This window comes from Cryptomeria japonica, chromosome 8 (genome assembly GCF_030272615.1).
Source record: "Cryptomeria japonica chromosome 8, Sugi_1.0, whole genome shotgun sequence".
Taxonomy (NCBI): Eukaryota; Viridiplantae; Streptophyta; class Pinopsida; order Cupressales; family Cupressaceae; genus Cryptomeria; species Cryptomeria japonica.
The window spans coordinates 744,035,422-744,179,600 of NC_081412.1; the positions used below are offsets into that span (position 1 = coordinate 744,035,422).

General features: G+C 37.6%; 1 protein-coding gene across 4 annotated transcripts; it reads left to right on the forward strand.

The window, feature by feature from the left end:
- Positions 1–1,383: 1,383 nt before the first annotated feature.
- LOC131061420 (sodium/hydrogen exchanger 6) lies at positions 1,384–118,865 on the forward strand. 4 transcript variants are annotated; one of them, XM_057995079.2, is made up of 23 exons: positions 1,384–1,747; positions 32,236–32,287; positions 32,439–32,498; positions 32,614–32,638; positions 32,763–32,848; positions 33,046–33,157; positions 44,768–44,830; positions 45,039–45,058; positions 45,188–45,285; positions 78,842–78,870; positions 82,885–82,916; positions 83,109–83,156; positions 83,262–83,322; positions 83,417–83,514; positions 83,618–83,693; positions 83,811–83,830; positions 111,432–111,529; positions 111,656–111,765; positions 111,923–112,006; positions 116,919–117,019; positions 117,107–117,195; positions 117,376–117,713; positions 118,211–118,865. In XM_057995079.2, exons 1-22 carry the CDS (start codon positions 1,567–1,569, stop codon positions 117,678–117,680), a joined length of 1,848 nt encoding a protein of 615 aa, XP_057851062.1. In that variant the 5' UTR covers positions 1,384–1,566; the 3' UTR covers positions 117,681–117,713; positions 118,211–118,865. The 4 variants fall into 4 exon arrangements, with proteins under 4 accessions (XP_057851062.1, XP_057851060.1, XP_057851063.1 ...); XM_057995077.2 differs by having other exon boundaries at positions 118,219–118,865; XM_057995080.2 differs by having other exon boundaries at positions 118,346–118,865.
- The last annotated feature ends 25,314 nt before the right edge of the window (positions 118,866–144,179 follow it).

Here is a 144,179-nt window from a genome sequence, read left to right on the forward strand (position 1 = left end):
AAAATTAAACGTTAAAAGCTAAAGAAGAAGAAAATGATGATGATTAGAATAAATTAATAAAAAACAAGATAGAAATCCTTAGAAGATAGAAATAAAAAATAATTTTTTAATTTAAAATATACTTATTCTACAATAATTAAAATTTTAATAAGACAAATAATAATAAATTAAATCAATTCCAAATCTTAATTATTATTACTAATTTCATAAAAAAACATAAATAATTAAAATAAATTTAAACGTAATTTAAAAAAAAAGTAGCCAATTCTTTCTTTTTTAATATTTTTTTTTTCATTTTTGAAACTAAAAAAAATAGAAATCAATAAAAAAAGATAATATTAAAAGATATTCTTATAAAAAATAAATTAAAAGATAGATTTTTTCTTTTATATACATTCATTTTCTAATTTTATATATATATATATATATATATATATATATATATATATATATATATATATATATATATATATATATATATATATATATATATATATATATATCTTAAAATAAGTTTTCTAAATTGATATAAATGTAAACATAGGGTTATACCTATTCAATAGTCTTGCATGATTCTAATCAATTTCAAACCATTGATTTCAAAAAGTAGGTTGCACATTTCATATAAAGATGTCTTCAACATAAAAAATATAATATTTATATTTCAATAAAAAGAAATTTAATTTTTTTTTAAAAATTTAATGAAAAAATAATCTTTAAAAGAAATATTAGAATAAAGTTATTGTTCTAATATTTTTTGAAACTTAAAAACCAAGATAGAATGTTCCAATAAAAAAATAATATTAAAAGATATTCTTAAAGATAATAATAAAAGATAGATTTATTTGTTTTATACACTTTTTTAAATAATAGTATGGTTTTTTTTTTTTTTTGATTTTTATAATTTTTTAAATTATAAATATAAAAAATTAATTCTATGACCTTCCACCCTTCTCCCTAATTAGATACAATATCCTCTTCAATGTTTATTTTTATATATATAGATTAATCCTAACAAATATAAACTTAGTTGTATAGTATGTCTTAACCCCATGTCCTAACCCCAAAGGGCTTAGGAGGTTTCTTAAATTGCTTTTGGACTGATGTGTGCCGTGAAGATTTCACCGCAGACCTAACCAACAAACAAAAATCCCCTGATCTAAAAAAATACAAAATTAATAATAGGGTTCCTCTACTGCTTTGTCGGTTTAGACCTTTATATTATTTCTCCATTCTCTCGGACTAAATCTTACAAAAGACATTTCAAATCAGCAAGAAAACAAAATATGGAAAGCCAATTAAAGTGCACCTAACACGTGTCCTCGTGGAGAGCGAGTCAACTACTCCAACGAAGGGGACATAAATAGTAAAAATGGTTTGTTGTCTAATCTGTTAAATTTTTTGGTCAATTTATCGCTCTGATACTCCGCGTACACTACAATCGATTCGAAACGTAAACCCCCGCTCCGTTGGGATGGAAAATCTACCCTAGCGGCGCAATAACTATTCACAATCGTTCAAGAATTTCTCTCAGTAGAAGGAGATTGAAAGCTTAAGTTTGCAGTGATGGCGGAACTGCAGATAACGCCGACAGATGCTCCAGGCAAGCAAGTAATTGAAACGCAGGCAGCAGGTGTGGGAATTCTTTTGCAGATCATGATGCTCGTGCTTGCCTTTGTGCTGGGGCATGTCCTCCGCCGCCATAAATTCTATTATCTTCATGAGGCCAGCGCTTCCCTGCTCATCGGTATGGCTGTAGAACTCAGAAATTCTTTATTATATTTAACTTAGGACAATGGCTTAACAGTAATATAACCTATGGCAGTGGCTTAAATTTGAATTATTTTTGGCAATGCCTTCAATTATTTTGTCGGGTTCATGCCGAATGCGGAACAGTATTTAGATCTTAGTTTAGCGGTTCGGTGAATTGTAATTTTCCTATTTTAGAAACCGGAACTAGGGCAAAATTGGTCGGGGATGTAGATTTATTGCAGGAGAGCTTTGAGTAGCGGATGTGGGGCTTACAGCATGGTCCCATGCAGCTACTTGCTGTCTAATTTATGGAGGCACGGGGGGTCCCATGCAAGTTTTTTATTAAATTATTTATAATTTAGAATCTTCTCTTAAAATGGTGGAGCAACTACAGTTTGAGAACTGAAATTTCAGCTGTTGGTGAAGAGGGGCCTGGAATTGTGCAGCAACTGCTTAACTACAGGCGTGCCACAGAATCGAAAATATGTAAATTTTGATAATTATTTAAATAAGCATGAAAATTAAAAAACCACGGGCCCAAAAATTTCCTTACAAAATTGATCAGTGACTGCTAAGAAAATTTAACTAAGCGATTACATGGGACCTTGTTTTTTTTCTGATCAGTAAAATTCGACCCAGGGTCACGAAGATTATATTATATTAAAATATAGAGTGTATTTACATTGAGGATCCCTCTTGGACGATCATGGTTGCCTCTGGCAACACAGCTCAGAGGACTATCCCTTCTGTAGTTGCAGGTTTTACAAAATTTATACAAAATGGGGCATACATATATGTGTTTATGGGTTATCAGCCAACTCTTAGCACGGAAATGGGTTCCTAACAAGAGAGAATAACTTCTACCAAAGAAGGATCTATAACCTCCATTCAAGCAGTTTATGTACCTGCAGATGACTTGACTGATCCCGCTCCTGCTACAACATTTGCACATTTAGATCCACCCCTAGTTTGGTGACAAAAATTACATACATACAAAACGGACATCTTCAGTCGGCTTCAGGTCCACTCATATCTTGCGCTTGTCACAGCTTAGTAGTTCGCAGTAGTCATCACAGCCAAAACAGAGACAGAAAAAGAAAACCCCACCTCAATCCTCATGGTAAAATGCCTCAGAACAGACCGTGTCAAAGAAAGTATTCAGCCATTGTAAATTGTCAAAGTCATCCATTCCTACCCTCTTCCTCAGGAAATCTCTACCCACCATTGCCCACCTCTGGTGCCTATCAAGTGTGGTCGCATCCAAATTGAGAATGAAGGGTTGTCGTACTACCACTGCTCCAGGGTCCAGCAATTTAGGTAGGTCATCCGGCCATGGGATACCTACCCCTAATTGCGCATACACCACAATGCTCAACATCGTCCCCAAGGTATTCCTCCTTGATAATTTCTTGCAGTAATAACAGAATATCCACTTTTGTGCCCTCCAAATCCAGAAGAGAGGCCAAAAATCTTGATATGATATCCGTGTTGACATGGTATCGGTTGGCAGATGTGAGAAACTCTCATCCTAGAACCATTCTTATGGCCTCTATGACTAGCAAAATTGGCTTCTTACATATAGGTTGCAGCCTAAGATCTGAGATAAATCCTAGGAATGCCATTTGCCTTTTTGTCACAGCGAAGCCTAATTGGAGACTTCAGTGTTTCAGCTTGTCAGCAAGAAGATGTGAGTGGTATTTCTCCATTCTGGTCCTATTTAAAGTACTCCACACTTGCGAATTAAAGGCAATTTGCAAAGGGCATTGAATGTCTCGGCTTGGCTCCTTCTTACCACTAGTCCTAAGAGCTCTTGAAACCCTTCTGCATCCATAGATTCTAGAAGGTTTGCAGTGTCTGTCATAAATTTTTCATCTCCCATAAGGCATCTTGCTTCATTACTATCCAATGCTAACTCCATTAGTTGCTAATTGATGTCCCTCTGCAAGGCTGAAGTCTCCTTCAGTAATTGAGTTAGCTCTTGCTCCATTTGATTCATTTCTATAGTGCTTCCACACATCTCAATAGGATCTAGAATCAACTGATGTCTTGTTAAGACATCACCTTTAGGAAACAGAGTGTCTGATTCTCAACCATTCTCACCCATATCCTCTTTAATTATCTTATTGTTTATAAGCTTGGCTCACGGGGATAGCAGTACATTTGCTCTGCTTCTTCTGATGCAACCATCTAGGCTTTACCTTTCTCTCGTGATTGATTATTCAATACCTTTTCTTGCTGCCCTTGGGGTTTTGGCTTATGCCATCAATTAATGAGTAGCTAGTATCAAAGCCTTTCCCAAGAGTACATTTACCCCCAAATGCATCCATGTTGATTTCCGCTTGTTGAATCCATTTGCCTTTCTCAGGATTGATCTCTAGATTTTCTAAATACCTCAAATCTTGGTCTAAATTTACCAAATTTTTTGCTTTGATCCTTTATCTCCAAGGAGAAAGCCTTCCTCAATTCCTATGAAAGATCCAAGTGCCTCTCCAATTTTGCTTAGGGCATCCAATTTCCAATATTTTGACGGTAGATTTTTTAACCTTAACCATCTCAAGAACCACCTAATTACATGATTGGAAGGGTCAAATTTTGGTTCCCAATCCACACAATAGAAGCTGAAGCCTTCATAGAACTTATGATTTCAAATTTTAAAAATTTGTCTTTACATTCAAGGATGAGGAAGTATTGGGTAACACTTTAGCACTTACCCTTCCTCCGAAGCTTTCCTTTCACCAACGAGCAATGTGTTTGATATGAGAGATTGGACTTAGTCCATTTCACAAAGAAACCACAATTGCTCCTGTGATCCCATGTAGGTGCTAGGGCTTTTTAGGGCATAACCAAAGCTTTGCTTCAATGGCTTTCTTGATTGCACACTCTATGCTGCCTATTCTTTGCACTGGGATGTTTCATTGAAAGTCCTTGCTCTTCCATATGGATTTGATGTTGTCTGGATGTCCTCCTTTTTCCTAGCAGAATTTTGTTGGCTCTCGTGACAAAGGCAAGAATTTGCAATTAATCTTTCCTTTGGTTGTTCTGCTTTGTTACTTAATCCTTATGATTGTTGTGTCCTAATGATGTGGTGCTTTTTTGCAAAATGTTTTTTACCTCCTACCTAATTTTGTTACTCCATCTCCGTTTTGCATTTTGCGCTTGTTTATGTGCTTGTGCCATTCTGCTCGATGCTTTGTTTAGTTCTTTTTTTTGACTTCATGAACTTGCAAAACCATATTAATACCAAGAAAACCTAACTTTAACACTTACCAGTCCTTGCATCAAAATGATTAGAGTAAAATATAAAGGAACAAATCAAGAGACTAATAAGTGTTAGATTGCAAGTCTGGCGCAAAATAATATGGATTGGGCCAGATTATTGAAGCCTAAATTGTTGCTTGAGATCACAAATCCTATGTTGTGCCTTTCTCGCACTTTTGCTTGTGAGATTTCAAAATCTGTGAATATTCGAATTGTTCAGAAGTTTTGTGAAAGTCCAGAGCAGAGCTTTGTCTTCTTTCCTGTTTTTTTACTTTGATAGTTTATTTTAAAATCTCATATTAGATGGGACCTTCTTGTTAAACGTTTCAATCTAATGCGGGTATTTCGATTTTATGTCAGAAAAACCCTAAAGGTTGATAGTTTTTCCTCCAATTTCAAAGGTCATTAAAAATTTAAAAAGCATATATTATTGCTTACATATGAAAATATTCATTTTTAGGGCTTAAAACATGGAGCGGAGAAGGAGGAGGCTAGGGCTTTGCCCGAGGGAGTTTCAAAATTTTCAAAACTTTCAGGGTTTCCAGGGGTTTCGGGCTCAGGAGGATGGCTTTCAGGAGAGAAGATTTGCAGACCGGGGCCCTCTACAGAACTTCACATAGGCACGACCTGGAAAACGGCCTTGGCAAAACCCAAAAAAGGCTTGGGAGGATCAGGATAGGTTTTTTCACTCACGTGAAATGGGGGGATGAAGGTGCAGACGGAAATCCTAAATATCTGAGAAATGGGGGCCCAGAAGTCAAGGACATTATAGATCAGAGTATGGACCGAAAACAATGTGGCAGCACTATCAAGAGAAAGAATGGCGGCCGAAAAGGAATGCCCAGAAACAACGAAAGTCCCTAGACAATAAAGAAACCAGGAAACCGGAGAAAATATCCTTGATGATAGATAACAAAAGCTAGAATGACTCGGTCTCCTTTTTCTGGGCGAGGGGTTTTTTTGTTAAATGCTTTGGGGATTGGGCGGCGGTGGGAAATATGAAGAATTGGTGCACTAAAACCTGGAAATGTAATATCGAGCTCAAAACCCTTCCAAATGGTTTTTTCTTGGTAATAACGGAGGAGAGTAAGGATAAGCATGAAATATTAAATAATCGGCCCTTTTTCATGGGTGGAAGGGGTCTCTACATTAGGGATTGGGAGCCAAATTTCAACCTAGTGCTAGCCCCGATCGAAATAGTCCCTGTCTGGCTCAGATTATATAATCTACCTAGAGAATACTGGAATGAGGAGTTTTTTCAAGCTTTAGGGAATAAACTGGGGTTCTACATCCGAGCGGATGAAGCCATTGAGGCCAAAGACTTTAGCATGTACGCACGAATATGTATTGGCTGGAAACCCCACTACCCACTTCCTGAACAAGTGGAGATCATTACAAACGCAGGACAATGGCTCCAAAAAATAGAAATAGAGGAGTCAAACGAAACCTGTCAGATCTGTAAAAAAGCAAGACACTCGGAGGAGACATGCCTTATAGGTCCTAAAGGGAAAGCGGTGGAGACAACGATAGAAGATGAGGTGATCTTGTTCGCAAGCAAGGCCAACACATGTGAGGGAATGGGTCACCTTGAGGACGAGATCCAAACCTCTCAGAACCCAGTATTACAGGGGGAGGCATTGAAGACTCCCATCTTCGCCGCCCCGGAAGCGAAGGAGAATGATTCAGAAGATGATATTCTCAACAAGCACAGGGAAGCTGCAGAATGGGTGGAAGAGGCCATTACAAGAGTTGAGAAAGCAGTGAATATCCTGGATGAGGTTAATGCCAGAAAATCTCCTCCTGTGGACGTAGGTATCAGTGTGGAGCCGAATCAGCCTTTGGAGAAGGAAATGAGTTCGAGGTTGGAGTTTGAGGAAGGCAAAGAGTGTAGAGAGGTGGAGGGAGCCGAGGAGGATGACGAATGGGGATGGATGGACGACGAAGATATTGTGGACCTAAGAACCATAGAGCAATCGAAACCGACATGTACTAAGATAGGATTAGGAGAAAAGAGATCGAGAGGCAGAAAGTCAAACCAATTCAAAATTGCAATGGCTGGTAGCGCGAAAGGCCAAAGTAAATTGACAGTAGGGAAGGGAGTCACCCTTCCTGAAGGACAATGAAAATCATATCCTGGAATGTCAGGGGCTGCAATGCCCTTGAAAAACACCAATTGATCAAGCGAGGTTTAGATCAATTACGGCCAGATGTTGTTTTCCTTCAAGAAACAAAGTTGGACAATGGTGAAGAGAAGTCTCTATTGGGGTCTTGGAAGCAGTGGTCCGGGGCCTTTGTGGATTCCGAAGGTGCTTCGGGAGGTTTGGGTATCCTTTGGAATGCTAATATCCATAAGGTGGAGGAAGGTTTGGCCTCCAATATGTGGGAGGTATGTAAGTTTCACTCTTACCCTCTCAATGTTGAATTTACAGTAATCAATGTTTATGGACTGTGTAAATCCGGGCTGCAAAAAGGTTTTTGGAGATCCTTGTCCTCCCTCATCTGAGAGTTAGATGGGGGTCTCTTAATCATTGGGGGGGATTTCAATGCTATTTTGGAGCTGAGTGATAAACTGGGGGGCAAGGGTGACATTCCTGCAAACCTTACACTTTTTCAGAATTTTGTGACAGAAAATGGACTAAGGGAAATCAAGTCCAAGGAAGGTTAGTTTACATGGTCTAATCGTACGATCTCTGGACAGCATGTTGCGGAGAAGTTGGACAGGTTTTTCTTAGGAGGGCTGTGGGCAGAAACTAATCTTCGGTTTGCCTCAGTCATTCATCCAGTGGCTGCTTGGGACCACTTACCAGTTGAACTATCTATAACCTTTGATGGCCCCCCCGTCAGATGCCCCTTTAAATTTGAGAAAATGTGGTTGAGGGATCAAAGTTTGAGGGAGTTAATTAATGGTTGGTGGTTAGGGGCTCCGGAGGTGAGTGGAACTAAGGTGTTTGTTTTTGTTAAGAATCTGCAATTCATCAAGTCTAAACTCAAAGAGTGGAACCGAGTGAAGTTTGGTAATATCTTTGCTAACAAAAGGGATCTGGAGGACAGATTAGCAAGCTTGCAAGAAGACATCATCCAAATGGGGATGACATCAGAAAAATTTCTGCAAGAACGAGAACTCAAAGGCCAATATAGTGAATTGTTAGCTCGAGAGGAGGTTTTTTGGAGGCAAAAATCGAGAGAGTACTGGCTTAAGGAAGGAGATCGAAACACTAAATTCTTTCACAACTCGGTAAAGGCGAAAAGATCTAGGAACAAAATCACGACCATCCTTAATAGAGAGAACTTAGTATTAGATAAAGTGGATGATATCAATAAAGAGGCAGTAGATTTCTTTCTGTCTTTATTATCTAAGGATAAGGATAAGGATCCCGAGTTGGAACAGCAACAAGAAGGGCTGAATGTTATCCTAGAGTTGATAACAGATGCACAAAATCAGACTTTGATGAAACCAATTCTATTTGAGGAGGTGAGAAGTGTGGTTTTCAGTATGGAAGGGGATAAAGCTCCAGGACCGGACGGTTTCCCGGCCTTTTTCTTTCAAACTTTCTGGAAGATTGTAGGTGTTGAGGTTTGGGAAGTAGTGGAGGATTCTCGGTGTAGGGCGAGTGTGGCAAAGGAGTTTAACTGCACACTTATTGCCCTGATTCCCAAGGTGGAGCATCCTACTAGGTTCAATGAATTTCGACCAATTTCCTTGTGCAACACCATCTACAAAGTCATTTCCAAAGTGATGTCTAATAGATTAAAACCATTACTAAGCTTGATTATCTCATATGAACACAGTGGCTTTGTTCCGGGCAGATCGATTGTGGAAGGGATAATCATAGCGCATGAGGCAATTCACACAATCCGCCAAGCGAAGGTGGACCGAATGATGATTAAATTAGACATTAGAAAAGCTTATGATATGGTGGATAGGGATTTTCTTATCCAGGTTTTGCAGAGATTCGGATTCTCTAAAGAATGGATTAGTTGGATAAGGGCTTGCATAGGAGTGTGGACCTCTATTTTGGTTAATAGTAGCCCTCGGCTTCTTTCAAACATCACGAGGTCTTAGACAAGGGGACCCATGATTGCCCTTCCTCTTCATTATACTAGCAGAAGTATTGGGCAGACTAATTTGTTCTCAGCAACGGCGAGGGAAATGGAAAGGCATCAAAATTGTGGAAGGGATGGACCCAATGACCCACCAACAATTTGCGGATGATACTCTACTCTATGGATAGTCCTCTCTTCAAGAGGCCCGAGTAATGAGGAAAACTTTAGATGTCTTTTGTAAAGCAAGTGGCCAGCAAGTAAATTGGTCCAAATCGGAAGCTATATTCTTTAATACAGAGATAGGCAGACAACAGGTTATTTCAAACATTTTAGGGGTTAGACTGGGGACCCTTCCGGGAAAATTTTTGGGTACCCCCCTGTTTGGTGGTAGGAACAATCCGAGCCTGTGGAATAATCTCATTGATGCTTGTGGAAACCGATTAGAAGGTTGGAAGAGCAAATGGCTTTCGCTATCTGGGAGGATCATGTTGCTCAAAGCGGTTCTTTCCGCTCTTCCCATTTTCTCCATGACAGCCCTCAAGATCTCGGATAAAGTGTTAAATTTTATTAATAGGGGAATGAGAAAATTTCTGTGGAATGGCAAAGAGGCAAATGACAAAATCCCTTTAGTAGCTTGGGACAAAGTCTGTCAAGACAAACAGGCTGGGGGAGTAGGACTGAGAAATTGGAAACTGTTAAATGAAGCTATGGGGGCAAAAGTGGTTTGGCAGATCTATGATAAGCCAAACCAGAAATGGGTTCAAATTCTAAAGCATAAATACCTAGATCAGATGAGCAGAGAACAAATTTTTACAATTTCAGCATTGCCAAAAGGATTAGCCATCTGGAATTTTATTTCCTCATGCAGACATGTTATCACTGAACACCTCACCTGGGAAATTGGTAATGGAAAAATGGCCAATTTCTGGACAGATTCATGGGAAGGGAGACTAGCTCTTTCAGAGAGACAAGATATTGAGAACATTAGACAGGTGACCAATTCCCAATGGGGAGAGAAGGTAGGAGATTTTCTCCTAAAGAAGAGATCACAAGGGGTTGATGTGTGTGAATGGAAAGAGGTAGAAAGTTTACCTTTATCAGCAAATCAGAAGGAGATCCTAAAGAAAATCATGCAGGAGTACACTCCCATGCTATCTGCAAAGGAGGACACTATGAGATGGTGTGGCTCAAAATCCGGACAGTACTTGGTAAAAATTGGATACAATATCCTCGTCAAACTGGAGGAAAAAAAGGAGTGGCCTCTTAAGCTACTGTGGAGTTCTCCAATTCTTCCAAAGGTAGGAGTCTTTACCTGGCTTGCTCTGAAAAAACGAATCCCAACGGGTTAAAGATTGAGCAGATTAGGGTTCTTGGGCCCTTTCAGATGTGTAATGTGTAAGAAGGCAGCGGAATCATTGGATCACTTGCTCCTACAATGTGAGGGAGCATTGAACTTCTCTCTAGCTGGAATTTACCGATTAGCAGATCAGTCTTCTCCAGTGTCTGGTTAGTGGTGCCGTCTCTAGTATTATGGGAGATTTGGAAGGAAAGGAACAGAAGGATTTTCCAAGAGAAAGAGGAATCGTCGGCAAGTTTGTTATCAAGGGTGGAAAGAGCAATCTTAGAATCAGTGTCAGCGGCAGCTAGAATCATAATTTATCAAAATATCCTTATTCCAGTGAAGACAAATTTATCCATGAAAATTGGCCGCTTGTGAGCTGTCAACCCGTTAATGGGTCCTGGAGGGTTAGTCCCCTGTCCGAACCAACAAAAAACAAGCCTAAATGGGAACCGCCATCTAAGGAGTGGATTAAAATCAAGTTTGACGGGGCGTCTAAGGGAAACTCGGGTATCTCCGGAGTGGGAGTAGTGGCAAGAGATGATAAGGGGATTATCCTATTCAAAGGGGTGACGGCTTCAGAATGGGTCAAACAACAAAGCGGAAGCACAGGCGGCACTAATGGCTACGGAATTGGCTATTAATATGAAAGTGTCCAAACTACATTTGGAAGGGGATTCCCAAGTAGTGATCAATGCAATAGCGAAAGGTACCACCCCTTCCTCGAAATTAGCTCATTGGGTAGAGATAATATGCGAAAAACTCACCTCATTTGAAGCTTTTCGGGTTTCCCACGTCCGAAGAGGTGCGAACGTAGTGGCGGATCTCCTCTCAAATGCCGGATGTGATTTGTCAGATCAAATGGCCAGATGGTGGAAGGGCAATGGGAGTGTTTGGAAGTGGTATTAATGCAGTTCGTGAAATGCTAAACAAGCAAGCATGCTTGACGGCTCGCGAGGACGAGTAATCAATCCCATTGGCTTGGTAATAAATGTGACAGTTCAAAAGCATAGATATTAGTTCGAGACAATGGCGGAGGGCAGGAAATCTGATGTGAAATATCTTTCCATTTATTTCACAGATCATGCATTTATATCACGTCGCAAACGACGACGGATTTATTACAAATTCGATTATTGTGCATTGTATTTGCCAAAATCCGGTTTAATAAAGCTTGTTGGTGTCTTTGCAGTCTAGTTTTTTGGTTTTTATCAAGGTTCGAGCAGCTTTAAATGGAGGCAAATTTCACGCTCCGCACAGAGAAGAAATTGGTCCCGTTCTTGGGAAAGGTCTCGGACAAACGTTTGCAGGGTCTCTTCAAATTCAAGGATGATAAGCTGTGGAGTGCGGCTAGATTGATGCTGGGGGAGGAATTGGTGTATATCCATTTCCGGTACAGAACAAACATGGAAGTCTACTCCCTGATAATGGCATGGGCGTGTGAATTCGAACCTGAAGTGGAGAAAGTCAAACTAACAATGACAAAGCTCGTTGATGGGGATTATCTAATCAATATGGACTCCATTCTGGAATGGGTGATCCCCCAAACCGGAATCCGTATCTGGGAAGGAGAAGTAGACGAGGAGATTCAACCGTTTGTCAGAGGACCCGAGAGTGGCTAAAGGAGCAATGCAGGGAACGAGCTCGTATTGACTGGGAAGCCATGAAGCTTTGTGTGAAGTTGATTCAAACAGATGAGGTGTTAAAGGCGTTGAAGGTGGTGGCGCGAATGGAGGTGGGAAGAAAGCTCCGAGACCGTTACGAGGAGGGGAGAGCGGTTCAGTTCGTAGCCAGTCTGGAAGGTGACCCAGACTTTGGGAACCTGGACTGCATCTCGAAGATGAAGACGAAAGCGGCCAAAGGGAAAGTGTTGGCGGATATCGATGACATGGAGTTGAAGAAGCCGAACCAGAGCGACTCGGATTGAGTGGCCATGGTGCAAAATATGGAGTTTTTCTTGCTTTATGATTCTTTTGATTTTTCTGTTAAAAAACTTTTATGGATTACTGTAATATTTCGTGCATTAATGCACAATACTGTTATACTTTTATTTTTTGTTTAGCTGAAACTGCATAGTAGGTTCGAACTGTTTTTTGGGCTGATGTTGATATCTTTTTGGCCCTAGCAAATTGTTGAAACTTTCTGAAAATTAATATATCCAAAATTACCGACCAAAAAAAAAAAAAAAAAATTAAAAAAGCAATTTGGAGATTTCACTTGCTATGTATTTGACAATATTTCAAAATGTAGAAATAGTCGTAATAGAGATGGTAGACAAGGGTGAGACTTGAGGAGTGTCTCTAGTAGTTCCAAGGTAGAAACAATGAGTGTCTCTAGGAGTTGGGAGGTAGTAATCTGGATGAGTGTAAGACACATGTTGCTGCAGTATTAAATCTATTTATAACTGGCAAGCAATCATGTAGAGATTTATAACTGGCAAGCAATCATGTAGAGAAGAGAAGGAAACACAAGGAAGGGGACCAAATATGAGATCACCTTTTAAGTAGACCACCCCATGATGGATGTCTAATGTGTGTGCCACTTGGGGCCAAGAGGGTGAGTGTCTGCTCTTGGGCTTAAATAGGAGGATTTCCGGGCACCCTATTGTGATTAAATATGAAAAATAATCGAATGATCTTGAATAGTCAGATGAATTAATTACAAATATACAACTGTATATAAAGGAATTACAAGATGGTGTTCTAAAAAGAACAAACTGCTAATCTATAGCTTCAATATGAAGTTAAAACTCTTAAAATGCTAAATAAAGCTAAAAAGCTAAACACTAAAAAGCAAACTATGTGTTCTTATAAAAGAAGCAATAGTTGCAGTTAAGAGACTAAACGAACTAAAAAGCTAAATAAGTCGACAACTAAGATGACGAATTGAAAAGCTAAATGACTAACTAAATGATCATCAATAGAACCACTAAAAAGGTAATTGACTAAAAGAATTAAGTTTTCTAATACCCTCCCTTAATGTTCATTGTATCAACTAAGTACTTTCAGAAGACATTGCAGCCTGCAAGTCTTTTGATCACAAACACAAGAACACTTTGTTGCTGCGGAGACCCTCCCAAGATTTGCAAAGTGTTAATGACCAAGAATAGCTAATTCCGTTCGATTGATGTATCCCTCACATGCGAATTACTAAACCTGAAACCATGATTTTGAGGAAAAATCGACAAGCCCTCCAAAGAGCAACAAACACGATTTTAGCGAAAAAACTACAAAACTTTTGCAGAGGAGTATTGAGCATTGTTTTCTCTAGCAACTCCAAAATAGATTGCAAGATACCACGGTTGTAGATGTTCACTCGAACAACTCCTGGTGCGACCCAAAACAGACTGCAACAAAACACAATTTTTGTGGAAAAATAGGTCAAAACCTTGAATGAAAACTGGATTTTCAAATCATCGTTTTCGTGGAAAAAACGAGAAAACCCAGATTACCAAAATCCCATGTGAACTTCGCGAATTACAGATGATAATTTTTAAGAAAAAATTATAAACCCTACGAACAATTTTTGAGGAAAAAATCGTGAAAACCCTAAAATGTCGCGTGCCAAAACATCAGACATCATGTGGCAAAATCTCGTTTTTTGAGGAAAAAAAAAAAAAAAAACCTCCCATGTTTTTTTGTGGCAAGAAAATTTGAAAACCCACAAATAAATTTTTAGGTAAAAATCGTGAAAACCCTGGGACTTGTAGGATGAGAGGCCTTGCCCAAAACAATCCGATCAAGGGAACGATATTCAAATATCGTCATCATGTTCTGTTTCCAGGTGTTGTAGTTGCGGCAATTTGAACTTTTGATTGTGTTCCAACATGATGTTGGTCAAATATGCCATCACAGAAACCGAGGTTGAACGAGGTCAACCTTGTGAAGGCACAAAAAATGAGACAAAGAATCTGATTAAAAATTAGATAGAAATAGTTGCACAAAGGATTTGAAACCTTGGAACAGAATTCGAGGCACAAATCCCAATGCACAAATTTTAAGGTTTGCTAAAAAACCTAGAAATTAAATTTCCTGCAAATTTAAAACCTGTAATTTTTTTGAAAAAGAAACAAAAAGGGATGATTAAAAAAAAAACCGAAAAAATGGGGAATAACCCTTGACACTAGAAACTCTAGCCATTGAAAATTACAGTTCATGGCAAAAAAAAAGGGAAAACGAGAAATAAAATGCCTTGCCGTTGCGTTGAGATCAAAAAATAATGTGCTGCCAAAAAAGTCGAGTCACTGTAGGAACAAAAAATTGCAAAGCCGCTGGAGGAAAAAAAACAAGCAGCACCAAAAAAAAGTGCAAAATCCGATGGAAAAATCGTAGGAGCCGACTTGAAAATGCGACCATAAAAAAATGCATAGTTGCGTGGGAGGCAGGAGAATTGCGAAATAATCACAGCATGAAAATTGTGGCTGTAGAAAACCCTTGTGCAGCAGAAAATAGACAAAAAACTGAACGCGAATTGTGGAAAAACCCTTGCGTGGAGGAAATAAATGCATGAAGAAAAAAACGTGACCTTCCCAAAACACAACCCTGCAAGATTTCGAAAACCCTAGCAAATATTTAGGCCAAAGAAAGCTTTCCACACCTCCAAAATTTTTTCAAAAAACCACGAACATGAAAAAGTTTCAGAATATTGCATAAAAAGATGCAATGTAACTTTTCATATCTATTACAGAAGAAAAGAGATACATTTATAGGCATATAAAATACAGTAGATATTTAATATGCCAACTAACTACTAACCACCTACATAAGACATTTAAGATGTCAACTAACTAGTTACATTATTGACCATTAACAGTATAAAGAGATATTATTCTAACACCCTCCCTTAATGGTCAATCTATCAAAAACACTAAGTTGCCCCTTGAATTTTACAAACTTATTTGGGATTAGAGACTTGGTGAGAATATCTGCAGTTTGCTCCGCTGTTGGAACATACTGCAACTGAATTGATCCGTCTTCTACCAGCTTGCAGATGTAGTGACAATGAAGCTTGACATGCTTGGTACGTTCATGGAAGACTAGATTTTTGGCCAGTTTGAGCACCCCTTGATTATCAGTATACAAGGGAGAAGGACTTGCTTGCGGCATTTGCATGTCAAAGAGCATCCTCCGGAGCCAAACGGCCTCACATGCGGCCTTTACTATTCCCTGGTATTTGGTTTCGGTCGAGGAAAGAGTCACGACCTGTTGCTTCTTGCTACTCCAAGTGACGACACCTGTACCCAAATTGAATACGTACTCATCCACTAATCCTGCCCAATCCGAGTAAGTATAACCAATCATCTTTGGATCATTGCACCTGCTATACAAAATGCCATAGTTTGAAGTGCCTTTCACATATCGCAGCACTCGCTATATTGCAATTCGATGATCAACTTTTGGGGCCGTCATGAAGTGAGAGATGTAGCTGACAACAAAATTGATGCCAAGTCTAGTGGCAGTGAGGTAGATGAGGCTGCCTACTAGTTGCCTGAATTCGGTTTCATCTACTGCAAGTGAATTAGACTTAGCTGATAACTTTTGCCCTTTCTCCATAGGTGTGGAAGCGGGTTTATAATCCTGCATTTGAAACTTGTCAAGCAAACTGCGGGGATACTTGGACTGTGAAATAAAGATACTGTCATCGGTCTGCCACACTTCAACACCTAAGCAATAATGGAGAAGCCCCAAACCTATCATGTCAAAAGCTTGACACAAGTCCTGTTTGATGGCTGTAATCAAATGTGCTGAATTGCCAGTAATGATCAAGTCATCCACGTAGACAAGAAGAAAAAGGATATCATCACCGAGGAGTTTGACATATAGATAAGTGTCAGAGCGACTGCGCTGAAAACCATTTTCAACCAAATTCTAATCAATCTTGAAGTACCAATCCCGAGGGGCTTGCTTAAGGACATAGAGGGCTTTTACCAATCTGCAAACCTGATGTTCCTTACCAAGAACGTTGAAGCCAGGAGGTTGAGTCATATAAACTTCTTCTTGCAACTCACAGTTGAGGAATGCACTCTTAACATCCATCTGGTGAAGTTTCCATCCAAACTGAGCTACAATGGCGAGAAGAAGACGAATTGTGCTCATCTTGGCAGTAGGAGCAAAAGTCTCCTCGTAGTCAATGCCCTCGAGCTGTGTAAATCCCCGAGCGACCAATCTGGCCTTGTACTTATCCAAAGAACCATTTGCATGATACTTGACTTTATAAACCCATTTATAGCTGATAGGTTTCTTCCTAGGAGGTAGATCAGAAAGAACCCAAGTGTTATTCTTTAGAAGACTATGGTATTCTGTCTGCATAGCCTTTTCCCACCCAGGAATTCCTTTAGTCTCAGAATGTGTCTGGGGCTCATGGATACTGTGGATGTTGGTCGCAAAGTTGAGTGTATTCTACTGCTTTCTCTTTCGGCGAACTGATCTATCTTCAAGAAGCTCATCATCACGAAGATCTCCTATTGCCTTGGCCCACCATTTAGGCCTGAGGGTAGAAGTACCAACATTTGGCATTGGAGGAACATCCCTTGGAGTTTCTGGAACAAAGTCATCTGGATGCGAATCCTGTGAAAAATCAATTGGTGTTGGATCGGTAGATTCCTCATCTACAGAATCAGAATGCTTTGAAGCCCTCCCATCATGGGAACCAAGAGGAAGACGGACACCAACATCAGAAGTCTTCATAGACTGAGTCGTAGGACTAGGATTAGAAGGCATAAATGGACTGGTAGTCTCATCAACCACAACATCATGACTGAAAATGAGACTATCTGTCTCCACATCAATCAACCTGTAGGCCTTGTGGTTGTCGTTGTAACCATTAAACGTAAGTGTTTGGCCCTTTGAATCAAGCTTATCACATTTGGTGTTTGGAATCCATACATGAGCAGTAGCACCGAAGACTTTCAAATAGCCCACTTTAGGCTTGTGTCCTGACCAGTCTTCTTTAGGAGTAGTCTTCTTAACAACATGTGTAGGTGACTGATTCAGGAGGTAGACTACAGTATAGACTGCTTCAGCCCAGTATTTCTTAGGAACATTGCGATGCTCCAACATAGATCGAGCCATTTTAGTAATGGTGCGATTACTACGTTCAACGACACCATTCTATTGAGGGGTGTATGGTGTGGTGAGTTGGCGCTTAATGCTATGTGTAGCACAAAACGTAGAGAAGTTAGTGGAACAAAACTCCCTCCCATTATCTGACAAATTTGGCAACCGGAGTCTTTCTCAACTAAGGCCTTAATCTGCTGAAATGTACTGAACACATCTGATTTATTCTTGAGAAAATATACCCACATTTTCCGACTGAAATCATCAACAAATAATAAAAAGTACCTAGACCCAGTAACAAATGGAGTGTTCATTGGTCCACGTACATTAGCGTGAACCAATTGAAGTACCTTGGAGGCTCACCAAGAATCGTCATTTGAGAATGGTGTCCTATGCTGCTTCCTAGCTTGACAGGCTCCACAACCTCCATGATTTTGAGTTTGGATCTCAGGTAGACGAGCAACCAAACCCTCCCGAGACAGTTGAGAGAAATAGTGCACGTTTAAGTGCCCATAATGCTGATGCCAAAGTGTTTTGATGGATGTACTCCTGGCAGCCAGAGCGGGCTTCCGAGAATCACCGAAATCAGGAAGTCTATACAAACCATGATCCTCAAGTCCCATAGAGATTGTAGTATGAGTCTCCCTATCAACAATGTTGCAGGTCGACGAACTGAAGACAACATCTAATTGAGGAGAATACCTCATGATCTGGCGGACGGAGAGGAGATTATGTTCCATGCTTGGAACATAGTAGACATCAAGAAAAAATAAATTTCTACCTCTTGAGTGAATCCAGACAGTGCCCTTACTAGCAACTGTGTACTCTTCTCCTCCTTCGAAGATTACTGAATCCAAGAATGGTGCAAATTTCGTGAACCAATCTTGATGATGAGTAAAATGCCGCGAAGCCCCTGAATCAATATACCAGGTAGAAGAGTGTACTAGATCTGCTGTTCTCTTGGCCATAAAAGCATAGAATGCAAATTATTTCTGCTCAAAGTGTTTTGTGACATTTGCCTTTTGTTGAGACCCTCCCTACTTCTTTTGTTCAGAAGCCAATCAAATTTGACACTTGACCTTCATGTGACCAAACTTATGACAATAGTTGCACTGAACGTTCTTTTTCTTCTTTCTGTTCGGAGAAGAACCAGAGCCTTTCGACTAAGAAGATTGAGCCTTCCCTTTGTTCTTAGCAGAAGATTTGGCAAAGAACGATTGCTTTGTGGAGGTGGAACTGGTATTGCTCCCAAATTGTTGTCGCCATCGATCTTGCTGTAAAAGCTTGTTACAAAGATCGAGAAACTTCAAATCGATGTCAGTGGAAGTGATATTGAGTGTTTTGATGAAATGCTCATAAGATTTGGGCAAACTCTTCAGAGTGATGATGACCATGTCCTTTTCCTCCATTGTGTGACCAATTGCCTCAAGTTCATCACGGATGTCCTTGATCTTTTTCAAGTGATCCTGCAGAGGTGTCCTCTCGTCCATCATAATCGAAAAAAACACGTTCTTAAGAAAGAACGTACGACTCTTATCTGACGTTTCATGGAGATCTTTCAGCTGCTTCTAGATCTTAGCAGTTGTCTTGCCAGATGACACTTGGGGCAGCTAATCGTCAGTCACTGAAAGTTTGATGAGCATCACCGCTTCACGGTTGTACTCATCCCATTTGTCTTGGTCTTTTCCAGCAGTGGTAGGACGAGAGGTGGTGCCGAGAAAAACTTTTGCCAAGCATTGATATTCAAAGATCGTAAGCATGCGCTGCTTCTAGGTGTTGTAGTTTGTCAAGCATGAGCATAATGTTTGTCAGAGATGTCATCATGTACCTCGAGGTTGAACTGGTGAAGGCACAAATTCCAATGCACAAAAACCAACAGATGAAAATAGAGGGTGTTTTCTGTAAGTTGGATTCTAAGGCAGAAACTGAAACCCTAGCACGATTTTCAAGGCATAAATTTTTCAGAAGACCCAAAAAAATCTGAAAGCAACCCAGAAGAGATCTCGACAAACCCACAACTAATCTGCAATGAAAATATTTTCTTGACTTGAAATGAAGGAGATAATCACAAAACCCTATCCGTCAGTTGCGTTTTCAGAAAAATACTGAAAATGACTTCAAAAAATTTGCAAATCGCGTCAAAAAATGGAGATAAAATGATGCCTTAGCTAGGGCAGAGAGAACGTCTAGAATAGAAGCAAGAACTTGGCCCAAAACCCTTAGAATTCGAGTCCAAAACAAGAAGAAATCACCGTCGGGATTAACAGACTAGAAATTAAAAAAAAAATACGAAACCCTTTTCGTGCGACTAAAAACCCAGAAATTGCAAACACAGATGGCCTCGACGACGCGGGAGTCTATAGTCACGCGTTGGAAAAAATTCACAGAAAACGCTATTTATAGGTCGCAAAAAAATTCCGATGCGAATCTCTCACAAAACGGTCGCAGATCGCAAAAAATTTTTGACGTGAATGTGCAAAAAGATAGAATATTGCACAAAACAGTTGCAGATTGTGAAAAAATTCCGACGCGAATGTGCAGAAAGATAGAACACGCGGGCTGTATAAGGCAAAAAAGAGTGTGAAAACATAAATTGCACGAGAGAGCAGAGGTACAGAAAACCCTAGGCGGGTTTCGAAAAAGGATGAGAAAAAATTCCAAAATTTTTCACAAAGATTAAAATTTTCGAAATTTTTTTCACCTATGCTTTGATACCATATTGCATAAAAAGATGCAATGGTAAATTTTCATATCTATTACAGAAGAAAAGAGATACATTGATAGGCATATAAATACTGTAGATATTTAATATGCCAACTAACTACCAACCACCTACAAAAGACATTTAAGATGTCAACTAACTAATTACATTATTGACCATTAAACGTATAAAGAGATTATTCTAACACATAAACTCTTTTCCCCACGAACTGCAAAATTGTCCAATGGCCAATTAGATATTTAAAAAAAAAAATTTCTAGAATATTTTTCAAGGTAGGAAGAGGATACAAATTTTTTATTAAAAAATTCACCAAATCCTAAAAAATCCCATCGACTCGCTATGATACCATGAAAAATAATTGAATGATCTTGAATAATTGGATGGATTAATTACGAATATACAACCATATATAAAGGAATTACAAGACAGTGTTCTAAAAAGAACGAACCGTTAATCTAAAGCTTCAACATGAAGCTAAAATGCTTAAAATGCTAAATAAAGCTAAGAAGCTAAACACTAAAAAACAAACTATGCGTTCTTATAAAAGAAGCAATAGTTGCATTTAAACGACTGAATGAACTAAAAAGCTAAATAAGTCAACAACTAAGATGACGAACCAAAAAGCTAAATGACTAACTAAATGACCATTAATAGAACCACTAAAAAGGTAATTGACTAAAAGAATTAATTATTCTAATACCTGCCTTAATGGTCATTGTATCAACTAAGTACCCGATAGAAGGCGCCGTAGGTCTTTTGATCACAAACACAAGAACAGTCTGCTGTTGTGGAGACCCTCCCAAGATCTACAAAGTGTTAATGACCAAGAATAGCTGATTCCGTCCGATTGATGTATCCCTTGCACACCAATTTTTGAACTGTCACATGTGAATTACTGAGCCTGAAACAATGATTTTGAGGAAAAATCGGCAAGCCCTCCAAAGAGCAACAAATACGATTTTAGCAAAAAACCGCAAATTTTTTTGTAGAAGAGTACTGAGTATAGTTTGGTCCAGCAACTCCAAAACAGACTGCAAGATACCACGGTTGCAGATGTTCGCACCAACAACTTCCGGTGTGAACCAAAACAGATTGCAACAAAGGATGATTTTGGAGGAAAAAAGCGTCAAACCCTGAAAACTGGATTTAGAAATCATTGTTTTCGTGAAAAAAATGGGAAAACCTAGATAACCAAAATCCCATGCAAACTTTGCGAATTAAAGATGATATCTTAAAAATTATAAACCCAACGAACAATTTTTGTGGACAAAATCGTGAAAACCCACAAACAATTTTTGAGGAAAAAATCGTGAAAATCCTAAAATCTTGCGCGGCAAAACATCAGACATCATGCGGCAAAATCCTGATTTTTGAGGAAAAAATTAAAAAAAAAACCTCTATGATTTTTTGTGGCAAAAAAACCAGAAAATCAACAAACAATTTTTTAGGAAAAAATCGTGAAAACCTTGGGACCTGTAGGACGAGAGGCCTTGCCCAAAACAATTCAATGAAGGCAACGATATTCAAATATCGTTATCATGCATTGTTTCCAGGTGTTCTAGTTGCGGCTGTTCGAACTTTTCATTGTGTTGCAATATGATGTTGGTCAAAGATGCCATTATGAAAATTAAGGTTGAATGAGGTCAACTTTGTGAAGGCACGAAAAACGAGAGAGGATAATTTGATTAAAATCAGAATAGGAATAGCTGCACAAAGGATTTGAAACCCTGGAACTAAATTTGAGGCACGAATCCCAATGCATGGATTTCGAGGTTTGTTGAAAAACCTAGAATTTAGAATTTCTTGCGAATTTAAAAGCTGTAATTTTTCATGAAAAAAATAATAATCTGTAGAAAATAATTTGTTTTTTTAAATCAATAAAAAAAGGGACAATTGAAAAAACAAAACGTAAACTAAATAGGGAATAACCCTTGGTTGTCCGTGACACCAAAAATCCTAGCCGTCGAAAATTACAGTCCGTGGCCAAAAAAAACATAGAGAAAACGTGAAATAAAATACCTTGTTGTCGCGCTAATATCAGAAAATAATATGTACTTCAGAATAATATGTGCCGCCAAAAAAATCGCTTCATTGTAGGAACAAAAAATAGCGAAAGGGAAAAAAAAATGAACAACGCGGAAAAAGAGAATATAGAAACGCCTAGTTGCATGGGAGGCAAAAGAATTGTGAATTAGTTGTGGTGTGAAAGTCGTGATTGCAGAAAACCCTCGCGCAGAAGAAAACTGACAAAAAAATGAACGCAAATTGCGGAAAAACCCTTGCTCTGAGGAAATAATCACATGAAGAAAAAAAACGCGACCTTCCCAAAACAAGACCTTGCAAGATTTCAAAAACCCTAGAAAATATTTTGCGCCAAAAAAAACTTCCTAACCTGAATTTTTTTTCAAAAACCCATGAATATGAAAAATCTTTAGAAACCCTTCTACCCACAAACTGCAAAATCGCCAAGTAGCCAATCGGATTTCTTTTCATAAAAAAATCTCTTAAAAAAAATTTCTAGAATATTTTTCCAGGAAGGAAGTGGCTATAAATTCTTTATTAAAAAAATTGCCAAATCCTAAAAAATCCCATCAACTTGCTCTGATACCATGAAAAATAATCGGATGAATTAATTACAAATATACAACCGTATATAAAGGAATTACAAGACGATGTTCTGAAAAGAATTAACCGTTAATCTAAAGCTTCAACATGAAGTTAAAATGCTAAATAAAGTTAAAAAGCTAAACACTAAAAAACAAACTATGCGTTCTTATACAAGAAGCAATAGTTGCACTTAAAAGACTAAACAAACTAAAAAGCTAAATAAGTCGACAATTAAGATGATGAACTAAAAAACTAAATGACTAACTAAATGACCATTAATAGAACTACTAAAAAGGTAACTGACTAAAAGAATTAATTATTCTAATACCCTCCCTTAATGGTCATTGTATCAACTAATTACTTGACAAAAGACATTGCAGGTCTTTTGATCACAAACACAAGAACATTCTGCTGCTGTGGAGACCCTCACAAGATCTGCAAAGTGTTAATGACGAAGAATAGTTGATTCCGTCCGATTGATGTATCTCTTACACGCAATTATAGAACTATCACATGCGAATTACTAAGCCTAAAACCATGATTTTGAGGAAAAATCGGCAAGCCCTCCAAAGAGCAACAAACATGATTTTAGCAAAAAAATCGCAAAATCTTTTGTAGAAGAGAACTGAGCTTTGTTTGCTCCAGCAACTCCAAAATAGATTGCAAGATACCAAGGTTGCAAATGTATGTCCCAACAACTCCAGGTGTGACCCAAAACAGACCACAACAAAGCATGATTTTTGAGGAAAAAACCATTGTTTCCATGGAAAAAGTAGTAAAACCCAAATAACCAAAATCCCATGCGAACTTCGTGAATTATAGATCATAATTTTTAAGAAAAAATTATAAATTCTGCGGACAATTTTTGTGGAAAAATTGTGAAAACCCACAAACAATTTTTGAGGGAAAAATCGTGAAAACCCTAAAATGTTGTGCAACAAAATATCAGACATCATGTGGCAAAATCTTGATTTTGAGGAAAAAATAAAAAAAGTCCTCCCATGGTATTTTGTGGCAAAAAAACAAAAAACCCATAGACAATTTTTTCAGGAAAAAATCATGAAAACCTTGAGACTTATAGGACGAGAGGCCTTGCCTGAAACAATCCGATGAAGGCAACGATATTCAAATATCGTCATCATGCACTGTTTCTAGGTGTTGTAGTTGCGACTGTTTGAACTTCTGACTGAGTTCTAACATGATGTTGGTCAAAGATGCCATCACGGAGACTGAGGTTGAACGAGGTCAACCTTGTGAAGGCACAAAAAATGAGACAAGAATTTGATTAAAAATCAAAATAGAAACAACTGCACAAAAGATCCGAAACTTTGGGGAACGGAATTCGTGGCACGAATCCCAATGCACAAATTTCGCGGTTTTGAAAATCCCAGAAATTAAAATTTCTTGCAAATTTAAAACTTGTAACTTTTTTGAAAAAAAAAAATCAATAAAAAAAGGGACGATTTAAAAAAAAAACGTAAAAAAAAGGGAATAACCCTTGGTTGTTGGTGACACTAGAATCCCTAGCCGCTGAAAATTACAATCCATGGCAAAAAAACATAGAGAAAATGCTAAATAAAATACCGTACTGTCGCATTGAGATCAAAAAATAATGTGTCGTGGAATAATATGTTGCCAAAAAAATCGCATCACTGCAGGAACAGAAAATCGTGAACCTGTCGGAGGGGGGAAAACAGAACGAACAATGCCAAAAAAATACGTAGAATTCGATGGAAAAATTGCAAGAGCTGCCTAGAAAACGCGACCATAAAAAAAAGCCTAGTTGTGTGGGAGGCAAGAGAATTGCGTTTTAATCGCGACGCGAAAATCGTGACTGCAAAAAACCCTTGCGCATATGTAAACCGACAAAAAAACGAACGTGAGTTGTGGAAAAACCCTTGCGTGCAAGAAATAAACGCGTGAAGAAAAAATGCGACCTTGGAAGATTTCGCAAACCCTCGGAAATATTCTTCACCAAAAAAAAAATTCTAGACCTGCAAAATTTTTCAGAAAACCACGAACATGAAAAATCTTGAGAAACCCTTTTGCCCATGAACTACAAAATTGCCTAGTAGCCAATCAGATTTTTTTTCATAAAAAGAATCTCTCAAAATTTTTTTTTGGAATATTTAATATTTTTCCAGGTAGGAAGAGGATACAAATTTTTTATTAAAAAATTCGCCAAATCCTAAAAAATCCCATCAACCCGCTTTGATACCATGAAAAATAATCGAATGATCTTTGAATAATTGGATGAATTAATTACGAATATACAACCGTATATAAAGGAATTACAAGACGATGTTCTAAAAAGAACCTAAGTTATCGGTTCCGATTCGGATTCAGGTTCGGATGCGGGTACGGATTCACGGATTCGACAATTTTTTTTTTTTTTGGTACGGGTACGGGTTCATCCGTAGATATATATATATATATTTTTTTTAGTTTTTTTTTATATATATATGTTCAAACTTCAAACATCAAAATTATATATGTTCACAGTTCAAACATACAAATATGAAACATACAATGTAACTTTCCCATACAATGATACATAAATGATAACAGATAAGTCATAAATCATAAATCCATAATTGCCAATGCCAATAAATATTCTGATATTGATATATCATAAATCATAAATGTAATATCATATTCATAATTTGCAAAATAGATAATATTCAAGTTTCAAGTTTCAACTGATTCAAGTTTCAAAATGTTAAAATAAGATTAAAAAATTTGTTTTTTAATTGTTTTTCCTTCCGGGTCCTGCCCAGGCGGTTGGGTTCCCTGTCAGGACCCACAGGGGACCCAGTCACCTGGGCAGGACCCGGATCTTGATAGGGGACCCAGCCGCTTGGGCAGGACCCGGAAGGGACCTAGGTCGAACCGGGCTCGGACTAGGACCGGGCATGAACCAGGACCAGGACTAGGACCCGGCCATTTTTGGCAAGAACCGGTAACTGAGAAAAGAATGAATTGTTAACATGAAGCTAAAACCCTTAAAACGCTAAATAAAGCTAAAAAGCAAAACACTAAAAAGCAAACTATGCATTCTTATAAAATAAGCAATAGTTGCACTTAAAAGACTAAATAAATTAAAAAGCTAAATAAGTTGACAACTAAGATGACAAACTAAAAAGCTAAATGACTAACTAAATGACCATTAATAGAACCACTAAAAAGGTAATTTACTAAAAGAATTAATTATTCTAATAGTCTGCTCTTGGGCTTAGATAGGAGTATTTCCGGGCACCCTATTGCGATGTTCTCTCCAATCTCTACGATGGTTTATTGTTGTAGAAATCAACCATCCCATTGTGGAGTGAAGGATGAAATACATGATAAGGAGGCAGCAGCATTGAGTCCTCCATCACGTATGCCAACCCCTAGGTGGGGCCAAGAGGTGGAATGACTGGATGTTCATTCTGTGCTCTTGGGCTTGATTGGAAAGGACAGGCTCCCGGTGCCTTATATGATTTCTTGAGGGATTCTATTTTGTGGATTGGTTGTTAGGGAGAGTCCTTAATTGAATCCCACATGCACATCATATAATTTGCAATGGTGATTGTAAGGATCAGGAGTCTCTTTATAATATTATTGATTATATGTTTCCAATCTTTCATAAATATTAGACAATCATCATTAATTATATTAGAAATTATAACTAACTTGGTTGCAGGATCTAAATCAAGATTTAAAGTTGGTAGTTTTGCATTCCTTAATTATACTTAATTGCTTATTTACTTAATTTGTGATTCTAGGACAAAATCTAGGGTAATCCCAAAAGGGGACATTACAAATTTGTTGAGGACCTGCACTGAAACTCATATGTTGACATGCCTATAGGTGGCTGCATCAACACGATGCAATTAGCTAGCTCACCTGGGCTTGAACTTGGGTGATCATTAGAGTAACCTCTCTACCTTCTGATTGATTACTACCCAAAGGCTGTAATGTGCAGCTCTCTTGGTGAGGACATGTAACTCCTAGTTTTATGTTCAATTTCCCATCCAGTGGCTTTAGTATGGTAACTGTTCAACTGGCTATTAAAAAGAAAATGTGCTTCTTTTTAGCTGATTTAACAAGTCTACCTGTCATAGCATAGCTGATTTTTCTTTCTCAGATGCTTACTTGGTTTTGATCTTTTAAACTATCTTTGCAAGACATTCACAGGGGCTTGACCGATAATACAAAATGACTGTTTCAAGTTGTTGCAGATTGATTTGAATGCTGGTTTTATATTTTTTCTCTTTTCCTTGAGCAATCCTGATGAGGTAATATTAGATAGCTTAAAATGTTGGCCTTTAACTTTATGTAGCTGCTCTTCGATATTGAAACAATTATCTTTTTTGAGTAGGACAAATCACCTTTACTTAGTTATGTGGTATATTCTCTGCAAAACTAATGGAATCAAAATGGTTCATGTGTGATAATGATAAAAAAAAATAAAATGTTTTATGTGTGCTTCTATGTATTCTAATGTATTATCTGCTTTGTAGATAAAAAGTAATGATGATTTTTAGGTTATGGCTTACCCAGCTTTCCTACTTGGCATATAGGACCCCGTTGTAAGTAAGGGTAATTTCTTCACTTTACTCTATATATTGTTTTAAAGTTTTTAAGATTCAATTAAAGCTATAAGGGTCCAATATTACAATAACAGGGACTGCACACTGTAATGTCCCCTTTGTAAGAGGTCTTAGTTTTGTCCTGGATTTGCCCTAGATATGATTTTTAACCAATAGGAAGAGGGTTATTAGGAATAAAGACCTGCAAAACAAAGTTAGGAAACATTCTACACATCATGCTACATAAATAAGTAATCATAACAACAACTATAACCAAGTAAAAAAATGATTGAAAAATAAAGAGAGAATAAAGTGAGCACACATTCGATTGTTAAGACAGAAGTTAGAAACATGAACAATGATTTACGAATTGTTCATACTGCTACTTGGCTACTAATGAAGCCTCAAGCACAGTAAGCTGTTATGGATGCTTAATAGGGTGTCTTGATCAACCATTCCCTCTCATCGAGTCCAATCGGATAGGGTGTCTTAATCAACCGTTCCCCTTATCAAGCCAAACTCGATAGGGTGTCTTATCAAACCATTCCCCCTATCAGCTATACATGATAGGGTGTCTTATCAAACCGTTCCCCCTATCGTTCCATACACGATAGTGTCTTATTAAATCGTTCCCCCTATCAACCACTGATAGGTAACTTGGTAGGGTGTCTTACAACCGTTCCCCTCAATCAAGCCATGAATAGGTAACTTGATAGGGTGTCTTACAACGGTTCCCCCTCAATCAAGCCACCTTCTCCCAATCATATGATTCCATCCATAACCATGGTAGAGAGGATAAGGATTTACCCCAATAGGGTGCCCTAAGTCTAACCCTCCTAAGCCCACAGGCAGAGCACCTTCACCCCCCTTTGGCCTCATGTGGACACTGCCATACATATGAGGTGGCATGCTTAGAGGTGACCTCAACACCGTTCCCCCTATTGATAACCTCCTCACTTTCCATCATGGCTGTGAAGCATTCAGATTATAAGTCGATATACATAAGTCTCAGTTAACTACAGAACATCCATAATCAGATCTATATGCGTAAACAATATTATCAGCAGCATATAACTTGTCATAAATATGCAGAAGTATGTTCAGAACATGTATAAACAATATTAACAGCAGCATATAACTTATCATAAATATGCAGAAGTAGATATATAGTGACATTATGCTATATTGTAAGCAGTGGTATATTAATCTGGAGAATGCAGATATAAACATTATTACTATGTACATAGATCATACCCCACCAAACAGAATATATAATCGCACAACTAGGTGTCGATATCGCTGTAGTTAACAAGTCTATACTCCGATGGTTGAATGATTGATGAATGATAGATTGAATGAATTCATTTGACTCTATGATTTGAGGTATTGGTGAGTGATAATGTTATGAAGGCTGGTTTGATATATTGGTGAATGATGATTGAATGTATGCTGATTTGATAGGATGATTTGCCACTTGATTGTTGCTTGATTTGAATGATTGGAATGATGATTGATAAGTGATAATTGAATAATTGGAATGATCTCTTATAAACTTCATTGGTAAAGGGTCACCACCTTTCATAAGACTTGGGTCGCCACCTTTCATTAGAATTGGGTCACCACCCTTCATTGCTACTTTTAAAATTATATATTCTTCCCAATTGTTCTCTCTTCCTCCCCTCCTCAAATGACACCTTCTTCCCTTTATATCTTTCATTGTGAGGTAGAAGTCGCAACCCTTCAACATGCCTGCCCTTTGAAAGGGTCACAACGTTTCACAATCACCACCCTTCAAAAGGGTCACAACCTTTCGCAATCACCACCCTTCGGAAAAGTCACAACCTTTCATAAATTCTGCCCTCCTTTGGAAGGGTCACTTCCTTATTTACTTCCCATTCCTTCATTCTTCCATCGACTCTTCCTTGATTTACATGCTCCCTTATTTCTTTTCTCCTCCCTCTCCCCTTTCAAATGAGGTTCTCTTCTCCCTTTTATATCTCATGTTCGAGAGAATGACAACTTTTTATTTTATGCCTTTTGACCATTCATTAACTTAGTTAAATTTTAATTATATTTAATCATATATTTTAATTTAAATGTTATTTTTATTCTTTTGTATTTTAATTTTATTATTATGATATATTATTAAATCCTATTTCAAATTGGGGACATTACACACATTGTCAACAATACCATAATAATGAGAGCCCGCAACTTAAATATATAACAAAACTGCATTCGGATGCAATGCTGCAGACATAACCAAATTCAACACATTAAAAGACTTAGTTTTGTAATGCTTAACTTTTGATTGCATGACAGAGTAAATTGGATTTTGCCAATCTGTTGATACCCACATAGATAAACTATGGCAGATGAAAGAACTCATGTAAGAAATATAGAAAAAATGATTAGAAGTGTGCTTGCTCAATACTTACGAAAGAAGTGAACAAAAATGGTAAGGATTCAATATCTAAATTGATTCTAATCAAGCATAGAAAATTTCAACACAATAAAATCATTGTTGAGCTGGGATAAGGTTATGGCAATGGGACCATAAGTTTTTAGGCAATTATTTCAATCTAGAAAAGTCATAATAATGGCATTTTTGTTATGCTGAACCCACAAGGTAACAGTCCTATTTCAATTATAGACTATCTCATTGGTCCTGACTCCCTCCTAGATTGGTTCAAGGGACAAGTCTATATTTAGATACTAACAAATCGCATTTATGGGCTTCCTAGTCACCATCATCTCAAATGATTGACCATAGAGTAGAAGGTTTGAATGGAATGTGTAACAAGTTTTGAGATTTTGATGTTGTAACAATTTATTTGAATGTAATAGAAAATGTCGGTGATTGACTGAAGTTGATTATAGCAAGGCTTGTTAATAGATTTACTAATAATAGCAAAGAAAATGCCTGTGATTGACCAAGGTCTATAATAGGTCAATGGGGATTGAGAATAGATATAGTCATAATGATAATAGCAATCTAACCATTACTTGTAGGCTATGACATTTCTTGCTTAATGGATGTAATGTCCTGTTGGTGTGTTTTTATGCATGCACAACTCAGAATAAAATATCTTGAGATATCCTATTCTCTCCTGATCAAAATCTTCTAAGTGCTGAACAAATGGCCCGTGTGATCATGAAGACGACTCCAAGGTTCTAGATTCAATGCGGATAGTTTTAGTTGGTTCATTGTGAAAATGCTGGTAATCTCAAGGGGGACTTGCACAATTGTCCAAGGAGCTTTAATTGATTGGAAGATTATGCTGATTTTTTAAACTTCTCTTTTTTTTTGGGGACGTTTTTTTTTGAATAAGTTCTACTTCTACTTGGATTTAAAAAAAAAGGCAAAAGATGAAGGTTGAGGAAGATAATTCTAACCTTAAACAATTCCTATGAACTCGAGAGATGGAAATTGCAAATGCGGAATTGAAACCAATTGTAGCTTCGCCAATTTTCAACAACTAAGCAAGAACGGTGCAATCTTCTGCGGAATTTCAAAAGATTTTCATATTACTTTCATTCACCAACATTTTGAACAATGAATGGAGTTATAGAAGTCAAATTTCTAAGTACTGGTTTAGACTAACTTTGCACGACAATTGAAAATCATCCAACCATTAAAAGTTTAAACACACAATTCCACATTGAGCAATTTCTTTCAAATCTTTCATTCAATTTATTAACTTGAAAATAAAATCCTACTTTAACGAGAGTAAAGAAACCATGGTAACTTGCAAAATTAGACAAGATTCACCAACAATTGAACAATGAATTATGTCTTTGCACTTATGAAGTATCACTACAACAATTTCTCCAATCTCTCCTATTGAAATAAATGAAATGGGGAAGGGTTTATATAGGCACCCTTATTGCAAAGCAATGGCTTGTGGCCAAGATTATTCAAAAAAAAAACCTAATTAGGGCAAACTATTGTAGTTATCCAGATTGGACCAATAAGAAATGAACAACTAACTAATCCAGCTTTCTTCTAGAAGCGGGTATCTCTTATCCTTTTCTTTTGCAGAAAATTCAATGAATCTGGTCAATATGGGGCCTAGCTCATCCATTGGTACATGTGGCAAGATGTCAAGTTTATACTCCATCAGGTCTATGTCATCATCACATGTGGCAAAGGTAGTTGCCCAATCAAGTTCAAGCTTTCAAAAACCACCTTAAATGGTCAAGAAAGAGGTTGCCTTGCTGAAATGTTGTCCTTGGGTCAGATTTGAAGAAATAGAAAAGCTGTTTCGGACTTTAGCTTAAAATAAAAATAATTTTTTTGTTAAAGTTTGTTAAGACTCACTTAACCAAGGCTTTGTAAACCTGACAATATGAAAAGATAACAAAAATACATAGCAACAGCAAGATGAGTTCTCATGAGATGCAAGTTTGAGCAAACAAAGCTCTTCAACTTCATCTGTTGCAGAAATAGGGTGTGACCTGGACTTTTAGGAGTTGATGGAACTATATATTAGGCAGTAACACAGTACCCTGCACTCTCCTTGTCGAGAAGGTCTAATATATCCTGGAAGAGGTCTCATAACTGGCTAATCAGACTTTGTTGTCAATCACATGAAGACATTTGATGTGTACTGTTATACTGTCATATCAATCTAGCTAGTGATTGCATACAGCTGAAAATATTAATTATTTCTTATTATTATTGTATAAAAGTCTTTCTTCTTAGCCAAATGTTGGTGAAAATGTGTCATAAAATAGGTCAATACTGAACTGTTTGTAGCTGAATGCCAGTGGCATGGGCTATATAGAGTTCAATGTTGAATTTGACAGACCTTTTAAATACCATAAAAATATTTAGGCTGATGATTATTGGTTCACGTATAACTAATTTGAGGAGTTTCCTGGCAGGTCTAATTGTTGGTGGTTTGGCAAACATTTCAAACACAGAAGAGAGCATTAGGTGAGGTTCATATAAATGCTAGTGGTACTTTGCAGATTGATAGTACATCAACAGGAGCATTTCTGTTGGACAATGCAATTTCTTAAGCACTGGCTCCTCTATTTGTGCTGGAATGTTTTATTGATGGAATTGGTCTCTGGTAAACATGCAGGAACTGGTTCAACTTCCGTGAAGAGTTTTTCTTTCTGCTTCTGTTACCTCCAATAATTTTATATCCTTATGGAGAGTAGAGTGAGGTTCTATTCTCAAGTTCCAGTTTTTCTCTATTACATATTTGATATTTCTCTTCGAAAGAACAGATTTGTTTTCCTTGACCCATGTTTCACTCAATCGGGTTTTAGTTTGCAACCTGTAAGTTATGCCCCTTTCTTATCAGTGAAAATTGAAATGCTTTTTTTTTTCATCTGGTAAAATACAATGGCTATTCTACTCCATTTATTGTAAATTGATTTTACTGTCAACCCTGTTGTGACAGAAACCATTCTTTTCAAACTTTGGTGCAATAATCACAATTTCTATATTGGGAACATTCATATCAGCAATTGTGACTGGAACTCTAGTGTATATTTTCTCTCCATTTACTTGTATAGGTCATTGTTAAGTTGCATAATCAGTTTTGTCGAGCACTTTCTCTATTTGTTCAGTTTTTTTGGAGAATACTTGAAGGCAATATATTTTGAGGCTTTTTATCCTTTCTCATTCCTTATCATTTATGATTCATAAAATGCTCTTTCTTACCATCTTCTTGGTCTTTCCAGTTATCTAGGAGGACTGTTTTATCTAATGTATCGGTTGCCATTTCAAGAAAGTTTGATGTTTGGTGCTCTCATCTCAGCAACAGACCCGGTTACAGTGTTAGCCATCTTTCAGGTATCTAAGTAGTTGTGCAATCTTTATAATGCCTTTGTTATTATGATCTAATGCTGTATATTCATTTTATTGATACGTGCATAGAGATTTGGGATTTGATGCATCTCTAATGTAGATTTGTTGTTTCGAACTTAATGTTTAGGAACAAGCCCTTAAAATTCTTGCTTCTATATTTATAATCCCTTCTTTTTTTTTTGATCGCTAAATGCTCTTTTGATTGGAGCTAGGAACCAGTGAGGCCATATTTTTGAGGGACCTCATTGTCAGAGATGTTCAGCATTACCACACTTATTTCTCCTCTGTAGTCCTAATGCTTACTCTATCTCGTACTCTCCTTGCACCTCCTTATCACTCATTTCGATCCCCTTATCACTGCACATCTATGCTGCCACCCCTTATCGCTCCTGCCTGCACCTACTGGTCACCTTTTCACGCCCTTCCTCTGTCACGTGTGGGTCCGTTCTCCTATGTGTGTGCCTAGCCTTGCTGCCAGCATTGATTTCCTGTCGTCAACGACCCGCCACTGTCTGCTTTCTACCGTTGATTCACCATCTCCGTCTTCTGTCAATCATCTCCGAATTGGCCTGAGTGGGGGAGTCAAACTAAGGACCCAACATCAACACTGGGCATGCAACAACTGTTGCATTGCGGGGTCAACACCTATATTTAATCCCTTGTATGTTTTATACATATGTGCATAAATATTTGATACACTAATATGTTCTAAATTTAATTGTAATTTAATATGTTCTAAATTTCATTGTAATTTAATATGTTCTAAATTTCATTATAATTTAGTTATCTTGAACTATTTTCATCTTTCCAATGAATATGTTTCTTTTGAGCTCTTCCGTAATACTCTTGAATTTCAATTGAATGAATAGAAAATGGTTTCATCTGTTGAAATGCTTTTTTTAACCTAATTGTTTTGATACTTTTTAGATTTTCAAGGTGCAAGACTTATGTGAATTGGTAATCTATACTTTTTTACTTCAATTCATATAGCTTAACCCAAAGATAAGTTTAAGAGCTTTTCTCAATCAGTATATTGAACATGGTTAGCGTTTAAATTTGTCCTTTTAGGGGCAACTCAAAATGGAACAAGGTCTGAGATAATTCTTTCTTCAAATAAAAGGCAAGGTCTCTTACAAACTGAAAACTAAGGTAAAACCCTAAAACACCCGCACATTGTGTTGGTTCGTTTTGTTGACATGCAAACTTAGGGTGGAACAACTCATTCCCTCTCAAAGGAATGAATTCCTCCAAGTCTTAGGGTACTTTTTCAAGGCAATTATGTACTTAAGCTCAGGGTCTACATTGAGTCTAAGTAAAGAGATTGCTATTAAGGAGTGATTTTCACAGGGAAGTGCTTGGGTACCGATTATTTTGAAACCCCTTTTATTTGTTTCACCTAAGATACAATTTTTGCACTTTTTTGTGGAAATTCCTTTATTTGTTTGTAATTTTCTGGTCTAGAAGTTTCTGTAGAACACAGTAGTGCTACTGAGAGGGTTGGGGGCGGGGGTGAATCAGTAGCACAATAACTTAAATCCTTTTTAGTAATTTCAAACTTTAATCACACTTTTAAACTGAAATGGAAAGATGTAAAACATACAGCAACTGAAACTAGACAACAGCAAAACCACGAGTCACAAGGTTTTACGTGGAAACCCAATGTGGGAAAACCACTGTGAGAAATGCCACTAGGATCTACTGTCCTAATCTGGCCTCACAGTTGAAAAGATTACGATTCTTTGAGCACCAACTCAATCAATTTTGGGCACCAACCCAACAGAGTCACCAAACCCTAATGTGCACCAACTCATCTGCTGTTACAATTTACTGATCTGAGCACCAACTCAGTAACAGCTACAGAATAGCATATTTAGATAAAGATGTATGACAGAAAACTTATGATTTTTAGAACAATTTCATATTGCCTCTGCAAATTATCAGATTGAAAATGTGACAACTATCTCTCTGCAAACTGAAAGAACACATAACACAATATCAAGCTGTCTCTGAAAATCTTCTTCAAAAACCTGAATACCAATGTGAAAGAATAATATTCTTCTTCTGTTCTGTTAAGACAATACTGCAACTGTTATCTGTAACTTGTCTGAAGATATATAAGTATAAATGTCTAATCTGTTTGAAGATATATATTCGTATGAATATCAAACTGTGATAAACTGTATACAGCAATAATAACCTCAAGGAATTCTGTCAAATAGCATTTTATTCTACACACAGAAAACAGATAAAATTGATTGACAAATTATACCTATTGTCTTTGAAAAATAGCACATAACAGTGTAAGACGTCTTCAGAATTCTGCATTTGAAAGATTTCTCATCTTTAACAGCATCTGGTTCTTTTAATTCTGTTGTATTCAAATCTTATTTCATTCGCTTCACAAACCTTCTTTTCATTTACACCAAAAAACGAATCACTGAAAATGGGAACAGTGTATGCATATATAGATTTGCAAAGGAAGAAGTCCATTATGGTTGAAGCCGTTGAACCAGAATCAACCAATCAACCACCGTGTGTTTTTATGAACTTGACAAATGGTTATCATATAAAATACAAAAGCTATTTAGTTGGATATAAAGCTTATTGCTTTAACATGAGTATTATAATCATTGGACTTGAGCAAAATACCAAACTTAAATTGTTGATAACTATTTAGTAGTTGTCGATAACTTTTCACCACACTTAATGCGTAAGAAATTGATGTCTCATAACCTGAGACCATTTTCCAGATAGATGTCTCATAGCCCGAGAATATTTACCAGAAGTGTAAACATTGCAATAAATTGGCATAGGAAATCTTTGCAATAAAATATATACCCGTGGCATACAAAATGTCTACAAGAATCACATATCGGAATAATTCTGAACAGTGTCACGGAGAATCTGAATTACGCTAAGACATGTGAATTTGTACTACAACATGATGAGAAACTGAAGTATGAAGAGATGATACAGACAAACTCATCAAAGGTATGAAACTTGAATGTGAAATCTGAAAACAAAATAGCCAATACTAGGCATCAATACCAACTGTGCTCATTATACCATATATACTGATTATATTCGAAATATGTATGCAGGGTGACATCAATGACAAACATATCAACACTTTCTTGTAAGCCCTAGGTCACATTAACATGGCCAATATATAAAAATTTGTTTTTCTTGAAGCCAAAAAATTGACAATCCAAAATATTAAATATCTAGAGTAACAAAATGCACACCATTGTTGAGCATATAAATTGTGATAGAATAATCCAAAAAGTAGAAACCATAATGGCTTCAAATCTTGCTATCATAAGGAAACCTTTTTAAAATAGTTAGTTTCTAGTCATTTGATCTCAAAAGTTTGGAATGCCACTTCCATTAGTGATCTTTGGGAGAGTCTAAAAAACTATTATCAAACTTCTGAAAAAGGCAGGGTACTTTATTTGAGAAATCAATTGTTTTTCAAAGTTGGGGGACAACGGGTCACTGTTAGAGCATTGATACAAGATAAAAGATCTAAGGGGTAAATTTTTTGCTATCAATAATGTAGTAGATAAAGAATATATGATTGTTTTGCTAGTCAATAGATTTGCCACTGTTGTTTGAAAAAATTGTGGAATCTTTGCATTTGTTGGCAAAGAATTAGAGTCTCACCTTCGAAAAAGATAGTTGATATTTTTTTTTGAAAGGAAACAAATGCAAAGGTTGGGTCTAGTTTTGGACAATTTGATATGCTTTTTTTCATAGTATAAGGGTAAAGTGAAGGAAATTTTAATTTCTAATTCAAAATCTAAACACAATCAAGTGTTATTATTGTCATATGTTTAGGCATATCAAAAAAGATTACCAGAAATGACAATATAACATTTCATATACGAAGTTATATTAAGATGATAAACATTTACAAATACCCCCCCAAACAAGGAAGGAAAGCTTCTTATACATGGGTTCTTGTTACAATATGAAGGATATAGAAAAAATGGCCTATAAATAGAGAAGGTCTTGTTGACACGAATGATATTCTTCTTCAATGGAGGCCATTAACAAAATGGCCTTGGATACAGATTCGACAATAATTACAAATTCTGAAAACTCAAAAACTAGGAAGCTTGTTGATGTTTGTCCTCACCACGTTGTATTCGTAGTCGTCCATTGCTCAATCCTAAGTCTTGTAGTCCCAGGCAAAAGACCGATAAGCTTTAGCTACGCCATTGATGCTTGTGATCGCCATTAGGAGAACAATACCCCATTTCACATTAGCTCGCCATGTAGAGTCATCTACCCCAATGGCCTGTATGATAAATGGAATCCAAGGTCCATCATATGCATGTATTAAAGGACATAGCTCATTGTTTGGATGTAGACCAATGCTTGGAATGGCAATATCCAAATATTTCTACTTGAATTCTTGTCTATTCGCTCATTCGTGTATTTCATGTCTATGCAAGTGAGAAGACTAATTCCCTTTTATACATGCCTTGGGGAATTAATTCATCTCACCAAAGGCCGACATAGGGGAGATTGAATCCCAAAGAGCAAAACAGGGTCAAGGGTCAGATGGACCTATTTTAGGGCCACACAAAGAGGGAGGACAAGGGCGTGGCGCCCCTGTCCTAAGGAGGACCAGGGTGCCACGCTATGGTCCTGCCTTTTTTGGGCCCTGAAACAGGGTCTAAACAGGTTTATAGTGTGGAAAAGAGGCCCAGTTCCATGGTGGAGGCATAGATGGGTCCCGATCAAGCGTGGGAGATGATATCGCCAAGGCAAGGGGCCTAAAATGTGGTCAAAATTGCAAGGGGTGCAATTTTATGACACCACGTTTAGCCCCCACTTTAGCGGGAGTATGGCTTACGCCAATACTGCCGGTAAAGTATAGGAAAGAGAGATGAATATGAGAGATGCAGAGCAAGATCACAAGGAATATAAGACACCACTAATCTCGAGGAACCAAGCCCCCAATCTTAGGATCTTAACATACTCAAACGTATGCAAGTGCGCATAAAAAGGCATGCAACAAAACCTAATATTTTAAGACCTCAAGTCAACTAGTCAAAGAGACCTCAATATGAAAAATGTCTCAATCAACTAATATCATTCTTGAAACATAAAATGCCATCTCATGAACACATATAATCACATAAAAGAGCAAAGCTGACATTATCCATGAACCATCAATAGTAAAACTATGGGTTCATGAGAGGGAGGAGAAAGAGGACATGAATACACACTTTGGTGATCCATGAGAAGAAAGGTGAAGAAGAGAGAAACCATGGACATCTCGCCCCTAGAACTAGGTGATCTATGGAGAGAAGGACTTGGAAATCTAGCCCCCAGAGTTTGTCTGGGTGATCCATGTAAGGGAGGAGAGTGAGAACGCCGTTAGTTCCACCCAACCTCATGCGCGTGTGTGCGAGTGAGGTTCGAAGCACCTCATAGGAGTCTATGCCCGAGTACGCTACAACCTGTATAGAATGTATAGTACAAGTGGCAAAAAGGCGTGACATCTCGCTCTAAGAGACCGTGCTCTGGTTCCAAGAATAATCACCCTGCATAAGATAAAAGTGACATCATCTCGCTCTAAGAGTTTGTTCTCTGGTTCCGAGAATGACCCACTATACAAGGAAAAAGTGACGACATCTCGCTCTAAGAGTCTGTGCTCTGGTTCCGAGAATGACCCCACTGTACAAGGAAAAAGCAGCGTCATCTCGCTCTAAGAGTCTGTGCTCTAGTTCAGAGAATGACCCACTTTACAAGGAAAAAGTGATGACATCTTGCTCTAAGAGGTTGCCCTCTGGTTCCAAGAATGTCCCACTGTACAATGCACAAGAGAAGTAATAGTACAAAGGAGCAGTGTGGGTGCCCCCCCTTAAGATGTCAACATAGTTTGATGTTGATATCTTAAGGAAAGTAGAACAAGGATACCTACCTTCATCACAAAGAAGATATCCGTTATGCAACAATGTCATAAATCCAAGCAAGAGAGGGAATACTCTTCAAGCAAGGATAAGATAATTGAAAAGAGATATCTTGCTGAAGTGTAAAGGAGATCCTTGGAGGAGAAGATATCTTTGTTCGAAAGACATCTTCCTCCAAGAGGAGTTGTCTTAGACAAATATAACATCTTCTAGAACAAAGCAAAGGAGAGAACAAGAATTCAATCCTTCCTCCTATTGCTAGGTGAAAGAGATTCTTGACAAAGGATGACTCACTTTTAACCCCGATGGGGATGGTTGAATTTATTATAGATGTACATTACCGAGTGCGAAAGAGGTTGTAATCAAGGACTTACACCTCTTGTATAAGAGAGAATCCTTGGGCAAACAACCAATAATTTCGCACAAGGAATGACATCAAGTAATAGAACTCACACCATCCACACAATAGGGAAAAGTGGATCCTTAGAGAAGAGAGAGGGAGAGAGATCATTGCCCCCCAAGTGTAGAGCAATGAGAAGAATTACACAACTTCTAGAGAGAGATTACTCATAAGAGACATACCGTTTCAAGCAAGGAATACATCCTAACTAAGGAACAATCATGTGCTCACATGAAGGATAACTCCATTCAAGAAAGGACATCAAGTTATGAATAACACAATAGAAGAGGTAATTTTCAAAGAGAGAGAAAGAAGAAGAGTCACAAAAGTTCTCTAAGGGGAGATTGTTCATAATAGACGTACCGTTTCAAGCAAGGAGAAGATCCCACTCACGGAACATAAATGTGCTCGCATGAAGGAAAAGTCCATGCAAGAAAGGACATCAAGTTTATGAATAATGTACTCCATAAAGAAAATAGTGAAACCTTAGAAAGAGGAAAGGAATATTCTTGTCCCCCAAGGATAGAGGCAAGAATAAATAGACTATTGCGTTGCTCACTAAGTATGATTGCACTTGAAATCGTACCACCATGAATGACAAGGAGCTCCCAATAGGTAGGCTAACTATGTCACATAGTTAGGATTAACATAATTGGAACTTGAATGTTATTTTAAATGATCATGATGAATATGCCATCCATTGTCAGATGTTATTTTTAACATGCCTGAATCAATGTAATGTTGTATTTGTGTTTTCAACGCTTGACACTCATTAGTAGAATGGCCACGGGTTTGATGATATTTACAAAAAGAAGAAATCTGAGAATGTTGTTTATGTTTTCTTCGTCGTTTAGGACAAAGAGGAGATATTAATTTGGAATTTAGAAGATTGGTCAACACATTTTCTTGTTGTAACTTAAAATTAGAATGAGAAGGTGTGGATTTGCAAGACAATGGAGAAGAAGATGTTGACAGAGGAAAGTGTGATTTCTCATGACTTTGTCGCTCACATTCAAACATCTATCCATTGCATCCATGTGTATGTTCAAAAGAGGGTTCACTCTTTAGGGGGAATGGGATTGAAGTTTAAAGAGGCCCAATCAATTTCAAGATTTGTGTTAAGAGAAAAATTTGAATATGAAATTCAGGCATCTTAGACTTTCTAGAAAAGGTAGGAGTGAAATCTAAGGGCCCTCGATCATCCTCTAAGAGTTCTTCTTTAGGAACTTCTTTGGTAGGAGATGGTGTCTTTGAGTTAATTGAAGAGAGGATTGTAGGAACTAAGAAAGCATATGATGCTTCACTTATGTTCTCATCAACTACCTCATTAGTATATGTGTAAGGCACAACATGATAATCAGGAAGAACTTTTGGTTTCCTAGGGACAGGAATGAAATTGATTTGATTAGGCTCTTGATTTTTGGGAGAGAAAGCATTATGATGAGAAATAATAGCATCCTTTTGTTCTAAGGTATCTTTATGTTCAAGACACTCATTAGGAAAAGGACTATCATATGTAATTAATGATTCATCTTTAGAGAGAAGATCATGAAAAGGAGTATGGTATCCCTAGGATAAGTAGCCATAATATCATCCTCTTGCACCAAATAATCCTTATGAGGGAGGTACTTTTTAGGAGAAGAAGGAATACAATTCTCCAAAGATTCATCTTTAGGAGGGAGATCTTTGAAAGAAGTGTCCATATTCCCTTTTTGCACCAATGTGCCCTCATTAATGAGATCAATTTTGGGAGAGGGTAAATCATAGCTATGGATGAAAGGGAGAATTAAATTATCATCATATGCATGAAAGGAAACATCATGAACATCTTTAATGTAACTTGAAATTGAATTAGCAAAATAAGATAAGAACTCCATATGTCATTTAACCATAATAATGTTCACCCCATACATGCATGAAAAATTTAATAGAGGAGGGAAAATGGAATTTGAATTTTGAATTATGGGAACAAAGCTTACAAAAATTGAATTGCGAAATTTAATAAAATAATGATTAAACAATTTGAACATTGTTGGAAGGAGAAAATGGCAGAATTTCCAAAAATAATTTTATAATAAACCAAAGGAAATTGGAATTTTAAAATTAGCGCCAAGGGGATACCACTTGATTTTAAAATTAACAAAAACAAAATTTTTAAAATCAGTGCAGATTATAATTAACCTCTTAATTTTAAAGTTTTTCTTGAAATTTGAAATTCTGAATTTTGGAGGTATTTTTGAGTTTAGAGGGATCAAAAATCGACAAAATCAGCCAATCTTTTGGATCTAGGTTATTAAATACAGTCATAACCGTCTCCCGAAATTTCGAGGAAAAAGTCGAGGATTGTGGCAAAAATGTACACAGCCTGACCAACTTTTTTCGAAATTTTCATAACTGTCTCCCGAAATTTCGGGGAAAAAGTCGAGGACTGTGGCGAAAATGTACACAGCCTGACCAACTTTTTTCGAAATTTTTAGGGATGAAAATTACGATGATTTTAATGCTAACCCCCCAAAAATGGCGAATTTTACGATTTCTAGATAGGCGAAAATAAGGTTCAAATGTGAAAATAGGACCCTATTAGGGTTTTGAGAAAAAAAAGGAATTGAATTGCAATTTTGAAAAAGGTCAAACCTAATGGATAGGAACACCTTGGAAAATGTTTAAAAATCTGAATTTGAATGAATTTGATTGAAATTTGCACAAAATCCAATTAAATTTGAAAATTAGGGTTTTATGACCTAACCACTTAATATTTGAAATTTGAATTTGTGTTCGACCTTAGAGGGTGTTAAAATTGATAAAGTACACCAATTTTCTAGATTTAAGCAGAAAAAATACAGTCAATTTCGTTTGCTAAAATTTCGAGAAAAAAGCCGACGATCGTGGCGAAAGTGCACACGGTCCGACCAACTTTTTTCAAAATTTTCAGGGATGATAGGTATTATGATATTATTGTGGAATCCAAAAAATAGCTGATTTGGAGATGTCTAGATCGGCCAAATTTGCAGTCAAAGGTCGAAAATAGAAAGATCTTAAAAATTAGGGTTTTATTATTCAACCACTGAATTTTCAGAATAAAAAGGCAGATTTGAATTGCAATTTTGAGATGAAAATCAGCTTTGAAACAAACAATTAAAAAGTTGCACTTCACAAGCTTAATTTGCTCAAAATGAAAAATTAGGGTTTTTACGTAATTAACCTCTAAATTTTGCAAAAAGATGAAACTTGGAAATGAAATTTAAAGTTCAAGTTGCAATTAATTAGATCTAATAATGAGAAATCAGAATTAATGTGTAAGACGTCGGGTTTGCCAAAATGTAAAGTGGAAAATTGAACCCTAGTGATTCCCCACCTAGGAGAGAGAAAGGAAATCAGAGGGATGATTTTCGCTTGGGAGATACTTGACATTCAAAAGAGGGGTTGAGTCCACTAGATCCAAATCCAAGGGAAACAAGGATGTGAATTCTAAGTGGATTGCAAGTGTTGGAATGTAATTTGCCCTCTTTTGTAAATTGGAAAGTTGATTTATTGACTATGTGGAAAAGAGAGAAAATGAGTGAAATGAGGAGCTACAAGTTTAGGGTCGCGCTGTAATTTTGGATTTGAGCTAATTAGACTGATATGGATCTCCCTTGCAGATTTGGAGAAAAGTTGTCGGGACCTTGGCGAGAGTGTACATGGTCCTCCGAAAAATCCGCGAAACGAAAAAGATTTTTCCGCCTCTGTAAATGGAGTCCAAATCTGAAAATACAGCTGTGCACCTACAACCTACACACAGAAAAGGAGGAGGAGAGAGCGGTTGTGGATAGGGGTTTGCCTCAGTCAAACTCCGGTTGAGGAATCAACCTTGAAAGAAAGTAATTGCAAATGCTTAAATGTAAATAATGGAAATGTATACCTTGTAGATCTGCAATTTGTTGATGATGGTTGCTTTGCTTTTTGAATGTAATCACAAGTGTTGCATGAAATGGCATGTAACATGACAAAACCCTAACACACACACAGGCTTGCAAATGAATGCTGTAATGTTGCTTCAATGGATGAATGAAGAAGACACATGAAGAAAGAAGACTTGATGAATGCTTGAGGACTTGAATGCTTGATGACGATAATGAAGACCTTCTACTTGAATTCCTGTCTATTCGCTCATTCGTGTATTTCATGTCTGTGCAAATGAGAAGACTAATTCCCTTTTATACATGCCTCAGGGAATTAATTCATCTCACCAAAGGCCGACATAGGGGAGATTGAATCCTGAAGAGAAAAATAGGGTCAAGGGTCAGATGGACGTATTTTGGGGCCACACAAAGAGGGAGGAAAAGGGCGTCCTAAGGAAGACCAAGGCGCCATGCCATGGTCCTACCCTTTTTGGGGCCTGAAACAAGGTCTAAATAGGTTATAAAGTGTGGAAATGAGGCCCACTTCCATGGTGGAGGCATAGATGGCTCCTGATCAGGCGTGGGAGATGATATCTCCAAGGTAAGGGGCCTAAAATGTGGTCAAAATTGCAAGGGGTGCAATTTTATGACACTACAAGGATTTATGTAAAGGGGTGTGGGGGCCCACATGTATTACATTTGTGTTTTTTTTTTTTAAAAAGAAAGAAAAAATAGCTGGGCCTGGGGGATGGCTTGCTATCCTTGGGACTGTCAAGCAATGTTCAAATGTCCTCTGACCGTCTCGGGGATGACTAGCTGTTCCTTGCCATTTCCTATTTATTCTTGGATGTCCGTGGGATGTAATTGAAATTTGGCAAAATTTGGGGATGATGGGGGAATGTTTTTGACCCATCCAGGCCTCGAGATATTTCCTATTGGAACATCCTCAATTTGGTCGGGGAGATGTCCCTAGGTTGCTTACCTAATATTTGAATAAGCGGCCTTCTTATAGTCTTTGGAGGCTCTCATACAATCCCAATGGTTGGTGGCATGCGTCATCAACTGTTCAATTTTATGCTTAGCTCATTGTTAGAAGGCAAATGAATTTATGTGCTTTACATATCTCACAATTGATTTATCTACACTTTTATATTCATCTTTGAGAAGATTATTACTGTTAGGGAAATTACAATAATAATGCAAAATCACATATCTTCATTTTAATGTTTTTTTGCATGTTTTTATTTCTGATTAACAAGGACAATATTATTGCTATTAGATAAGAAATCTTCACACACTATTTTAACTTGTAGAGGTTTTCTGCAATGGACTTTTTGTTTTAGTAACCTTTTCGAGATTTATTTCTTTCTGATGGTATATTCTTGTTCAGGAACTAGGTTGCGATACTAATCTCTATGCCTTAGTGTTCGGAGAATCTGTTTTAAATGATGCGGTATTTTTTCGAAACTCTTTTATATGCCTTTTAATTTGTTATAACAATTGTTGTACACAGCAGTATTTCATATTGATTTAAATATCAGCTTAAAAATTGGTTCAAAGAAATTTGAAAACTTAGATAATTTAATCATGAATCTGTCATATAGTTTGGATTTTAATTTGACGTGGCATCTTGCTTTTGTGGCATGGGGATCTTTCATAAGGTGGCGATTTCTCTATACAGGTTATTATTTTGCTGATTAGTTGTTTTGAATAAGATATTTGTTTGAAAGTCATCATCATTTGTCTATATTCAAATTCGGTTTTGGTTGAATGTCAAAATTTTAATGGATAGCTTGTTAATTTATTGCAGGACAATGTTATCAGTTCGTAAACATGCAGTAACAAATCACGCTTTATTCATTGTAGCATGGAGATTTCTGGAAACATTTGTTGGTTCGATGTCCACAGGTTAAAACAATAACTTTTCAAATTTACTTCCAAATCCTTAAGGGAAGGAACAGTTATTTTTATGTTTTCTGTTTGCCGTGGTGTTTGTCTTGTCAAAAGTATATAACCGTTTGCAATCATTTTTCATTGAATAAAAGTAGCAGGAGATTGTTTGACATCTAAAGATATTATATCCTATTTACTATATTAAATGTGATTCAGCTTGAAGGCATAATTTCCTTTTCATGCATAGTTATGTGGATATATACTATTGCATTTTCTATAGTGCTTGTTACCTCAACATGTCCAATTTCAGGGAAATCAGGGCCAGTGACTTTTAATGTTTGTTTGCTGTGCTGGCTTACGCTCTTGTGGCTTTCTATTCAATTTCTCTATTTTCCTTTCATCCCAGTTTGGTTGTCTAATTTGAGAAAATCTTTGACGGTCTATAAATAGCTCAACTGGGCCTATTTTCTTTTAAGTAGGTTTCATTTTGTTTAAGACTCCAGTATGGTTTCTCTGTTTGTGTTATCAATTTTTCTTGATTTTCTAAGTTTCTTTCAAAAGGGCTTAGTGTTTTCCTTGATCTTTTCTTATCTCTCTCCCTTCATTTAGGCCTTGAATAAGCTTAATTTCCCTTTGATTTCTTGGCCACTGTCTGAAGTCATGGGAAACATTCCTACAAGATTTGAACGTGTGGTAAATTCTAGCAAAATAATTTATTTGTCCCTTTTGCATCATGCATTAACAAGGGTTTGGATATATCAAAAGCAGGGAAGACTTTCCACATTAGGAATCATGTCATCCTCCCAACCATTTGGACTTGGATGATTTTCTGCAATTACTGATACTAAGGGAAGTATTCCTACAAGATGTGAAAATGTGGTAAGTTTTATCAAAATAATTCGTTTCTTTTGCACCATGCATAAACAAGGGTTTGGATTAGGTCATAAACAATAATTATTTTCAAAATTAAAGCCCTAAAATGATAGCCTCAAGAATATAGATCAATGATAACTATGTATTTGTAATCAAAAAATCCTAAAGAGTACAACCAAAACAAATCAAACCAAAGGTGAGGGTGTCCTTTCTAAGGACGAAAATGGAAACTACTCAAAATAGTCATCTGCATACAAACTTAACTTTGTGGAGAGGTTTAATGGAGCAATATTTGAAGCTTCGTAATATTCTAGAGAGGCATAGCCTCACTACATTTAAAGTTAGAACCTTACTAGTAGCACCAATGGATGATTAGTAACAAGCAAGTATAGTTGCTCATTTGGAAGGAATTTACGAAAGACTTAGTAGCCCACTATGGGCAACCAGTGAAGGGAACTAGTTTACCTAATTAACACATTTGAAACAAATAAGATTGGTAGTAGTATATAATGTTGAACATATGAGATTAGTAGTTTGGACTCAAGGTGTGATAGGTTACCATAGACTACTATTCTAGATCTATGTTCTATGGATTATTGGGATGAGGGGATGGGGGCACCAAGGGCCTAGATTTGGGGATGGTGAGAGGACGATGATGGGTCAAGGTTTGAGAGTGGAGCCCCCAAATGGGTCAAAGGGTAGTAGTACCCGTTGACGTTTTTTTTATGACAGCGTCTAACACAAAATAAAGTTACCAACGGTCACCTTATCCTCTCTTGATCAAGATCAGTCTGTATGCTAGGATTGCTTAAAGTTCAAATGGCTAATCCCAAGGTTCCTTCAATGCATGGACGTGACTCAAATGTTTGATGGGTTTTCTGATAACCCAAGCGGCCTTACGTGTGTTCAATTGAAGAAAACTCATGCAAGCTCAAGGATTTCTGCATGGATGATTTGCAATGAAAGCTCTAGTTTTAGATCTTTTGGATTTTTTCAAATTATGCGGAAAGTAAATGAGGGTAGGGTAGAGAGGACTATGCTAAAGCTAATCTAATCCTAAGAACAAGAGATGGGATAACTCACGCAAGAATCAAACGACGCTTCGTTTCGCCAGCAGAGCACGACTGCACAAAGGCGGTGCAATCTTCAAAGGGTGCGTGGAGGTTTTTCAAATCATCAATATAGACCATCGGATCGAACAATCTTTACTGATGATTGAAGTTAAGCGTATACACATCAAAAGGCTCAGGCTAACTTTGCACGGTATACAACAATCAACTGCACACCAAAAGTATGAGCTCGGATTCTGCAACAAGTGATCCTATCAAATCCAGTTCTCCTAACAACATATAAGCAAATCTAATCTAATTGAAGAGAGCAAGACCATGCAGATTGCCAAAATAGAACAAGAATACACCATCAAAATTGAACAATGTCTTAAGTTGGCTACTTCACAATCCTGATGCAACAATCTCAAATTATAATCTCTCCTCCCTTCTGGAAAAGATGTTTTCCCACTCCATCATGATTTCCTGCGTCTTCTTCATTATACCGAAGAATGAAGAAACATTTGCAAAATGTTTCTTAGGGAATGAACCTACAAAGAAGAAATCGTGCAACTGAGATTTCAGGGAGTTCACTGTTATTCCACCGTCATTGAGTTTTCTTACGAACAATGCCTCAATTGCACTAATGATTTCCTCTTGCACCCCTCTGATGGAATTTTTCAAAGTAAAGGAGTCTACGCTGAATTTATCGAAGGTGTTTTTTCCTAAACAAATGGCGTAGAACCATTGGGGAAAGTCATAAGCTTCATTCTCGTAAATTACTTTCCCATCAACCAGAATTTGCCTTGGAATCTTTGTCAGAGCCCTAAGCCGCAAAATGGTCAAGTCCTGGTATATGTGCACATCCTCCCATAATCCTTCTGCTATCTCTAATCTGCTCAGGAGTGCCACAAACTTTGAATGAAGCTGAGCCAGGTCCTCAATGAATTTTCCCGCTTCAGTGTAAACATCTTCTAGCCATTCCTTGGAATTTTGTGCCATTGCTCTGATAACTTCCGCATTATCAACAACTTCCTTAGGAAGGGAAAAAGGAGGAGTGAGTGAAGGACCTGCCTCCTTGAGGGGTCTTTTGAAACTCCCGATGTATTTGCATAGGGCTCTGTTTTCTTCCCTCGGCCGCTTACATTTCACCTTTGATTTCAGCATCTTTTCCCTCATGGTTAAGGAAGATTCTTCAAAGTCTCCCATTACTTGACCCGTGGAAGCATGGCCAAGATCAATCTGTCTAATAACATAATCCTCTTGCCTGATTTCGTTTCTGTCTTTATCTACTGTAGGCTCAGCAATGTGCAAGGTCCGGGATCCAGATTCTTCCCTGACAACCTTGGAGAATTTCCGGGGAGCCTTCCTTTTTGCTGGCTGATCCATCCTTCTCAACAATTCTTCCAAATCTCGAGCTGGATCAGTTTCCCTTTTTGATTCTTGTCTCTGCCTTCCCACCAACCAATCTGGAGCGGGGATGGAGTGACTATGATCCTCTACGTGATCCTGCTCCTGTAACTCTTCCTCCATTTCACCAAGGATAGCTTCCACGAAGCTATCCTGGTGAGCCTCTTCCTGATGTGGAGGACTCTCTTGTCTTTGCCCTCTTGGCTAATGGTGTCCCTGTGAAGCGTTAATGCTGAGTATATTTGGTGCTGGAATGCTCTCTGGAAGTGGACCTGCTAGATGTGGAAACATATCTACCTCCTGCACACTCGAGGAACTTGCTGGTGAATGCTCTCTTTCCATCTTTGCTTTCTTTTGTGGAGGGTCTTCCTGCTAGACTTCCTATTGAACCTCCTGTGGGATTTCCTGCTGGATATCCTTCTTCTTTGTTGTCCTTGGTCTCTTTGGGGCATTTTTTCCTTTATCCATCCGAACTTGCCTTCTTGCCTGAACCTGTGAAGAGCCCTCGGTTGTCTCACTGTGGGAATCTAGACTTCCCATTAGCTGATATGTCAGATGGACATTCCCTTCTGCCAACTTCCTTATTTGCCTGTCAATCCAATGCTTAGTGAATTTCAGCACTGGTCTAGCTAAGACACTCAAATCATCCATCTCGAGATCTGACCAATCTGGCAACTGAATAGGCTGATCTTTCGCTTTCTCAAATTCAGGTTGTATCAAATCTGAATCCTCCTTTACCTGATCTGGAACTTGATGAATTTCACTTAACCTGATGGTGTCGAGGGGCAATCTAGAATGCATTCTCTTCCGGACCTCAAAGTCGTCCTCGACCCCTGCCCAATAATCTTCCAAGTGAAATTTGTGTATGAATTTAATGCCAGCAACCTTTCTTATTTGGCGGTAAGGATCATACTGGGCCCTGGATGTATAATACGATAGGCAATAGAATGCAAATTCCCATGCTGCACTTTCAGCGGCTTCCAAGCCTGGGCATATTTCCATGAAGTCACCCAAGACAATTGGGAATTCAATTGATTGCTTTTTCTTCTTCTTCTGCAATTGATCATCGGCAGTTAACTATCTCATGAGCTCCAGCAATACGAGCTTGTCTGATGGATACCTTGGCAATTTGTATGATTGGAATGAGAATCCTTGCATCCTGATGTAGGTGAATTTAGGGAATTGCAAGAACGCAGCTCCATACCTCTGGACCAAGGCACTTGCTTGTGGAGACACCCTCATGTGCAACTTCTTCTGCATAAGCCGTGTCAAGTACATGGTGAAGGTGTCATTCGCCAACCTGTAAGAATTAACATAGTGAAGATGCAGCTGGGGATAACACTCATGTACTTTCAACTGAGCTGGTCCGCAACCCATTATTCCTCTTGTTGGCAGACCATCAAATCCTCCCCTTCGCGCAAGCATAGAGAACAGGTAGGAGCTCATGAAAAAGGACTGGGACCTTTTTTCTTTTAAGTTTTTTAACTGCTCATGCAAGTAGTGACTGATCAATCTAGCCCAATCGATTAGCCCATTTGAATTCATGATCTTGCCTATGTAGAAGAACATCCAGGCCTCAAAGTCCACAAAATGTGAACACCCCATTACTCCGCTTAGCATCCTGCTTGAACTCGAAGATAGTGAGAGTCTTTGGCATCTTGGAGGCATGCACCCTAGGCTTCAACAACCACTGCTTATTAATCAAATCAGCACACCTGGCGGGACCTGCTTCATATATTGCCTGAGCTCCGTTGCTGGTCTTGTACGTCAAGGGACTCCGGAGTCAATGTTGCCAACAGCTTGCCATCTGGCGTTGAGATTGTCTTTCGCTCCAAATTATAATGTGTTGCACATTACTGGACGAAGTCCGGGCACTGAATAGCAGGAGGAAAACTAGCTGCCACAACAATTCCGCTTTTGACAATTTTGACAGCTGTTGGTGATGGACTGTGCTTTGCTGTCCCGAACATTTTGATCTTGAATGCAGCCAAATTGAATGTGCCTAAATTAGTATCGCTGATTTCTTCCCATCTTGAATTCAGCCGGGAATGGGGAAGGAAACCTTTCATTTCTGCCTCGATCATGCCTACCTAGAGAGGGTAGCTGCCTTGCTTGATTCTGCCATTCGGGAAGCACCTTGGAAATGATGAAAATAGAGACTAAGTATGACCACCCTTCACTTCTCCAGCTCTTCTTTCTTGAATCCTGCATGTGAGAAATGAAATGCATCTCCAAGCTTATATAGAATTCTCCAAAACGTCTTGCTAAGTTAGGAGGCATTAAATTAGCAATTGCATTCATGATGCGTCATACTTTCCCAATCACTGTGCCATGCCAAAAGAAACCTCCCATGCGAGTGAGTTTGAATTTAGAAGTTTCATTAAATGCACTAAGTCATGTGTCATATTTGGAAGATTCTCTTTGCCAACTCATTAATTTCCATTCTTTCCAATTTCAGAGGGAAATCGAAGGATTTTTTCAAGATTTGCTTGATTTCATTCTAATTTGTTGTTTTTTGCCTTTGAAGGATTTTTCACCCCCTTTTCAACATCCCCTATTTTTTAGGGATTCCCCTAAAATTTAGGAGCCAGGTTCATTGGATAGGGAATTTCACCACGATTTCAAATCTATAAAATTTTCCATATCCTTACAAGATTCGGTGTCTAAAAATAGAAATTTCAAAAATTTGCCCGAGGGGATTTTTACTTTCGATTCCTCCTTGACCTTTGACTTTCATACCTTAGACAAATTTTTTAAGTTTCAAGCTTGAGCGTGGATTTTCACTGGAAGAGGAATTCCACCAATTTCGTGAATCTTCCATGGATGTTTGATTTTGGCGCCTAGCTAGAGAGTAGGGTGGAATTTTGACTTGGTGGATGATATTCATTCATTTCACTCTCCATGAACATCCTTGTTTGGCGCCCTCACCTAGCACTTGGGCGCAATTTCTTCCTGAAGGAGGAATTCATCATTTTGTATGTTATCCATGACTCCTCTACTTTGGCGCCCTTCCATGCTTCTGGGCGGAATTTTAACCCGAGGAAGGAATTCATTGTTTAGTGCACTGTCCATGAGAAGACTCTTTTAGCGCCCTCCTTGGTGGGGAATTGCTTCACTTCCATGGATTCCTTGTATCTCCCAACTTGGCGCTCTTTCCCTCTCTTGGGCGCTATTTCACCCTAAGGAAGGAATTCATTGCTTTGTATGTTTTCCTTGGGCATGCCATTTTGGCGCCCTTGGTGAAGTATGGGCGCTAAAACCACCTAGGCAAGGAATTTCACATTCTCCACGTTCTCCATGCATGCCTTCTTTGAGCGCCTTCCATAGTGCTAGGGCGCATTTTTGACTTGAGGGAGGAATTTCTTTGTCTAGTGCATTGTCCACGGGAATGCCATTTTAGCGCCTTCCTCCTTGTTAGGGCACAATTTTGCCTAGGGGAAGGAATTCATGCTCCTTCCATCTTTCCATGCATACCCTCTTTGAGCGCCCTATGCAAGGCTGGGGCGGAATTTTGCATAGGTGAAGGTCTTCATCATTATTCATTGCTCTCCATGTAATGCTTAGTTTAGCGCCCTCCATCTTCCTAGGGCGGGTTTTTGACTTGGCTAAGGATTCACAGACTGCGGAGTGAATTCCATGATGCATCAACTTTGGTGCCTTCATGTGTAGTAGGGCAGCATTCGTCACTGGTGGAGGATTCAATGAATTTGTGAATCCTCCATGGGACCTCCATTCTGGCACCTATCTCTGGCCTGGGGCGGAATTTTGACTTGGTGGAGGATTTTGTGAATCCTCCATGCCGCCTTCATTTTTCCAGACAAAGAATTTTCCCGAGCTTCCCATTTCAGGAGTGGGCTTCTAGCATTCAACCATCTTCTGCCTATCTTTGTTTGCTTTCTGATTTTCCAGAATTAGAAATATTCGCCAATGTTTGATCTATGTTACCTTGCCTGAATGGTCCTGTCAGAACAAACTTTCCAAAAATAAAACCTTCAAAGTGTCAGCGTTAGACTCCTAGACAGGATACAGGGATGACTTACTATAAATAGAAACTTACTAAAAATAGAAATTACTAAAAATAGTAAGTTTGATTTTTGGCAAAATGACGACATTCCGGGACTCGGTAAAATCCCTAAAAAATAGGAACTTTCTAAAAATAGAAAGTTGCTCCGTTTTGGCTCAAATTTTACTGGGAGGTTCCTTGAAGGGTCTTGACTCTAGTCGTATGTTCAGTTTTTCCAAAACCCTAACAGAAACCCCTAAAATCTAGGACAAAAGGCAGAAACCCTAAAAAGGGACAAAATAGGCCCTAGACTTCATAAAACTCGCTCAAACGAAAAGCAGATTAACTCCAAATGACCCTCGAACATCTGCAAAGCGAAGAGAATGATGAGACTGCCACCAAAACCCACAAAATCCAAGACCAAATGACCAAAAGGGCCTAAAAGTTAGGGGGTCCCTATCTGGGATGGGGTGATGTGTGATTAGGTCACAACAGTACCATTTTAACAATTTTATCACTGTTTTTTACAACACCAAGTCCTTGCTATTTCTAACCAAATCTTCATAATTTAAAAAAGAGTTCTGATTACTTAGGGTGTGGAAGGGATCCATAAACCATTAGGGTTATTGACACATTAAATTTAAAAATTGCTCTTTTTGAGCTGAATGATGTGGGGGATGCTTGGGTGTTGGTAGTGCATTTTAGAGATGCAATCAAGTCCCTTGAGGGTCATAAGGATGTCCCAAAAGCATCTGATGAAAAGTAGCGGTGTTGGAACAACGGGAAGACATCTCCTCAGAGTTTCCACTTCTTGGGGATGCCCTTGTCTTGGAAACAACTGATTTTTTTTTGGGGAGTGGGAATGTTGCCCCATAGAACATATGACTTTGGAGAGGATGATAATGGACTATATATGCCTCTCCAAATAATATTTTGGGACTAATAATGACAATGTCCATTGAGGCTAAAAAGGCAATTCAAGACAATCCCTAAACAAAGGGTAGGGGATGATTTTCCCAAGGCCAAAAAGGTTGGCTTGAGGTGTTTTGTAAGGTAAATGGGTAACGAGAGATGTGTGAATGGTACCAAAAGGTTGCATGGAGAAGGAGGACCATGAGTCATGAATAGGACCTAGTGGGCTTGAAGAATCTTGGAATAGAGCTTCCAACTGCAGACCCCTTTCCTGCAATATAACTTTGCCAAGAGAACAACATACCGAGGCAGAATAAGTCAATATTGGTCCTTGATATATACAATTTTGGTCTAGCTTGTTTATCTTAAGTCTTTTTTGTTTGTTTAATTTTAGGCTTCGAGGAACGGTGCAATCTCTATATAAGTCGTCTCAGTGTTCAATTTCTTGTGAAGAGGAAAATGCAAATCATGGGTTTGACTCCTAATATGATCATAATCGGTTTTAACTGTGTGAGATTCTTTTGCATCTGGCATAGCATTGAAGTGCCATTTTCTACATATTAATCCAAATTCATTCAACTCATTCAGAATTACATATTTGATCCATTTTATTCCTCATTTTCCTATTCGGTTTTGTTCTTTTTGTGTGTCCTCATTTGAGAGATCTTTCTTGTGCGGGTGCTTTTGTACGAGGTGAGTTAATGGCTTAGAGTCTGCTTCTATGTGAGGGTTGCTAATGTGATGTGTCATATAAGTATTTCTGTCCAATTGTCTGATTGAATTCCTGTCAATTTATGATAGCAGATTTAAGGAATGCCTTCCCTTATTCTGATGATGCTTCCTGTTCTTTCTTGGCCCAGATTGTTGGTGGATGCCCCATCAAAATTTAGTTCAAAAATTCTTGCAATAGGAGGTACCCATTGATTTGTTAGATTTATTGTGAATCAATGAGGTCTATAGTGGACCAATAAGAGCTAACAAACATCCCCCTTTTCTGAGCACATTTTATATAAGAACAGTGCTTTTGATCTGTGCTGTTATATGCCTCAGGATTTGATTGGAATCCTATGTGATTGTAAAAAATTATGAATTGTATTCTTCCCAAAGATTTCATAGAATGAACTCTGGGTTAACAATGTGCATTTAAAATAGGATTTGCATCTCTTTTTCTGTCCCTTTCCAAGAAATTTTAGTGCTTGAATATTTGGGTGGGGTTAGAGCTTGCTGTCCAAACATGTCAGCCGTTTTTTCTCCGAACAAATTAAGCTAGTTTGCAGTGGAAAATAAATAGCCAATTGTCTCTCCCTTGTTTTGGTAATTCATACAAATTGGGAACTCAATGGTCAACCTAACCTCTCCTGTATAATTAGTTTTTTGTGAATGAGAAGCCATTGAAATGAGCAAATTTTCAATCTTACTATCAAGGATGACAATTTACTGTTTCTGCAGTTGGGATTGATTGTTTTGACCGATGTTGTGATAGGAATACACCACTGCACACTCTGTTATTAGTAAAGCCATATTAAATTTTCATATTGCTTAATCGGTAGAAAAGGTGTTGAGGTGAATTCCTTGATTAATTGCTTGGTCTGTTTCTTGCTGGTCAACCTCTATTTTCTATATTGTTTCAAAGGACCATCTGTTGAAATTCTCATCATTGCCTTGTGTATATTTTGAGAGATATTAATGACCGTGTGTGTAGATTTTGTTAAGTAATTCTTGGAGACTATCCTTAGACGATGGGCTTGGCCATTTTGTCTGTCTGAACACACAAATATATTGTCCATTCTTCACTTGCTCAAGAAATATATTTCTCAACATCTCCATTTTTGTCATGCTGAGTTGTGCTTAAGCTGGTTGGTGAAGAATGCAATTGGGCATTTAGTGACGATTATTGAGAATTTGAGATGTGTTTTTACTTAAAACATAGTTCCCCATGTGGAGTGAGTGTGCAACATTTTCCAAGCTATCTTTATTACAAATGCTTGATTGGAACGACGAAGGCTTTATATATTGAGTTCTCTTTGTTAAGGATTGCATTTTGTTTACTGTCTATGGCTTGTCCGTATGATGGATCTCCTTCGTCCATACGGTATAGGCAAATTCCCTATTGTGCACCCTCCATACGACATATTGTGTGCTCTTCGTACGTGCACACTTCTTTGTCGGCAACCTTGGAATCCATAAGGTGTACGGTATAGACTTCACTGTCCTCGAACTTTGATTTCGTATGACGTACAGTATGATCTTCATGTACTCCCTTAAATCCGTACGACTATGGTTTGGTTCTACCCTGTATGGAATCGTACAAATAGAACAACTCTTTCTCACCACTTGTACAAACTCTTCATCCTCCCCGCATGGCCTTCTTCTCACACCCTTTACGGTCTTTGCAAAATCCTCGTACGACCCTTTGTCTTTCGTATGGTGGTTCCTTGCCTTTGTGCTGCTAGCTACAACTTCGTCGTTCAACTTCTTTCGTCTGTCCTGTTGGTTGAAAATTTTGTACACTTGGGGAAATATACAAAATTGTGGCTTCAACCACAGTGTGAGTAAAACTCTCCTAATTAAGGGAAGGCTCGCCCTATCTATATCTAATACTAAAACTAAAGTTGGATGAAACAATAGCCTTTCTTCTCTTTTCAAGAAAGCTAATATCCTTTTCTCTTCACAGAAAAGTGATAGCAATTTATGGTAAAACAACAGTAACAACTTTAAAATAAAGAGAAAGGAAATGAAGTTTCCTGAAAGTTCAAAGACTTCCGTCACTTCCTTCGGGACGGGACAACAATGTCAAGCTCAAAGTCTTGAATATATGAGGTCCTATCTACCCTTTTCTATATTAATGATATTCAGAATAAATTGTATCTACACAAAGACTGAAATACCTTATTTTCTTTTACATGAAACAGTAAGAACTAGTAAGAGCTCAAAGACTCATAGCTATTTCTTACAAAATCTACTTCTAAACTCTCTTAAGAAGAAGTGCAAGCACAAAGTCTTACAGCTCCTCTCAAAAGAATATTTATTCTAATTTATATTAACCTCCAATACTTGCAACTCAAAGACTGCAAATCAAATTCGATTAAGCTCTTTATGAAACATTTGCAAGAAAGATAATATGGAACACAAACTCAAGAATGTAGCACAAAGACTCAACACTTGAGCAATCTTCTTCTATTTCTTTCAATTCTTAAATTCACACATAAAAGCTCAAAGATTTCTTTGCTGTAAATTTGACTTATTCAAAGTTACAAGTCTTATTCTAAATTGACTTTTAATTTGTCTACTTGTAATTACAAAAACGCAAGTAATGACTTAACTTGCAATTTACAAAAATGTTTTCACAAGTAAACATGTCAAAAGAGAAACTACAACTAAATGATTACAATTCTGAAAAATGCAACTAAGTGTTGAAAAACACTTAAGTTGCAGCATGTGAAGACATGAATCCTTTGAACTTTTGGATGATCGTTCGTAGCTCAACAGGATTCAGCTCGTGGGTGTTCTTGGCAACAACCATGGTCTTCACAATGGTATCATGGGATTGAAGAAGCATAGAGTTGTTCTTCTCCAAAGTGAATTGGATTTTGTGCAAGAATATTTGATGTTTCATCAAAACCTGAATTGAGGCAGCTGAAAATTGTTCACTCTTCCACTCATTATGAATCTTCATTTGTAGATTTGTGATCCCTTCTTCTTCTGGTATCAACTCCCTATTTTGACCCATGATATTGCAAGAGGCCTTCTCATAGTGAGAAACAACACCTGGGAATACTTCAACTCGCAATCTCATTGCGTCATCAATCTCTTCAATGAGGGATTTGAGAACAAGGGCCTTGTTCTCTAGAAGCTCTTCAAATTCCAAATACATGACTCTGGAAGGAATAATGGCATGCTCCTGAAGAACACTCAACTGTTGTCGAGGCATCTTGCGCTAAACCGTCAAGCTACCTTCAACCCTTTCCAAGTTCTGTTTGAAATTTTTTGGAGGTATGATTCAATGTTTCTTCAATGGTCTCCAACTTAAACATCATTTGGAATATGTCTTTTAGCACTCGCACACACAGATCATGAAGTTGATCCACCCAAGAATCCAACGCTTGTACCTTCTGAGCAGCTCTTTCAACTTCCCGAATCGATTCTTGTGAACCGAAAGAACTTGAAGGGTTACTCCCTTCACCAACAAGTTTCGTGATTTTTGAACAATTGCAACAAGTTGCCTATTCTCCTCTTCTAGCTTGTCTTTCTTGGCTAGAAGCTCATCATACCGTTGTACTAGTGAAGCTATAGAATACTAAGCATCATGCATTGCCACCTCATGCATTTGCTTACCCAATTCTACCCTTGTGACCTTGTAATCAACAACTGACATCTCCTCACGTGGCTTATCTACAAGAGGCTCAACAATTTCAGCCACCTTCATCTTATTACCATCAACTATTACCCTTGAGTTTGTCTTGGCTCTTTTAGCAACCCTGGGTCTAGATTGCTTAAGCTGCTGGTAATCAAAGGCATCGGGAGAAATTTCCTGCTTCTTCCTCTTGGGAGTGAATGAACTAAGCCATGGAGGCAAAGCCATCAACTCTCCTTCAGTAGCTGTTGTAATAAGAGGAGAAGCAGTTTTTGTTTGAAAAACCGTTGTTATCCTGGGGGAAGTATCTATCTGGATGGCAACTATGTCTTGCTCGGTAACCAAAGGGCATGAAGATTGTCTCATAAATTCCTCAAAGCCATAAGTAGAAGTATCAATCTCCAACAACTGAATACATGCAGGAGTATCCTCAAAGATTTCTAGCAAACTCTCTTGTTGATGATCAAGAGGTGGCTCAATTGTTGAAATGGGAATGACATCTTGAGGAAACTCATCCACTATCATGTCAAGAGGAGATGGAGGTAGCTCCATGGAAACTGAGCAACCATGGCTTGCTCGGTAACCAAAGGGCATGAAGATTGTCTCATAAACTCCTCAAAGCCAGAAATAGAAGTATCAATCTTCGACAACTAAATACATGCAGGAGTATCCTCGAAGATTTCCAGCAAACTCTCTTGTTGATGATCAAGAGGTGGCTCAATTGCTGAAATGGGAATGGCATCTTGAGGAAACTCATCCACTATCGTGTCAGGAGGAGATAGAGGTAGCTCCATGGAAACCGAGGAGGGAATCTCATGAGATGACTTCGAAGCTAGTGACCTAGGAGCATCATCTGATTACTGTCCTTCTTCTGGATCATCAAGATCAATCACATGAACATGAAGCTGGGACTTTTCTTTCCCAGGAACTGTCATCTCCTTAGGAGGAAGCACCATTGCTTGACTAACCCGCAATTTGATCCTTGTGCCTGAAGATGATGCACCTTCCTTGTTGTCGATCTGAATCTCAGACTTACGTCCAAGAGGTCCCGTAGAATCATCTTCTTTTCCAACCTTGATTTTGATGAGCCTAATACCATTACCTTTGAGCCAAGTGTTGGTGTTAGCTAAGATAGGATGAAATCTCTCAAGAATGGAAGTGCATTCTTTATGTGACCATTGGATTAAAAGAAGTGGAGCTTCTTCAACCTTCCGCGAGACATACTCTGGATCAAGCACATTCCCATCATCAACCATCCCCTGTGGAATGTCCACCAGGTTCAAATCAACAATATGCTCAAGGGTGAGCCTGCAGTAGTCCATCTTGAGAACCTCCTTTTCTGTACAGAGATCCACCCAGATATCCTCAATGCGATGCACATGTATGAAGGATTTCTTAATCCTTTCCTTCATCCTTTGGTAATCAAAATCTGCCATTGACTTAAACCTTTTGAGTTTAATTTCTTGCATCTCAGTCTCCACGGCTTTGGCTTTGACGGATGTGACAAGAGAATATCGACCAATCTTCAATGGGTTAGTTGTAGAAATCCCCATCCCAACCTTATGTTTGACAGATTGATGAGCATGCACAACCATGATCTATCTTCCCAACTCCATAAGAATAATCCTATCAGTTGAGTATCTAGGAAGCATGTATGGCTGCCCACTGTAGCATCCGACTCTCATATAAGTAAAAGTCGAGAATTGAAGGAACAAGCAACCATACTCATTCACTCTTTCCCATGCCTCATCTGACACCCTTCTATTTTCCAGAGTCTTGTCAAATTGGCACATGAAATAACCAAAGGAGGCATCTTGAACCCTCCTGAAATGTAATCTTCTGGGTCTCAAGGGCAATTGATCGTAGTACTCCCACACTGTTATAAGTGAGCGATCACCCTTGGTAGAAAGACCAGGGAAATATCTAAGTGATGCTGCCAAATACACTAAGTATGAGTTCATATAAAATGTCATAGTGGTAGGGACTGCTGCAAGTTGTTCGCACAAAGCATCATTGATAATCTCTCCCCATGAAATGTGATGGGACTGCCTTATGAACATGATAAATTGATACATCCAGGGCTCAAAAACATTAGAATGCTCAAGACCCAACATACTGCTGAGGAGAGTAATGATGTCTCCAATTTCCCACTTGAAGTCATAACGGTACAACTTAGCCCACCTTGTGAGAGCAGCTCGTGGCTCATGAATCCACCTGTTGATGTGGCGTTTGCAGTCCTTTTCCCTCTTGACATAGTACTCAACTGCACTATCCTTGGAAATCTCCATATACATAGGTGCTAACGGTATTTTGAAGACCATTTCAATGGTATCCGCATCAAAGCGAATTATTGCCTCCCCATCATCATTTCTAATGGTTCTCGTCTCCTTGTCAAAGTGGTGAGCGCAAGTGAGAACAAATTCAGGTTCTAGGGAAGCCACTGGAAAAGAAGATGCATGATGAATGTGGCTGTCCAACAAATGCTGCATATTACTATCCTGCTAATCCTCTACCCTTTTGACGAATTCTGACATGTCAACATGCCCTATATCCATGTCGTTGATATGATCCAAAGGAGACGAAACTTGTGAAGAAGAAACTTCATTCTGGTACTTGTCATATTTATACTTCATCTTCTTTGGAATGGAAGGTGATGGTAAATTTGACATTGAAGAACAACCTGGTATGCTGCGATGAAGGCTTAAAAGTGTTAAAGCAACATCAAAATCAGCTGCAACTAATATTTCTTTTTCTTCAAATGGGAAGAACTCCAACCTTGTACTTCACAACTTTGTGAGAGAAAGATGGGAAATTAATGGGAATGCTTGAAACTTGGTTTTGACCAATTTCGGATCTTAGGGAAAGTTTTACAAGTATACAAGTGGGGAAGGACAAAACATGCAATTAGACTTTTGAAACTTGAATGCAAGTATACTTGTAAAAAGGGAAAATGGAGAAATGGGTGAAAAATGAGATTTTGACATGCATGAAATGACATGAATGATATGTACGGATAAAAGCAAAGAGTATTGATGAAAATGGAAAGATTTTGGGAAGATCACTTTCAAGAAAATGGGAAGAACTCTCAACATGTAATCTAGTTCTAAAAACTTGATTTTGAAAGAATGGGTATTTTTCATCTTTGAAACCTGGAATTTCAACAAAAGATGGTTAAAATATTCCAACCATAAGGGAAAATCAATTATTTTCATCCTACTTGTAATCGGGATTTAAAATCCTGAAGGCAAGTAAAGAGGGAAAATGGGGAAGATCAATGCAATTCACAAATTGCTTTGCAAAGGGGAAAATCTCTCTCACAAAACCAATTTTAAGGCAAGAATAACATATATACAAAGATTAACCAAGGAAATAAAAACAAGACAAAAAAATAAAAACAAAAAGAAAAGAAATAATACCTTGCTTCAATCCAAATGCTCTTCCAAGGAAATGCAATAATGCTTGTGATGAAGACTTAAAACCTTTAAATAAGCAACAAAACGAACTTCAAAACCCTGGCCACGTTTTTTCAAACTTGGATTTGAAGCATGAGGATAAAAATCGTGGTACAAAAAGCAAGAAGAATGGGTCAAATCTCCATCCAAACCCCACGCCTAGGTGAAGGAAGCAAAAATGGCTTTGGAGAGAATGGATTCATTGGTAACTTCAAAGGAAAAACGTGGCATTTACAAAACACGTGTTTTCTGTTAAACACCAAAAAACCAGCAATCATGACCTCCAAATGGCGTGAAATGTGTTTGAAAATGCATGCAAATAGGGAAGAATTCAAAACGCCTTATACCTCCTAGAAAATCTCCACAAAAATCGATTGAAACTTTCAACAAATTCCACTTTCCTTGGCTGGTCGGGTTCTTGGAGAAATGCAACAAGTTCGAATTTGCATGTAATAGTGAAAATTGGGTTTCTTTTTTCATATTACAAGTTCAAAAATGACTTTATCTCCATTCTAGAGAAAATCGGGTTTTTTGAGAGAGGAATACAAGTTATTATTATAATAACTTGTAAAGGGAAAATAAAATCCCCCCAACAAGTTTTAATAACTTAACTCTAAAAAAGCACTTGTAATGGGGAAAATAAGTTCCCTTTAGAAGTGACTTGAAAAACAACTTAAAAATAAAACTTGTAGTAGGGAAATAAAATCCCTATTACAAGTAAAAGTGATTTTATAAAACTTGTAATGGAGGAGAAAAACCCCTACCATAACTTAAAATCACTTAAGTGGAACTTGTTAAAAGAATTACAAGTTTTATTTAAACTTTATAATTTAAAGTTCACTTGTAATATGTCTAAAAAGTTCCTGCAAAGACTTAAAAGACAAAAAGCAACAAGGGGGAAATAAAAAAGTAAGTTACAAGTTCTAATTTCATAAAGTGCACTTGTAATTAATTAAAAAATTCCCTACAAAGACTAAAACAAAGGAAAACATAAAACCTGCAACTTAAGGAAAATTTCCCACCTGTAGTCAGGGAGAAAAAACTCAAAATTGAAGGAAAGACATAGCAAACAAACCCAGAATGCGATGGAATTCGAAATGTGGTTCGAGGATGAACTGAGGATTAGTCCAGTCCAGGGATCAGGCGAATTTCTACCTTGGGAAGCATGCCATAGAGTAATTTTTTAAAATTTTATTACGAAAATTTTATGTAATGGTCCATCATTTTGGAAAACAAAAATGAGGACAACATGTCCAACTTCGCCCTTGTTTGCCGTGTGCTACTACACTGAATGATTAATGGATGGTTTCCAAGTAACTTATAAATTTTTGATTTTTAGGGTTAGGGTTAGGAGCATCAGCTTTTTATTAAATATTTTTCTTTTTATTTTATCTAATTTCTCCTTCCTGCATTTTATTATTTTTTCCAACCCATTACTAAGTCCTTTTTGCTTTTTGACACTAACTTCCCTTTTAATATTTTTTAACTTAAATATTTTCCTTAGAATTTCTTTTTTCCAAAGTTTACCTCCGTTGGAGTATTTAAATGTGATTTTTTGTATCTTTAGCATGTTATTATGAGGATCCGGTTACTACTAAGAGGGGGGGGGGGGGGGGGTGGCGTGGGGGTGAATCAGTAGTAAAACAATTTTGCAATACTTCAAAAAATTGTACCGGTAACTACTCAAACAATCTTCATAAGCAGCAGACTTACCAAACCATTCACTCAAGTGTTCATCATTATGCAAACAATGTAAAGATATCAAATGCACAAATCAACAATGCAACCACCATATGAACACAAAGATTTTTGACGTGGAAACCCAAATGGGAAAAACCACGGTGGGAATTAGCACCCACAAAATATTTGTAGTCTTTTGGAATGCTTCGGTTAAAGGCCTAGCCTGGTTAAGAGTAGACCCTGTTAGGAGTCACCTGGTTAAGGGATTTTGCCTCAGCCTTGTTAGGAGCTCTACCTTGTTAGGAGTAACCTTGTTAGAGGATTTCAAACTCAAGTTAATGAGCCACCTGGTGAAGGGATTTACAATATAAGACCTGTTAGGATCTACCCAGTTAAGCGATTTCAAACTGTTGTAACTGTTAGGGAAGAATAGGGCAAATGATCTGATCACAACACTTCCTTGCTTGCTAGTACAGATCCTTTTCAGCACAACTCTGCTACACACATGCAGACACCTCAATTTGGTTTGGCAACACCTTCATCTCAAACTATCGACACAAAATCTCTTCTCCAACTAGCCCTAAATACAGTTTTCAGTTAGGGCGGCTACAAACCCTAATTACATCAACAAGATACAATGAATTGACATTACAGATCATTACAACAAATTTCTAGATGATTTCCGTCGTTGAATGATCACCACACATTGATTTGATAAGCAATCAAACCCTTGTTACATTCTACTAAGCATTTTGTTGTTTCCCAAGAAATCCGATCCTTGTATGTGCTCAAATGCAATCTTATCATTACACACGGATTCTAACACGTCATCACTAAGTTATGACCATGATAAGATCCACCGCCAAACCTTAAATCATTACCGGTTAAAGATCTGTTATCGGTATACATTCTTCTTCACAGAGTTTACAACAGTCAATCATAACTCACTCAATACACGGAATTTGCTGATGTGGTTTGGAACATAGGTGCATGTTCCTGTCTTCAACACTCCTGTAAAACCACAACGTTTAACTCTTCTCCAATCGTCCGTACTAGTTTTTTGATCATCGCTCCGTTTCTGTTTACCTTGCTGTCAACTAGTTCCACTATCGGTTAGGCTATACAGGTAGGTCTAGATGACTAAGCAAACATGGTTGCCATCAATGACAATGCAAATAAAGTCATCAAACAACTTACAACTATATCATCATCATCTTGCCAACAATCTCCCAATCATTATCTTCATTAGTTATGCCAACATAGCATTCTTTGGTAACTTCTAGCTTTTAATTCCTTTCGGGTGCTTTTTCGACGTGCTTTTGCTTGTATTGCCACCTATATCCCTGTAATTGTTTTTTTCAATTCGTGCAACTTAAGTTTCCGTGCAAGGCATTTTGTCGCCCTTGTTGGCTTTGCCAACTTGCTTCCTTCCCGCCTTTGCTTTTTGTTTGTCCCTTCTGCATTATTGGCAGCCTCTATCTTCTGTTTTGTTCCGCGAGGTCCTCCTTGTGGTCTCTTCTTTACCTCAGATGAGTACGTCCACCAACATGTTTGAGGGGGCTTTTTGTAGTACTCATTCTTGCAATAGGTACCGAGGTATTTCAAGTCGAAAATTTTATCGAGTAGGGGTGCCTATGCTACCCCCTTGTACCTTCCATCTACGTACCGGCCTCTGTTTTGTTGGTACCACATCACTTCTTTCTCATGAACCTTCAGAGGTTCGGCTAGATTAGGTATCACCCTCCAAAGTGAGTTCGAGACTGGTAAGGGTGGGAGCTCCTTCCTATTCACTACACACCACCTGATCAACTCTTCATTATGTCCATCCCTCTCGGTGATGAACATATCATCGACATTTATGATCATCTTTAAACATGGCTCTAGGGTTTTACCGTACTTATCCAAGTCAACTTCCTCTTCCAAGTCGAGTGGCTCCTCTTCTTTTCCAGCCTTCTTTTCCTTTCATCATGCCTCTGCATCTTCATCAATCTCGTTGGCCACGTACCCTTGGCGGGTCCCTTCATATGGAGCCTTCGACATCCAATGCCCACTGTACCTCACCCACAGGGCTGGGGTATTGAAACATGCGTTTGTGAGATGTTTGTGAATGCGTGGTACTACAATACCCTCAACGTGCTTTGGCACCAACCTTTCCTCCAGGAAAGTTATTGGATCAGCCCAATTTTCATCTAGTCGATAAGGTTGCTCCTAAATCACCGGTTCTTCTTCAAGCGCCTCATTCCTCCCTATTGTCTAGTTGCTGTGGTTTGTGTAGCCCAACATGTTGATTCCAATCACAAGATCTCTGTTTTTTTATATATCTTCAACTTCGATCCGTTCTTATCATCCAATGTTGATAGCTTCACCTAGCTATTTTGGTGAACCACCCTTACTTTATGTAAATGATGTTCAATTTACATTCAATATGCAAGTTATATTCTATTTGATATTATCTTGTTCTGTGTATTACTGATTTAAAAATAAAAATCTAACTATCTTCTTTTGTATGGCAGGTGAGAGGAGCATTTATGAATTTCGATGTCCTTTCTCACAAATGCCATTTGATATATATATATATATAGCAAACTGGGTATGGTCAAGCAATGCCTTGACCGCCCAGACATGGCCGATCAAGACATTACTTGATCGTGTCTCTTCGCTATAATAACAATACATGGCGTTTATTTACCAAATGGTGTATGCTTATATTAACACCCGATAACAATCGGTGTATGCCAATTGGTGAATGCTTTGCCTTAACACTCGATAACAATCGGTGTATATTTATTCTACCACTCGATATCAATCGGTGCAAACATAAGTTAACATCGATGCTAATCGATGTTTGGTCTACCCGATAATTGTTTGTTTTATCATTAAATGAGTTAACCTAATTAACTCGGATTGCAATGGTTAACCCGATTTAATAATCGGTGAACACAAATAGTGTAACCGATATTAAATGGGGATTCTATGCTATAGAATGATAATTGACAGTTAAGCATTTTGATCGAACTAATTTTATTGATCATATACAAATAAAGAATGGTTTATCAAATGAGGGCTTGGAGTTATTCATCATAATTATCGATATGATAAATGATTGAATTAGAGACTTCCTTTATCTCTCATTCAATCATTTATCTTACCGAAGCTACTATGCATTAACACTTTATAGGGTCCCAACCAACAAATTTGAAACTTCCCAAGCTTCAATTTGTTACGACTGTTTTACTTGAGGACCAACTATCTTGGTCGGAAATTCATCTGTTGGAGATGCGCGCGTTGTGCTAGAATTTCCTTTTGCGCAGGGCAACCTCCGTCACCCATTGTGTTGGTACCCGTCGCTCATCCAATTTGTCAAGTTTATGAGACGCTCCTTCAAGCTCTCCACCTCCCCTTGATGGTTTTCCACTTCCACTTGCAAGCTAGGTATGTTATATTTTGTTGGAACTATTGCTTCCTGTTCCTACAAAATTTGGAATAGGGTATGCCCCATGGTTACCTTGTAGGTCGTACAGTATGCCCAGAGTATCACCAAAGGCCTCTCCTTTTAGTCGTCTTGTTCTACTCCACAATATTTTTTTACTATCAACACTAGGACTTTGTTTGTTGACTCGACCTGCCAGTTGGCTTGGGGGTAGTAAAGGCTTAACAAGTTGTGGAAGATCTTGAACTCCGTGGAAAAGCCGAGCATCTGGAATGTCTTCGTTCACTCCCTCCGTCGACTCTCCTGACTTGATTCTCGACAACTGGTTTGCGATCACATGGCTCTTTCTCAATCGTACTATAATGGTGAAAGTGAGTTCTTGTAGTAACAACAACCACCTACTCACTTGCCCCTGAATGATTGGTTTATTCACTAGATACACGAGGGCTTGATGGTCCACATAGAATGTGAATGGTGTTGCCAGGAGGTAGTGCTGAAACTTCTGTACAGAGTACACCATGCCAAGTGCCTTCCTCTCAGTCGCATTGTAGTTGCGTTTCGCTTTTGAGATTAGGCAACTGGAAAAAAATATTGGATGATCCAGTCCCTGCGTCCTTACTTGTGCCAGCGTAGCACCAATTGCATAATTCGATGCGTCTATGTGCACATGGAATTCTCTATCTCAATCTGGGTACGCCAGGATTAGTGCACTCACGAGGTTGGACTTGAGTTCATTGAACTCTTTTTCTTGTTCATCTCCCCATGTGAACAACTCCCCTTTCCTTATCAGTATGTCCAATGGTTAAGAAATGTATGCGAAGCCCTTGATAAACCTTCTATAGTAGCCGATGTGCCCTAGGAAGGACTTCACCCTTGTGACATCTTTCGGGTTCTCCATCCTAACTATGACGCTTATCTTATCCGGGTCGGTTTGTAGTTCTTCTTTCCATACTATGTGATCGAGCGATTTCCCTTGTGGTACCATAAATCTACACTTCTTAGGGTTCAACGTTAGGCGTTCCCTCTGACACCTTTAAATACACTCCCTTAGTGCAGTGAGGTGAGTTTCCTGCCCGCTGTATATTGACTACCTATCCAAGAAGGCTTTAAACTTTCCCATGGACATTTTATCAAAAATATGGAGTATGATCCTTTGAAAGGTGGTTGGGGCATTACACAGGCTGAATGTTATTTTGTTGTATGCGTAGACCCTGTCCTCTACCATGAATTTGGTCTTTAACTTGTCCTCTTCCGCTATACTTATTTAGTTGTATCCTGAGAAGCCATTTGTAAAGGAGTGCATTTCATGGGCTGCCACCTCTTCTAGGATATTGTTAGTGAACGGGATTGGGAAGGGGTCCTTGATCGTTACTGCATTGAGGCACCTGAAATCTACACAAATCCTTATTTGATTGGCTTCCTTCTTCAAAGATATCACTATCAGTGAGACCCACTCGCTTGTTTCCACTTTAAAAATTATTTCTGCCTTCAACATTTTGTCAATTTCGTCGTTCACCTTGGCAGCATAATTCTTGTTCATCCGGTATGACCTCTTTTGTACGGGTTGGGCACCCGCTACGAGGGGGATTTGATGTACGCAAAGTTCCGGAGGGATTCCCTTTGGGTCCTGTTGTGACGTATTCACACATCGCTCGATTGCAAATGGGGACCCCTACCTTTTTGCTTTCTAGGGTTAGTTTAGTTTTCTTGGTTGCCTGGTCTTGGCTATTAGTCTTTGCATCGAAGGGTCACCAGGGGGCTCATTAGTATAGCAGGCTCTGCTTGAGTCAGGTGGATCTCCTCAAGAGGTCAGGTCAATTGAGTGATTAGGGGGTGTTTTATGTGTACTATTCGATCGCACTTCAAGTTGCTAAATCAAACCTTGGTTGAATGCATAATGCCCTCCTAGGTCCCATCCCTTACATCAAGGACAGAGCGAGTTCGCCTTGACTAAGTCTAGAAAATTGAAGAATCCTCCAAAAACTAGATTTTGCATTATAACTCTTGGAGGTCCGAAACCACTCTCAAACATCTTGACAATATATGAATCTTGACAGAGAGACTAACATGGCAAAATTCGCTCCTGACTCTTCCAAAGGCTCCAAAGCGAATTTCCTTATATCTCCCTTCTTGGTCATAATTTGCCTCATATATCTTATCCCTATGGTGTGATTGAGAGAGTATTGATGTGTGAAACGAAGAAATGTGATGGAAAGTGAAGGATTTAAGCATAATTGCAAATTTCGCTCCTGACCCTTCCAAAGTGTCCAAAGCGAACTTTTTTTCAAGCTCTTGACCCTTCCAAAGGGTCCAGAGTGAAATTCCCCAAATGGCTTATTTCTTCATTAAGAACATCAAATAATGGACTTGAATGGCAAGGAGAGGATTCAAGAAGATAAGTCTAAAGCATGATGAGTGGAAAAGGTCAAGAAACTTGAGCTAATCATGAATTTCGCTCTTGGCCCTTCCAAAGGGTCCAGAGCGAAATTTCACAAAGGACCTAATATTTCACCTAAGTCATTGGTTAGTTGGATTGATTTGCAAGGATATGGAAGGAAATGCATCAAAAGGTTGAGTCTAAGGCGAAGTCAAGTCAATTTCAAGGTGAGTTAAGCCTAGAATAGGAATTTCGCCCCTGACCCTTCCAAAGGGTCCAGAGCGAATTCCTCCACAAGACATTCTACCTTGACCCAAACTAGGAACTAACTCATTCCCAGGCATTATTGAAGGCAAAGCACTTGTTTGGAGAAGGAAATGTGTGAGATGAAGTCAAGATTTAAGCCTAAGGGTGAATTTCGCTCCTGACCCCTCCAAAGGGTCCAGAACGAAATTCTCATTGCCTCTATGTTCCTCCTTGTTATGGCCAAGTTTTTGGACTTCTAAGACATGGTTGGAAAGACTTTGATGTGTTCTTACCTTTGAAAAGTGAATTGAGGTGATGGAGTAGTGAAAATCAACCCAAAATAGGAATTTCACTCTTGACCCTTCCAAAAGGTCCAGAGCGAAATCTTCAACTTGACCCTCTATTTTGCCTAAGACATTGAAAAGACCTTGTTTTGAGCTAAGTGGATGGCAAATTCACTTGATTGTGGTGAGGAGAGATGGGTTTGATCAAGTTTGAAGGTGAATTGAATGGAAGAAGTGTGAAATCAAAAATAAACAAGAAAATCGCTCCTGACCCTTCCTAAGGGTCCAGAGCGAAATTCTCCCTCGACACTATTTTCTTCCTTGTTTAGACCAAAATCCTTTTTCCTTGGACATAGTGGGTGTAGATTGATATATTCTTGCCTTTTAAGGTAGATTGGAGTTGAAGAAATGAAGGATTTAAGCCTAAATCATGAATTTCGCTCCTGACCCTTCCAAAGGATGCAGAGCGAAATTCTCAAAACCTCCTTTTTTCTCCCAATTTTGTGTTGAACCAAGCATTGACCAAGGTGAATGGAACTTGAAGATGTCCCTAAACATGCGTTTGAATAACTTGTGACCACCAAAAGTGAGGATTTTGAGCTAGAGTATGAATTTCGCTCCTGACCCTTCCAAAGGGTCCAGAGTGAAATTCTAAATAGGTCCTGTCCTTGGCCATGGTCTACATCGAATTTCTCCTTTCAGGCCTTCCTGAGAATCAAGCGAGTGTTGTCTTCATGAGAGAGGAATCCAAAGATGGCAATAAAGGTAAAACGAAGTAAGAGGAAGGAGGAATTCAACCTAAGGGAAGAATTTTCCTTTTGACCCTTCGAAAGGGTCCAGAGCAAATTTATTCATGAGGCTTTATACCTTGCTCCAATCTAAGAGCTAACTCATTCCCAAGTAATTTCGAAGGCCAAAAACTTGTTTTTAATAACTCAAATGCATGAAGGACGGAGCTAAGCGAAGGAAAACAAGCAAATCATGAATTTCGCTCCTGACCCTTCCAAAGGGTCCAGAGCGAAATTCTCAAAATCACCTAATTTGCTCATGATGGAAATCAAGATATGGATTCCTAGGCCTTGGTGGAGAGAAGACTAATATATTTTTGCCTTGAGATGCAATTTGGAACAAGAAAGTGGTGGATTGATGTCTTAATCATGAAAATCGCTCCTAACCCTTCCAAAGGGTCCAGGGCGAAATCCTTTGAAATCCCTATTTTTTCACCTTGATTGAGCTGGGCAAGGGGCTAGTTGTGAGATCACGATGGGAGGAGGTTTGAAGGTTAAGTCCAAGATTATAAAATGTTGAAAATAAGGTCTAATTGAGCAACATAGCAAAAATCGCTCCCGACCCTTCCGAAGGGTCCAAAGTGAAATTCCTATAGGGCCTGTCCCTAGAGAGGATCCTAAGCGAATTCCATTTTGATGACTTCTTGTTAATGATTTGAGATAAGAAATGCTATGCTGGATAAATATATCATGTGTACTTAATCATCTTTTGGTTTGTTTTACAGATGGAAGAAGATTAGGCCAGGACAAGGACGACCTATTCCAGTCCCATCATCTTCAAGGACATTCCAAATGCATAAAGGACTCAAGGTGCTTCTAAAGCATTGGAAGACTTCAAGTGTTCGAGGAGTTGCAAGCTATCCTGAAGACCTCATTCTACCACATGAAGAAACCACAGGATGTTAAGAAGAAAGATCTTATAAACACTTCAAGGCGAGGTGAGCTACCAGAGAAAGAAAACTTGGCAGTGAGGAGGCTTCATCAAACACATGGAAGTCAAGGAGGTACATCATTCATCACATCAAGGACGAAGGAGGATCAACCAAGGTCAATACAAAGGTACATTGAAGAAGCAGATAGTTTCACAAGAGTTAATCAAAGTTAAGCTTCTCACCAAATATCAAGAGATACAAGCAAGTACCAGACAAGGTGGCGTCTCGGTCACTATTTCTCTAACCAGATTGGTCCACCTCAACATGTCCAGATTCAATGTACCTGACTCACCGTTGATGACACAACCTTCGATGTACCTACCCCTGCTTCCTATTGGTTCACACATTGAATGTAATTTTCTCATTGGCTAAAGGAGTTTGTTGTAACAAACCCTAATTAGGGTTTCCATCTTGTAACCCTAGCCATTGATTGTAAGTCAATCAGAGCCGTTGAATTGTAAAGAGCTCCCTATATAAAGCTCTGGCTCTTCATTTGTAAAGGTTAATAGTTAGGAGTTAGCTAAAGAGAGTTAGTGAATAGTCAGCAGATAAAATAGCAATTAGAGTAGATCAGAAGGACAAGGCAAGAAATTGTTGCCCGTGATTGTAAATAAACTCCATTTTCATTGAAGTCATGGTGAAATGTGTCGTTTCTTTGCAATATGCATGGTCTCTTGTTGAATCTTCGTATTAGATGGTAAATAATTAGATTGAATGGAGAAAATTGTTGAATGCACTCGTGTGGAATTCGCCTAGTCCAAACCACTAGCCTCTTGCTGACTGTAAGTGTGCCTTGTGTGGTCAATTGGCATAGAATGAACTTAATTTCGAGTCATTACACGTCTATTGTTCATGCATTATCTTGAATGGTGATCAATGTTCGATGGTCTATGATTTGATTCCATTTGAAGCATCCCTTAGAAGATCGCATTGAGTTGGTGTCGGGTTGTTCAATCTGATGGTGAGACCCAACCCAGTAGGACTTCACCTAGTCATTCATCCATCTTCTTACATTCTAGGTCTTAGATTAGATTCTCCAAAACCTGTACCTTTTGATATTTCTTTATCTCCTAGTTAGTAGATAGGACTTGAGTTCCAGCAAATCAAATGCTCAGGCGTTCAGATGTAAGTCCCCTTGTGAATCCAGCATAATCACATCAATCTAGCATAATCACATCAGATTAAATTGAGCTTATCCACAAGTAGAGAACCTACATACAAGAACCTTGGAGTTGCCTCGATTGATCCTTCGGTGAAATCGTCAACATTCGAGGAAACTTTGTTCAAGAGAGGATAAGATACCTTGGTATTTTATTCTGTGTTTGCATGTGCATGAAAAACACATCAACATGTCCTTGTATGTCCAGATGATCACGTCCTTGAATTCCATGAAAATTTTAAATGTCGCCGCCTTCAGTACAGGGTTCCAATCATCTCCGACTAGAATAATCTTTGGGTTATCTTCATCACCAAGGTTCACTTTCTTTATATCCGGTTCCTCATATTTTATTGCTTTGTCCCTTTCAAATCGGTCGGTTGGCGTGTCATCCACCCATGCCACTCCCTCTCGGTATTCTCCGTACGTTTAGGGGAAAGCAGTCGTCTTCGTACCTTCGCCAACCTCTTTGATCTCCCTGATTTCCAACATGTTACAGCTCGGGTGGAAGGCCTCATAGTCCTCTAACTGCTAATGGAATAGCCCGTTAAGAGAGCTGGTTTCATCCTTTGAACAACCTTCTAGTTCGAGCACCCCTTTGTAATTGGGTTCCATCTTCCTCTTTCCATCCCCAAAATCCCATTCATAGTCATAGAATCGTCAGAGCTCAAGTTGGAGGACAGCAACTCTTCACCTATGGCTTGATTCTTGAGATCAATGACGTACTTCCGCCCTACGCTCTCAATGGAGAGTGTGTTCTAGTTATGGTTCACCTTGGTGGCAATCAGCCAAACCCTTCCAAGGAGGGTGTTGTATGCTTTCTTTTCCAGTCTGATGACCTCGAAGTCCAGGAGGAAGGGTTGAGTGCCAATAATGGCCTTCTGCACCATGAGCGTCCCAAGAGGTTTTATGTTGTGTTGGTCAACACCTACTAGCTGGAAGGTTGGCAGTTATAGTGTTGGCTTGCCAATGCCCTTCTAGGTCTCTTCAGGCAATACATTCTCTTTGAAGCCTTCGTCGACAATGGTGTCGATTAACCTGCGTGCCATGATTTCCATTTCCACCACTGTCGGCTTCCTTTTCAATTCCTATTGTGAGTAGCATGGGATCCGTAGCAAGGTTGGCAGGTGACTTCCCTGTTGAATTATAGTGTTCTTGGTTGATTGGTTCAACCTCGACTACATTGCTAAGGGCCACCTTCAATTGTAGCATAGTTTGCAGAAGGTTTACCACTCGTATAGGTATAGTGGCTTGCAACATTTGCCGCATTATGGTTTTTTTGGACTCCGCTTGTAGTGGAGTATTGGCAGCTTCATGTGAGATCCTTCTTTCTTCTGCCATTGCCCGTTCAACATCCGCCTTTGCCTCTCAGAGCCTTTCCTTCTTTGTACGCAGATCAGGGTACAATGCTTTTTTGTTTGGAGCTTAGTGATTGCTAGTACTTCCTTGCCTGGCTCTTTTATGTCCAACATGTTCACTCCTCTTTGCTTCGGGTAATCCACATCCTCATGGTTTCCCGGTCCACACCATTCACACAACAAACTCCCATTATTATTACTGCTTTGGCATTCACGAGCGAAGTGGTCCCACTCATTGCTCTTTTGGCACTAGATCATGTATCTCCCCTTCATGTCGACTAGATTTTGCTTCTCAGCATGTTGTTGGACCTATTGTTCCCTCACCGATTTTTACGGTATACTCCTGGCGAGGCATCCGAGTTTGTTGATGGTGTGGTTGGCCGGGTAGCTTGTTCCCCTTGGGTGAAGAGCACTTGTGTGCTCCTTGCATTCAAGTTTTATGGACATTCCTTGATGGAATGGCAGAATACCTGACAGATGTCACAAAATGATCTTTTTGGGTAGGTGCCCTTGGTATGACCTACCTTGTAGTCGGTACACCATACTTCCTTGCTCTCCTTGGCACTCTCCTTTTCTGCCTTCAATTCCTTCATCATCCTTAGCATGTCTCTTTGAATAGCTTGTATGGTTTTAGACTCTCCTTCACTATTTCTCGTACTATCATCATTGCTCATCCTTTTCTTCCCTTTGGATGTCTTACTTTCACTCTTGATATCCATCGCTTAGTTGTACGCTTCAGCATACGAGGGTGAAGGAAATTTCATCTTCCTCCTGAGGGATGGAACAAGTCCTTCTGGGAACCACCTCTTCTTCAATCCATCGACTAGTTGGTGTTCCATCTTGTTCAACAATTCTTTCAGCCTACAATTGTAAGCACGCACATTCTCACTTTTTCCTTTGCTTGGTATTATAGATTTCAGCCACAATCTTGTTGTCATCCGTCAGGAGTTTGAACTCCTCCTCAAACGCCTTCTTTAGATTAGTCCATCCTACCTTGCTCTTAGCGTTGAGGTCTGTGTAGTAGTCAATGGCGATCCCCTGAAGGGTGGTAGGAAATGCCTTCAGCTAGTAGTCTTGGTCATCTAGGCCATTTGCTTGCCATTATACATATTTTACAATGTCGTACATGGTCCTTCAATCCATCTCTCGAGAACTTTGGAAGTTTCTATCTCTTCGGGTTATTTTGATTGTGTAATGTCCCTACTTTAAAATATAATTTAATAATAAATAATAATAAAAATTTAAAATACAAAAGAATAAATATAAATATTAAAATTAAAATATAAAAGAATATAATTAAATATAATTAAAATTTGATTAAAGCTAATGAAAGGTCAAAAGGCATGAAATGATAAGTTGTGACTCCCTCAAACATGAGATATAAAAGGGAGAACAGAAACTCATTTGAGGGGGGAAGAATTTGAAAAATGAGAAGTGCAGATCTGATTTAAATAGTGTTGATTTTAGTGATCAGATTTAGAATAACTTATAAATAACACAAAGCAATCACACAAAAGAGACAAGGCACCAAGAATACCCTGGGAAAACCTCCCTCTTGGAGGAAAAACCCAGCATCAAATCCAGATCAAAATCCTTTAATCATGAGCAAATTACAAGTACAATGAAGATCAGATCACTTATCTGATTAAGTCATCAACCTAGGGTAGAGCTTTGCCCAAACTAAATCACTGACGTGCAGGCCCTAATTCGCTGATCCCACAAGTAGGGTTTTGGCACCATAGAAGAGGATGATCGCTGCTCTAAATTAGTGAGTTAGACAACTCAATATCGCCCAGCATAGTCGCCCATAATTGGCACAAGTCTGCTCCACAATGGTGATCAGATTCGGGTCTGGAATGGAGCTCAGAATGATCAATAGTTCGCCCAGATATAAGGTAGATTCACCACTCAGATTCCATACTAATTCGCCCAGCCACAAGAACAGAAATTCGGCAGAGTATATGAGGTTATGATGCCCTAGGACAGATTTGCACTCCTAGATCAGATTCGCTTCAACAAGAAACCAATTCGCTGAAGTTCGCTCACACTTGATGAATATCCTTTTGCTGATGATGATGATTGCAGCTGGAAGCAGATCACATAAGGTAGAGAGATATATTCGCTTGTGATTGATGATTTGTGATCCTCAAATCCTCTTACTTATATATGAATTCATGTCAACAATAAACCTTGGTCGGCCTTGCATATTCTGGCGCCAAGATATAATTTTGAATTTACAAGTTACATATGGGTCAGGACCCATATACAATTTACAAGTTAAATCTATTGCCCAAATAGGGCCTGCCCTTTTTATTACAAGTATTGTAATTAATTAAGTTATTACAATATATATATATATATATTGCCATCAAATAATTCGAACTAGCTATTTAATTTCAACAAATAGAAGTGCAGATCTGATTATGAAAGGTTGTGTCCCTTTCAAAGGGCAGAAATAATGAAGAGTTGCACTCTTTCAAAAGTTGCTAATGGTGAAAGGGTGTGTCTCTTGCCAAAGGGCATGCATGATGAAGAGGTGTGACCTCTCCCTCACATTGAGAGATATAAGGGAAATGAACTAAAGCATCCAATAACATCACCATGGATTGATAAGATCAGAACTGTTATTAAGTTATAGGTAGTAACATCTTTGTCCTTGGTGGTATGCATGGGGATGAGCTGAGTATGTATGTTTAATATATGAAACCTGATAATGTTCTTATGCAGAATTAATTGTAATATTAATATGGACTGCAATATGTATTACTGTCATACTTAATTTCATATATATTCATGATACATAAGAAATTAGTATACTTATAGTCTAAATCATGTTATTACTGTCAGTATTTAAGAAGATGGGAATGAAATGTTCCGAAGAGGGACAGTCTAAATCCAAGCAATAGGTTAAGTCCCAAGATAGGGTGGGGATCAGCGACCCATAAGCCTTGAGGGTATAGACGCAAGATAGGTAAGGGCTTGGATCTGTAAACTTTGAGGGAACCTATTGTATTTGGTCTCTAAGCGCTTTGGTAACATGCATAGACCCTTCTCCCTTAAAACTGAAGTAGTGGCAGGGTTTGATATCTATATTAAAAACTATGGATAATGAAATTAATCATCTAGTGAGGAGAATAAATAAGAACTTGTTAACTAATTGAAGAGAAACAATCAATTTTAGCATATTGAAATAGATCAAGTAGGGGACATTCCAGATAGTGCAACATTGTCCTTGCTTGGAAGGTATCGTGTGTTGCCTGGAAGGTATTGTGTGCGTTCAACTAGATTGGACCATCCTGCTCTCCACGTTGTGGTGCCTCTCTTGCACTCCCGGCCATGCGCTAACTCTTTATGCATCCACCTTCTATGTCCTCTTCACTTTGGTCACCCTCGTTTCTATAGTCTCTTCTTCTCGGAGTCCTCGGCTTAGGCCCTCCTATTCTTGATTGGTCCGCCCTAGACAAATTTCCAATTCGGTACAGGTTGGTTTCAATGATCTTGACAACTTCGGCTTCAAGGTTCCGTGCTTCCTCTTCGTCATGTTCGGAGTGTTTGGACGGTTTGTTCTCAGACTCAGTTCTGGAATCTTCACTTGATGTCGAGTGTGCGGCCTGGTCGCGAGATCTTCCTTTGCTACATCTGGAAGTGGTAGGTTCCTAGCAACCTCTACCAACTGGTTCCATGTACACAGTTTCTGCCTCCCTTGACTACGGCTTCGACTCACACTTCGACTCTTACTTATCTTTTCTGGACTTTACAAGCCTTTAGCAAGTTCCCATAACTGTTGTCTTCGCTCAGTTTGTTCTCTTACATGGAAAGATCTTTGTATTGATCCCTCCATTGCCTCTCGGGTGGTTCTAGTACATTGTTAGTCTTTGCTCGGTCATAGGGGCATTAATTGCTAGGGGTACGACGTCTGCTCGTATCCCTCTTCTCCTCTTCCCTACGGTTCCATTCTTCGTACCGTTGCAATACTTGCTGCCAACGTCGTTTACGGTTGCTTTCCTCCCCTCGGTCTTGTAGTGCGATCAGTTTCCTCGCCAACAACTTCGGAAGACTTCCAAGAAGATTGAAGATGATGGTATTCACTGTGAGTTCGCCACACACCGTGCTTTCAAGGAGCGCTCTCTCCTGAGCTTCCCTCTGCACGTATTGGGTGACCGAAACCTCCCACAGGTCTACCAAGTCTTCTGTCAATTGATCCTCCAGTACTTCTGCCTGTGTCAGTTCTTCTTGTGTATCACTTTCAGTTACTAGTAATTGCTGCTCGAATGATTGGCCCATTATACGTGCTTATTGCTTGCCGCCATATTGATCTCCAAGTTTGTATTGGCAACAACTCCAAAATGTTTACTCACTACAGTATGGGTTCTTAGACTACCAGAAGTAAACAGAAAATAACAAGTACATGAACAGTAACAATATATATCATTTACAGAACAATTACAGCAGAAAGATATAGCTTTTATTTCAACATGTAAACTGGATACAACAACAGTGATCCTATTCCCATTACAATATAACATATATAAACTACTCGGTGCTTGGCAGGGATACCAATTGTAGGCAACTACCAACCCCTACGGGAACATTACATTGCCATTTATTAAACTAACATAACAAAGTACTATTCATAAGTAGGTGATTTATCACCAACAGATTTTGTCTCCCATTATATCGGGGATGCTTATGTTTCTCACTTGTACATGTTTGTGGAAACAAATTCATTGGAAGGAGAGTGAGCATATAACATTCTACCATAGTCACCAAAATGCTTGTTAGTCAGGATTGTTTATCAAGGTCTCATCTACATTTCTTGTGAAATAAGTGTTTTGATTTTCTAAAGAGATGTTATTCAGTAGACTTAAATTAGCTGATTGTTTTAGGTGGTGGATGTGGTATTTAATACTAGATGAATTACAGAAATGTTTGGAAGCCCAGCACAGGTAGAAATCTCTTCCATTATTGGAAGTATTGGAAACACCTTCATTATGTTTACAAGTTTACATGCCTCCCTAGAAATTCCATTTGCATCATAGATAGTTTTTAATACATATGCTGTGTATTAGTAATTTCCTTCACAGTTCTTTTGTTCTACATGTATAAAGATTGCAATCATAATGATAAGAAACTGTCTTAAACACATTTGCATATATATCAAGGGTTTTAGTGTGTTACCTGCAAAAAGTTAGCCATTTATTTCTTTAGGATGATTCTTATAGTTTTTTTTTTTTCACCTATTGATTTAAATCCAAATTTGTTTTGTGCAGGGGTTGCAGTGGCGCTGTGTTCCTCTTTAATATCCTTCTCGAAAATTATTTGATATGAACTTATTTTCTAGGATGTTTTGATATATTTTAGTTGTTTTGAATGCTTTTGTCTTATTTGATCCAACCTGTATACATCTTTTTGTTTGCAAGATAAGCATTAAAGTTAGTCTACAACATCGATGTTTTGCTAACTTATTGCATTGTTCAAGGCCAACTTATCTTTGTCTTTGGGAGTAATCTTGGATCTCTCTGTGCTGTAATTTACAGCTGCATGCTTCAGACTTTAGGCTTGTTATAGAGGTGTGTATAGTAGCAGACTACCAAATGCATGCAGTGGTTGTAGCTTTAATGTTGAGCCTTGTCTAGAACTTTCTTGTTTGCATCAGAGAAATATTTGATCCGTGCCTAGTTTACTATCATGAATGTAGATTTCTAACAATAGTGCTGGAGCACTTTGATTCACTATGGTAAGACGAGGTGCTGGTCTTCTGGTTTTTGCCCCATTGGTGACGCCTAAGAACTATTTAGTATAGCGTACATCATACTCATACAGGTTTTAAAAAATGGAATTAATTTGAGCAAATGAACAATGGAAAGTAAACTTATCTCAAATGATCTAGATTTGTTGCTCTCCGCCTTCTTCCATTTGTTATTCTCTTCTCTTCTCATAAATGTTCTCTTATTCTGTCTTTTTCTTCACAATTTAGAAAATGGCAAAATGAGTTTGTTTTTTGTTTTTAGTTAGTGGGACCGTTTTAGGTTTAGGGTTGGTGTAAAGGGGTGTCGGTGTCTCTGTGGAAAGCTCTCCTTGCATCTTATGATTAGAGGAAAGTAGAGAACAAAGGGAAACAGAGGCATTCGTAGGTATCATGGGTTTTATAGGATCAAAGGTAGATATAGGGGTCTCTCTTGCTATTCGTCCATGAATATGGGGATCAAGCAAATGAAGGTAGCCATAGTTCCAATTTTTTATTCCTTGTAACACTGCCGGTTCACAACCTTTATTGTAGGGTATTGCATGGAATAATGGATTGCACAATGAGGCCATGTTGGCATGCATCAATTTGTGCAATGTACCCTACTGGGATGCTGCCAACTCCCAATGATTAACATAAATCACTATGCATTAATATGTCTTATATCAGATTATTAAAATTAAGGAACAATTAGGATTCATAATACATTTGACAGTTGCTATACTTAATCCCCAATCCTTAGTTCTTTCCTAATCATTGACCCTAATGGAGGATGGGAAATTACTTGTCATAGGGCGCTTGGAAACCAGTCTAGAAGTAGGCTCCCTCAAGGTTTCAGAACTCCGCCCATATCCCATCTTAGACTTACCTATCAGGACTTGTTTCCCACAATGTAGCTCTATTTGTAGTAGCAAGAGTCATTGTCTATGTCTAATTTTTTGGAACTTTGTCGTAGATTGTAGGTTGACTTTGTATAACGCACATTGTAATTGAAAATTTGAAAACTATTATTATCTAGTTATTATTTATGCACTATGAAGTATGTAATGTGCAATGTGATGTAATCATTGATATTAACATAAATGACAAAAATCTATATTCCACAATTCTTGTCCTAACTCTCAATTAGCTCCTCTATATTTTCATGCTATTGAATGCCTTTTAAGTTAAAAACCAAATTTTTCTCTTCTTTTTTCGTTTTTAAATATCAGTCTTATTTTCCAATTAAAACCCAATTTTTTGAAAAAATCTTATACATTTAGTTTGTTAATTTTTTCCCAAAAGATTTTTGCTGCTATGATAGTTACAATTTTTACATTGTTGGTATACATACATGTTACCAATATATCCACCGCTGCTAATTCCTTTCTTGCGGCAGCATATACAGTCAACTTCACTTCTGATTGCTTGCTATACCCTGTGCCATCTTTGAGAGCATTATCCTCCTCCCAAATTGTGCCACGCAAACTCCAGTTCTGTTGCACGTGCTCTTGGATCATTGTTCATGCTTCGAGTTCTTCTCCATGACTTGTGGTTGCTGTCACAATGCCTCACATGTAAAGAAAGAATGTATGTTGCACAACAACTTATTGCCACAACATCACCACATGTAAGTCAACACATATGCTGTATTGCATTACATGAAATCTCACTGCATTTACCAAGCATTCTATAGACAAACTCTTCTGACAAAGACTCTTTGCAGGTGAATATCACTCAAGTCCCAACAAATCGAGCTTCAAAAATTTGCCTGGAGAATTATTATAAATTCCTTGGAAGCACAAATCAACCCATAATTGAAGGGGGGAAATAGGGCAGTCAAACCCATATAGGCAAAGCTGAGAAAGACTAATCCCTAAATGAGCTGCTCTTTTCCAATTTTAACAATCTATCGTCCAAAGACTTACATCACAGCACAATTAAACCTTGCACACTAGGAAAGATATCTATAGAGTCTTTTAAAACTGCAGACCATCTATTTGTAAACCATTCATGAAAAGCAACAAGGCTGGACTAGGTGTAGAACTTATAGGCCTGATCTAGTTTTGAATATTTTCCTCCTTCGAGAGGACATTGTTACCCAGCAATTGGGTGTAAACCTGAGATAGGAACCAGCTCTGGTTTGAGCATTTAAGCCGACGCCATTGCCAATTTTGTGTTGGGTTTAGTTTTATTGTAACCCTTATTTTGACGAACACAAGAAAAACTTCCTACCCCTGTCAGATTATGGACCAGATTACAGGGGTTTCCTTCTCTGTGTTACTTGTTAGTGTTGGAATCGTTTGCCGTTGTGCCAAAAGATCAAACTATCAATGCCTGATACAAAAGCCAGATTTAACCCGACCCATGGAAGGCGGTTAAGCCATGTCACAAGTCCCCAAGGAGGTGCTGACCACCAGCTGATCACCAAGTCAACAATCTCCCTCTCAGCACCGAGGCTTCAGCACCCACTGAAGGGAGACTCGAACCCGTGACCCAAGGCTCTAATACCAATTGTTGGAATTGTTTGCCCTTGCACCAAAAGCTTGAACTATCGATGCCCGATACAAACGCCAGATTTAACCTGACCCATGGGAGGCGGTTAAGCCATGTCACGAGTCCCCAAGGAGGTGCTGACCACCAAGTCAACAGTCAATTGGCATCAATCCATGCACCTCAAACTGGCCCACAATCAAAGTGTTAGTCAACTGTATCTCTACACAATCTATATTATTATTTTCCTCCTTATAGGTACAGTGTCTTGTAAATTATACATTGTTCACAAATGACCAGAAGTAGGTCAATGGGACTTGAAGAGGAGTAATGGTAGCATAGATTATGGAAAAGTAGCTAAGATTCGTTAGAGAGAGGCATTGCCCATATCATTTTCACTGTGCTTTCTTGGAAATTGCTTGTTTTCTCGAGATTTTGGTATCGATAAACTGTCCAATTCTATGTTTCTTATTCTTAGGTGCTATCCTGCAATGAGAATATAACTATCCTATCTTGTCAGTTGTAGAAATCTTCATAGCAAAGCTGCACAAAGAAATATAGCATTATGGTGACCAGTAATGGTTACTTCCTTATAGACTGGATATCTGTTTGTGTAGAAGCCTCAAGTCTGGTGGTACTTGGGATATTCTTGGAAGATCATTTTTTCTACCAATGCCAGCCTCATGGTTTATACCAAACTTCATAACCATATCTATTTATTTATTAATTTAATTTCTAACATCTTACCTTGAGGCATGTGCAAAAGAGGGTTAGATTATTCTAAATTGGAAGGTTTACAGTGGTTATATTGACAGCTGAGCATAGTTGTATTGACAGCAATGAGCCAATCATGTTTGTAATGACTGCAGTTTATGATTTAGGTTCAATCCAAAACTTAAGAGCTTTTTTAATTTCCTTGTGTCCTCTTCAATCAATGAAGTGATAGGCATCTACTGAATATTGCAATTACTCATTTTTTCTGAATACTCATACTTTTTTGGGTACACAGTACAGTTTATGCATTGTAATTTGTTGTTGATTAGATTTACTTTGTAATCAGCTTCATGTTCTTGGAAGACCTTAATTCTGTTGAACTTGTTCAAGTATGCGGAACTTGGTGTTGACAAGTAAGTATCTGCAAGATTACACCTACCTGATCTTACTTGTTCTTTGTTCGTTGTCTTAATGCTTTTGCATAAGCAGGGTAGTTAATGCCCAAGGAAAATTGACTTCATTTGACATATTTCTTATTTTACTTGAATACATTTAAAATTTTCTGTTTGCTGGTTCTTAATGCATGGGCATTTTTTATTATTTAGTCTGCAGAATCTGGAGTGCTGCTTGTTCGTACTCTTCCCTTATCTATCGTAAGTTAATTTTCTTTCCTTTTGAACATGGTTGTAATGGATTCCTAAGATTGATATTTTCATGCTCACTGATATTGTTCTGACAAGTTACTTCTTTCCTTGTAGATATATGTTAGCTGAGGGTTTTGGTCTTTCTGGAATTGTTGCTATACTGTTTTGTGGAATTGTAAGAATTTCATGACTTATTATTTATTATGATTGCATCAACTAAGCATTGTCACCAGTTCTAAACTTCTAAAGAGCTGACATATTGCACGCAGGTTATGAAACATTATACATTTTCAAATTTATCAGAGAAGTCACAAACTTTGACAGCTGGATTTTTTGAACTAATCTCATCTTTGGCCGAGACATTTGTGTACTATCAGGAAACCTTACTGATTTTTTCTGCTTTTCTGTTTTCATTTGATCATTTCATGGAAATGAGTCAAATACAAATTTATTATGTATGCCCTTTGCAGGTTTATTTATATGGGTTTGGATATCGCAACTGAACAACAAAGCTGGTCACATGTTGGGTTCATCTTTTTTTCAATCGTATCCTTTATTATATGTAATGAAGTGCAACATATTTCATCCAATATATTGTGTATGTTCATATCGCAATTGAACAAGTTCTTATCCTTGACTTGAATATTTTTGGCACTTCTTCAGCTTTTCATTGTTGTTGCAAGGTATAGTATCTCTTTCTGAAGCAATGCTGTGTATTTACCTGAATCCCCTTTATGACAAGCAATTTTCTAGCACTGCCTTATAATTTTATGGGGTGAAATATGGATAATATTATTTCCTTAACAATTAATTTGCTATTAATTTTTGAGGACACGCTGACTAAGATTTTCTTATATCTTTTCATTACTTCGACAGTACTGACTTGATTTATATTCCGATATTATGGTGGTGTTGATGCAAATTACCATATGGTGCCTTAAGTTATTTCTGAGCAAATGATAAGAATTTATTGTTTCAAAAGACCTGATTCATTTTCTCTTGTTTCTCCATGAAACATGTCCATTTGGACCCAAGCCATAATTTATTCAGCTGCACCCATGTAATGAAATAATGCCTTGGATGCGAAAGCTGTATAGGGTTCATTATTGATTAGAATCCTATTGAATAACCATAGGAATGAAGCAAATTTTTCAACTGAGGATGCTTATGTTGCTTTGCATTGTCTATCTTTGCTGGAAAATGATATGCCACTCAATTTTGATCCTTTTTTCCATGATTAATGTAGTGTACCGTACTCGGCAACACAACCTCCCCATACAGTCAACACACTCCACCGTACAGTCCACCCCGTACAGACAACACACTCCACCCTTCGGTCAATTGCTTCCTCCATTGTACAACCAACACCCTCCACCCTACGGTCAATACTATCCATCATATGGCCAACCCACCGTACTACCAACTCAATCCCCGTACACCCTGCGTCTTACAACCTCCACTGTACGGCCCACACTCCGTACAACCTCCACCGCGTTGTCCGTACGGGGTGGCCCATACGGTGGAGTGTGTTGACCGTACAGGTGGAGGCTATTGACCATATGGGGAGGTTGTGCTCCCGAGTACGATACACTACAGTGGTATCAGAGCTAAAATCCTGCCAGCCTGTGGAATGCTTGGGATGACTATAGAAATGGAAGAAAGGGATAATGTCAGTGTACCGTACTCGGCAGCACAACCTCCCCATACGATCAATAGCCTCCACCCCGTACAGTCAACACACTCCACCCTCTGGTCAATTGCTCCCTCCATCGTACAGTCAACACTCTCCACCGTACGACCAACCCACCGTACAACCAACTCAATCCCCATACGCCTTGCGTTGTACAACCTCCACCGTATGGCCCACACTTCGTATGCTCCTTTAGCTGGTTGATTCTCCTTTGCAGAACTAATAATCTCGGCCCCGGAAAGTGAGAGATGTAAAGACAAGCAATGATGTTACGAACAATTACTGGAATACTGGAATGCTCGAATTATGAATATTATTTAAACACAATATCAGATATCGCTGTCTAATACAGATTTGTCTTCGAATGAAGACTTCACAGATTTGTAGCATAATATGAAATATCGGAATGATATTTCCAATGGCAGACTAGGGTGGTCGTGAACCACCGAAACTGCAATCACAGAATAGGGAGGATCTTGCACCTCTGAAACTGCACAGTACCAAACTCCAACTGGAATTCACAAATACAAAGAAAACATCAAATTCACCATCATACCTACAACTATGCCAAACTCGGCCTTATAAACGGGCTCCAGGAAGTTTCCCAAAGGTTTACAAACGACCGTTACCAAAAGTTTGTTATCTTATTAATTTGGGCCCCTTTATTTAGTAATTAAATTAATTAATTAAATAAGTCCTTATGATATTATTTAAAATTTAGGACCACTTGATTAATTAACTTAATTAAGTCACTATATTAAAATTGGGGACATTACAATTAATCTGAATTGTTGAATCACTCAAGGTGGATTATTGGGGACATGTGGAGAGTGCATCTTTGGTTTGTGATTAGGAGATTTTGTATATTGCAAATCTAGTTTTCTATGATGCATGTCTGTGTAAAGTGGATTGGAAGGTAGCAGGGATGGTCCCGAACATGTTTGTGCCCCTTTGTCTAGGTTGCAGATGGTAGCATGAAGTAGACAAGGGAGTTTGGCAAATTTGCTGCTTTCATAGGTGGCTTTGACGAACAAACTATTACTCAGACGAACTTTCAAACCCTAGTAGAGAATGGTTGATTGCGCATAATATGTTATAATTTTGGTCCTCTAAAATATTTTGTTTAATTGTATGGCCACTTGCAAGTACATTCTCCATATAGTGCATTACCTTCTCGATGTATACTTCATAAGTTTTCTTTTTGCCTTCCAACTGAAGAAACCAATGTAGATTTAAAGTTGGTTACATTAGAAGCTTAATGTTTGCAAGATTTTCATCAATTCTTCATTATGAAACATTTGGGTTATGACCAGGTAGTCTTTGCTGAACTAGCAAAACATCATGTTGAAGCCCCTTCTTCCTCTATAGTACTATCATCACTTTGGAACATTTTTCTTGATATTACATGATTTGTACTATTGTCCTCTGGTTGTCCACTTGGAATTTGATTTTTCTGTTTGAGAGGACAGGTGTAGTCTGTATTTTTAACTTGTAATGTTGTATCACCCTTTTGATGGTTTGTGGATAGTTGTTAGGATTTAGTTGTCAATGGTTGTGATTCGCTTGGCAATTGTTGGGCACCTTAAATAGGCTTCTTGTTGTGAAATAATATTTTTTTTGGTTCTTGGCTTTTTTGTTCATCAATGCAAGTATTAGTCTTATTATATAAAAGATCAAATATGTATTGATCAAGAGCAAGAAAATGTCTTGGTGGTTGCACTCACATATTGGCATTGCTTCATGATTATCAAAGACACTATCTTCATAGGTGTCACTTCTACTACATGAGACTTTTGGTTCTAGAGTTTGAAAGTGACATGTTGAGGTCTAGCCTCATAGACACAATGGCACTTACACATCTAGGGTTGTCCTGATATAACATCTAGAGGTGCAATGCCAACAATATTGATCAGCACGAATCTCTTTGCCCTTATTCATTCGATAGCATATGGACGTGGGTGATGTGTTGTTTGCAATTTGAACCTCTTGACTATTTTGTAAGACATCATCATCTAACATCCACTGTCAACAATGAAATGTTTTCGATTTACCCACATCTATGAGTAGAATTGATGGGCATATATAATGCCATTCTAATTTCATGCTTTTAACAAAAACTTATATAGCGTTTTAATATTTTACTGATATCGACACTTAGGAAGTGATGATTTATGACTTTCTTTTTGGAACTAATTCGATATAACTATGATGTAATGTCCCCACTTTTAGGTCCTCTTGCAAGGTGGCTGGTACCATCTTTTAGGCTCTGTGTTAGCTAGTTTAGAAGGGGGTTTTGATGCCACCAATGAGCTCAAAGGATGTATTGCAGTTGAACGACACTTTTTGGAGTGATTTTGGACAACTCGTCCAAGACTTACTAAAAACAAGTCATCCTAGACTTACTATTTTTAGTAAGTGTTAGTTTCAACACTGTTTGTTCAGTTGGGGTTTGGGCTGACTTACTATTTTTAGTAACCACTATTTTTGACAGCTGGTCATAGTTTGGTCTCCCCTAACTTCAACATGTAGTTTCTTTAGTTTTGGTTTTTGTATAGCTGGTGATTGTTTAAATTGAAGATATATTGGTGAGTAATGATGTTTAGAGTTTTTATTATTTTAAATAATGTTAAATGCTAAAGTTAAATTAAATATTTAACTAATGTTATTTAATATAATATAAAGTTTTAATATTGGCACTGTGGGAGTTATATGGTATTGATTAAAAATATTAATGAAGAGATTATCTTTTGGGTGAAGGGAGTCATAAGTTGAATTTATTATTAATTTAAAATGTGCAAACCCAAATTAGGGCATTGGGATGTGTTGTGACGTAATCACACATCGCCCCATTGCAAATGGGGACCCCACTTTTCACTTTTTAGCGTAGTTGTTTTGTTAGTTTGCTTAGTGTGGTGGTAGTTTCTTTAGTTGTTAACGTTTGCTAGCTTAGAGGAAGGGTCCTTAGGATTGGAGGGTACAAGCTAATGCACAATATTGACAATTTTGCAAACACTGTCAATATTGACGATATTTTGTAAGAGTTGTCAAGTCTTGTCATGTTGCAAGGTTGTCAGGAAAGAGGTCAAGGTGAGCGAAAATTGGAATTTTCTTTCTAAGGGTCGTTTTTCCACCCTTTGAAAAAGAGTTGAAACCAATTGTTAAATGATTAAGTTTGTTTTAAGGCAATTGAAATTTGGAAATTTTCTTCTAAGGTTCGATTTTCCACTCTTGGAGAGTGAATGTTAAGTGAGAGAAATTGGAAATTTCCTTGTGGAGATCGATTTTCCACTCTTGGGGAAAATTTATGAGGCAAAATATGGTGTGAAATTGAGAACTTCTTTGTAATACAAGGACATTAAAACCTTCTCTGTGTGGTTTGATTTTCCACTCTTCAAGCAAATTGATGAACTATGCAAGTGAAATGGAAGGAAGAGGGAGGATGAAATTAAAATCGTCCTTCTAGAGGTCAAATTTGCACTTGTTTCTTGTGCATGTCGATTTTCCACCCTTGGTCTAATTTGGATGATGAAAGAAGAAAGTGAAATCTTAAGGGAATGAAAAGTGGAACCTTCCTTGTGCATGTTGAATTTCCACTCTTGGTCTAATTTGAGTGTTGAGTGGAATTTGAGAATGTCCTTGTAATACAATGAAATTAAAATCTTCCTTCTGTCTTGTGATTTTCCAGTCTTCCTTGCGAGGTGTGAATTTCCACTCCAAATTATGATGAATTTTCGAGAGCTAAAACAAAATCTTCCTTGTCATGTGCATTTTTCCACTCCTAATCTTGGCGATTGAAGGAATGATTAAAAGGTCAATTTTGAAAGAAGAAATCTTCCTTCTGCCTTCCATTTTTCCACTCCTTGTCATAGTCAAATTTTTACTCTTCAATGGCAAGTTAAACATGGAGTGAGCACTTTACCTTGAATAATTATTTAAATTCCAAAATCGCAAGAAGGCTAGCCGACTTGACAATCAATTACAAATTTAAATTTTAATTGCAAATGAAAAACGTTTTAAATGCAAAAGTCGGCTTGTTAGGAAGAGGAAAGGGTGCAACTTTTTGTTGCAATGCCTATAAAACAAGAAGGAAAGGTGCCCAATCAACTCCAAATCAAATTCAAGTTCCCAAACAAATTTGCACCAAGGAAGTATTCCTAAATTCACAATCAGTCAGCAGGTTATTTAAAATTCGAAATTCAATCAGATTCTTCCAACATTGGAGGGTGGATTTCAAAGCAAATGTTGAGTTATTGGAAGGAAGAAGAATAGGCCGATCAAAGATCAAAGTCTAAATCGTTTCTTATCAAGGAGTTCAATTGTATTTCAAGATGATACATCAAGGAGCATTTCCAGATTTACATTTGCTGATTTTTCTATTGGGACTTCCAGATTGGGAGGGTTTTAGGAAGAGTGATTTGTTAAGTGTTATTATTATTTTCATTCATTCTTAAAGTTTTGATGCAAAATCTCTTTATCCTTAAGGTTTGATGCATCAAGAGAACTTCACAAGGATGCACAAGGAGTCAAATTTCCAGCCAAGAGGACGAGTAAATTAGCCTGATTTAGTCCGAGCTGTGGAGTATATTTTACCAGTTTTCATGTATGATCTGAGTAAATTTGAAGCAGAAAGTCAAGATCAGACCTGATTTTAAACAATTTCCAGACTTGAATATCTAAATTTCAGATTTTTGTAGGCCAAATCAAAAGTTGACAAGGTTTAAGGCTAGCAATAAAGTGCATGGAGTGTAAGGAACAAAGGATAGGACAACATCAAGAGAAGGATCACATTACAACGAAGGAAAAAGCAAGTATGAATGAGGAGCAATTACAAATGAAGGAGAGAATATTTCAATATAGCAAGTGCGAGGATCGATATAAGGAAGAATTCAATTGCAATTGTCTTGAATTTTCTTTGGAAATCCAAAACTCCAAGGTCAAGATTGGAGAGATTTGAGGATGTCATTGATGGTACTACATCAAGGAATCAAGGAATCAAGGATTGAATTCAGGAGGATGAAGAAACAACAAAGGATTTCACAACTATTACAAGGTATTCAATCATACTAAGGACGCGTTCCACATATTAGGATCAAACATCATGAATGAGAGAAGGAAAATTCCCAATTATGAAGAAGGAAGAGTGAAATGTGATAAAGAGATAGTTTTAGAAGAGTTAATCGATACAATCTGGGAATATGCCCCATCTTCATCATACTTGTTGATGTGTTTTTATGCACTTCATATACAAAATAAAATACCGAGGTATCTTATCCTCTCTTGAACAAAATCTCCTAAAATGCTGAACTATGTGATCACTTGAGGTGACTCCAAGGTTCCAAATGTCAAGTCTTGACGTGTGGATAAACTCAAAGGTTTGATTGTGATATCGTTGGAATCAGAAGGGGGACTTACTTTTGTACTTGAACTCTTGCTGCTTAAATACGGCTGGAACGTGGAAATTCACTTGATTTGAAACAAGACAAAAGGAATTGAGGGTTAAGAAGTCTAATCTAATCCTAAGAATGTAAGAGACTATGAATGAATTAGCGAAACTTACTAGACTTTTTTTTGCCATGCAAAGAACAACTCCACAAAGCTAGTGCAATCTTCTAAGGCAATCTTATGATGGTCAAATCACCACCAACAACATAGACACCATCAATGTGATGCATATCAATGGGTGATTAACAATCGAAGTTGAGCTTATATAAAGAGTTCAATTGACCATGCAAAGTATTTGGCAATTAGAAAAGTACAAGTAGTATGGACATGCGAATTTCGCCATTAATCATCCACAATAGACCATGCAAAATGTTGAATCAACATGAGATTCATCAACATGAGATTCACCATATCTTCAATGAAAATAATATTTTTCTTGCAACAAAGTTCTTGGCAACAATCTCCTTTTCTCCTACTCTACTCTATTTCTAGCTGCCTTCTAATGTGTATTCTCTACTTACTATTAACCTTTACAAAAGAGAGGTTTGAGCCTTATATAGAGGCCTCTTTACAAGGAATGGATCATATTGATTCTCAAATCAATGGCCGAGATCTTACAACAAAACCCTAATTAGGGTTTGCTACATCAAACTTCCTTTTGGCCAATGAAATAATTACAATGAATTGGACACATGTGCATCTTGATTTCTAACCAATGAGAGTTGAGGTTAGTTACATAAAACAATATTTGATAAATTGCCATGTGTCACTTGCTCCACCTTTAGATGAATCAAGTTCAATGCACTTGGACATGCTGACTTGTCACAACTTGAATTGTTTGAAAGTGAATAGGATGCCACTTTAGCTCACTTGTACTAGCAATAATTCTTGGCTTTCTAGAGGAAATTCAAGATTGTCCTATGTTCCCTCCTTGCATTGTTAAACTTGAAGGCTTTATGTTGCTGAATCTTGATGTATCATTCTTCATCTTCTTGAACTCGTCTATGTTGATCCTTGTATGGGCTCCTTGTGCCCTGCTGAGCAATCCTTTGGTCATGGTGTGATTGATCTCCTTTTATCTTTTCTGTCTTGAATATATTACTTGTGCTTTGCTAATGAAACCTGTCACTTTGATACCACTATACATGAGGCACAATGTCTTCCTTGATTTGAAACTCAACCTTTATCCCATCTTATGCAAACCTCAGGTCTGATTTATGATGTTTCTTAGGTCCGAGTTTAATACATTTTATGACTGACTGCTCATACTTTAGGTCTGAATCTCCATTGTTTCAAGTCTGATCTTTAACTCCCCAAGTTTGAGTTTTATTGCTGGGTGTAAAAGAAACATGCCTGTAGGGTGTTCCTTCTTTCCATGATTTGACTCCTCAAGGTCGATACCTTGATTTTTTGTAAAGAAATCCTTATGTAGTAGCTGCATCCCTGAAGTTGTAGTGTTTGATTCCCTGTCCCGATGTTGACTTGCTTTCTTTAGTACTTTGAACCTTCTGGTTTGTAGACCAATCTCCCAAGTATTGGTCGTACCTTTGCAATATCTTAAGTCTTCCCATCCTTGAACATTCTACCTCCTGGTAGAGCCTTCCATCCTTGCTTCATAACCTGAAAGACAACAAATTAAGAAACATGCAAGTAAAACAACCCCGAACATCCTTAAAACATTACTTTTTATGTCTACCAAAAATCCACTCAAATCTGGAAATAATCATTGACTAATGGAATTTATTGTTGAAATCAGGTCTGATCCTCTGATGTTGACTCAGGTCTACCCTTTCACATTTTGCCTAGACCTGATTGCACCAAATCGGGCGCTGTAAGAATGGGTGAACATACTTCCAGAAATCACACCAACTCAGCCTTGTCAATTTTGCACTGTCTGATAAAATTTGCTTGAGGCCTGCTCTGCTGGTTATTTACTGTGAATCAAACCTAATTGTCATTTGAATGGATGGATTTGACCTAGTTTTATATGATTCCATATCCCTCAAATTCATTCCTTCTCTATTTGGCCGACTTGGACACGCTTAGAGGTTTGAAAATAAATTAATTTGGTGCTTAATTAGGTTGGCTTGTTCTTTACTTGCTCTTGCACACTTTTCAACTACCTTAATGTTTAGGTTGGCCTTATGTTACTTTGATCTCTTCCACATGCTTCATGTTTAGATCCTCACGTTTATTTATTCCCATTGATACAAGCCTTCCACAAGTTTTGATGGATTTCCTCCTTCACATGTTTTTTGTTTTGGGTCCTATTGTGACATAATCACACATCACCCCATTCCAAATGGGTACCCCCTACATTTTAGGTTCTCTTGGTCTTTTGGTTTTGGTTCTTTGGGTCTTTTCGCAGCAATCCTTTCGGTCTCCCTAGTTTGCAAGTGTTTTTGGTGAATTCTGATCAAGTCTGCAAGTCGTTTGAGCGAATTTGGTGCTGTTTGGAACTCGTTTGGTCTATTTTAGGGTTTTGCCCTTCAGACTTAGGTTTGATGTCTTTTCCTTAGGGTTTTGGAAAATCTGAACATTGCAATCAAGTCAGAGTTCAAGGAAGTTACCAGTGAAATTTGAGCGAATTCTGAGCACTTACTATTTTTAGTAAGTTTCACTACATCCCAGATTGTCTTTATTTGGCCAAAAATCAAACTTACTATTTTTAGTAACTTTCTATTTATATTATCACCCTATCCTAGTTTGCCCAGATATGTTGTTTTGAAGTACTTACTACTTTTAGTAAGTCTATTTTAGGTAGGTCCCCCTTAGGCAGTGGTCATGACACTGAAGGCAGAGCATTCTTGAAAATCTGTCTAAATCCGGAAAGTTGAAAAAGTAGACAATTGATTAGAGAAATGGCTAAGTGTGAAATTCTTTCTTGAAGTGGAAAAAACATTGAAAAATCAGTCTAAGGTAGAGAAATCCACTTCAAATCCAAAAATGGCATCCCAATCTGGAAAGGTGAAAAAATGGCTAAGTCATTGAAGAAAATCTAAAGAATCCTTCACCATCCAAAAATGGCACTCAAGTATAGAAGGGGGGCACCAAATAGACCTCAAGGAGGATTTCCTCCTTGGGCATAATTTCCCCCATGACTGCAAAATCCCACCCAAACATGTGCAAGAGTGCCAAAACAGGGATGTGGAAGAATCCTCTCCTCCATGCAAAAATCCTCCACATGGTATGAATTCCGCCCAAGTTGGAATCATGGTGCCAAAATGGCCTATGGGAGGAATTTTCTTTCCAAGTCAAAGTTCCTGCATGGGGTGGTTTTAGTGCCCAAGACCAAGGAGAGAGCGCCAAAGCATAGTGATGGAAGAATTTTCCTCCAAGTCCAAGATTCCTACACAACATCAAAATAGCACTCAAGACTTGAGGAAGAGCGCTAGAATAGGGTGATGGAGGAATTTCCTCCCAAACATACTTTTCCTGCAACACATGTATTCAGCGCCCAAGTAAAAGAAAGTAGAGTGCTAGATGAGAGGTGAGGAGGAATTTTCCTCCAAGGTTGGGATTCGTCCACCTAGTGAAAAATGTGCTCCAATTAGAGGATGGGTGCCAAACAAGTATGAAGGAGGAATTTCCAAGGCAAAGTTAAAATCCTTCACATCATGGGAAATGCACTCCAAATCAAGGATAGGGAGCCAAAATGAGCTTCAGGAGGAATTTTCCTTCCTAAGCAAGGATCCTTCACAACATGAAATTTCCACCCTAAGGCCAAGCATGGGCACCAAAACAAGATAGAGGAGGAAAATTCCAAGGTTTCAAAAATTTCTTCACAAGGACAAAATTGAGAATGGAATTCTAGGTGAGGAATGATTCAAAAAGTTCAAAATAAAAAAATTCCTTCCTCAGGAAGAAAATTCACCAATGATGAAGAAATTCAAGGCACAAACAAAATTGGCCAAGAGAGAGAATTTTCTCTCCTGAATTCCGAAGCTCAGTCTGGAAAAAAATTCTCAAAAAATGGGAAAAGTGATTGAATGATCAAAAATCTCCCTCCAAACAAGATGAATTCAAAAACACGAAAAAATTCTCCCTCGAGGAATTTTCTCTCTCCAAAAATCCAAACGAACATGATTTCCTTCCAAGAGGAAAAATTGACAAAATTCTTTTCGGAAAGGAAAACCTTTGTAAATATCCTTTTGAATCCAAAATGGAAAGATTTTCACAATCAGCGAGTTGGCGACATGTAAAGGGAATATTCCACATTTATGACACAACTTAAGGAATTATGGAAATTTCCATTTTGAAATCAACTTTGATTGCGGGACCCGTTTGCATGGCAAGTTGTCAAGGGAAACACGATACATTTTAATTGCAGCTGCCAATTTTAACCTTTTGCCAACTTAGCAGTTTGGTAAGGAAATTCTATTTAAACAATGGATTGGAGTTCATTTCTCACACAGGTTTTTGGAGAAGTTTGAAGTTAGAAAGAGGTGGAGAAAAGTCAGAAGTGAAGAATATATTAATTTCTAAGAAGTTCTTGTTCGCAGAGGTTCTATTTTGTTCTAGATTGGAATATACACGTTGGAATTCCTTCTTCATCAAATTATTAAATTCCTTATGATGATTTTAATGTTAATTTATTCCGTTTTGTATGAATGGTGGAATCCAGCATGCTTGCGGCTACTTCTCAACAGGCACAAATTAAGAATGAGCTCAAAGGATTCCTTCTAGAGTCCAAGATTATTTCAAAGTGGAAGGAAATCAATGACACCAACTTAGGAACTTTCCAACTGGGAACATTTCAGAATAGAATTTTGGGAACTGCAGGACGTGATTTGTCAGCCCTTTCCATCAAGTTTGTCAAGAGCAGAATTGTCTCAGCTGCTAGCTTCCCTCCAACCATTCAATATCTAGAACTGATTTTGGAGTGCGCAAAGCATTATACTTCTAAAAGGAGCAATTTTGACATCTGATGGCAAGCTTCTGGTTAACCGAACAGCTGAAGCTATTGGAGAGACATTTAGGATTCCAACGTACCAATCTATGACTTACAAAACCAAGGATAGAGCTGCGATGATGTATTATGCTAGCATGAAAAGATGTGCTGAAATTATTAATAAAGTCTCAATTCAGAAGTCATGGCCACATATTTCCAAGATGCCCAAACAAATCACCAATTTTTACTTCAAGCAAGAGTATGTTGACGTCATGATGATGCTGAGTAGAATTGTGGGATGTGCACATGCCTTCATGTTCAAAACACGGATGTTTTTCTTCGTCGGTGAAGTGATGGAAGGCAATGGGATAGTAGATTGGGCAAGATTGATTAGCCACTATGTGCATGAGCCACTGACGAATTTGAAGGAGAAGCCATATGTTATCTATTCATTGGCAAGAATAGGAAAATTTGATGGCTTGCTAGGAAAGGGACCCATGGGATGTGGACCCGGTCAATTGAAGGTTCACAAATGCTATCCACAATTACATTTGTACAACACTACATCTTTCAAGTTAGTTACCAACATCTTCACCATGCATTTAACCAGATTATTACAATGTGAACCCCATACAAGGTTGTCGTAGGCATCTAGAGCGTTGACACAGAAATACGGAGCTTGGTATATTCAATTTCCTAAGTTTACCTATATCCGTGTTCAAGGATTCTCTTTTCTGCAGCATAAGCTACTGAGGTATCCGACAGACAAAATGGTGCTACTGGAGCTCACCAAACAGATGATTGCCAATGACAATTCATAAGAAGAAGAAGCTGTCAATTGAATTTCCTATTGTTGTAGGTGATTATATAGAAATGTGTCGGACATTAGTGGCAGCTAAGAATTTCATAGAAGAATAGGTATTTTACCACCTGACACCTCATATGGCCATATCCTACTTTGATCCGTACAACAAAATAAGGATGGTTGCCAGAGTGAAGTTCAAGCACAAATTCCGCCAGGAGGACTATTGTTCTAATGCCAGGGATGATGTTGAAATCAGAAAAAGGATGTTCTCCAGGTTGTCCCTTGACATGATCAAACTTTGTGAAGTAGTTCAGGTGCTGGATCAGGTCAAGGAGGATGGGAATGTAGTTCAACCAGAATTTGAAAATTTGAAGGATAGGCCTTTTCAGGCCTCAAATTGGTTGGAACCAGAAATTGATGATTTGGATGTTTTGACTAGACCAGTCTTAAAATTCACTAGGCATTGGGTTGATCAACATATCGTAAGGTTGAAGGCAGGAAATGTTCGCCTGAGTTACCAATTGATGGGAAACCTGGATTCCCATAGTGAAGCCACAGAGGGGTCATCACAAGTCCAAGATGAAGGAGAAATTCTGCAAGAAGGAGCTTGTTGATGTGTCTAAAGTCACATCGCTATAGACTCCATCCGGCCAACGCAGAATAGAATGTGCTCGTTGAGTATCCTATCCTCTCTTGAGATAAGGAAATCCCTAATGCTGTTTTTTGTTTGATCAAAGGGGATGACATCAAGGTTTTGATTGTCAAGTCTTGACTGCGGGATTACTCAGTGGTCGATGTGATTTGCTGGGAGCACAAGGGGATTTACGATTTGCAACAACTTGGTCTGCTGTGATTCTCAGACTACGAAATAAAATCAGAATGGAAGGGATAAGAGATCTAAAACTAACAACACGGGTATGCGGGTAGACAGGTTCAACATAACCAATTCCTGCTTGGCCAGAATAGCTCACAACCTTGCAGGAACGGTGCAATCTTCAAGGGGACTTGGAAGATTTTCAGACTGCAGGAACATGGCTAAGCACCCAATTCTGGCGCAGCCTAGACAGACACCTGCGGTTGAACTAAGCACAATTAAAGGCTAAGGTTAACCATACAAAAGGATACACAATCAATATATCCTCATTGGTATGAGCCTAAATCTATCAAATACCTGTACATCCAAAACAAAAAGATCTATCTAAAATGCTAAAAGAAACCATGCAAACAGGATGAAAACAAGACAATAAACACCAAATCAATGTCTATATACTGATTTCATCTGCCTATTACAACAATTTCTGTAGCATCTCTATGCTATTGCTAAGATCTAACCTATTCTAATTTCTAAAATCTAACTCTCTCACCAGAGTCTTAACTATTTAACAAAAATCTCTAACCATCTAACCCTTTACAAAAGAAAGGCCTCTGGCTTTTATAGAATTTACAATTTTGAATCTAAGGCTAGGATGGACTGCATCCAAGGGTCCTGATCTGCCTTCCAGAAACTAGCAATCTTAACCCATGCCCATTAAATTCTCTCTCATCCATTAAACCACAATTTCAACTACCTGCCACTATTTGGCTTCAATTTGAGTCTATCCGATAGTTGGACATAACTGTCCACAATTGACTTGTTTCCCCTTTCTTTCAAAATATCTAAGTGGGACCTACAAGCAATTTCAATTTCAGCTTTTTAGAAATTGAATTCCTGGAATTAAATCCAGCTGTGTGCTTTTTCTCGAGAAAGCATAAACTTGCAGCATTCAAAGTGTTCTTTGGTCTTTGGTCTTGGTGGTGGACTTCATCTTTGTTCAGCGGCACGGTTCCCAATGTTTGGTTGCTCTCGTGCTCCTGCAGCGCATTCCCACATCTTTTTTCTTTTCCAGTCTTCAGTGCCTGGCCTTGATTGCGATCCTTCTTCGATTTGCGTTTCAGGTCTTTCTCTTGGTTCTCTAATGACGTCCTGCGACCTGCGAACGATCAATTTCATTTCAATAAATCAATTTGAATAATTAATTAATTTAATTTAACAAATATTAAAATTTAACGCCTAGAGGGTCATTTGAAAATTTCCCAAGTTTTAACGCTTTCTCCTGCGAATTTAGTTGTTCTTGGCAATTTCGGGCAAGAGGGGCGTTCGAAAAGTTTTTTAAAAAAAGTTCATACTTAGACGTTTTCGAAATTCGGCCTAAATGGCACTTCCGCAAACTTTAAGTTAACGCCTTACTATTTTATTTTCACATTTTCGGGTAGTTTGAGAGCAATTGCAAGGTTTTTAAAACTTTGACATTTTCACCCCCTTCTGGTGAATTTTGGGATTTTGGGCACTTTTGCAAACTTCGAGATTTTTAGGCCTTTTGCCAATTTCAGACCTTTTAGGTGTTTGCAAACCTTTAAAAAAAACTTTGCAAATTACCCATTACTGGCGAATTTCACAAGACTTGGTCTTATTTCTCCCGTACTGGCAGACAAAATTTAGGGGGGTCCCTTGTCAACTGATGGGGTGTGTGTGCAATATGCACAACAAAGCTGAGCAAAGTAAAGAGAAGAATGTTTCTAAGAAGTCAAGAACAAAAAAGAGAAACGAAGCCCAGCCGGAAGAGCCGCAATAGAAAAGGCCAAGGGTGGAGGAAGCACAATCACTGGCTAGCTCTTCCAGTTTACAAGGAGTTGAAATGTTCACACATGAAGTCCAGGAATCAACCACCAAGAAATATTCTTGACAATGCACAAGCGCAAAGAATGCTTAGCATTAGTGCTTCCCATCGACCTGTTTAGTAGAGGGATCAAAGGTAGGAACATGCCCCCAATTCAAAGCAGCAATAGCAGAATGGTTTCATAGAAACAATTTTGGAAGACTTGGAGGAAGTTTTGCAGGAGCAAGTGCACATGGAAGTTTAGGACTAGCCGATTATCGCTTCAGACTGGTTGAGGGAAAGAATGAGGAGAGAGCCGGAAGAAGAAATGGATCTAGCACAAGAGTTGGAGAAACTTCTCAGTAGAATGGACAAACCTGTAGAAAAGAAGGCAGCTAGGAAGTTTTCAAAGATTGCAAGGGACGAGTCGGGATCCAAAACATTGCATTTGGCTGAGCCTATCGTAGATAAAGATACAAGTGAAATCAAGCTCGATGAGTGTGTAATTAGAGAAGTCAATTTAGGGCATGCATCCATAGCACAGGTGGTGGAAGATTTTGATGAATCTTCCTTGGCAATAAGGAGAAAATGAAAAATATGAAAGCAAAGATTAAGAGGCTGAAGGGCCAAAATAGGGCTTTGTGTGAATATGTGCGGAGTTTTAAGCACCTACTCAGAGAGGAAGATCCATTCTTTGTACTTACCTCTTCTCTTCCTAAGGAATCTATTGATGCCACTGAAGAGGTCAAGAAAAGAGCTCAATGCTATAAGGAGTGGGTGGAAGATGTCTTCAGTTCAGCTGAAAAATTCATTGAAGACCTAGCTCAAATCCAATGGAGAATTCAGGCTATCTTGAACAGGCTGGAGATGACGGATAGTTCATGGGAGGATGTGCACATTTAATAGGACCTGAATATTCCGTTACTTAGAGCATTAATGAGAATTCCCAGGTAGACGTTGATTGATGGGAAGGTTGTCTACGAAAGTGAAGTTTATGACTTCTCGTGGTGGTTTTATGCCATCTGCATTGGAAAGGAGTTTTGAAAGATTTAGCAGGGAGTTTACATCTTTGAGGGATTCAGTTTGGAAAATACAAGGAGAAGTCCTCAACGCAGTTGAGGCGTTATTTGCTAGAAGGTTGACTGAAGATGAATTAACAGTTGACTTCCTGAAGGGTAGGTTACATGAATATTTCTTTGTGGAATCATTTTCCAAGGCACATCTGGAAAATGTTTCCTTGTTTTCCAACACTATGCGGAAAACTCAAGGTGCAGTGGTAGATTGGGAGAAGTTCTTCTCCAAGTGCGAAGAAGATATTTCCTTGCTGGAATTCTAGATGGAGAATGTGCCAAGTGTTTCCATAGGGGAATTGGAGGCCGTCATTACAAGATTCATTGCATTTGACCGCATAGAGGAGTGGCACATTCTTGTTGGAATATTTGACCAAGTGTTGGCAGAATGCATGGAAGCCATCACACTTAATGAGGTAGCGGAGCATCTTTTGCATGTGGTCAATTTCAGAGGTGATGGTGCATATATTGCACAATAGGTGATTTGTTGCATGGAGCATTTGTTGCATTAGGCGAATTTGAAAGAAGTGGTGCATTTAATGCACAGTGGATGCCATATTTGGCAAGAATGTAATTAATTGATAATGGGTATAATGGGTAATTAATTTTTTTCTCACCTTGTTGCATCATGTGTGTGGAATCTTTTGGGTCAAACCCTAATTAGGGTTTGCATGTAATCAAAGCTGAAGGCCTATATAAGGGGGTGACCCCTTTGTTTGTAAATAGAGAAGATTTTATGAGATTGTTGCGATAGGCTATTGAAGTAATAAATTGTAATACATTGTTCTTTGATGGTGTTGCTTGTCTTATTTCATAGCCTGCATGGTGTCACATTCCTCGTTTAGTATAGATTTATTTCAAGTATTTAGATGAATTAGGTTGATTGCAATGTGTTAAGGAGAAGATCGCTTGCTCATACCTTTTGTTGATAGCTGATTGTTATTAATAGTGCAAGGTTGGACTGAGCTATTTTATGTGTGCATTTAATCCAAAATATTGAATGGATATTGTTCTTTGATGGTATTCATTGATGATTTGACATCTTTCAAACACAACCCTTGAAGATTGCACCCGCTTCATGTAGTTGTCTCAACATGGTGAAGTGAAGTGTGGTTGATCTTATCCTAGACATTGCTATCTACTGAGTGCCTAGATTTAGAGTAGCTTTCCTTAAACCCTCTCATTTACTTTCAATATTATTCAATTGAAAAGTCCTAAAAAAAAAGGAGCCATTCATATACAAATCATTCGCATAAAATCTCCTTGAAAGTCATAAATTTTTTCTAAATCTTCTTTGAACTGTGCGTAAGTCCCTGGATTACTAGCTACATCACCACACGAGCCTATATCCATATAAAGTGTCTAGTACAGAGTCGGAACGATGGAGTCATCGTATGATCTTCCTGCAATCTTAGCATACATTTGACTTTGATCAAGAGAGGATAAAGTACCCGTTGGTAAACTTTATTCTGTGTTGGGCGTGGTCACAAAACACGTGTCAATAGGGCCTAGCCTTTAGGTCAATCCTTACCTTTGCTCACACGTTATAGCTTGGGACCTCCATTCACACACTACCCTTTAGGTCCCTTGCTTTTCATAGGGTTCTTCACTCAATGTTTTAGGTCAGCTCCAATGAAGATTGGGCCACTGGTTTCACTTTATTCAAGCTGTCCAGACATTTTAATTTTTAGGCCAGGACCTAAATTTAGCTTCACACGCTTGCCAAGGACCTATTTCCATTCCCTTAACACGTTTTGATTTTGGTCACATCTTTAGCATTTAGGTCCACATGTTTCATTTAGGCTAGGACCTTATCTTACATGCTTCAATGGATTTCCTTATTTACATGTTTTGTGAGGGCCTATCTCCATTTGCTCAACACGTTTCAAAGGTTTTAAGGATTTAAACCAGCCCGATTTGCATCTCTCAATCTCATAATTTGGCTATACTTAGAATTGCTTTCTTTTGTTTCTCCAATAAGATCGCCTTCCTTATTTGTGATCTTTTCTCTTTGTGTGGTGATAAAATTATCTTCCTCATTTGTGAGGGTAAATCTGCACCCCTTTATCCTTCTTCCAGCCAACTTTACTTCTCAAAATCGTCTAGATCTTTGTATTTTCAATAAAATCGCCTTCCTAATTTGTGAGGGTAAATGTGCATCACGTTCCATGTTTATGAGGGTTAATTCAGACCCCTTAATTGACTTGATCTTATTTGCAATTCGATTCTTAAGTGAGGGGGTAATTTGTTTTGACTTCCATGTTTGTGGAGGTTAATGCACACCCCGTCTTCCAAATTTGATTTTACATAAGGCGATTTCCTTGGGAAGTTAATTTTGCTTCCTTGGTTACCTAGCTTGTTGCACACCCCTTTCACGTTTTGGGAGGTAAACTTGTACTTAGGCGATTTTTCCTTGAGTGATTTTTTTTCCCTCTCTTGCCCCACACGTTTGTGGAGGTTGATTTGCAACCTACTTCCATATTTTGGAAGGTTAATTTTGCACAAGGCATTTTTCTTCTTTGGGAGATTGATTTTGTTGTCCCCATTTCCCTAGGTTGTTGCACATCCCTTACATGTTTTAGATTCTTTAATTTGCACTAAGTGATTCCCAAGCTTTTAGAATTCGATTTTAACTTCCTTGTTTAGGGAGCTTTATTTGCACCCCTTTCTTGCCTTTATAAGTTGACTTCCTCCTTGAGCGATTAGACTGTAAATAGTTGTGTGAAATGGTGCCCTCTAAGTAGGGGTTCCATTTTGTTGAGGTTGGCAAATCGCTTCATGTTTTTTGTTCCTTGAAACATCTTCCATGTTTTGAAGAGAAAATTCGCAGCTTCCTTCATTGATTGTGAAGCTTGATTTGCATCTTCTTCCAACACTTTTGGAACTTCGATTTTCATCATTTGATCTTGAGGATTGATTGATCACCTAGACTTGGTATCTTTTGGTCTCTTGAAGTTAATTGACTTCCTTGTTTGGGGAGGTAAATGTGCACGCCTTCCATGTTTATGGAGGTAGATTTTTGCCCTTTTTGTTGAGACGCTCAATTAAGGATTTCAATATCTCCATCCAAACTTAGCTTCCTGAAATTGCCCCGTAAAAGTGCTAACTTTTAAAGCGCTCAAGATGAAGGCTTAATTTTCATTCCAAAAATCGTTCAAGGCAATTTAAATTTTTCTTTTTTATGGAGGTAAATTCGCACCCCCTTTCCAGATTTGTGGAGGTAAATTCGCACCCCCTTTCTACATTTTTGAAGGTAAATTGTCCAAGTTTATTGCTTGAGAATTTCGCTCTCTTCTAAAGATTAAAGTTGAAATGCACAAGAGAGTTTTTATTACTTTCAAAATTGACCCTTCAAATTTTGCTAAGAGTGAAGGAAATCTCAAATTTGTTTCTCACTTATCTTTATTCTCCAAGGGTGAAAAATCGAAACCTAGAAGGAAACTTCCAAATTCTTGCACCTTGACATTTTTTCTTGACAATCTTGTTACATGACAAAATTTAGACAAGTCGTGATATTTTTACAATTTCACAAGACATCAACATTACCTCAACCTACACACCTCTTCCTCATTAGCTAAGGTTAACGACTAAAGAACTACCGTCAAGCCAAAATCAAACTAAAACACCTAACTAAGACACCTAATCTAAGCAAAAAGTGATCGTCCCCATTTGCAATGGGGCAATGTGTGAAAACGTCACAACAATACCGGGCATGGATAATGTTGAGTATCAAGAGATATTACTCGTACATACACTTCTTTTGTTATAGTCTATAGAACGAGCATGTTGAGTTGGCACCCATCTGGTCATCATCAGACCAATCAAGTTCTTCCAAGTCAGCACGTCTTAGCACATTGAACCTTATCATCCAAAGAAGGGAGCAAGTGACACATGGCATTGCATTGAAGTTTTTCCAGCATACGTAACCTATTTTCTTATTGGTTAGAATTCAAAGGACATGTGTCCTATGTGATGTAATTTTATCCTTGGCTAAAAGAGAGTTTGTTGTAACAAACTCTAAATAGGGTTTTATTGTTAGATCTTGGCCATTGATTTGAGAATCAATTTGAGCCTTCAAAACGTAAAGAGACCTATAATGCTCAAATTTCTCATTTGTAAGGGTAATAGTTAAGAGCTGGACAATAGTTAGTAGTTAAATAGTTGTAAGATAGCTAGTAGAGTAGAGTAGGAGGAGGAAGGAATTGTTGCCAATACTTGTTGATTTTTATACATGATCTTCTATGAAGCATGGTGGATCTCTATGTGTAATTTCTACATGTTGCATGGTTCCTTGTTACTTCTCAAATTTAGATAAAGTTCATTGATTATGATAGAGAAGTGTGATGATATTTGATGAATCCTTCGGTTCATACAATTTACACCATGTTAATTGCAAGTTGTTTTGCATGGTTAGCTTGAACCTAATTATTATTGTGGCCAAGTTTGATTGCAAATACTTCATTTGGATTTGTGCTAGTATTGGGGTATTTGAATGGATTGTTTACAATATGAAGATCTTTCACTACCATAGGAGATCACTTTCTTTCTTATGACATTGTGAGCTATCTCTGGTTAAGTAGAAAGTAGTTTCATGAAGGATTTGTCTATCAGAGCATCATTCATTATGGTCATTGCCCTTAGGAATTAGGAGTTAGCATAGATTCTCTAAACCCTTTCCCCTTTTGTCCTTTTTTCTATTTGAGTTTGAATTAGTTTAGGAGAAGCAACATCACATGATTGATACATTTGATGTTCATGTTCCAGTTGTAGTTTACAAACGTAAGTCCCCTTGTATTGCCAATAATCACATCTATACACTGAGTCTATCCATGTATAAAATAAAGACTTGACTATAGGAACCTTGGAGTCACCTTGTTTGATCACGAAGTTTAGTATTTGGGGGTCTTTGTTCAACAGAGGATAAGATATTCAGTATTTTAATCAGTGTTGTAAGGTTTCATAAAAAGCACATCAAAAAGATGAAAGCATTATAAAAAGGCACTTGGGAGCTCATTTGACATATACTTGGCTTATTTATTTTCTCTCTAAGAAGCTTGAGATCTTTGGCTTTCATTTACAGGAAATTTGAGGACGAAAACCCTTGGAGTTTCTTGGTGGTTTGGATGGAAAACCCAAATCCATTTTTGGTGTGGATTCATCCAAGATTGACCATTGCGCTTAATTATCAAATTGTTGGAGGTTTCAATTGAAAATCTCTCATGAGGATTTGACAAGCAAGTAATTTTAAAATATGTTAAGTTTTGAAGATTTCCTAAATGTTGAAGGATTGCTACAGTGACGTGAACAATTTTACTACAGTAATGTGAACAATGATTCTACAACAACCTGAACAATCACGCTACAGTGATGTGGGTTTCATTCCTTATCATGTGGATTTCCCAGACTTCTTTTAAACGGGGTCATTAGAGAGTTTTGGTGTGATTCTGGGCTTTCCCGCGTGTTGTTCAAATTTCACGAATTTTGAGATTTGCAATGCTATTGACTCACTTTGGCTTCAATCCTGCTTCTATTGACTCACTTTGGCTTCGATCTGTAAAAGATTCTTTCTTACCATTAAGCTTGAGTTTCTCTTCAATCTGCACCATATACTACTGGTAGGCTTTAAAGTTTCAACAGTTAAAAATGCTATCTTTGTTTGAATGTAGTGTTAAAGGATATTGTGATTTTTGAAGACTCGATGCTTCTCAGAGTCCTTTATATCGAGTTTTGCAGAAAATATATGTAAGGTGTTGGTGTAGTCTTGTACTGATTGGTCCTTTTTACAAGGTGGTTACCATGGATGTACTTTTCTTTATAGATATCCTTTATGAAAATACAATGTTATTGGATCTTCCTGGTGATTGGATAATTCGGGCCTGGTTAGAACCAAACCTGTGGTTCGGTTCCCTTGGAGATATAGGCAAGGCACAACCATGGAGAGTTGGGTTCGTTTGGGATGAACTCAAGCAAACCTAGTGAGGATTTGGACAGATCCTAGCAAACCTATGAAGAACATGTCATCTTTTTGACAAAATTTTAAATATTTTTTTCACGTTTGATTTTGATAGTGAGTTCTTCTAGAGTTAATTTTCTGAGTTTTTTTTAGAGTTTTTGACAATATTCAGTGAGTGCTTGATGAGTTTTAGCCGTTGCTCATGCCGCATGCAAAAAATGTGAATTAAACAATTCAAAATGTTATTTTTTTGGTTTTGTAAGCACTGTTTTTTGTCTTTTAAAAAAATTATGAAAATGGTGTGTCATGAACGTTTGTGCAGTTTTGAAGGTCTTCATTTGGGCTTGCGGTGCTGCCCCTAGACCCCTGCAAAGTTGTCGGCTATGGAGTAGAGCATATTGACTTTCAGTGTTAGTGGCAGAGGCACTACTAGTGGTTCTTCAAATGTTCCTACATCATCTAATGTCAATGATGATGATGTTGATGATTTAGAATGTCCATGTGATGCGGAAAACTGATTGTTGAACTTGAAGTTTGAACAATGAATATTTAATAATGTTGACCATTTATGTTTTAAATGACATTTGAGTTTATGGTGGGTTTGTTATGCTTCTCGATTGCAAATATTATAACATATATGATATATATGATTTTTGAGTGGACAAACCCAACCCCCCCAAAATTTTTGTTGGATACATGAAGTTAATCTGCAAACCTGAACCAAGATCTGAACTAGAACTGAGAGCTTAGTGAAAATATTCATCCTAGATTGTCTTCATGGAATCTCCTCATGTGGGATTCACCTTCATTACCTCTTCAAAATTGAGCTTCCGTGATTCTTCCTTTGCCAACAAGTTTGCCTCCCAACATTTGTTGAACATGGTGTTGAACTTTTAGAAGGACGAATGCGATTTTCTTAGATGGTTTACATAAAAATGTTTTTCCAGTTTTGAAATCCAATCTTCAACAGCTTTACATAAATGTTTTTTTTCCAGTTTTGAAATCCAATCTTCAACAGCTTTAGTATCAATTTTTTCTTCAAAGGTGGGAATACCAAAGTTTATGTTGATCTTGAAGGGAGCTTATGTGCAAATTGGTGCATCATATTTGATCTAAGGAGTCAACAACTCATTTTCTGGTATCCATCTATGATTATTTGTCTATTAGGAAGATAATTTGATGGTACATATAGGAGTGAATAGGCTTTGACACCACTCACCTGAATTAAGTTAGTAATTCAGATGACAATACATTAGTTGAGGAAATTAATATATTATAAGTATTATTAAAAACTCAAACACAAGATTGGCGATTATTGAACAGATGAACAAAATGGATTTTTATTTCAACTGCAATCATATACAAAATGGACAAAACTATATGGGAGAGTTGTATGCTTTCCACTCAGATTACATGCTTTGAATGCAGCCATTATATAGCTTTTCATGCAGGCAACTGAAAAGTTACTAAAAATTGTTGATTAAGGTTCTTGGACAGAATTTAAGACTCGCCACACTTAGTAGTGAGCCAGATAAGGACAAACTTATTAGAAACCAGAGAAGTTTGTTGGAGTCATTTGGTTTTGGTACCTCTACTTGATGGGGTCGACTTCTAGATTGTTGGAAAAAGTAGAAGTTTTATGTGTTGGAAAGCTTGAGTCACAAACTAATCAATCTGGGCTGTACAATAGTACAAGTAGGGTCCTATTGGTGTACGTTTTATCATATATCGAACATTAGAATAAAATATCCAAGGATACTCTATCATCTCTTGAACAAAATGACTACGTGTGCCAAGATTGCGAGAAAGACCACACAGTGACTCCAAGGTCTATATGTGCGAATGTGCGACTTTATGTTGGATAGCTTCCTTGGTTATGTATGCTGAAATACAAGGGGGACTTACGCTTGGCTTGTTCAATTCACAATGAAGGTCTAGACAATGAAGCTCTATCATTTGGGTCTTGGATAATGGACTTCAAGAAAACTGAAAAGGAGATAAGGGTTTAGATGTTCTAATCTATTCCTAAGAATTCAAGAGACGTTATTGACTAGGTGAACCCAATAACAACACTTTGCTTCGCCATGCTAGGACAACTACACAAAGTGGGTGCAATCTTCAATCGATGTGCTTATGATTTTCATGTCATGAATAACAACCATCAAATCGAACAATATTCTTCCAAACAGAAGCTAAGCATCCACAAAGTAAGCTCAGACTACTTTACATAATGAACAAAAATCATTTGTTCATCAAAAGTATGAGTGGAAGATTCACCATAAATCAATACTTATCAGATCTTGCATTCGTCTAACATACATGAAATAAAAAAAATCTAAACTATGATGAGGGATAATAACCGTGCAAACTCCAAAATAAGAGAAGTAATCACCATCAATTTGAACAATGCATTACTTATTACTTTGGCAGTCATAAACAACAATTTTCTTATCTAAACATGTTTTGCAACATGCTCCCATGTTTTACAAATGAGGGCGAGCTCAATTTCTAGCCTCTTCAATTACAATTCAGTGGCCAGGATTGATTTCAAATCAACAGTCGAGATTACAAAATAAAACCCTAATTAGGGTTTTCTACAACTAACTATCTCTCGACCAATGATAAAATTACATTTGGGGACACTTGTCCTTCTTGCTAACTATAAACCAATAATAAAATAGAAGGTTGTTGCATCGTGGAGTGTGCCTTCTAGAAGCCTCTGTGGATAAGTTAGGTTCATTGAACTTGGACATGTTGACTTGGAACAATCTGATTGGCTGGAAGATGATGAGGTGCCACTTCAGCACGTTGGATGTCCTCCCTGAATTCTTCAATTTGTGTCAAGAAATTGTCTAAGTATGGAAATTTGTTTGAAATACTCTTCTTGCCACTATCTGATTCTGATTGGGAACTCGTCTTTAATTCTTCGAGAGATGAAATCCTTGAAGAAGTTGCCCTGATTGCTTCAATAGGACTGGGATTGTAAATGAAATCCTCCAAGAAGTTTGGAATTTCTTTCTATATTTTCACCAAGTCTGAAGACTTTCCTTTCTTTATGCCTTGAAATTCTTTAATGTGCCATGAATTTGGAGAAGAAATCCCCTATGCCTTCACCACAATGGAGGAAATTGGAATTTTCTCTATGAAGTATTTCCCATACTTAGCCAAATTTTGGCTATTCAATTTCATTTTGTGACACCTTCACGCGAACCCTCTAACACCTAGTCAAGATTTTGGCCATCTCTATGCTTGGATGCACTTTGCCTATGGATTTACCCTCAATTTTGAATTTGGCTTGTGCTAAGTAGGACAAAATCCACCCTGGGACAAGGATTTTATTCATTTTCTTTTTACTTTTCCTCTCTATTCTTCTTCATTCTTCTTGTTTCCTTTCCAACACTCAATCAAAATTTGATTCTTTTGTTGTGTAAAATTCCACACAACCATTTTTTTATTTTATTTTCTCTTGGCAAATTCCAACACTTTGGTCGGACTTTGGAAATTCCTTTCCTTCCTTGGGTAGGTGAATGTGTTGGCAAAGAGTCTATAAAAATTCATTTGTGTTAAAAAATTTTCAAGTGTTGAAAATTTTTCTTTGTGTTGAATTTATTTTCCCTTTGAAAATAATTCTAAGTGTTGGAAAAAATATTAAAATATTTTAGGTGTCGAGCTTTATTTTCCAACCCTTCCAATCTTGATTGATCTTTCAATGGTGAATCTCATGTTTCTTGTCCAAATTGTCTGTTCCTCTAGCCATTTTCCTCTTTCATGGTGAATTTAGTCTCTTGCTTGGCCGAATTGGTCATCTTGCCATCATTCTCTAGTCATGGCAGACTTTGCACATGTTTGGACATACTAACTTTGTGCCATTTTACTTTGCTGCCTTCAATTTCCCCTAGGGGAACTTTGTAGATGTCTAGTCATGTGTAGGTTGATTGGCCAACTTCTCTAGGTGCTGGGCAGACTTTAACCTCTTCAAGCCATCTTTTCCTTCTCTTTGGCGAACTTGATCTTTTTTGTGTCTATGCCAAACTTCATAGTCTTCTAACCATAGGGGAACCTCATGAATATTTGGACACCTTCCTTAGCTGGGCGGACTTTAGGCTTGTCTCGCCATCCAACCTTATTCTCTCTCCTTGGGTGGGCGGACTTGACAAGTGTTTGGACATTTTTCTTGACTCTTTCCTTGGCGGACTTTATCATAGCTTTGCCAAGCTTGGGGCGGACTTTGTAGATGTCTTGCCACTTTCTTACATAGCAGGGTGAACTTTGGATTGGCCATTTCTTGAGCAAAATTCATCATAAATTGGACGTTTTCAACTTTTCTTTCAATCCACCAACACTCTAGAAAAATTTTCCTTCATCTTCCTTGGCTGGATTTGCTTCTTGCTTAGGGAATTTCCTTGACACTTCATCAAATTTTGAAATTTTATTCTCCAAGGTATCAACACTTAGCCAATTTTCTGAATTTTTTTCCTTGGCGGACTTCATGATGGCTTGGATGTTGGATATTCCTAGCTTACTGTTGGGTGGAGTTACAAAGTGTTTAGACATACCTTTCTTACTGCTGGGTGGACTTCAACTTGTGCCAGCCGTTGTGCAACTTGGCTGGGCGGACTTCTCAATTGATTGGACATGTCCAAAACCTTGGGCAAGAATTTTGGCAGGCTCTTCGGATGTATCCAAACCTTGGGCAAGAATTTTGGCAAAGTGGATGGATGCTTTGACATTGGTATGGCCATGCCGATGATTAGTCTGCTATGCTGCTGTTTTGATCTGCCATGTTGTTTATTTGGATCTTCTGGCACAAAACCCTAGGCTGGAGTTTTGCCATGCTTTTTACACTTGGAGACATAATATTTTGATTCTGAAGACATGGGCACTGATGCTCTGACTTGAGGGACCCAACCCTAGGTCTACTTTCAAAAGAAAAGAAAGCAAAAAAGCAAACAAATAAAATTCCTAAAAAATAGGAAAGTGTCAGAATTGACCCAAAGCAATTGCGATCTTCGTCTTTCGGGCCTTCTGAGTGCTTTGGTGATGTCCAGGCACTGATCTGGGCATGATTTCTCTATTTGACCTAGATGACCATATAAAAATTCCAACTCCTCATTGCGAAAAGATTGGTGATTAGCAGTTGCAACGCCAAGGCAAAACCCTAAAAAGAAAAAAAACAGGGGGTCCCCATTTGCAATGGGGTGATGTGTGAAAAGGTCACAACAGGTCCAACCGTTGAATTGCTAAATTTCACTTCGAAGGGCTTCAAAAATGCAAAAATAAAAAACATGCAAGAAAAATACTAAAAATAATTCTCAGAAATATTCAGAAATCTTTCCAAGTTTGCCTCTTGGATGATGTGGGCTTTTTTCAGGATCATGTAATGACATTCCTTAATCATGCCTTTGCATTATTATGAAATATTATGAAGACAACCACAGTATTCTTTACAATGGTTTCACATTTTTTCTGGGCTTTCCTTTAGGTGTCAAACTTCCTTATTATAAATAGCTTTATCATTATTTTTATTAAACTAGCCTAATTATTATATACCTACTTGAAATGTAACATCTTCAAATGCTCAATACATTAAATGTTATTTTTGTATTTTTTGTATTGAACATAATAAGATGGCATGGGAGATGGCTGAAATGGTCCTCTTCACCATAATTTTGAATGAATATATAGACTGGATGTGGTCATTTGTGAATATGCATAAAGCTGCTTTTGCCCTTGCACAATAAAAAGTTGAGGAACATGTTGTACTGATATGATACTCTTCAATCTGTCATTTTTAAAGGGCGGCGAATGTGTTTCCTTGTGCTTACTTGATCAACTTTGTGCGACCATCACAGAGACAAATACCAATGAAACATCAGAAAGCCCTTTGGTATAGTGGTGAGTTAAATTCTGATTGAGTAATGTGTTTCCTCTTGATATATCTTTTTATATGTAATTTTGATGTAGATGCCACAACAAAATATGCCACTCTTAGGAAGTCTGATGATATCCTTATGTCAACAGGGCTGAGAGGGGCAATGGCATTTGCTCTTGCACTACAGTCGGTTCATGAGCTACCTGATGGTCATGGCCAGACAATCTTTACAGCTACTACTGCTATTGTTGTTCTGACGGTATTTTTTGAACCTGTTAACTGAATTATGAAGTGTATTCATAAAGATTATGTTTTGATTGCAATTTTTTAAATTTAGGAGTTTCTATTTAGGATCTATTGAAGTTCACATTATATGTCAAATTTGCTTTTGATGAACTATACTTTTGTTTTATCAGGTCCTGCTGATTGGAGGTTCAACAGCTACAATGCTTGAAGCTTTGGAGGTTACAGGTGATAGCCATGGCACTGATTTTGAAGAGGTGACTATTTTCTTTTATAATGGAACTGAGGGAAAACTACACCAGAAATAATAAAATCCTTGGAGAGAATCAGGAACATTGGCATGGGCATGCTTTATTCTACTCTTAAGTTGACTTGCATAAAAAATAATTTTATTGAAGGTTGGAGTTTGGTGTTTGAATTAAGGGAAATGAAAATCTGATGGGAGCTCAAAATTTCTCTCCTTTCCATACCATATCCCCTTTACCACTGTTTATTTATATGACTTCCATTCATCTCACTCCTGTAGTATACTTAACCTGTAGGCACAATGTAGGAAAACATTAGTGTGTTTTAGAGCAATTTTTCATCATGGGCTTTAGGTATGGTGTAATTGTTGGTATGTTTGCCATTGCGCCAAAAGTTTGAGCTGTCAACGGATGTCACAAACACCAGACTTACCCAGATACACGGGAGGCAGTTAAGCCATGTCGCGAATCCCGAAGGAGGTGCTGACCACCAAGTCAACAGTAATGTCCCCTTTTGTAAAATGCCCTAGTTTGCCCTAGATTACAATTCTCAGCCAATCTGGGAGGGTTAGAGGGGGAGTACCTTTATCTCCTTAAGAGAGAAAACCTGCAAACAAGTTATAAAATAATCTACAAATTATATTATGCAAGTAAATAATAATTACAAACAACTAACTATGATGATACATAAAGTAAAGAATGACTGATTATGATGCATAAAGTAAAGAATGATTTATTATGATGAAACATAAAGCAATTTTCAATTACAAACAACTGTAAATGTAGAGATCAAGATCATAGATCATAACTTACTAATTGATTACAAGGCTACTTAACTAACTTAGAGAACCCCAATCATAGCAAGCTAGGATGGGTAACTTGATAGGGTGTCCTTACAATTGTTCCCCCTCAATCAAGCCACCTTCTCCCACTCACATGATTCCATCCATCACCATGGTAGAGAGGATAAGGATTTACCCCAATAGGGTGCCCTAAGTCTAATCCTCCTAAGTCCAAAGGCAGAGCACCTTCGCCCCCCTTTGGCTTCATGTGGACCCAGCCATACATATAAGGTAGCGTGCTTAGGGGTGACTCCAACACCGTTCCCCCTATTGGTAACCTCTCCACTTCGTATCATGGCTACGATGCATTCAGATTGTAAGCAAATATATATAAGTCTCCGTCAAACAGAGAATGTCCATAATCAGATCCATGCTCAGAATATGTATAAATAGCATTATCAGTAACATATGATCTGACATAAATATGCAGAAGTAGATATATACAAATATTTGTAAGCAGCAATATATATTAATTCTGGAAGGTGCATATATAAACTTAATTACTATGCATCATACCACCAAGCAGAATGTGTAATTGCATCATACCTCCAATGCTATTTGTATGATTGATTGATTTCATGAATTCCTTTGATTGGATGATTTGAGGTATTGGTGAGTTGAGGACTAAGTGATTGTTGATTAGATGATTGATGAGTGAGTGAGTGATCCTTGAATGCTTGGAATGATTTCTCCTTTATACTTTACTGGGGAAAGAGTCACCACCTTTCATAGGAATTTAGGCACCACCTTTCATAACAATTGACTCACCACTTGTCATTGCTGCCTTTGAGAATAATATACTATTCGCCAAATTTTTCTCCCTTGTCTTCCTCAAATGAACCTTCTCTTTATATCTTCCCATGTGAGGGAGAGGTCGCATCTCTTCATCATGCCTGCCCCTTGGCAAGAGACCCAACCTATCACAATTTCTGCCCTTTGAAATAGTACAACCCTTCATAATTCTTGCCTTTTGAAAGGGACACAACCTTATCTACTTCCCATTCCTTTCTTCCTCCATTAATCCTTCCTTGATTCCCATGCTTCATTCCTTTTTTCCCTCCTCCCCTTTCAAATGATCTCTTCTCCCTCTTATATCTCATTTTGAGAGAGCTACAACTCTTTGTTCCATGCCTTTTGACCATTTATTAATTTAATTCCATTTTAATTATATTATATTATATTTTTACTATTTCATGTTTTAGTTTATTATTAAATCCTATTTCAAAATGGGGACATTACATATGGAGCTTCATTGTCTAATGTTTAAACATTGTTATGCACCTAAGCACAACATATCACTATACTTTGTTTTAAGTCCTTAGTCTTAGTGTTATTGTTTAATCAATGCTTTATCTATTGATGATTAATGAAGAGTTAGGTTACATATTAAGAACTAGACATGGGCTTAATTATGGCTTTCATTCCCCATTGAGTATGTATCATAACGTCCATTGGGTAAATTTACCAGGATCCCATATCTTGTGGTTGTCCAACCTTGATAGGATTTGCACTTCTTTCTTGGCTCTCACCATTAATTGATTTTTCCAATCTTCCTCATGAATGCTAGACTCATGAAATGATAATGAATTGCTATTAGTAGACAAACCAAAATCAGAAATTTCCTCATACCTTTCAATGGTGTTATCATAGGAGCCATCAGTTTCATAAACGTTACCAGATTGATCTCAATTTGTAGCCAAGGTTGCTGTTATAAAATTATCATCTATCTCAATCCCCTCATTTGTAGCTGCAAATCCCTCAATAAACCCTGATTGTTTTAATTTTTCAAATGAAAGGACAACTTGACCATACAAATAAGAGTTTTCTTGCTGATAAGGGAACTGATTTGGATTTGTTTCAATATTCATGCAATATGTGGTTGCATTTTCCATGATCACTCTTCTTAAGGTATGATACTCATAAAAAGTGCATGGCAGCATGATCAAGTGCTGCAACCTTTTCTATGGAGGTAGTGGAAGTCCTAAGGCAGCCTTCCTTGGCTGCATTGAAAGTTCAAAATTGTTATCGCCTCTTTTGAAAGATTCATTATAGTGTACGGCTCTTCATTTAGGTATGGTACGGCTAGGTCTTTGGCTCAGTAGGAGATTAAATGTAATATGTGATTTTGAATTTCTTTTCACACCGCACACAATGCACTTTTAAATTCTGTTTTCATCATCCACACACAACACATAAAATTCTGGCATATACATAAATATATTCAATTGCACACATTGCATATACAAATTTATATTTGCAAGAAAACTCTATAAATTTGTATCTGGAATCTGCAAACATAGCAAGCTTTGAAATTTTTATAGAAAAATGAATCTGCTCCACTCTTTAAATCTTAATCAATCTGCACATCTATGAATCCTTTATGAAACTGCCATCGATTGAATGGGTTTTTGTCCACAAAATCAATATCCACCTTGGGGTTTTCGTCCTAGGTTGGATAGTTGAACTAGATTCTCACAAAGGGTTTCTTAAAAAGTGAACAATCTAGAACATCAAATGAGCTTTCACAACCTTCTTTTAAAACCGTTTTGGAAGCTTCCAAAATTTCAATTATAAAAATCACTTTTAAAATATTAAATTTTTTTGCTCATAAAGTGACTTTATAATATTTTATTTTATTTCATATTCCTGCTCATAAAGTGACCCACTTTATAAATTTTTCATCGACATAAAATAAATCCACTTTATTAAAATAACCAAGGTTCAACATTTAATTAATCAAAATATAAATAATCCTCAGAATTTTGAACTATCTAAAATTTAATTAATTAAATATTCCCTAGTAAAGCCCAAAATTAGCCTACGAGAATTAAACAAGCTAAAAGAGACACTTCCGGCTACTCAGCGGAAGGGGACATTACACCTAGGAGTCCCTTGGGTGTTTTGGTGCCCCCTAGGGGTCCTCAAAAGGGGACATTTGAAAATTTCCATTTTGAGAGGGGGATATCTTGGAAATATTCTTGAAACCTTGGTGGTGGTGGGACAGTGGGGGAATGTCCACTTCAAGTCCTCATGTCCCAAAGATATGGGGATTTTGAGGGGAGGATGTGTCATTGTCTTGGAAATGTGGGGTTTTTTTTGGGGTGGGGGGCAGCGTGGGGAGGGAGGGGATGTGCCGCCATGGAATAGTAATTTAGATATTTATAGAAAAACAATGAAATGTGAAACAAGTGAAGATTAAAATAGAGGAGACATGTCTATACATCAAGATGTAGGTTGACATTGGAGAATGTGGCAAAAGAAATTTATGAGGGGCTAATGAGTTTAATAAACCCACCAATTTCATTTATGGATTTGTTGAGTTGTATTACTATTGTTTAGTGTGATCACTTTTTTTACCTTTTCCTTTCCTAGCTTTTTGTCTTGTTTAGATTTTTTTTTGCTTTTTCCTAGTTTCCTTTTACTAATTTGTATCTTTAGTTGGTTTGAGGGCAGAGCTCTTTAAGGGGGAGGGTATGTTGCGTACTTAAGCACAGCATATTATTATACTTATGTTTTTAAGCTCCAACCTTAGTGTTATTATTCAATTGCTGGTTTGTCTATCTATGACTAATGTATGACTAATGTAGAATTATGTCATGTGTCAAGAGTTAGTCGTGGGTTAGTTAGGGTTCCTTTTCCCCATTGAGTATACAGGTGAAGGAAAACAATAAAACATGTATCTCTTCAATCTTCAATTGATAACACAAATGCAAGGAGATGCCATTATATGAGGTCAATTACAGCATGGGTGAGAAGGTGCTCCCAATCCTTCATATTTGCTTTCTATTATTCAATGCTTTTTTTGAATTTGTTTTTTCCCTGCAATTCATTTAGGAATGAAGTAAACATTCATTTAGCACAGCACAAATTTGATTTTGTATAACGTTTTGCTTCATATATAGATCTCTTCAAGTGTGGCACAATCTTCAAGTCTACTTCAGCTGTCCATGTTATGTCACATTTAGACATTATAATGTAGATTTTCATTGGCTTGTAAAACTCACTAGCTCATCATTTCGTAACGTGGACCTCCTTATACTGTTGTTTGATAGCTATTCAATTCACTACATACTTCTTTGCAGGATTTGGTAGAAGAAAGTGATTATAGAGCTCCACATGATGAAACTGGTAATTCAAGTTCTGGTCAGAATCTAAAGATGAAACTCAAAGAATTTCGGAAAAGGTTTGATTTCTTCCTTTCTTTTTCTCAATCTTTTTTACATAGATCTGAAGGTGCTTACATAGACTTTTCTAAAATTATATATTGCAGCACTGCAACTTTTAGTGCAATAGACAAGAACTTCCTGACCCCATTTTTCACTGCAAATGGAGATGCACGTGGGCATAGAATGTCAAATGGTATGGTTAATTTTTCTAATGTATTTGATATATCAAGTAGCTTGTGGAGTAGAAACCCTGTGTTGATCCTTTCATTTTACCAGGAAGCATTTTAGTTTTATGATCATCCCGAATGTTAGAATTGAACATTGATCATATTGCATGCTAGGTATGGCTATATTGAATTTAATTTTCTAACAGGGAATGAAGCTCAGGATTCAGCCAGGCGAAGTTTGAGGATTTCAAATGAGAATGGAAGTTCTACAAGCTCTCCACTGTTGCAAATAACTCCAAATGGTGAAGACCAGAACATGGAAAGCACCAGTGACAAAAGATCTAGGTGGCTTTCACCAGGGAGTCATCTTCAAAATGACAAGTATAGAAATATGTATGCACAGAGTAAAGATAACAGAATACCTGGTGAGGTGAATAGTGGTAACCAGATAGATCGGACATCATCAGCTGGCACTATTCAAGATAGGAAATCAAGATGGCCATCTCTCTGAGAGTAGAATGTAGCATTCCTCTTTGGAGATAATGTATATTTATCATTCCTTACATTTCCTCCTAGTTTATTCTCAGTGATTTGAATATATAATTTATTGCTTACAGTAAAGATTCCAATATATTCCTCTAGTTACATGCATGGGTACATAGTAAATCTTTTTGTTCTTGATTAGGAAATATACCCTTGTTTGTAAATGTTCACATCTCTCTCTCTCTCTCTCTCTCTCTCTCTCTCTCTCTCCTCTCTTAGTAAGTGCTATTGTTATGAACAACCTATACAATTTATTTCCTCTGAAATGGTTGGCTATGCTAGTGGAAACCTTTGACCATGTGGTTTATTTTCCATGCTCAAATTCATGCTACTTATCCAACAAGTTTTAGTATTAGTGTATCCTAACATCACACTATTGGAAATATTTTATCCGAAATTTTCTCATTTGTTTCTTGATTATAATTTGGTAGAATATTCTAACACTTGTATTATACTATTATATTATTGTTTTCACAGTAACTTTTGTCTGTTTCCAAGCTCCCCAGGTAAATAACCATGCTGATTGTGCTACCTGAGTTCAGACAACTGGAGAATATTTGTGTTTCTATTCACAGTAACTTTTGTCTGTTTCCAAGCTCCCCAGGTAAATAACCATGCTGATTGTGTTACCAGAGTTCAGACAACTGGAGAATATTTGTGTTACGTTTTAAGATGGTAAATTCTCTACTAGCAAATTGAGCACAAGAATTAAGCAGAGTGAACTGGAGATCATTGCCATTCATTATGAAGTTGGTGATCAGAACAATCTATCTCCACGAGTGCAATTTCTGGGCAATTTTTTGAATGGAGAAGGGTTCAGTTTGGTACAATTTTATTTACAGTCCACGGAAGCCTTTAGTTGTAAGTTGGGAGGAATAAAAGTTCTAAGTGAAAAAAATATTATAGGCATGCAGACTGTTTTTGGAGGTGTTTGAGGGCATTGATAATGGACGAATTATTGAAATATTAGAATGATTTCCAAGTTTTAACATTGGTGTTTCATTGAAAACACAAATTAAAATCCTCAAGGTTGAATGCTTTTTACGCTCAGTCTGAAGATTGGCAATTGCCATTTTAAAAATGAGCCACCTCCTTTGTTAATGTGCACAATTGCAATTAGATAAGGCAAAATTTATGGTAATTCATTTCAACAGTCTTTTACCCATGATATATTATTACATGAATAGATTTATTTTGCACATTTTAGAAAGTAAGGTGAGTAAGAGCCTTGTTTACAGCCTATTTTAAATTTAGGACTGTTCTATAAAGGTATTGATTTCTCAAATGATTACATCTTAATTTATTAGATGCGTCATTTTTCCCACACCTTCACTATCAAACAGTTTGTATAGGAGCTATTAGAAAATAGCATAATTACAGCCACATGTTATTTGTGTCATCAGAAAACGTTGACATAAGAGAATATATCAAGGATTGACAATTTATGTATATATTTTAGAAGGGTACGAAATTTAAACAATGTCACATCCTTCAACATTGTGGTATTGGCATGAATGAATATTATTTTAAGTTTTAGTCACAAATTTACAAAATTCATGATATCTGTTAACTTTTAAAGAGGATACAAATGGATTACTTTGTATCAATATTGATGCTTGAAGTCTTGCTTATCCGAGTGTCAATAGCAACATACATTATATTGCAGTTGATCGAGGTTTTGAAGGGCAGCTGTTGCAACTCTTTCTTGAATTGTAAATTGGATTGGGTTCAACTTGTCAACTTCTAAAAGGTTAGCTTGGTAAAATTGAAGGCAGTACTTAAATTGCTTCCCATTTTTCTTTTGGAAATATCAAGATAAGGTCTTGTAGAATACCACACTCTTACACTGCTTCTTATCTATAATTGGTGTCATTTTCTTTTACTTGCAACAGACTTGGGTCTACATATTTATTGTGGTAGTTAATGAAATGGAAGTTCATTTTTTTTTGTTACATACACCATTTCACATCCTTCATACGAGCAGAGAAGTAGACATTGAGATCCCGTTTGATAAATATATGATATAATGGGGTTTTGGTCTACAAATTCTTCTTCTTTGACTTCTATCATAATTGAATAATTATATTGACTATATTTTTGAGGACCTATAAATAAATGATTTGATCGTCAAAACGTTTGATACATGTTGTTGACTCACTTGGGAATTAATTTTCGATGGCTCTTTGCAGGTGAGGTTGGAACCCTAAACACAATTTTTAATATAAAAAATAATTTGAAACAGTGGAAAGCTCAAATTTTTGAAGGCTAGAAGAGTATGACTTGTTTAATATATATTTGCTTCAATTTTCATGTGATTGCCTTTTGGAAGTAACAAATAAACAATTGGACCATCTCCTTTACGCATTTAAAGGCTTAAACATTTGCTTTAAGCATTAATGTTTAATAGAAAAATTTGGTGGTTAGAAATGACAAGCATCCATAAACCATTAAGATTTGTGCTGGATGATGTTTGCAATATTATGAATATAACAAAATTTTCTGTCCATACCACTGTGAACATTCGATTATTAAACGTTGGTACATGAGGCCGCGACTTTGTTTAAGTTCACAGGGTGAGAATTGTGGATAATGACAACAACTAAAGGAAAAAGCAAATCAAATCTTATCTTATGATTTTTTCTTTTCCTACAAAAGCTAATTCTTAATTTCTTTAAAATAAAAACGATAATTGTTTGTAAAGTTTGATGGTGACCATTATATCTTAAGAAATTTTATATATCTCTTGTTTTAAAAGGCAAAATAATTTGCCCCTTAGATTTTTTTTTTGGTACATGATCAAGGTTTTACATTGTACATTTTTGTCGTGTTTGACATTTTGTTATTTTCATTTTATTTTCTTTCTTTTTTTAGGGGTTTTTGCTACCACTTCCACTTCCACGATAAAAAGGGGAATCTGAGCAATTCTTTTTGCAGCTACTGTGTTAGGATTTGGTGTTGGTTTTGTAGCATCAAATGGTGTAAGTTTCAAATGCAAGGTCTAACGTGGAGAATCTCAATGAGAAGAAAATACCTTTGAGTTATGAAATTCAAGATGCATGATTTGTTAGCTAACAAGGATTGCACAATGCATTGGTAGGAAATTCAAAGAAATTTGTATCTAAAATTGATGAAGATTGAGAGGATCTAGATACGAGAGCTCTTAGCACAATTCAGTTTTAGAGTCTTTATTGACAAAATTCTTGAAAAAAAACAAATCTATTTGAATAAGTAGTTGTATAGTTTGTGAATGAAAGAAGGTACAAAAATTACAAATCATTTAAATATTTTCAATATTCTTATATTTTAGTTAGCTAGTATCAGTGTGAAAATTGAGGATGAAAACAAGGAATTTACATTATTGTGTTCATTGCTCGAATGCAATATTCACTCGTTACTTCCATTAGCCAACTTTAGCACAACTGGCACCATTGAATTTGATTTTGTTGTGTGAGCTTTGTTCTTTCAAGAGTTGCGAATGAAATTTAATACATCGATCTCCACATAAGAAGCAATAGTGGCTAGGGGTAGATTCACATAAAAGGGGAGGATTGAGATGTACATCCAAATCTAAGTCAAAAAGAAAGTGTAAGGGAAAATGTTGGTGTCATAATAAATCAAAGCATCTAAGAAAGATTGTTGGAAGAGGAAAGAAGACAATGACAACTCTATAAAGAAAGGCAAATCCAATTGAGACAAGTTTAAGTATGATTGGTGAAGTATTATCTATTTGTAGATTTCGACAATGTAATGAGAAATGGTAATTACATTTTGGTGCTTCGAATAACGTGTGCCCACATAGGATTTGGTTTTCTGATCAAATTATTGATGGAAAACAACTCCCTTATGGTGTTAAATATCATCATATTAAACTCTCAATGTGAAACTATCAATTAGATAAAAAAGGTTTTCTATTTTGATTTGGGGTTGTCAAGCCTTTAATTCCAATTGAGATTTGGAACACATCTTCACAACTTAGCAATATTTATCCATGTTGAGCAATCCTTCATGGCTTAAAGATTGCACCTATTTGTCAACTAGGGCTCACATAACTTGAAATGACACAACACTATATGTGCATTACAAACATATCTTGGCTTGCTAACTTCTGTTAATTGCAATGATCATGTTAAAAGAAAGAGATGAAATTCAACTACTAAAGAAAACTATAATTGAAATGTAAATATCAAAGAATGAACATGTGTAATGTAAACAAAACATTATGCAACATCTTAGTCTGAGGCAACCAAAACAAAGCAATAATAAAACCAACTACTATTTAAGTAAACATTCATTAACCATCACTTGCATACTATCTATTCTAACTTGGTTATGATTGTTGCAAAAACAATAAACAATGGAACTATTATCCTACCAAAATTCATGAAAGCTACTTTAGTACTAAATAGCTGAAAAAAAGCTAACTAAACTAAGCTAATACTAAGAGTAGCTTTACCTCGAGTGGCCCCCCTTGGATAAGTAATTGCTATGAAATCATAAAATCACTTGCATACTATCTATTCTAACTCGGTTATGATTGTTGCAAAAACAATAAACAATGGAACTATTATCCTACCAAAATTCATGAAAGCTACTTTAGTACTAAATAGCTGAAAAAAAGCTAACTAAACTAAGCTAATACTAAGAGTAGCTTTACCTCGAGTGGCCCCCTTTGGATAAGTACTCGCTATGAAATCATAAAATTACACAACTGGTTCAAAAATGCATTGTGTTATATTCATCAAGATTTACATGCTTGCTTCAAAACATAATTGTTGGCATAGTCACAAAGTTGCTAACCTTTTCAAGTTGTATGCAATCTTATTTATACAATTAAATATATGGCTAATTCTCTAATTAACTACAACTTGATTTGGGGTTGCGATCCCTCCCCCCCTTTGTTGTTCTCGCTTTAGATGAGTCTCTTGTGCGTGAGAGGTTTTATGCTGATCGCCCCCTTCATTCGACTATTGATATCTCACTCTCTGAGTTGAGAGACTCCCAAGAGCTCTTTTGGCCTTGCCATCCATGCTAGACCTAACTAGACAAGGTGGAAGAATGCACAAAATTTGGCCACGGACAAGATTAGAATGATCATTACTAGCAGGAAGAATATGGTCCTTTCACACTAGGAACTTGCTTGTAAGCAATTGGCTATTGTCTCTCACCCTCAATCTACTATGAAAATTGTATCTTCACAAGAGAATGATTCTTTAGTTAAATCAATTGCTAGTGATTTTGAGAGTATGAGCTATAATACTAAGGACTTAATTGGAACAAATAATCCAATCTGCTCTAAGCAAGTTGCTCTTCATTGAAGCTTTCTAATAATTTTAATGTGTTGAGAGAATCCTATGGGAATGAGATCATGGGAGAAATGGATGAGGCTACTATTGATTCCTTGCCTGCTCATTCTCATGAGGCTGCTCAGATTACCCCTCCCATACAGGTTGTTAGTATTACATATCATACTAGTAATTCCCCTAATGTCAAGGAGCCTCTTGTGAAAGAGTCTATCCTAATGCCCTATGCACCCAATGAGTTAAGACACTATTCCCATTGTGAGTTGTGAGGTTGATGGAAACCCCCTTTGTTGGACATTGCTGCTGCTAGGATATGTTGTTGTCATAGATGTCAACATATGTCAACATATGTGTATGGAGTATTTGGAGTATCATTATATTCTTTTGTATTGGTTTTGGTGATCTGGGAAGCATAATTGATCATATCAGATAGTCCGGTTTTAAAGTTAGTTTTTTCTGATCAGTACTTTGTAGAGTTCAGTATTTCCTCTAGTATATTTTGGTGTGATCAGATCTTGTGTTCAGTTTTTTGGAGTTTGTTTGAGATGGTCTTGTGTATCTTCATTTCAGATGGTTCATGATTTGGTGCTCCGCAAGTTATCTTTCTTCATGACAGTTGTTGTTGTTTGAGTGTTCTTGAGTTTCAGATGTTGATCAATGAAGATTTGATAAGTGGTGTTGGTGCAATTGTTGCTGATGATTCTAACGTTCTTGTTGGTGTTTCCTAATTGTGTCATATATTTGTTTTCATGATCCGCATTGATCGTTGTGCGAGTTCTTGGTGATTTTGCTGAACCAGTGATGTTCTTCGTGTTATGCGGTTATCCTGGTGGTGTAGCATATTGAGGTTGATCTTGGCGTGATTTCCGGTGGTGTTGTGTGTTTGGAGATTTGATTTAGGTCCATGTTATGTCATGTAAATCATTATATTAGTCCGGTGGTCGATCTTTGTATCGTGTGTGTGAGAATTTGTTTAAGATAGCCAAGATCTAGAGCACATTGAATAGCACAAGAAAATAGACAAATAGATTGATAATAATAAACCGACTATATTCTAATCAAGATGCAAATACTAATCAATTGGATCATAAAAAGTTACATACAATGAATGATGAGCCTTCTTATAACAAGGTTAAGAGATAAGAGAGCACACAATGATGACAAAATATTCCACATGAGGTGGATCACCCACCGAAGGTGGAATGCAACAAGAAGATCGCACCATAAAAGGTGGAAATTCTCCTACATACACACTCCCAATGTATGCACATCTCCCTAAGTGTCTCATATGCAAACTACAATGTGGTGCATGTACCTAAGTAAACTTAAGCAAAGTGTAATTATATCCAAGATGAATAAATAATTACACCAATAGTGTGATGCAATTTTGTAATTGTGAGTTGAGGGTTTAGCCGACCTTGTTGTCAAGGTTTATGAATTGTATAAATAGGTGATATAGTCATGTAAATCAAGTGTCAAGGTTGTGTCTGCATTATTAGAGAGTGCTATATGTGTGAATAAGGATTCATCTTTCGATATTGTGTTTGAGGAGAGATTGGTGTTGTAGAGCAGACAATTGTGCTTAATCAAAACTGTCATCAGGCATTTGGAGATGCTATTACTGTAGTTCATTCCTTCCAGATTGTAGTTCGAATTTTGTTATAAGCCAGTGAGACTTCCTTGAGGGTTGTAGCCTTCCCGGACATTATCTTTTCAACAGTGAGCTCTAGGAAGTGTGCCTGAATGCATGCGCATTCCTCATTGTAATATTTTCACATACTACTGGAGAGTATCAACTTATTGTGGGTAGGTTCCCACAGTGGTTTTTCCCTTAATCGGGTTTTCCACATCAAAATCTTGGTGTTGTGTATTGTGCTAGAATCTGCTTATCTTTGGTATTGTTGCAGTTTACCAGATATATTTTTGTGATTAAGCTTGTTGATTCGGTGAAAACTGATTCACCCCCCTCTTAGTTTTCCCTCATTGTTGTTGCCAACATCCTTGACCTAGCTTTGGTCCCACATGACACAAATAATGAGGCTAGCATAATGGATACATACAAGATGCACATTCTAGGACTTGGGCAGGAATTAGAGGAACCATCTAGTGATCTTGTCATTAGGGGGGAGCAACTCGTTGTCAAAAGGACAACCAAAACCCATTGAAAAGAGGCCTTTGAGAAACTTATCCCACCTAGAAATGACAACTTAACTATTGTTAAAAAGACAAGAAGGCCCAAGGGCACTAACTCCCCTATATCAAAAAAGAAGGGTATCAAAGGGCACCTCCCCAAATGTTTTGACACCTTTAAAGCTACTATGGATACTTCCAACTAGGTTTCTATGGAGATCAATTGTTTATCTTGGAATGTTAGGAGAGTTGAATCCCGTGATAGGAATTTTATAGTTAGGAGACTACTGAATAAATTCAAACCTATGGATGCATTATTTCTCCAAGAGGTCAAGGCCATTGGCTTTATTTTGGATGTCAATCTTAAATGCATTTGGAATGATGCAATTCAGTTCTCTACTAAACAAATTAAGGGAGAAGGAGGTGTTGTCATTCTATTAGCTAACAAATGGAGTAATTTAATTATTGACAGTAGGGCATCGGCTTGCAATAAAGCAGTCTAGGTATCTCATGCAAGAGCATACAACATAGTCTACAAGATACAAAGATACAAAGAGGTGTCACTTTATTTTAGTGTGTGTACAACATAGCTCATGCAAGAGCATACAACATGATATAGTGCACATATGGAAACATGAAGATGATGCCCCCAAAGAGATGACCTCTAGAATACTGCAGATGAAGACGCCTCCGATTGAGAATGTTTCCAAGAGATATAAAGGAGCAAACTGACCCCCCCCCTCCCTAGCTGCTAGTTGGAAGTGCTGCAAATAGGTATGATAGGTGTACAAAAAAATATGTGTTCCAAATTTTTCTTAATTAATGAAAATTTTTGCTTTTAAAAGATTTAAAACTCCATTAAAAACATTTATTAAATTTTTTTTTTATTAAAGTACTAATAAAGAAAAATTAATTTTTTTGGAAAAAAAAACCATTAGAAAGAAGGAAAAAAACACAAACATTTTTTTTTAAAATTTTAAAATTTATAAAAAACATTAAAATTTTTTATGGAAAAAACATTTTTAAAAGGCGTAAGTTATTTTAAAAAAAAAAAGACCTTATAAAAATTTAAAAATGATTTTTTAAAAATGTACTGACCTGCCACGTCGAGTACCGACTTGCCGTGACCATAGCCGTGACAGGCAGTCCTGCCATTGTCCTATAGGCCGCAGGTGTCCGTGGCCCCCCACAAGTACACCTGCAGGGCCGCATGGGTCTGCGGTACTCTGCAGGTACACCTGTAGAGCCGTAGGCATTGTGGTTACTCATAGGTACCTATGGTACTTGTAGATGCCTACGAGACCACAGGTCTGCGAGTAGCGGGCCCAATAAATTTTTTTATTTAATAAAACAAAAACTTTAAACAATGCTCCCCATGAATTTGATATGGATTTATTTTCAATTTAAAAAATAAAAAATAGTTTTTTTTAAATAAAAAATAAAAAATCATACCTGCATATGCAGATTGTACCGCCTTTCGTACAACCAAGGGAAGAAGAGTTTTTCTCAGCTCCAAGTCAACTGCTTAGATTTTGGCAAATGGATAGGTGATCTTGGGGTTTTTGGGCCTTCTAAGCACAATGGCAATGACAAATTATGCAAAAAATGCTCCAAAATTGCAGATCACTGCTAGGACAAGGCACCACCCTCCACCTTCAAACGACTCTAGATTTGGCCTTAGATGTCCTATTTGGATGAAACAAAAGTCGATTATGACTTTCTTGAACCTCCTCAATCCAATGGTAACCTCAAAATTGACTCAGCAAGCTCCAATAATAACCTACAATAGAAAACTCCAAATAACATCAAATTTCTCTCAATTGACAAACCAATGACACTCTAGTGGCTTTGATACCATGTGAGAATTTGTTGAAGATAGCCAAAATCTAGAGAGACAGATAGATTGAAAAGAATAAACTGACTGTATTCTAATCAAAATGCAAATACTGATCAACTGGATCATCAAAAGTTACATACAATGAATGATGAGCCTGCTTATAAAAGCAAGGCTAAGAGACAAGAGAGCACAAAATGATGACACGTGGCTCAATGAGATGCAAGGGTGGGTAGGAGAAATAGTAATATATTCCACATGAGGTGGATCACCCACCGAAGGTGGAATGTAACAACAAGATCACACCATAAAAGGTGGAAATTCTCCTATATACACACTCCCATTGTATGCACATCTCCCTAAGTGTCTCATATGCAAACTATAATGTGGTGCATGTACCTAAGTAAACTTAAGTCAAGTGTAATTATATCCAAGATGAATAAATAATTACACCAACAATGTGATGCAATTTTGTAATTGCAAGTTGAGGGTTTAGCCGACCTTGTTGTCAAGGTTTATGAATTGTATAAATAGGTGATAGTCATGTAAATCAAGTGTCAAGGTTGTGTCTGCATTATTAGAGAGTGCTATATGTGCGAATAAGGATTCATCTTTCGATATTGTGTTTGAGGAGAGATTGGTGTTGCAGAGCATACAATTGTGCTTAATCAAAACTGTCATCAGGCATTTGGAGATGCTATTATTGCAGTTCATTCCTTTCGGATTGTAGTCCGAATTTTGTTATAAGCCAGTGAGACTTCCCTGAGGGTTGTAGCCTTCTCGGACATCTTTTGAGCAGTGAGCTCTAGGCAGTGTGCCTGAATGCATGTGCATTCCTTATTGTAATATTTTCACATACTACTGGAGAGTCAACTTATTGTGGGTAGGTTCCCACAGTGGGTTTTCCCTTAACCGGGTTTTCCACATCAAAATCTTGGTGTTGTGTATTGTGCTAGAATTTGCTTATCTTTGGTATTGCTGCAGTTTACCAAATCTGTTTTTGTGATTAAATTTGTTGATCCGGTGAAAACTGATTCAACCCCCTCTTAGTTTTCCTTCATTGTTGTTGCCAACATCCTTGACCTAGCTTTGGTCCCACATGACACATATAATGAGGCTAGCATAATGGATACATACAAGATGCACATTCTAGGACTTGGGCAGGCATTAGAGGAACCAACTAGTGATCTTGTCATTAGGGGGGAGCAACTCGTTGTCAAAAGGACAACCAAAACCTATAGAAAAGAGGCCTTTGAGAAATTTATCCCACCTAGAAATGGCAACTTAACTGTTGTTAAAAAGACAAGAAGGCCTAAGGGCACTAACTCCCCTATATTGAAAAAGAAGGGTATCAAAGGGGACCTCCCCAAATGTTTTGACACCTTCAAAGCTACTGTGGATACTTCCAACTAGGTTTCTATGGAGATCAACTGTTTATCTTGGAATGTTAGGGGAGTTGAATTCCCTGATAGGAATTTTATAGTTAGGAGTCTACTGAATCAATTCAAACCTATGGATGTATTATTGCTCCAAGAGGTCAAGGCCATTGGCTTTATTTTAGATGTCAATCTTAAATGCATTTGGAATGATGCAATTCAGTTCTCTACCAAACAAATTAACAGAGGAGGTGTTGTCATTCTATTAGCTAACAAATGGAGTAATTTAATTACTGATAGTAGGGCATTGGCTTGCAATAAAGCAGTCTAGGTATCTCATGCAAGAGCATACAACATAGTCTACAAGATACAAAGATACAAAGAGGTGTCACTTTATTTTAGTGCTTGTACAACATAGCTCATGCAAGAGCATACAACATGATATAGTGCACATATGGAAACATGAAGGTGATGCCAGCAAATACATGCCCTCTAGAATACTGCAGATGAAGACGCCCCCTATTGAGAATGTTTCCAAGAGATATAAAGGAGCAAACTGACCCCCCCCCTCGCCCCCCCTCCTTGGGTGCCTGTTGGAAGTGTTGCAAATAGGTATGATAGGTGTACAAAAAAATATGTGTTCTAAATTTTGCTTAATTAATGAAAATTTTTGTTTTTAAAAGATTTAAAAATCCATTAAAAACATTTATTAAAAAAAAACTTTATTAAAGTACTAATAAAGAAAAATTAATTTTTTTGAAAAAAAAACCATTAGAAAGATTGAAAAAAACACAAACATTTTTAAAATTTTTTTTTTCACATTTATAAAAAACATTAAAATTTTTTTATGGAAAAAACATTTTTAAAAGGCGTAAGTTATTTTAAAAAAAAAAACTTTAAAAAAAACATTAAAAAAAATTTAAAAACAATTTTTTAAAAAATGTACCGAGTTGCCACGTCGAGTACCGACTTGTCGTGACCATAGCCGTGACAGGCAGTCCTGTCATCATCCTATAGGCCGCAGGTGTTCGTGGCCCCCCACAAGTAGACCTACAGGGCCGCATGGGTCTGCGGTACTCTGCAGGTACACCTGCAGAGCCATAGGCACTGTGGTTACTCATAGGTACCTATGAGACCACAGGTCTGCGAGTAGCGGTCCCAATAATTTTTTTTATTTAATAAAACAAAAACTTTAAACAATGCTCCCCATGAATTTGAGATGGATTTTTTTTTCAATTTAAAAAATGAAAAACAATTTTTTTAAATTAAAAATAAAAAATCATACCTACATATGCAGACTGTACTGCCTTCCGTACAACTAAGGGGGGAAGAGTTTTTCTCAGCTCCAAGTCAACTGCTTAGATTTTTGCAAATGGGTAGGCAATCTTGGGGTTTTTGGGCCTTCTGAGCACAATGGCAATGACAAATTGTGCAAAAAATGCTCCAAAATTGCAAATCGCTACTAGGACAAGCCACCACCCTCCACCTTCAAATGACTCTAGATTTGGCCTTAGATGTTGTATTTGGATGAAACAAAAGTCGATTATGACTTTCTTGAACCTCCTCAATCCAATGGTGACCTCAAAATTGACCCAACAAGCTCCAATAATAACCTACAACAGAAAACTCCAAAATGCAAAACTCCAAATAGCATCAAATTTCTCTCAATTGACAAACCAATGACACTCTAGTGGCTCTGATACCATGTGAGAATTTGTTGAAGATAGCCAAAATCTAGAGAGACAGATAGATTGATAAGAATAAAGTGACTGTATTCTAATCAAGATGCAAATACTGATCAATTGGATCATCAAAAGTTACATACAATGAATGATGAGCCTGCTTATAAAAGCAAGGCTAAGAGACAAGAGAGCACAAAATGATGACATGTGGCTCAATGAGATGCAAGGGTAGGTAGAGGTAGGTAGGAGAAATAGTAATATATTCCACATTAGGTGGATCACCCACCGAAGGTGGAATGTAACAACAAGATCACACCATAAAAGGTGGAAATTCTCCTACATACACACTCCCATTGTATGCACATCTCCCTAAGTGTCTCATATGCAAACTACAATGTGGTGCATGTACCTAAGTAAACTTAAGTAAAGTGTAATTATATCCAAGATGAATAAATAATTACACCAACAGTGTGATGCAATTTTGTAATTGCGAGTTGAGGGTTTAGCGGACCTTGTTGTCAAAGTTTATGAATTGTATAAATAGGTGATATACTCATGTAAATCAGGTGTCAAGGTTGTGTCTGCATTAATAGAGAGTGCTATATGTGCAAATAAGGATTCATCTTTCGATATTGTGTTTGAGGAGAGATTGGTGTTGCAGAGCAGACAATTGTGCTTAATCATAACTGTCATCAGGCATTTGGAGATGCTATTATTGCAGTTCATTCCTTCCAGATTGTAGTCCAAATTTTGTTATAAGCCAGTGAGACTTCCCTGAGGGTTGTAGCCTTCCCAGACATTATCTTTTGAGCAGTGAGCTCTAGGCAGTGTGCCTGAATGCATGTGCATTCCTCATTGTAATATTTTCACATACTATTGGAGAGTATCAACTTATTGTGGGTAGGTTCCCACAATGGTTTTTCCCTTAATCGGGTTTTCCACGTCAAAATCTTGGTGTTGTGTATTGTGCTAGAATCTGCTTATCTTTGGTATTGCTGCAGTTTACCAAATCTGTTTTTGTGATTAAGCTTGTTGATCTGGTGAAAACTGATTCACCCCCCTCTTAGTTTTCCCTCATTGTTGTTGCCAACATCCTTGCCCTAGCTTTGGTCCCACATGACACATATAATAAGGCTACCATAATGGATACATACAAGATGCACATTCTAGGACTTGGGAAGGCATTAGAGGAACCAACTAGTGATCTTGTCATTAGGGGGGAGCAACTCGTTGTCAAAAGGACAACCAAAACCTATAGAAAAGAGGCCTTTGAGAAATTTATCCCACCTAGAAATGGCAACTTAATTGTTGTTAAAAAGACAAGAAGGCCCAAGGGCACTAACTCCCCTATATCGAAAAAGAAGGGTATCGAAGGGGACCTCCCCAAATGTTTTGACACCTTTAAAGCTACTATGGATACTTCCAACTAGGTTTCTATGGAGATCAATTGTTTATCTTGGAATGTTAGGGGAGTTGAATCCCCTGATAGGAATTTTATAGTTAGGAGACTACTGAATCAATTCAAACCTATGGATGTATTATTGCTCCAAGAGGTCAAGGCCATTGGCTTTATTTTGGATGTCAATCTTAAATGCATTTGGAATGATGCAATTCAGTTCTCTACTAAACAAATTAAGGGAGAAGGAGGTGTTGTCATTCTATTAGCTAACAAATGGAGTAATTTAATTACTGACAGTAGGGCATCGACTTGCAATAAAGCAGTCTAGGTATCTATAGACTACAAAGGAAAAAAAATTGGTATTTGTTCCTTGTATGCATGAAATGATTATAGAGGAAGAATTGAGTTATGCAAATGGATTTTCAATCTTCCTGATATTCCTTGGGTATTCGGAGGTGACTTTAATATGGTTAAGTCCTAAGAGGACAAATTGGGAGGTTTAGACCTAGATTGGAGGAGTAATGCAAAATTTAACTAGACTAGGATGAAAGAAAAGCTCCACCTATTTGATCCCTTGGAGGGGAAGAAGAAGGAACACAAAGATATAAAGCTCAATTGGTGTAATTATCAGCAAGGAAAAAAGAGAACCTATAATAGACTGAACAAATCAAATATGCTAATACTCATTTTCCTTCCAACATGAAAATGGTAATTCTATCAAGTAATACCCTATTCACTATCTGACCATCCCCCAATTAAAGATACAATTACCATTGGTGGTGAAGTTAGTAAGCCTCTTGTTAGGAAAGATAAATTCATGCTTAATATTGGCCTTCTTAAGGATGAGGATACTATGTGTGCAATATACATGATTAGGAAAATCAATAAGTGGGACAAGAATATCACTTCAGCCACTCAGAGATGGAATAAAACCATTGATAGTTGGAGGCTTCTTTTTCAAACTGTGGGGAGGAAGAAAGCTAAAGATGGAAGGAAGAGGGAAGAACTTAATGATAACTTGTTCTAATTGGAGTCTCGGATTTAAGAAGAACACAAAAACCAAGATGTTTTGTCTTCTTTGACTATCTCCAAAGATCTTTTAAGGAAATTTCATGATAAAAAAATTCATGGAATGAGGATTAGAGCCATAATTAATTGGATCTAGCAGGGAGAGAAGGGGTCCAAATTATTTTCAATCTGTTGAGACAAAAGGAGTTCAAGGAGAGAATTGACAGGGTTTTGGAGAAAGGTAAGGAGCTTCTCAACCACAAGGACATTAAAAATGCCTTCCTATCATACTATCGTAAATTATTTACTTGAGAAAAAAAAATCTTCTAAATGTTAAAAGTAAGGGCGTTATGTAGAAGGTTGGTTTTGAAAAGGATTAGAAAATGAGAAGCAAGCATACTAAAATGTAACAGCTCCATCGATCAAATTCATCAGGATATTAACTCGTTGAACAATGGTAAGGCTTCTGGCCCTAATGGGATTCTTGTTGAAATCTTCAAAGAAAATAAGAATTGGATCAGTGAAGATCTATCGAAGGTTTATAGAGAAGCTATTAATAGGGGATCTCTAGGAACTGAAATCAATAGAGTAATAAATCTCCTTCAAAATGATGGAGACAAATTGCTCATTAGAAATTGGAGACCTATAACACTTTTAAATGTGTCTTACAAGATTCTTGCCAAACTTGTGGTTCTTAGAATAGTCAATATCCTCCCTGGAGGTTTGTTAGTAACACGTAGACTAGTTTTATCAAGGGCAAATACATACTTGAAAACCTGATCACTAGTTGGGAAGCCATTAATTGGGCTAAGATGTGCAATCAGAATGTGGCCATGTTTCTCATAGATTTTTAAAAGGCATATGATAGGGCAAAGTGAGGGCTTGTGATCATGTATGTTGGAAAGCTTTGGTTTTCCTATAGAATTTTGTCATTTAATTCAAGTTCTACTAAATGATCCTAATGCTCAGGTGGAGATAAATAATTCTCATACATAGAGCTTAACTCTTAGCTGATCCACAAGGCAAGGATTCCCATTGGCCTCTACCCTGTTTGTCATTGTGTTGGATTCTTTATACTATATCTAAAGGGAATCCTGTTACTCCATAGGGGTTAAAGGTATCTCCCTGCATAACCAAGAGGATCTCTTTAATATGCATTTTAAAAATGACATTGCTCTCTTTTTGGAGCTTAATGAGGCAAACATGAATGCACTACTCGATAAATTGAATACATTTTGTGAGGGTTTTGGGGCCAAGATCTCCTCCTCTAAGTCCACTCTTCTAGGATGAGATTGTATCCCCCCCATATGGTTGAGTAAATATATTTTTTAGTGGGGAGGCCCATCCAAACAAGTTAGACACTTGGGAATTACTTTCACAATCAATCCTTATGTTAAGGATATGTAGCTTTGGATCCAAGTCAAGATTGACCACAAGCTTGGTAAATGAAACAAGCAATTTGTCTCCATGGCAGGTAGATTGCAAGTATGGCAAATCTTATCCTCATATAGTTTATACTATGCCTCAATATGGATTTTCAGTAATTATCATACAAATTTTATTCAAAAGTAGATTAGGCAATTTTTGTGGTATGATGGAAAAGGAAATAAAAAAGAAACATTTACTCAAATGGCACTGGTACTGTTTGGGTAAAAAAATGGGTTGCTAGGGCCTCAAGGATCTTAAATCTCAATGGATTGCCCTAACTGCTAAATGGGTATTATGTGCACTGGAAGGTGATGAACCATGGAAAGTATTAGTAAGGAATGACACTACTCTAGCGGTTCCCAAGAAAGAAAAATCTTGGAATCTGCTCCCGTTTAATGACCTTATTGTTAGCAAGTTCCTTGTCTCTCCTACTAGTTCAAATGTGTTGAAAACATCATGGAGGGCTTAGGAGATTGTCATGAACCTCATCGATCATAGTGGGATTAATATAGATAATAACTTGTTGTGTGGACTGTGGGGAGAGGTCTATTTGGTTGAACCTTACTCATAAAGGCTATCCCCTGATCCTACTTCAGGGCCGCTCAACTACAAGCTGGAATAGTAAAGACATTTCTTGTTTTAAGGATATTATTTCTGATGGTCATTTGATTTCTTTGTCCTCTCTAAGCCAACGGTATAAACTACCTCCTTCTAACTAGAGAACATAATCAATTCTTAGAGAGGCTCGCCCGAATCTTTCTCTCCCCATGATTTGCACTATTCAAAAGGATATATAAAAAATATTTAAATGGATTGATAGTTCTCTATTGATCAATACTAAAGATAAATCTTTTTATGTTGTATTATATTGTAATAAGGAGTTAATACATCATTTGAATTCTATTTGACATGTAGACTATTCTGAACAAGAATGGGAAAATAGTTTAATACTTTATGGAACAATGTTACTACTCGTAAGAAAAAAGTTTTTAAAAAATGACTATTTTTGCTTCAAAGGCTATCGGTTATGAATGATCATCAAGATATTGATCTTTGTAATATTTGTAGGACTATTGAATCATTTACTCGCATATTTTATGGTTCTGTGGTTGCTAAAGAAATATTGAACTTGTTTGTCTTTAGCATCAATGGCCAAGACCACAATGTAATTTATCAAGATATTATATTTGGGTTCATTCATAACCTTAGGAAAGATAGCAATATGTTATGGATTATTATATCATGTGAAATTCTCTTGCAAATCTGGATTCTTATGAATGAGGATAAATATTAGGGCAATGACAAGTTTCTTATTGAGTTTTAAGGAGACTCATTTTCCAGAATGTTGCTTTGCAGGTCTCTATCATTATCAAGATGGCCAAACCAAAGTTTGAAAGGTTCATTAAAGAAGGGACAACCAGAATCTTCAGGTCTAAAATATCCTATTTATAAACCTAGTCAAGCTACAAGGAGGATCATACCTCGCTCATAAATGCTCTGGAAACATTTATACTAGAGCTCAATAAAGCACAAAGGATGAATGTCGACTAGAAGGACTTGGGAAGACCACAACTAGGATGTAATGTGGACTCTTGAAACCTTTCCTAAAAATGGATGGAAGGTCCGTTGGGGTGGATAACTTGGATGGAGGATCAACCTTGTCATTAAGATCATCAGAATTCAGTTCAAATAGAAGGATATTGACCAGGCCTAGTGTCAATATAGATGGTTGTAATTTTGTATAAACAATATCTTTTTGTAAAGTTGGCATACAGGTCCATACTACAAATATCAAATGTAATATTTAAATAAAGGTAGAACAATAGTTAGTAAGTTGGACTTCTCGTAGCCTCTCGAAGCCTATATTTTTGTTATATGTTTACTTTCTATATTTAATACAAAAAAATTACAACTCGATCGTCAGATCTAAGGAGAGATCTATTAACGAAATAAAAGAACCATAAACTAAAGAATTGTCCCGTTAGGACTGCAATTCTTAAGAACCATTTAAAACATAAATATCCACTTGAATAAGACCAATAAACTACTAAATAACAAGTGCTCAAGTGGTTCAGATCATGATGAAGGATGTCCACATGTGAGTGTTTCCCTTAGATAGCTTGGCTCGACTAAAACTAATTTTGACCAAATCAATGTTAGTTCTGTCCATGGTTGTAGGAAATGACACAATGCTTGGCTAGAGGAACATTCACTTCTGGCTTGAGAAAGTTTTGCATAATTGGTTAATATACACAACTTTGCAAATCATAATAATTAACCATTTTCATCCATAACATGCATATTCATAAGCATATATGCATTATATTAGATCTATTAACTAAACATATTAAAAGTGCTCAAATCAAGTCTTAATACCATAATATGTCATATGATGACTGAAGTTTATAATACTTAAGTCACAAAAATTAACTAAAGTTTGCATTGTAACTGATAAAATATGGACACATTAAAGTCTTATCATTCCTCCCATCTTAGCTTCCTACTTGTACTAAAGCAAACCCCATTAACTTATTTTTCATAAAATTCATTTCTCTAAAACACCTTCATCCACCCTATCCTACTTTAATCCATTTTTGTCCACTCCATCTTATCTTAATCCACCACCCTCCATGCCCTCCTCTATTTCTGGAACTTCCCTTCCACCTCCCACACCTATCATTCCTAGCCTACCTTCTAACACCACCAAAACCCTCTCATACATTGACATTATACTACAATCCCCATTGCGTATTCCTACCTTCATTCAAACTCAATTCGACGAGTCTCCCATCCTTACATCTACTCCATCTACCCTAGTCAAAGAACCACCTATCCTTCCATCCATTCTATCTAAAGAGTCTATCCATTTATCTTCCATATCGCCATCTGAACCAATCCCATCATGCCAAGATCTTGTTCTAGAGCATGTTGACATATTTATTGATCCAAATCAAGTTCCTACCATTCCGCCTCTTCCATCTCAAGAGCCCTTATCATCCCCTCATCCAAGTAAAGAGTTTCCTATCCCATTTTCTTCACTTCTTGATCTCTTATTTCCTCCCATCCAAACCATCCCATCAACATCACTCTATCCCCTTGGTTCACTTACCTTCATCGATGGTGGTTCACTTGCCATAGAAGAACACGTCATGTTCACCACCCATTCTCCTCCATCTAATAATGGACTCACAACTTGTTCCCATGAATAACAAGTATCATATTTTAGATAAAACGCTAAAAAAATGAATAATCAAGGTAACAACTTAGACCTACACGAGAAAGGTACTTTGGAGCCCATCCATGTCAAAGAACATCGAGGATCTCATGGTCTTGGTTATATATCCCAAGGCACTCCATCCAAAAATGTTGGTACAACTAATGCAAAATCCAAGTGTGTTTCCAAATCTACTATCCCATCTTCCCATCGTTCCTCCAAATCATTTATCACCATCCCCCCTCCTCCATCATATAAAGCAAAAAAAACCATCCATCTCCCTCCTTCATCCTTTAAATACATTTTGGGTCTCTATATCCCAAAGTCCACCATCACATATCCCCCACATGCTAAATCCATTTTGGGCCCTTATATCCGAAAACCCCATCCTCCATCTTGCCCTACTTATTCCCCCATGCACAAATCCCATATCCCCATCACCCATCATAAACATCCTACTCCTTTAATTCCCAATCAAGATCAACAAAGACACATATCCCCACATCCCATCCAACATCATACATCCATCAATCCATCCACAGTCCCTCCATCTCCTACACCTTCGCACAACCCTTCCAAGGCTACTAGCAATAGTTTGGATGCCAAATCACAAATGCATAAAGCTAAACATCCACAATAATATAAAGATGACCATGTCCACTCAAAAAGACATGCTCCAACAAAGCAAGATCCAATAAAACAATGCAATAAATCCCAAAGTCCACAAAGGCCCACTAAACTAAAATAAAAAAAATGTGGATCCCAAAGAAAAAAGAAGTGATGCATCAAAAAGAAAAATCTCCATTGGTATCCAAAGTTGCTAGTCCACAAGGTAAACATCCTTTTCCTCCATCTCCTAAATCTGTTTTGGGTCCCTATGTCCCAAATATACCTAGCAATACTCCTCTATCATATCCACATGCTCCCTCCATTCCTCCTCCACTCATCCCACATCTTCCACAACATGTACCAATGTTGGTCTTAACAACATCCACCCATCACTTTCAGTTTCCCTCATTGCATGCAAACACTTTCAACCACCATATCCCTTATCTCCCATATACCCCTCATCAAAGCCATCTAATCCGAGCCTTTGCATAGTCCACCCATCTTAATACAGTTGTACCAACATCCAATGATCACTTGAAATGGGCTCCTCTTACCTTGATATGAAATTTGATGCTTGAGTCCTCCATCCATATTCCCATTGTTCCTCCAAATCCATTTATCCTCATACATATCCATCCATAAATTTTCTTCCCAAAAGTATGAAAAAAAATGAAAATGAAAAAATGAAAAAATAAATAAAGAGAAAAGTCATCCAATGGTGAAAACTTGGCTAATAGGCGCCTTGGACAAGTACCGTGATGAAAATCTGCCAGAAGGTGTCATGTGTAATTTCCTCCATCTCTTTTCTTTCCACACTTGGGGCAAGTTCTTGTAACCACCTATCCATCACCTCCTCCATCTTATTTACCTACCATACCCAATATGTCCTATCCATCTCACTTCCTCCATCCTCCTTTGGATCTTGATAAAAAGAAAAGGCCATCATGTATACATGCTTTGGACACCTCTTGGCATCCATTTCCCCATCACAAATTTTCCTCCATTATCTTTCCTATCCACCCATCCTTCCCCCCATCCATATAATCCTTTTGCATACCTTCATATTCCTTATCCACCCATTACCTTATCTTCCATTGACTTCCTTCAACTTCCTATCATCCTATAATTCCTCCTATTATATCTCTACTAGTGCCTCGTTATATGTAGAATATCCTATAAGGGCCACCTTATCTCTTTGTGACAGTCCCTGTAGACCCTATCACACCCACTATCCATTCACTAATCAATCCATCCACCAATCCTCATCTCTAGTTCCTCCATCCCTTCATCCATAAATTGATCCTCTCCCAATCCTAATCCACTTTCATCCCTTAATCCGTCATGTTTTCATCCCCTTGCCACATCCATAATGCTTACATCTCCAAAGCCTTTTCATCCTATCCACCATTTCTCAATCCTTCCCATTATATCATTCCATCACCTCTTACATCCCTTGTCATTGGTATATAGCTCTAGGCTACCCCCATGCAATCCAATGCCATCCATCCAATTAATCTATCTACTCCTCACAATCCACCATCACATGCAAATCCTATCCATCCCCTTCAACAATCCAACATCACATTCCAAATCAAATCACCTAATCACATCCATGGTCTTGTTCCTAGCCTTTTTGCAAGCCTTGATCGCAATCAAATCATCATCATCAAGATGCACCCTTCCTAATCCTTGTATTTTTTTGGGATTTATCATTCCCATATCAACAACACTCCATCAATCATCAATCCATCATGGCTTTTCATCTTGATTGGGGCAACATCATGATTGTCTGTGAGTTCTCATCCATCATCGATAAGTCTTGTGCATCTTGCAAATAGTGTCTTGTACATAGTGTTGGACATGTGTTTCCATCTAGCTTCACTTGTGCATACGTATCGTTAGATCTTGTCCTTTGTGTCAACCAGTTGTGTGTCATCAAGATCATATCCCATCAGCTAGTTCTTCAATAATAATCCTTGAGCATCTTTCTCATCATGATCATATGAGGTATATTTTGTTATCTAATCTCGTCAATCCCTCATCCAATCATTAGTTTGTGCATCATGCATCCTTCATCTAGTCAGACAACATCAAATCCTATTTGTCCGTTATCCTTTGGAAAAAGACATCTGAGACACTTGTGTTGGCTTTAATTATTTTTTTATTTTTATTTTTTTTAAATTTTTTATCTTTGTTTATCTTTTGAGCACCTATGTTTTGTGTCTTCTTAGTCGCCATGATCTTTCATATTATGGTGTGCTAGGAATAATAAATCTAGGGGTTTGTTCTTGTTGGTTTTTGGTTTGTCTAATTTTTTTTTGATTTGTCACATGTTCCCTCATGAGGTCTTGGTTATCTTATGTTACTCTGGGGCATATCTCTTTGCTTGTGGTTTCTCTGGCATCGTTTCCCGCAACATTCTCTGTAATTTTGTGCAGTGCTAGACCAAACTTTTGTGACTATTTATTGGAGTTAGTCCATGCATTGTTTGTGAAAATCACCTTGGTTCCTTGTAAGCCAATGCTAAATTAAAATAAGTGCTTGTTGCATGCTAACTCATTTCCAAGGGTGCTCAGACTCTATGATCATTTCATGCATATCATTCGTTGCATTTGCTTTCACTCTATTCCTTCATCTACCTAGGGCATTTTCTTGCTCTCTATTCTTCGAGTTAGTGGTGTCTTACTATCTTCACACTGATGCTATGCTAACGCCACCGCGAAGAGGGGCAAAATGTAGACATTCGATTTGATTAATTTAGTTAAATGAATTCAACGATCCTGAGCGTGCCTTTAATTAAATAATTACGCTATTTAATTAATTAGTGGTTCTTCCTTCTAGCTAATCAATCTTATTAATTACACTAGTCCCCCTTCAATTAATTATTTGAGAATCATAAATCATGTAGTTAATTAAATTGGACCCTTTTCTTCTATTAAATAAATCAAATGTCTAATTTGATTATTTAATTCACTTTTGTCCTTTCCTCCTAATATTCCCTCATAGAATTAATTAATTTGATTTCCCCACATGTCTCATAACTCTAACCCTTCCTCTAGCATAACCCATCTAACTAACTAAGGGTTTAGTCATTCCTATCCCTTATCCCTCATCATATGTGCGCACATTCCCAAAATATCCCAAATTTCCTAAAATTTGGGAAGTGCCTTTGAATTTGGAGGAACCAATTTTTCTAAAATTTGGGAAAATATCCCAAATATCTTAAACCATGGAAATATCCTAATTCTTGGGGGAACCGGATTTCCTAAAATTTGGGAAAATATCCCAAATATCCTAGCTATGGAAATGTCCTCATTTTTGGGGGAACCAAATTTCCTATAATTAGGGAAAATATCCCAAATATTCTAAACGATGGGAATATCTCTTTTTTTGTAATCTCTTTTGGAATATAACCTTCCTATTTGGGTGTCTCATTCCCAAATAGGCATGTGTCCTCAGGGACATCCTCAGGGAACACTTGTCATTCCTTCCAATGACACGTGTCCTTCTCAAGGACAGATGTCATTTGCATCCATGACACATGCCCTTCTCAAGGGCACGTGTCTCTTTGTCATCCCTCTCCGTATCTCATTCTATCCTATTTAAACCCCCCATTTTCCTTCCTTAATCATCCATTTTCATTTTCATATTATCATAATGCATAACTGTTCATCCATTTTCATTTTGATAACCTCATAATGCAGAATTGTTCACTAGCCATTTTGCACATCCATTGGGCATATTATATACATCTTGCATCTCATTTTAGATTAATATCCATCTTGCATTCACTATCATGGAGCAAAATCGAGTATCCATCACACAACAAGAACACATCAAATTAGGGGATTATCAATTTGAAGGATAATCTAGAGCTTGCAGTTTAATTGCTTGTATTTTGTTTATTTATTTTTCTTCCTTCTTAACATCCTAATCTTGAGTATGGTTGAAATATGTGTTTTTTGATTGTTTAGTTCATCTTTTTAGTCTGTCTACTTTACATTCACAGTTTTCTTCATACATTTATGGCACGCCCGGTGGGACCCACTTCATGGGTCATTTTAATCTTTTGTTGTTGTTTTAGTGATTTTGAATTGCAGGTTTTGGTGCTTAGAGACAATAAACATTCCGTTTTCAAGATCTGGTATGGCTTTTCACATAAGTGCCTAGGATTTCACATGTCAATAATCAAAATTTCACATTTGTCTTAACCATTTTTCGCATTTGTTCTGTCAGTATATTACATCCGTCTTAACTATTTTTCAGATTTGTTCTATCAGTATTTCACATACATTTTAACCGTGTTTCACATCCATAATATCCGTGTGTCACATTCGTCCAATTCGTGTTTTGCATGAGTTTGTTTAGTGATTTGCATACGTCATAGGTAAAATTGGGTAAGATCTATAAGTTGGTTTTGTTATTTTTGGGGTCACTTGCCAATATCTTATGCTAATTTGCTTTCAATTTTAAATTCTTTTCCTAAATGAAGCAGGTAGATAAGTTTGGAATGTTTTAACCATATGGCTCATAGTGTTAAGATTAAGCATGCAAGATCTCGACAACTAGCAAAACACAAATGACTGCATAAACAACATGTTAGGGCCTTGCGAGCAAATAAACTGATTAACGAACCAAAAGAACAGACCAATTATTTTCAATACAAACAATGAATCCTAGCTTACATACAAAAATATAACATGCTTTCGAGAATGCGATTATACTTTTAATCGTGATCTGTGAAAAACTAATCCATTTGTTTGCAGGACCCGATTTGCAAGTTTTACATAGAAACTGGTTTCACATATCTATTGTTATTATTTCGCATTAGTAAATGCAGTATTTTGCATTAGTATATGCAATATTTTGCATTAGTATATACAATATTTCACATGAGTATATGTAGTATTCGCATGAGTATGTGTAGTATTTCACATTAGTATAATCAATATTTCACATTAGTATTGCAGTATTTCGCATGCATTTAGGTACTGTTTCACATTCATCTGGTTACTCTAATGTTGTTCTCTTTTGGATCTGTCTCTTTTCTTCGGATTTTTCTGTGTTACTGATAATTTGAATGCAACATGTGACAAGGTAGAGTGCAACATAGGTGTTTCGATCAGTCAAAGACATAAATAATATCTCAAACTATTAATTACTTGTTTGCAGAGGTAGATTAGGAGAGTGTTTTCTTTTTTAAGAGTAAACAATCTTTGAACTGATGCTTAAAAGGAATCAGTGTCTTTGGTGTTTGGAACACTTGTGCATATGAGTGGACCTATTGCTAACACACACTATCCTCTCTCATGGCTTTCGTGGTATTGGGTACAAGAGAAAAGTGTTAGCGACGCTCAAATCTTTACTTCTCAGGTACAAGGGCTTGGCTCTTGAGTGGCCTATAAGACCGGGTGAGAGGAATCACCCAAGCGGTTCTCTTTTGGTCCACTATATAAATATTCATTATTTTGGCAAAAACCATAATCAATTGGTGCCACTGTGTTATACTGATGGTTTCCCTCAGTATCTACATGCAAATACTTTTGTGATCTTGATGAAAGTCAAAATCCCCTAGTGCTTGTGTGGTAGATGTGTACAAACTTGTATTCTATTGGTTGGGATATCTCTTAAAGGAGCTATCCATCGCATGTATAACCACTAGATTACCCCAAAATTACCCCCACTATGACCCAAATCTATTTTAGTTACCAAAAAAACCTTCTATATGTTGGAATAGGAGGTCGAACCTCTGAAGCTGCCCACAATCTTGCAGTTACTTATTGAGATATCAAGTTCCTTAACATTTTCAAATCTTTGGGAATTCAAAGTTTGGTGTTCCCAAGAAGTGCGTGCCATGTAGGGGAGTCAACGTCACCAGACTTTTATGATATCTAATATGAATAAGTGTGGCTGCAGATAATTTTCGAAGTGGGATCCAACAAGTATTATCTTTTGCTAGCCTAGGAAGTATATGATTGTTAATGCATTAATCATACTTGTGTGCTTGTTGTGTTGGTGTCACCAAACAATCTTTTGCGAAAGAACAAGTCAAAATAAATTTGTTGTCCATCAAAGTCAAAATAATTGAACAAGGCAAATCTAAATACATTTGTACATAAATTGGAAGCTAAGCAATTGCTCTCGAAGAAATAGTATATATACCTATGTTAGTGGTATGCAGTTGATAATTTGTGGGACCATGGAAACCATAGTATCCAACTTATTGCTTAGTTTTGCAACCTTTGTTTTTGTTTTTGTTTCTTGTAGTTTCTTTTCCATTATTTCTTGCGTTTGCTCTTTTTCTCTAGTTAATTCTTTTTCCCACAACTGTAGTTGTTTCACTTGTTTCCATAATCTGAGTGTAATTGAAGGTCAAGAGATTGAGGAGGATGTGTGTGGCACCTAAGTATCAAAAGTGGTTTGCATGAATGGCTCTAATTTACTGAGGCATTTTCTTGTCTCAAGATGGTCTCAATAACCTCCTTTA

What these genes read in the sequence shown, in the direction of transcription:
- LOC131061420 (XM_057995079.2), top strand. Translation starts at nt 1,567, where the DNA reads ATGGCGGAACTGCAGATAACGCCGACAGATGCTCCAGGCAAGCAAGTA. An exon ending in CGGGTTTTAGTTTGCAACCT is followed by an intron (nt 32,639 to 32,762) that starts GTAAGTTATGCC and finishes CTGTTGTGACAG; the next exon opens with AAACCATTCTTTTCAAACTT. An exon ending in CTATACTGTTTTGTGGAATT is followed by an intron (nt 83,323 to 83,416) that starts GTAAGAATTTCA and finishes TATTGCACGCAG; the next exon opens with GTTATGAAACATTATACATT.